Raw genomic sequence first — 144,179 nt, forward strand, 5'->3', positions numbered from 1 at the left:
ATTTCCCACATTTTCATAAGTCTCCTTGAAAATGGAATTCACATTACCATATACATTATCATTTTAAGTTTCTACAAAGGCTCCTCCCTTATGATATAGCTTCAATACATCATTTTAAATGTTGGTTTCTAATCTTATGCCTAAAGTGTAGTTTTCAAGTGTAATAAGAAAGCATATAATATTTGATCATAAAAAGAGACTTAAAAAATAATTCCAATGCCTTGACACAGACTATAATGTTTTCTTTTTTTTTTTTTCACTTTGACATGGCATGGAAACTCAAATAAATTAAATGGCCACAAGCCCTTAATCAACAACACCCTTTTCAAATTGTCTTTTGACAAGCAACATGTACATATTATATATCTAAAGGCAACATTTCAAAGTTGCTCTTCAAAATAGTTACCTTCCTTAAAACTATCTCTGTATCATTGCTTGGTTTCATAAAAGAAAATGTGTGAATGTGTAATGAAAATATGTACATGATCAAAGAATTAGTATAGACAAAGAACATTCTTAACATGCATAAAAATTACTTTGAGTGCCTATTGAACCAGATCCCAGCTGTCCTTGGCAAACCTGCCAAATGATATCCTTGAGCGAGAGGTCCAAAAATTGGCATTAGAAACAAATATTTCCCAGCTGATTGATACAGGTGTTTCTTAGAAAAGTCTTTAGATGGCAGTGTGGTTGACCCAGTGTAAGCAGTCCTTAATGATTAACTTTTTCAAATTTGTGGCATTTAATTTTCCAAGATGACTGTTCCAATGTATAATTATACTGCCCTATATGTTCTTCCTGTAAGATGATATCAATATCCACCAAATCATGAAATTTAAGCTACCTCTCCTTAATTCTGGATAGACCTTAGACTTTGTGAAAGTGATACTATGTGACTGCTAAGACCAACTATACAAAATAGCTTCCATTGGTTCTCTTGGGATGCATGCCCTTGGACTAGCCACCAGACTGTGAAAAAGCCAAGATGCCACATGGAAGAGAGTATGTGAAGGTCTTTGTGCCATAGCTCCATCTGAATCTCGCATCAGTAGGCAGTCAAAAACCACCAAAATGTGAGTGAGTGAGCCTTTAGCTGATTCTAGCCTCTAGGTTTAGGTCACCCTACCAGAACAAAGAAAAACTCCTCACCTAGCTCTGGGAAAATTTTAGGTTTGTGAATATGATTAATGTTGTCATTGTTTGAAGTTAAAATGGTTTATTATGCAGCAAAGCCAGAAAAAAATTCCAAGTACTTCTGCAACTTCTTCAGATGCAATGTAAAGTCCCAGAGAAACCCTCATGCATTCCAGCTTGCATTTAAAGATTTTCTATTCTACCAGTCAGATCTACAGCCAGCCCCAATCAGTTTATTGGATCCTCCCTTATGAAATTCCCTAGATCTACCCTTCTAATCCAGGAAAGATTTTTCTCCCCACAAAACATTTGGCATTGCATGAGGACATTTAAAGACTGTCACATCTGGGGAGGGATATTCAACTAACCCCTAGTGGGTAGAAGCTGGGAATGCTACTGAAACCTATGATCCCTAGCACAGCCTCTCTCCCAGGAACAAAGAACAAAGCCTACAGAGTGGCAAGGTTAAGCACTCTGACCTAGATCTGGCAACAACTGTGAGCTACTCAGCACACACTCACAATCTTCTTCACCATCCCATATATCTATTGTTCTCAAACCAGGAATTTAAAAACTTGGCATGTATTGGAGATGGAGGGGAAGATTAGACCAGAAGGATTATCATGGGGATTTTTTTCCTATATAAGTACTAGGTCTGAATGTTTGTGTTCCTCCAAAATTCATGTGTTGGGATTTAATCCACAATGTGACAATATTGTGAGACAGGGTCTTTGAGAAGTCATATGGTCATGAAGGCCCCCATGAATGGGATTTGTGCTATCTTAAAAGAGGCTTGAGGGAACACTTTCTTTTTGTTCTGCCATGTACAGCCACGGCTGTAAGCTGCCATCCATGAGGAAGGGGCTTTCACCAGACTTGGAGTCTGCTGGTTCCTTGTTCTTACATAATCTCCAGAACTGGAGCATTATATTTTTGTTGTTTCTATATTAGTCAGTCTAAGAATTTTTGTTATAGCAGTAGGAATGGCCTAAGACAAGTGAGGCTAGGGTACTCAACCACGGCTACGAACTAAGAGAACCTCTTTTTCCCAAAATACTAGGGCTCAATCCCCAACTCCAGAGATTACAAATTAAATAGCACTGGATGCCAGTAATTAAAAACAAAACAAAACAAAACAACAACAATGACAACAAAAACCTCTTACTATCATCCTAATATGCAATTCTGCATGAGAATTAGAGGCTTTGGCCTCTGCACCTGGAGATTATGACTCTTAACTTGAAGAGGAAAGTCTAGAAGGTAAAACTGGAAAATCCCAATGGGTGATTTTGACTCCTTTCCCATTCTCCTACTGAGAGCCTTTGCCCTACATGTCCCTCTACATTTAGCCTACCATATTCTGGCAAGAAAAAGATCTGAGTCAAACTCGTCCTTCATTCTTGTGCATGTATTTGGATGAAAGCAAAATTCTTGTTAAGCCAGTGGGAAGCAACATTTAGTAAATGTTCAACAACAAAATGCTGCACAATGGGTTTAGTATACTGTGTACCTCTCACCAATAAAATCACTTTGTTTGCTAGACTGTCCATTAGTTACATAAGAAGTATATAAAAACATTAGTCTGCATTCTGAGAATTTCACTACTGGAGTGTCAAGCTAAATCAGATAATTTATGTAATTTACATAGCTAAGGATGATGATAAAAGTTGCTCATAGAACGTGATTCTGCAGAAGTCCCATTCATTTCTTTCTAAATAGGACATAGCTTGCCCCCTTGCGATGCAAATGCATTTCCATCTGTCTCAAATTCTAAGCAGAAGAAAGTCTGCTCATTAAAAAAAAAAAAAAAAAAATGATGGGTGGAGAAGGAAAAATGTGAAATAGCCTATTATTATAATAATTACCTCAGCAAAAATGTGTTATTTCATCATGACAATGAGCTTTTCTGAACATGTTATTATTACATTACAGTTGTAGTAAAAAGAAACACAATTGAAACTATGTTTTCCTTTCCATAACATATTCATCAAAGGAAAACACCAATTTAATAAATTTATCAATGATTAACAAGTTGTAACTTTTCTGTTTTTAAGTCTTTACCATTTAAGCCAAAATAAGGATCTTTCATGTCACATTTATGCTCACTGACTATCTAGAATAATTTTGAGTGCTAATTGTACAGTGCAATGATTAAGCACATTGGTTTTTTGATTCAGATTGCCCAGTTTTAAATTCTAGTTCCACCATTTAAAATGGTCTTGAAGAGTTATTTAATTCTTATGATTTAGTTTTCCCCTCTACAAATAGCTATAATAATAGTACTGAGTTCATAATTCCTTTGAGGACTAAAAGATAAAATGGCTAGAAAATGTTTAGCATATCCCCTGGCACATAAGATATACTAAGTGAATAAGTATATTTTCATTCCCAAATCCATAATGACAAACTATACTTTTCCTTTAAGCTTCAGGTCTGTATTTCCAACTGCCTTCTGTGTATCTCTATCTGAAATTCCTCAGGCCATTTCAAATTATCTCCCCCTCATAAATATTAGTTTTCCTCCCATATACTCTACAACTCTAATAACTAATGTCACTTTACCAAGATACAGTGAGGTGTTTCAAATGATTTCTCAAGCTATGGAATCCATCTAAATGAAGGACAATTATACTTCAAATTATTATTTTTTCCCTTTTCTAGGGGCATAATTTTTGCTTCAAACAGAGTGTTTAAAATATTTTAAATGACCCTTTAAGTTCTTCATATACCCTTTAAGTTCTTCAAACCCTTGTTACCTTTTAAGTGTTCTGAAGATTCTTTGTAATGGCTTAAACTTTCTATTATTCTGAAGATTCTTTGTAATGGTTTCTTAGAAAGGTGCCTAATGTGTTCCTGAACATTTTGCATAAGTAACAAACCTTGAGGCTGCTCAGTTGTATGTACATCTTATCTTGAGCATCTCTCTTATACTATTCTCAGTGGTCATGATGGAGAGTCACATTATTACTTAGCTTCAGGACTTGGACAACTGGGCAAGGTCTATGACTGAGGCCTTTTCTTATAGAAACTCGGGGGTAAGGTGAGGGCAGGGGGTGGATAATAGCCTCAGGCAGATAGAGCTAGGCTAGGCCTGAGTTTGTAGGTTAGAAATTAAATAACCATTTAATAGGATTTAAGAAAATGTATATTCACCGAGATGCCCATTTTTATCTCAGAAGGATCAGAAATTCAATAAACAATACTTTCTGAAAACTAGAAAGCATTACTTCTGTGGAACTGCGATGAGCACGACATATTTTGGAAGATCCAAAATCAACAGAACATCAAGAAAAACCAAGTCCTCCAAACACAGGAAACTTTCAATTGCAGAAAAGTAAATCCAATTTAATGGGATAGAAACTGTTATAATTTGAAATTTCTTCCTACACAACAAATAAAGTACAGAGAGAAACAGCACATAGGAGAGTGCTAAGGACTGAGACCCAGGGCAGGTAAAAGGATTCAGGATGGAGAGATCACTAGAGATGTACTTATGCCACATGCCATTGGCCATAGTGAAGTTCTTATTGCACTGATTTTCATTGTCCACTCAATCTTAAGGAAATTAAGAATTGGAGACCAGACAATGACCCCTTTTGCCCATTGAACCACTAGTACAGGGATCACAAATGTAAATGATTAGAGGGCTTCTGCATGTAGCATAAAGGAGTGAACCCAGCTTGGGTATATGGAAAACAAAAACATCATCATGAAAAATAGTAACTGACTCTTAGTAGACAATAGAGAAAGGTGAGGACTATGGCAAACTGGAGAATCAGGGCTATGTCTTAAGTGGATAGAAAATAGACAGCTCCTGCTTATTGCTCTATGGCAGTTGTCCCCAATATTCTGATTACTTAAGAGCAACTGAAATTAGGATTTTAAAAAAATCTGATTTTAAAAACTTAGCAAAAAACATTAATTTTTAAAATCACTCTATGGGTTGATGACTTTAAGAGTCAAAAAACAAATCTACTGGCAAAATTTGGTCAATGAGCTGCTAACGTACTAGTCTTCATGATGGGGTTCTAGAACTATTCATGACCTTTTTTTCTCTCTTTCTTCTTTTATTTTGTTGATTCTGAGACTTGTGTTTCCCAAGAAGATCCAGAAAGTCCAAATAAAAAGTCAGGAGTGTGTATTTGGGAGGAAAGGGACATTAGTGAACAGCAATCTTAACACTTAATAATTAGTCCAATATGTGAAATTTTAATTAAAGAGCAATTTTTATATTAATTGTGCTAAACTTGTCAGGATAGATTGTGGCTAACTTAAAACCAATATCCTTTCCCTTGGGTCATTTGGTCTCCTTTAAATTTAAATTTACTATATGTTTTCTATTTTCCATACCCCTCTCTACTCTCTCTGTGTCCCAGGAACCTAGGATAGTATAGATTGCATCAAGGGACTATTTTTCCTCTGGCTTCCACTGTGTTTGGCCCCTCTGAGGACACTAGTAGGACTTAGGAGGGTAGGAAGAAATCAGGAGTCTGGGCATTCATTTACCTGCTTTTTCACAGCTGGTCAATGGCTCCCTTCTCCCTATCTGGAGGTCCTCTTTATATAGACCCCCACGTGTGTGTGTGTGTGTGTGTGTGTGTGTGTGTCCTTTGAAATATTGACTTTTGGGCTGGGAATGTGGCTTAGTGGTAGAGTGCTTGCTCAGCATGCATGAGGCCCTGGGATCAATCCCCAAAACCACACCAAAAAAAAAAAAAAAAAAAAGAAAAAGAAAGAAAGAAATATTGACTTTTTTTTGTCCCTTCAAGCCAGGGGTGCTAAAGTCTCCATAATTTTATAAGCCTCAGGTGACTAGACTATCTTTTGTTTTATTTTTTCCCTTAAAACTGGTCCTACAGACCTCAAAACACCAACTTGATTCTGCTTTGTTTCCTTCTGGGAGCCTAAATTAAAAAGCCATTTCAAAGGACACAATCATTCCCCAGGGCTGGGATCTTAGCTGGGCAAAGTCTCTCATCAAGCCCTTTAATTCTTCTTTCTCTGGGATTTTTGGCTGGCCTTGTCTTCCTCTGTATTTAGACTAGAAAGTCTCCTCCCAACCAAACCAGCCACACCCACTCTTTCCTTTTTACTAGTTGTCAGAAAGCTTTTTCTAAACTCCGAAGTTTAGGATATAATGGAAGAGATGCTTTCATATTCTTCTGGTTGGAGGATGAGTTTGTATAATCATTTGGGAAGGCAAAGTTATTTGGCAGTAAGTGTTGAGAGCCTTGAGAGTCTACCTTTGATCCAGTAACTTCACCTTGGAGACTTTCCTAAGGGAAGAATATTAAATATTCAAGAATTTGTATAAATATTGTAAATATTATAAATATTGTATAAATATTGCATTAGCTTTTCATCATTATTACCAAAATACCTGACATAAACAACTTAAAGGAAGAAATACATAATTTTGGTTCATAATTTCAGAGGTTTCAGTCCATGGTTTATCTGGCTTCAATGCTTTGGGCACAAGGTGAGGTACTTTCCACCATATCATGTTGGAAGGATGTATGCTCAGTTTTGTGTGTGTGTGTGTGTGTGTGTGTGTGAGAGAGAGAGAGAGAGAGAGAGAGAGAGAGAGAGAAATAACCTTCAATGACATATCTCCTGTTACCTATTTCCTCCAAGTAGGTCCCACCTCCTACAGTTTCCATCACCTCCTAATAGTCCATTCAGGTTATCAATTCATCAAGTGGATTAATCCACTGATGAAACTAGAGCTGTCTTGATAGGATCATTTCCTAAAAGCCCCACCTCTGCACATGGCTGCATTGGGGACCAAGCCTTCAACACTGAATCTTTGGGGGGCTATTCATACCTAAACTATAACAAATATGGTTTCAAACTATAAATGAGGCACATCCAATTATAGGATATACCAAGTGCCTTCTGTTTAGCCTATCAGCTTGTCTCTCCAACTACTCTCTGCCCTGAGAGACCAGCCTTCCTAATACTCAGGCTAGGGTTTTACTACCCTCTGACTTTGGGATGAGCTCACCAATGATGTGTTTTTGTAGGAAATCAAACAAGACAAGAAGAGTAAAGTAGAAATAGTTAACCTTGTTCCTATCCTGCAGAAGACCTCAGGCTTACTGTGACCCTTGAAAAAAAAGTGAAAGTGCTTGTACAGTGACCCTATCCTCAATTCAATCTCCCCAAGTTCCAGTAAAGAGCTCTTCTCCTGCCCTTTAAAGCCTAAGAATGGTGAGTCCCCCCCCCCCGTTTTTATTTCAGGGATACGGTACTATCACTGACTCCATATCTCAGGTTTGTAAATAGTTCCTTAGATAGCAAATCCTCCTTAAAATATCCAATTTAAATATGTTTCACCATCAAGAATCTGGTGGAATCAATAGCATATTTAAGTACATGGGGCAACAAGTATTATCCACAACAGAGTAATTCCTAACATAGAAGATATTTATGAGGAATACAACAACATTTATAAGTCCAGTATGAACACAGCTACATAAAAGTGAAGCAAACGAAGTTCATCATGAAAATGCCATTAATCTTCTAAATTTTGTAGAGTATAAACATATAACCTTTTCAATGCAAAAAGAAGTAAGGACTTAAAAGTGAAGGCATTGTAAGAGCATGCCCAGAGGAATCTGGAAAGACCGCAGAAGTGAAATGAGCAATGATTCTTGACAATCACACAGGACAAGTAAGAAAAAGGGGAAAAACATGTCTGGCAGAGAATGAAGCCTATGAAAAGGCAAGTGAAAGTCCAGAAGTAGGCCAGGACTCTGCTCTGGAGTTGGAGTTGGGAAGGGGCAGGGGAATTTTATAGAAAAGGGCACTGGGAATGTGATTTGGGGTCAGAATGTCCACGGTTTCATTGTTGGTGATAAATGTCCACTTTATGGCCTGGGAGAAAGGCAAGGAGTGGAATAAAATGAATCATAGGTGGGTTTAAGGACAGGATAACTATTATAGATTTGGATTTTAGAAGAAATGCTCTTCAAGCACACTGGAGAAGGGGTGGCTGGGAGTTTCAGAGAAGGATGACAAAGCCTATACTAAGGAGATTTGCTGAAAAGAGTAGAGAGGCCAGGCCTGGTGGTGTATGGCCTGTAATCCCAGTGGCTCGGGAGGCTGAGGCAGGAGGATTGCAAGTTTAAAGCCAGCCTCAGCAACTCAGCAAAATCCTAAGCAACTCAGCAAGACCCTGTTTCTAAATAAAATAGAAAACAGGACTGGGGATGTGGCTAAGAGGTTAAGTGCCCCTGGGCTCAATCCCTGGTACCCCTCCCCCCAGAGAGAGAGAGAGAGAGAGAGAGAGAGAGAGACAGATAGACAGTAGAGAGAAAAGATATGGATACCTCACTAAAATGGAATTTACATAATTCATAAACTATTAATATTCAAAAGCACCCAACGGAATGAACAATCAGAAGACATTAAGAAAAGAGCCCTGACTTAGGTTCAATATCCTATAGTGTTCTTCAAGGAGGAGACAGAAAATCTAATAGGGTTCATCCAGATTCCTAGGTCAGATGTGCTCACCCACTGAGAAGAGATGGATATAGATCTCTGTGATCATGTCCTGGTGCTGACACCTCTGGGCAGGGTCAGGCTATTGCCCCTGCTTTCTGCTGAAGTCATGGTCACATCCCTTTAACAATATTCCCCAGGTCATTATGAATTACTAGTCACTGGGGGATGGGGAAGTGACTTAAAGGGACATGCTTTTAATGATTTTCACAATGATACATTGTTAGCCTTTCCACCAAATACTTGTTCCATATTCTATTTAGATGGATTAAAAATTTATAGAAACATCCAGCCATCCATTGTATACTACACTTACTCATCTATTCTTTCTTTCCTTTTTTTTCCAAAAAGAAAGTCAGAAATGAATGTCCTGTAATACTCAACTAACCAGGAATATCTAGCATGATGTTTATTAAGCAACTAATGCCAACCTGTGGTTGTGCTAAGTCCTGGGGACTCAACACAGAATTAAATAAGTCTCTGCTGTTTTAGCAACTCAGACTTGGAAAATGAGAAATAGCTTAACTATTGAGCTTAAAGCTGAAATATAAGCAGAACACATTGTTGGGAGGAGCAAATTAGGGACAAGCAAATATACCTGGGAGTAACACTCATGCTGCTTAGAGTTGGTGAAGCTCATATTGGAAATGGGAAGTCTTACATAGAATGTGGAGAAAATCACTTTCCAGAAAAGCGTATGGGTAAAGGAGGAAAGGTCGGAAAACCCATGGTGAATTCATGGAGCCGCAGATGACTCTGTGTAAGAGGAGAGGTGACAATGTCATATTTCGAAGGTGATTATCATTGAAGTTTCAAGGAGATGGACTGGATGAGTCTGATTGTGAAATAAGCATGGAGTTTTTAATGTAATTAATAGATTATGATTTAAGTATTTTAATTTCAGGGAAGAGATAACCATATTTTCATTTTGAAAAGATGACCTTCTCTATAAGGACCAGTTTGAGGTTAACTAAGAGTTGATGGTGGAAAAATCTTCATTACAGAAGGATTGCAGCTGATAAAGTCACAGACCAATGTTATCTATATACCCATAAAAGGGAAGAATAATACCTAGGGTATGCTCAATTATTTTCTGTTACTTTAGCTTGTGAGGATTCTAATGTAAAAAAAATAAAATAAAATAAAAGGTTCCATCTTTCACTGCACTTGCATATCATATTGAAATGCACATCTTTATAAATTCCTTGTATTTCTGGATCATTAAAGGATTAATTTATGTGACCTGGGATTAGTGTTTGAAATATTTTAAATATGATCAAAAGATTGCAAGAAGGTTAGACACAATTTACAATCCCACCATAAATGCATTCTTATTTCAACCCTCTATTGCTAACATTAAGTGTTGTCATTCTGAAAAAAGTCTTTGAGCATCTGATGTGTGAAAGTGGCATCTTATTTCTTTTCTTGGGAGGGTTGGGGTTGCAGGGGTACCTGGATTGAACCCAGGGTTACTTTAGCACTGAGCTGCATCCCCGGCCCCCACCCTTTTTTTTTTTTTTTTTTTTTGTGACAGGGACTTGCTAAATTGCTTAGGGCCTTGTTAAATTGCAGAGTCTGCTTTGAATTTGTGATCCTCTTGCCCCGGTCTCCAGTCATTGAGATTATAGGCAGTCACTGGGATTATAGGCATGCATTAGCATGCCTGGCTCATTTCTTAAATTAGTATTTTTGGACGTCTAATGAAGCTGAAGTTTTCCCACGTGTCTTTAAGCATCTGTATTCCCTATCCTTTTTACACGTTCCCTATCCTTTTTAACTATTGTAGACTAAATGTTTCTAATTCATGTGTATGGGCATACTGTATGGTTTGCATTTTTAATGTTCCTCTGCAATATTTAGAAGCATATAATTTAAAAAATCATCCAACTTGTCAGTTTGTTCTTCTGAAATTGAATAAAGCATTTTTACATTTATAAAGAAATTTTATTCCAGCATTAGAAAAAAAGTGTCACATACAGTCTTATAGTTTTACACTAAACCTTTTATTCCATCATAAAGTAAGTTTCTGGATTAAGTCTCTTATCCAGAGAGCTAACAATTGTCCCAACATCATTTATTGAATAGTTAATCTCCTCTCCACTGACCACTGAACCGTGTTTTTTGTTATGTGAAATTATTACTTATTTTAAGTTCTATTCTTGAGCTACCCTATTTACCAATTTACCAACTGAGTCATTTCTTTTTCCAAATCAGATTACAACATCTTTGAGAAAAAGGATTAGGTTTCATTGATGCTTTTATTTTCTATAGGGCCTATCACTTTACACATAGCAAATGTTCAATAAATATTTATATGTTTTTTTAAACGAGTGCTTAAATCAAACATCCTGTGCCTCATTTACAAAGAATTTCCTCGCTATGTTAAAAGGTCACATTCTTCAAGGTGAAACATGAAGTAATTTTGAAATTAGAGAAGGGGGCTGAGAATGGCAGTGTTCCAAGTATAAAAATTCCATGTGAATTTGATTAGAATAATTTAAATTTCGTGGTGACTTCACTCTCCAGAGGCCATGTGATCATGAGAAAATGCTCAGAGGGAGAATTGTAGTCTTGGGCTCATTCTGAGTTATTGAGGTTTAGAAAGCCCTTTAGCTGTGCAATGATGTGCAAATCAGTCCACATACCACAGTAGCTCAGCAGACGAATTCTGTCAATGGTGAAAGATTGTCTTTATAATGCCTGCTGATACCTCTATTTGAGAGAACTAGATGTCGGGTCTTAAAACCACTATATGTTGAAAGCCATGACATTTAATACTACATGTTCATTTCCACTTCTAACTACACATAAGTTTAAACATGCTAAATTTTAATTAGAAGGCACTATTTAAGTATGCATGCCCCTGTCATGTACACATAAGTGAAGCTGTCATATAGTTGTATGTCAAACTGCAGAAGAATAATTTCAGACTGAAAAAATGACAGAAGAATTTTGTTGGATTAAGTAAACATAAAACTAGATTGCAATAAAGTACGCTGTAGGTATAGGCTTCCATATGAAGACATACTAGCTCTATCAATGTGAGTAAAGAATTAGAGTTACTGGAAAAAGAAAAGTATACATTCAGCAAAACCAAAGATATTTGTTATTTTTCTGACAATGTGCAAGTATGAAAATAAACATTTATGTATTTTCAATGTTACGTATATTGTGAAGCTAAAAAGAATCCTAACTACCATTATCAAAATCCTCGGGATAGTGCATGGTGAATCCTAACTTGTTTCTCTCATGATCTGTCTTTTGATTTTCACAATCATTTTGTTGGGTAATTTTTTGTGTGTGTGGTATGCTCATGTTCTTGTAGATTGCTCATGTTCTTTTTAGATTAGGCTTCAGATCCACACCAAAATTTAAGAGAAAGTACAAAGAGTTTCTATACATCCTTGCCCCTATATCTGCACAGCTTTTCTTGCTATCAACATCCCATACTGCAGTGGTTCACTGCTGTAACTGATGAACCTATACTATCACGTCATCACCTAAAACCCATAGTTTACATCCAGGTTCATTCTAGCTATTGTACATTATATTTGTTGTTGTCAAATGTATCATGACAGGTATCCACCCTTGCATAATCATACAGAATAGTTTTACTGCCCCAAGAATCCTCTCTGTTCTGCTTGTTCATCCCTCCAGCCTGCCTAGCCCCTGACCTTTTTCTTGTCTCCATAATTTTGCTTTTTCCAAAATGTCACATATTTGGAATCACACAGTCTGTAGCCCTTCCTGGTTGACTTAGTAATGCACATTTGAGATCTCTCCATGTCTTTTCAATGCTAAATACTTCACTTTTTTTTTTAGTGCTAAATACTATTCCATTGTCTGAAGGACATCTTGATTGGTTATAAGTTTGGGCTATTACAATTAAAGCTGATGTAAACATTTATGTGCAAGATTTTGTGTGATCATAGTTTTAAACTTTTTTGAGTAAATACCAAAGAGTACACTTGTTGGATGGTTTAATTTTGTAAGAAAATGCTACACTGTCTTTCCAGAGCGGCTCTGCCGCTCTGCATTGCTGCAAACAGGGATTTATGGTTTCTATTGCTCCACATCCTTGTCAGAATAAGGTGTTGTGAGTGTTTTGGAATTTAGCCATTCCAATAAGAAGGAAGTGTTATCTTATTTTAATTTGCAATTTAGTTACTTCACTATTGTTATCACATAAATGAATAAACAGAAGTATGGGAAAATTATTTTCCCATGATTCTAAGAATACTGAGTAGCTTTTTCATATTCCAAAGTCCTTGTGATTTTTATTCTATGGTTACCTAGCCAGATAAGAATATATATTCATATTTTCATATGCAGGATACCAGGTGTTAATTTCCAGTAACTTTTCTTATCTGTATCAGTTTAAGTTCCTCCAGAAGACCCCGAGACCAGGAAATGCCACAGAGCAGTGGGAAATGAGGAGAGAAAGGCAGCCAAAGAAGGAAATGTTTGAATCTAGTTATCACTGTGCACGATTTACTTCTCAATACTACTGCTCAATATTACTAACAATGTGATGTGTGACAGTGTGACTCCTTATACTGTTTGAGACTGGTTCTGGATTTATAAATTTATACATCTACAAAGATTAAAGTTGTTTAGTTTCATAGCAATTTAACATTTTTGTGTCTCCCCTTTTTCTAATAATTAATTTTATTTTATTTTTATTTTTTAAAGTATCTGTCTATGATTGGGGGGAAAAAATACCTAGCCCCCAAATAGTACAGAACATCATGCCCCAAATGATTCCATACAAAGAGCAAGGGAACTGGGGTATTCATACCTCACTTCTTGTCTGATAGGTATACAGTTGAGACAACATTCAGGAAATTTCAGTCCTCAGCACTTCAAGCAAATGTGCAGTGGAGCAGTGAGCTAACTCAGACATGAGAAGGTCACCTGCTAGAGGTGAGTCAATAAAGCTTAGAAATCCATTCGAACATCATCACATCTCTACAATTACTGTGAAAATGAATTAAAGGTGAAAGAAGCATTCATTTTCTGTGTGCTATAAAAGGATATAGGAAATTGGGATTAGGCCATGCACAGATAAAATGCACCATTTAAAGTATCCATATTTTTCACTGACCCAGGGAAATTAAATAACTTACCCCATGAGGAGATGGTTAGAACTCATTCTTGTGAATTAGACACTTACTATTGGGGTTTAGGCCTCCTTTATTTTCTGGTCTTATTCAATCTTGGTTTCCCAGTTTCCTGCTGATTCTGTGGGCTCCCAATTTCTTTCTAATAATTTTGTTTTTCAATTATAACAGGCACAATATGACTCTACTATCTGAAACCAAAAGTCATCACTGATAAAACAGTGGTTGAAAATAATCTGATCTCAGATTCATGCATCATCAGAAATTCTCTTAAAAAAATAAGTTTTTTCTCTTTGTCATTCTGGGTCTCAGTTTCTACATTTATAAAGTGGGAACAGCTCACAAGTTTGTTTCTTGGGAAATTAGTCTGCAAGTTGTTCCTGAAAAAAAAAAAAAGTTTCTTTTTTCTAGAGAACCTAAAACATGTTGGCCTATTTGAGTTTCTGGAAATTTATCCAGGAAAGGATTTAATTTAACTTTAACCCAGTATTTTCCAAGATTAATCATGGAAGTCTTGTTTCAGAAAACATTAACATTTAATAGGCTATCTTGGCAAGAGACTTTGATTCCAGCAGTTCATTTGATTTTTTTTTTTTTTTTTTTTTTGCATGCACCTGACCCTGGACTTTGGCAGTAAACACACATAGAGTCTCTGTACTAACCTTTTATAGTAAGGATGCTTAAACTTCTCTGCATTTAAGGAGAATTTAAGGGGCTTTTTATAGTATATGTTACTATAGTATAGGTTACTAAGCACTATATACAAGACCTACTAATTCAGAATCTCCTGAAATAGACACAAAGAATTAAAGCTCAGAATTACTCTGTAGGTGATTATGTTGTAGGCCTTTGTCTTCACTCTGTAATACAATGAGAAACACTGTGTCATTGAACATTTTAGTGGAAAGTATCTTTCATTGGCTTATGTCCTTTATCATTAGATGAAGCTAGAAGTCATGATCTCAATAATTTATCCACAAGTGAGACCATTCACCATCTCTTATGAGCAATAGATGAGGCAAGTTCATAGACAACTTGTGAGTAACCACTGTAAAGCTACTGAGTAGCTATGATCACAAATTCAGAAAGACATAACATTAAATGTGATTATAGATGCAACCATAGGATCAATAATGTGACCTAACTTTGGTTAAAGTCTAGATACTCAATAAAAGAAGTGGGTTTTCAAATGTCCCCCTTACTCCTGCTACCTACCTATAGCTTCTTTATTCACTATTAACAAAGTTAGTGAAAAATCAAGGTTAAAGAAGTAGCAAAGAAACTTATGTCATCTAGTTTCGTGACTTATTAACAACTCAAAGAATCTGATGATAGGAAGTCTGGAATGAATAGCTAAATGTTATTTTTAGACTATCTGTGAATTTCATTTGCTCTCTTTACCACAAGTGATGAAAAATTAGCTGTCAGAAATTTCAAAATTAGACTGCAAAACATGATAGAAAAACAGGAATTAGTGGTGTCATCATGTCTTGAACAGTTTTTTTTCTCTTCAAGTAATATGATGAGAATAATGCTGCAATTCTTCACAATATTCTATACATTATTTGAAGGAAAAAACATGTGTTATGGAGATCAGTGATATTTATTGGACATAAGCAAACATTGTGTTCCTTGGTTGCTAGCTATTTTTACTGTAAGAAAACCCTACAGCTGATTTTCAGTATTTAACCCAGTATTTAACTTTTATCTTTATAGCTTAAAATGTACAAATAACTTGTTTATAAATAAGTTGCAGGATTACAACCTAACACCTAGAATATTGTGTTTTATTTTATTTTAATAACCAGAGTTACAAATTCTTTCCAACTTGGAAGTGGTGATAAATGGTGCAGTGCTTACTCTTCAACAACTCTATAGAACTGGCATCCTGACATTTATTTGCATGGGCTTCACATCACAAAATCTGCACACCCTTCTTTCTAAATGGCTTCAAACTTTCCAGAAACAAAACTGTGAGCTTCATTTTATTCCTCTTGCTACACAGTTGGTTTTGTCTTCTATATAGAATATATTAACACCTAAAAATAAACAACAAATAAAATAGTGCTTATAAGTTTCACAAAGTTACAGCGATTCTTATTTGCATATTTATATTTGATTGAATATTGTAACTGCCATTTACAATGTAGTGTAAACAGGTAAAATTTAAAACTACCATCATGTAACTTTGGTGTGACTGTCACTTTATAGATTGGACTTACACATCTGTGTAAATTGGGAATTTAACCTTTTTTTTTTTTTTTTCTTAATTGCAACATTTGTATTGTTTCAAAGGTGACTGCATTCCTTAGGCTGTGACATCATCTCTGGAAAACATGCATGCTGCCCAACTGAAGAGTCACTAATCAGATCTAGGGGATGTATGTTCAATTTTTCAAGTCTTCACTCCCATCCCAACTATTTTTCAGGCCCTTCCTTTGAAGCTTCCAAAAACAAAATCATAGCTAGTCAAATCTGAAATCAGAAAGAAATTTGTTAATGATGTAGAGTTGGATTTAATTTTTATTCAGTGTGCATTGCTGGTAGTAGAATTGAATCAGTTTTTGAGGTTTAAGTCTCTCAAAAGGGTCTGCTTTGTAGTTCTAGAGCACTTTTTCCAGCTGGGTTTCTGGTATGATGAACTTGTTTTGTGCACCCCAATGTGCAATCTACACCTGAGAAAAGGGGAGTTTTCGATGTTGCAGTGTATTAAACAGGTACTTTCCATTCACTCAGTTAATAATCAGAAAACAAAAAGAAAAGAAAGAGAGCCTCCTACTTGTTTTCTTACTCTAAACAAGGAGATGGAAACTATTAAATAAGGAGGGAAACTCCCGAATATTTCACCTTGACCTGGCTGGACTGGTCTGATGTCTGGAAGAGGCGGGTGTTCTATTAAAGAAAACGGATAAGTTAGTAGTGGAAAAGTGAGAGGTCAGACTTAAGATGGGGAAACAACTTCAGCTCCGAAAGGAAAAGGGAACCTTCATTACCCAGTCTCAAACTGGGAACAGTTTCTCTCTCCCTGGACTTAAATGGGTAGTGACAGGACTCGAGATACTCTGCTTCCCTTATTGCTCCAGCCCAACACCGTTTTGCTCCAGCACCTAAATTTCTGAGCTGCAAGCAGTCAATCCCCTCCCACCTTGTCTCCTTAGCTTCTCTCTTGCTCCTTTGCTGCCTTGTGTAACTTCTTTGTTCCGTTTACTGGGAAGGTGGCGATTAAGGTCAAAAGACCCACTGTAACCAGCAAAAGCCCGGAGCCACAAACAGACTCTGGGGAAAAGCAAGGCTGTCCAACTCAGGGGCGAGGCTCTGCGTAAAAGAGTAGCGAGAAATCTCGGCAAGTAGCTCCGGGAACAGCCCCTGCGGAATCGTCCAACTCTCGAAAGGCTGGGGAGACCCGGGACTGCCTCGGGATGGGACAGAGGGCGAGCTCCTAACTCTGCAAGCAAAGTGGGCAGCGCACACTCGCAGAGCAGAGCACTGGAGGCGGGGAGAGGCCCCTAGACTCCACTTTGTATGCAGCAGCTGCTGGGCAGTGAGTATCTCTGAACAAAGAGCGCGCAGTGCAGGGGTGAGAGTTCGCGGTTTGCTCACAGCTGCCACTCGTGCTGAGCAAGTCTCCCACCACACCCCCTGGGCGAGCTTTGGGGGTGCAGGATTCCAGAGAAGAGGGAAAGAGAAAGCGGTGTGCTATTCCTGTTGCGCGGCTACGCACCAGGAATTCTTGTGAACGGTGGGAATGGCAACTATCCGATCCAAGGGGGAGAAAAAGAGCTGGAGTGAGCAAAACAAAGAGCGAGTGTGGGCCGCGGTGACTTCATGCCTCACCAATGTCCCGCCCACGCTACTCCGAGCTGTTGCTGCTGCTGCTGCCCCGGCGCCGCCGCCCCTACGGGCAACCCGGCAAGGCGCACTATAGCGTGGGGCGGTTTCCTAGCAACTCCTGGCCGGAGCGCGCCCAGCTAACAGCAGGTTGGGACCCCCTCGGGGGTGGGGTGGGGGACCAGGAAAGGACCACCCCAATCCTCTTCATCCCCAGCCTCCTCCACTGCATCCTCGCTGCGCGCACCCCAGAGCACGCCAGCTGCCAGGGGTCTGGGCAGCGAGACGCCTGAGCCAAACTCTGGAGCCAAAAGGACAAGGGCACGAAGCCCCCGCCCCACGAGGCTGGGCTCTCGCACCCCCGCGGAACCTCCCCTCCTGCGCTAGCGCCGTGAGCTCCAGTCCTGGCTAGGCTGGAAGCAGAAATGCCTTGCTCTGTGTTTGGGGGCGTCTACAGGCACTTCTAGAGCGCTCCCGGGGCCGCCTCCCCAGACTCTGGCACCCAGAGCCTCAACCTTCACCAGTCAGAACGCTTTTGCCTGGACCTTGCCCGCTGCTCCGCTGGCGAGGCTGCAAAGCTGCAACAAAGTGGAGTTGGCCTCCCTGCCCACCTGTGGAAGAAGCTCGCGCAGATTGATGCGCCATCGACATTTTTCCCCTTCGGCCTTCTGGCGTCCCCTCCCACAAATGTGGCATCACCCAGTGAATATACATTAGGGTGATTCCCCCCAGCCTCGGGCTTTGTTTGGGTTTGATTGTGTTTGGCTCTTGGCTAAGCTGATTTATGCAGCAGAGCCCCATCGGCTGGAGAGAAACAAAAGCTCTTTTCTTTGTCCCGGAGCGGGCTTTGGAGCCCTCGATCGCGTCGCCGCCGCTGGCCATCGGCCGTCGGAGGAGGTGCTTTTCGCGGAGACTCCAGGGCTGGCCGAGTGGATCTGGGAGGGCCGCGGGAGCCCTGAGATGCAGAGCAGTGCTCGGGCCCACGTACCTGCACAGCTTGCTCGGAGCCGCGAGATCCGTCTGCCCGGCCTGAGGGAAACGTCCTAGAGATTCCCAGTCTTTTGGCCCCGAGGTGCGCCCGGGAGGCAAGAGCGCGCTATAGGGAAGGAGCCTGGCGGCAGGCGCGGGTAGGGCTGCTTTGCATTATGTGCGGCTCGGCCCTGGCTTTTTTTACCGCTGCATTTGTCTGCCTGCAAAACTGCCGGCGAGGTGCTGCCTCATTTCTTCAGGCGGCCTGGGTATTTTCACTTGTTCTTGGACTGGGACAAAGTGGTAAGTTGTTTTGTTCTGTTTTCTTCTCTTTGCACCGAGTCTTGGGCTGGCAACAAGAGTTTCCTGGCCTGAGCATCCTGGCCAGGTAAGTAGGGGATGTCAGTCTATGTCTGCCCTGGGAACACAAGAAAGGTGTGTGTGTGTGTGTGTGTGTGTGTGTGTGTGTGTCAGCGTCCTCTACCGCAGGCGGCCTCAGAGAAACCAGGTGTCAAGCATTTCCGCCCGGAGTGACAGCAATAGCTAACTATACTGTGTATTGCTCCAGGGTGCTGAGAAGGCAGCGCCTGAATGGAAGTTCCAGGGAGGGTGTGGAGAGGGTTGCATTTAGGAATTGGAGTACATCCTTGAGGACAAGATCGGTATATAATGTGCTCCACATCTTTCTAGTGTTTGGTTCCACCAACCTTTCACTTCCATTTGATGCAAAGCTGTGGATAAACTGGTTGTTATAGGGGATAGGCTTCCTTTTTTTTTTTTTTTTTTTTTTTTTAGTCTGTGAAAGGAGAGAGCAGCAACACACACACACAAGTTTCTTGTATCATAGGGTTCATTCTGAGTAAATTGAATACTCTTGAGGAATATTCGTGCTTTAAGCCATCATCCTTTCAGCTTTTTCTTCAACAACAAAAATACTTTTGAAGCTAATTGATCCTTCACTGAGCTCAATCTCTCAGACTGAGAAGCAGTGAGAACCCTGGACCAAGGATTGACTTTTAGTCCAGGCAAGCCACCCTTCAGGCAGCATGGTGAGCTCCAATCCTGGTTAGGTTGGAAGTAGAAACACCTTGCTCTATGTTTTAGGATGTTAAAATCAAGAATTACCTTAAATTGGAAAGGTTAGTCCTTCATAAACCTTTTTTTTTTTTTTTTTTTTTTTTGTAGTCATGTGTAAAATAGGGATGAGAATACCTGCCCTCCATAAAGCAAAATTCAAGTCAAATTTCATATGAGAAGGGGTTGGGGGGCTTTTGATTTATGTAATAAAAATCCAATGTGAGATTGAAGCATTGTATTGTTAATAAACCATAAAACAAGATAAGTAATGATAATAATCCACTTAGGATGAATTCTTATTGGATTCTCATAGTGGTCAAACATTTGTTTTCACAAATGTAGTGACTATTTGCATACTTTAAAGTTTTCTTTTCACTTTTCTCTGTTTTGTCACCAAATCCTTAAGTTCTATAAGAACCTTCCTCTAACTTCTTTAGCTCAAGGAGTATTTAATTAATAATTGTAATTGTTTTGTAGACTAAAATTTATTTCTGTGCCTTGAAATGACATGCAAAGTTTCTGCCTGAAGCTAATTAAAATAATCATCATAACCTTATAAATAATAGTTTATAGTGGAAATATTCAGATAACTTCATTTAATTGTTACATGTATAGTTATCTAACATTTCTTCCAGGAAGATTTACCCAGTTATCTGAAATGGGGTCAATTAGAGTACATTTTTGTCTTGTGGTTACTTTTTTGACTTACATATTGATTTCAAATTAAATGAAACTTAACCCAAAGGAAAAGGTAACATTTATTTATCAGTTATCTTTGGAACAGGTATTTGTTGCAGCAGATTTTCCACTGTGTATAATTCCAACCTGTATCAATAAGTAACAGAGTTTTTTTCTACTTTTAGTAAACATACACATATCTACACTAGTAAAATAACCAACAGAGTGTATTTTGTTCCTAATAAATAGTCAAAGGAAAAAGTCCTACTCGCCTTCAGAATTTTCTAATAATAGTAATCTTTAAAAATTTGATGTGCTTGTAAAGATTAGTCAAGTTCTTTTATAATAGCATTGCATTTCCATCCAGTGACCAAAACTAATTTAAAGCCAATGTTATGAATGGGTCCCCCTTGCACCTGCTGACTTGAAAAGGGAATGCTTACCTGAAACCAGAATAAGGCATCCTTTCCCCTGTCTCTGTCAATATATAAAGGTTTCTGATGTATACTGATTTGAATGGCAGTTGAAAACATGCAAAAAATTTAAATTATAGCCAATACAACACAGAAAATTAGAGATCAACGTAAACTGTTGTACTTTCGTGATATAGCTACAAGTCTCAAATTATATGTCTTTACAGTGCAAATTAGACGCTTAAAGCAGGATAGAAATTTAGGTATCAGTTACAAAGGAAATCTTATTCCCAGGCTCAGTAGTTTACACCAAGAAAATGTTGAGGGCAATAAAATCATAGTAAAGAGACCATAAACTGCACAAGAACAACATAACTTTGTATGTGATTTTTGAAGTAAAATTTCTAGGTCTCAAATACATAGTTGATTTTTAATGCTGAATGTATAATGAGTGGAGGGTTTATAAATAAAACTTAAAGGTTTCTGATGCAGAAAATTATTGCATTTAAAAAAATCTTTCCCTGGTGGAAACTATCAGCAAGATAGTATTAATAACAATGATACCATAAAGTGGTTAATGAGTAACTGGAAAACATAAAAAAATACCTTTTGATTAATATTTGAAGAGTTATTGTAATAATGCTGTTACTTCCACATTTGCTTATTTTAAAATATTAGGAAAGCTTATGTAGCAATAACAGTGACAGATTTCAAAAATCACAATTTTTTAAAAATGTGATACTTATTATTACAATGAAATTTCATCTCCTATATTGTCAACTATCAAGTGTTTAGCCTTTTAAATCACTGTCAACTGGATTAGCATTAATCTCCCTCAAAACACATCTCACAGCATGAAGTCTTCTCAGAATTCTTCATGCTTTTATACAATGATCTGATATTTAAGAGAACCAAGGCTTTATTTAAAAGGTGAAATCTAGTCTTGTGAGTTACTTGCATAAAAATTATACAAATTAATTATATCTTGTAGCAACTGAAAAAAATTGGGATCTATTAAAAGTCATTTACTCTTGCGCTGTGTATGAAAATAGACATCTCATATTATTTGAAAATGCCAAAAAATTTTATGTAACCAAAATATCTTCTTAACCTACTACCAGATCATTTTAAATTTTACCACTTCATAAATTCCTTTGTGTTAACATAGTATTGACCCTCTGTTTCTTTTCGTTTTTAACACGGTGTTATGGACATTTTCAAACATAGACTGATGCAGAGAGAATGGTATAAGGAACCACCCATCAGCCAGCTTCACTAACTATCAACTTAAAAGTAACTCACGTCTCCTCCCAGTTCATCCCCTTACCCTAACTAAATTATTTTGAAACAAACTTCTCATGACGTTTCATCCAATATTCCAGCAAATTTAAACACTACTGGAGGAGAAACACATTGTCATTTATCTCAAAGCTTGTATTTTTTTTTAATGAAATTTAGGACCATAAGAATGTTCACAAGCTTAAAAGGAAGAGCCATGGAAGAGAGTGGAACAAGAAAAGACAGAAACAAAATTTCAACCGTTTACTTTTTCTGTTAAAGTTCTGTTTGGAATCTATTTAAAAATATTTGTCTTTAAATAGTATGCATAGGTAACATCTTTTTGGTATGCAAGCATATGAAGAAGAAGAAAACATAACATGAATAAATCTAATTTCCAAGACAAATGTTAATTGCTCTATCCCAGTGGACTCAGGTACACCTTGCTAAAGTTTCAGTTTTAAGGATTCTCCTCCCCTCTCATTGGCATTGTCCTCTATTTCTCATTCTCCTGTTGCTGTAAGTCCATACTTACTTTCTCCAGCCCTTCTCTTCACCTCTCTGCGGCAGCCAGGCCTTCTTGATTACCTCTGCAGTCCCACTCTGTTCCGATCACGTCACTTCCCCACCAAATCTGATGGCCAGTTCATAGTCTTCATCTTGTTTGACCTCTTGTCTGTGAGGGACTTGGCACAATGGACCTTACCCTTCTTGGAAACACTTCTACTCTTTGCTTCCTGGAACTGTAATCTCTTGGTTTTGGTTCCTTTTCATCTCTGATGTTGTTTCTTCTTCATCTTCCAAACTCCAAAGGTAAGTGTGTCGAGAACTCAGTCTTTGAAATTGCTCTTCTCTTTCTGTACTGAGTCTTGGGTTTAAATATTATTTCTGTGCTGACACCTCCCAGAACCTCCCTCCAGTCCTGACTATTCATTGATCTCAGAGAGTTCAGTTGACTGCCTACTCGACATCTCCATTGTGGTTCCAAAGACAAAATGCACGCTAATGTACTCAAAATCAAACACTCAATTTTATTCGTCAATCTTGCTCTTTTCACACTTCTTTTCAACTCAGTTAATGGCAAATCTGTCTCCCAGTAGTTCAAGCTAATATTCTGGTGGTATCCCAATTCTTCTCTATCTCTCACAGTCCTTTTATGACCTCTTTTGCCAGCATTCTGGCCCATACCAGAGTGGGCCATCTTTTGCTTAAACTCTTGAAAGCCATCTTTCCTGCTCCACAGTGCACCCAGACCTACTTTTAAAAGATGCACCATGGGTCCTGTCATCTCCCCACATAGAACTCTCTGTGGCTTTTCATCTCTCAGATTGAAGGCCAAGCCTTTCCACGACATTCAGAATCTCACATGAACTAATTCCTGATGACTGTCCGGTCTCATTTCCTTGCCCTGTCCTCTCTTTGTTCCAGCAGCACTGGTCCTTTCTGTGCCCTAAATGCACCAAGCATGATGTGCCTCCAATCTTGAATGTCCTCATCCCTATCCCTGGAATGGTCTTCTCTGAAATACATTGCTGATCCTTCTCCCTCATTTTGTCCCAGTCCACTCAGATATCACTGTATCAAAAAGGGCTATCCATTCCTCCCTGTCAATCCTATTCTGCCTCTTTCTTTTCCTTTCCTGGCCCTTTGCACCGCCGGGTACTATGTATTGCTTTGCTTACTGTCCTTCTCTGCTTCTCCTAATCCTGAAACTAGAATACAGTTTATGAGGAAAGGTGCTTTGTTGTCTTCCTTTGATAAATGTCAATCATGTAAATGTACCCAATGCACATTTGTTGAGGAATGAAAGAACAAATAAGTAAGTTTTGTCTCAATTGAATCTCGTATTGATTACCTATTTATTCCAAGACAGGGTTTCATTGACTTTCTCTCAGTCTCTTCTTTTTGTAATAAACAGATAAACTTAAGAATCAGGGTATGTTATATTTAATAGAAAAATAGCAGAATCTTCTTCAAAAATTAATTAAGGTATTTCTACATTTAGCAAAAACATAAGGGGAAAAGAGGACCTTAATGTCAATTTTGCTGTGATATTTTGTGGAATCAATTCTTATAATCTCTGTTTTTTCAAGAATTATAAAAAGTATATGATATTTTCAGGTGGTAGAATTGTTAATAGAAGCCTAAAAACACTAACTGGGTAAAAAAAAAGTTTTCAGAATAATTCTATTAACTGATAACTCTTAAAAATGAATGTTAAAGTTTTAAAGATATTATAATATTTACTCATTAATATATTTTCCTACCAAGCTAATCATACCTTGATAATAGACTGAAAACAAGTTAAGTATTATAATATATCAAGAGAAGTGGAGGGATATCTCAGAAAAGAAAGAGATTTTTTTTTCTTAATAAGATATAATTTATATAGGCAATTAAAAAGACAAATTTGATAATTAGTTTTCATTCCAAATAGGTTTTTTATGAGATCTGAGAAATATTGTGATACCATACACTATATGTCTCCAAATTTCCTGTACTTCTTTTTAAATGAAACTTTCTGGTAGAAAATATAGCATTTGAGATCATCTGATCTTTTTTTTTTTTTTTTTTTTTTTTTTTTTTAAGAGAGAGTGGGAGAGAGAGAGAGAGGGACAGAGAGAGAATTTTTTTAATATTTATTTCTTTAGTTATCGGCGGACACAACATCTTTGTTTGTACGTGGTGCTGAGAATCGAACCCGGGCCACACGCATGCCAGGCGAACGCGCTACCGCTTGAGCCACATTCCCAGCCCAGATCATCTGATCTTTATTCTTTAACAGTTTAGAGTCTTCTCTGCTTCCACTGGGTTAAATTTGAAATATCCAGGTATAAATAGTTTGGTGTTAAATTCATCACTTTACTCTTGAACCTCCCCCAAGGCCATTTTTTTTCTGGAACACTAGAGGCTACTGTTTTGATCTAAGTTTCTTTAAACTTTAAAGAGGTGACCCAGCATACTGTTTGCCTTTGATACAGTCTTTCTCTTGTTTGTACTTATTAAGTAGTCTCCTCCTTGAAAGTGCCTGTTATACAGCATCTACACACATTGCAATGATGTTCTTTGTGCTGGTTTGACCCATAAGTAATTAACTTATACTAAAACTGTGTCAGTTATGACATGCTCAAATCTGGCCTTACCAAACTGACACAAGAAAATAGTCTTTTGTTGTTGTTTATCCAATAAACTAACAACTTTATAATCGACTTTGTGTGTACTTTCTCAATCCTTATTGTCTTCAAAGCTCTAGTCCCTGTTGCAGCTCGGGTCGACTCATTTAAAGGGTTCTGTTAGCAAAGGACTGTGAGGCCCTTGGTATCATCCAATTACACATGAAATACTGGCTATAAACCATATATTGATTAAAACATATTGAAAATAATCCATAGAAAAAAATCATGCTAATTCATATTGGATTGTATTAAACCAAACAAATAAATACTAAATTCCTTATGTAGATGACCTAATTGCTAATCTTTAAAAATGTAACTTTTCCAATTATATCCTAAAAATATCATGTAGATATGACTTCTACATACAGTGAAAAGAAAGTGAAATGCTCATACAATTTAACAAACATTTGGGCAGCTCTCATCCTATACCATACATTGATGTAAAAGATTTAAACATCTCAGTTTAATCTTTATAATAACACTGTGAAAGCCAAATTATAATCCCGGTTTTAGAAATGAGGACATTGAAGTAAAGAAGAGATAAGTGACTTGTTCAGTTTCATCTAGCTAGTGAACAGAACAGATGAGATTTGCTCTCACTTGTATGGACTCAAAATTTCTTCAAAAGATTCCTGGATATTATACATTTGGCATGACTGTCAGATGGTAGAGGACCTCACTACACATGCTTTACCTGGTGACTCCTTGGACCCACCCCATAGCATGGGAAATTATGGGAACCTTGCAACCCACAGAGTCACCTCAGAGGGGATTTGGATTTGTGAATCATGGGCCTGGTGAAAACATACCTCCTGTGGAAGCCCCCAGAAACTCTCAACTCACCTTAAGATACTTAGTATGGGAGTTTTCATATGTGAGTGAGAAAGGGAGAAAAAAACGTGGTTTTTGTGGGGAGAGACCTGGAGTAAAATTTGGCTTTCCCTGTAACACTTGGATTTCCAATGTGTCATAAATGTGCATGACTTGTGGTTATGGGAGAGAAAGGAAAGAAGAAAAGAACTGACCAACTAAGTAATTGGTTGCCAGTTCAATTAAAACCCTTTGGGGACACATTCATGATATAATCAGATCAACACAGAGCTGCCTGGAGCCATTGTATTATATGTTGAAGTTCTATGTTTTTAATATGTTCTAATCATTTCCCTCACACATCTTTAATAAATTAGGCATTCTTTTGGCTGCCCAGCTTTTGCAGTCTAGTCACCTCTAGCAGGAGAGGTACCTAGATCCTGGCATTTCCAGGATGTCCTGGACCCCATGCATGTGCTACTCCACTTCAGGCAGCAGTGGATGCTAAAACATCAACAGCTTTGTTGTGAGCCCTGGGAATATAGCAGAGAGCACAGCAAAGTCCTGCTCTGATGAGGCATGTATTGTACTTGAGAAGGATTAATACATGTACGTGTGCGCGCCCGCATATATGTGAGGAATGTGTGAGGGATGTGTGTGTTTATGTGTGAGAGAGAGAGAAGTAAAAAAAGAAAAACAAAGCAAGGTAATTGAATAGACTTGAAAAGAGCAGACTGCTATTATATTTAAAATGGGCAGAATAGACCAATAAGGTAACATTAAATTTCTTTAATTTTGTTTCTATAGACCATATAAGGCATTTTACAATCTCTCCTAGACTTTAACTTTTCCTAGAAGAAGAAAATGTATGATAAAAGCATATATTTTCAAGTTTGATAGATGGAGAAGAATATTTTTTTATTGGTTGATCAAAACATTACAAAGCTCTTGACATATCATATTTCATACATTAGATTCAAGTGAGTTATGAACTCCCATTTTTACCCCAAATACAGATTGCAGAATCACATCGGTTACCCATCCACATTTTTACATGATGCCCTATTAGTGACTGTTGTATTCTGCTACCTTTCCTATCCTCTATTATCCCCCTCCCTCCCCTCCCATCTTCTCTCTCTACCCCATCTACTTTAATTCATTTCTCTCCTTGTTTTTTTTTCCATTCCCCTCGCAACCTCTTATATGTAATTTTGTATAACAATGAGGGTCTCCTTCCATTTCCATGCAATTTCCCTTTTCTCTCCCTTTCCCTCTCACCTCATGTCTCTGTTTAATGTTAATCTTTTCCTCCTGCTCTTCCTCCCTGCTCTGTTCTTAGTTGCTCTCATTATATCAAAGAAGACATTTGGCATTTGTTTTTTAGGGATTGACTAGCTTCACTTAGTATAATCTGCTCTAATGCCATCCATTTCCCTGCAAATTCCATGATTTTGTCATTTTTAGTGCTGCATAATACTCCATTGTGTATAAATGCCACATTTTTTTTTTATCCATTCATCTATTGAAGGGCATCTAGGTTGGTTCCACAGTCTAGCTATTGTGAATTGTTCTGCTATAAACATCGATGTAGCAGTATCCCTATAGTATGCTCTTTTAAGGTTTTCAGGGAATAGTCCGAGAAGGGCAATAACTGGGTCAAATGGTGGTTCCATTCCCAGCTTTCCCAGGAATCTCCATACTGCTTTCCAAATTGGCTGCACCAATGTGCAGTCCCACAAGCAATGTACAAGTGTACCCTTTTCCCCACATCCTCGCCAGCACTTGTTGTTGTTTGACTTCATAATGGCTGCCAATCTTACTGGAGTGAGATGGTATCTTAGGGTGGTTTTGATTTGCATTTCTCTGATTGCTAGAGATGGTGAGCATTTTTTCATGTACTTGTTGATTGATTGTATGTCCTCCTCTGAGAAGTGTCTGTTCAGGTCCTTGGCCCATTTGTTGATTGGGTTATTTGTTATCTTATTGTTTAATTTTTTGAGTTCTTTGTATACTCTGGATATTAGGGCTCTATCTTAAGTGTGAGGAGTAAAAATTTGTTCCCAGGATGTAGACTCCCTATTTATCTCTCTTATTCTTTCTCTTGCTGAGAAAAAACTTTTTAGTTTGAGTAAGTTCCATTTGTTGATTCTAGTTATTAACTCTTGTGCTATGGGCGTCCTATTAAGGAATTTGGAGCCCGACCCCACAATATGTAGATCGGAGCCCACCTTTTCTTCTATCAGGCGCAGAGTCTCTGATTTGATATCAAGCTCTTTGATTCATTTTGAGTTAACTTTTGTGCATGACGAGAGAAAGGGATTCAGTTTTATTTTGTTGCATATGGATTTCCAGTTTTCCCAGCACCATTTGTTGAAGATGCTATCCTTCCTCCATTGCATGCTTTTAGCCCCTTTATCAAATATAAGATAGTTGTAATTTTGTGGATTAGTCTCTGTGTCCTCTATTCTGTACCATTGGTCCACCCACCTGTTTTGGTACCAGTACCATGCTGTTTTTGTTACTATTGCTCTGTAGTATAGTTTGAAATCTGATATCGCTATGCCGCCTGATTCACACTTCCTGCTTAGAGTTGCTTTTGCTATTCTAGGTCTTTTATTTTTCCATATGAATTTCATGATTGCTTTATCTATTTCTACAAGAAATGCTGTTGGGATTTTGATTGGCATTGCATTAAACCTATAGAGAACTTTTGGTAATATCGCCATTTTGATGATGTTAGTTCTGCCTATCCATGAACAGGGTATATTTTTCCATCTTCTAAGATCTTCTTCTATTTCTCTCTTTAGGGTTCTGTAGTTTTCATTGTATAAATCTTTCACCTCTTTTGTTAGGTTGATTCCCAAGTATTTTATTTTTTTTGAGGATATTGTGAATGGGGTGTTTTTCCTCATTACTGTTTCAGAAGTTTTGTCTCTGATATACAGAAATGCCTTTGATTGATGCGTGTTGATTTTATATCCTGCCACTTTGCTGAATTCGTTTATTAGCTCTAGTAGTTTCTTTGTAGGCCCTTTTGGGTCTGCAAGGTATAGAATCATGTCGTCTGCAAATAGTGATAATTTAAGTTCTTCTTTTCCTATTTTTATGCCTTTAATTTCTTTCGTCTGTCTAATTGCTGTGGCCAGTGTTTTGAGAACTATATTGAATAGAAGTGGTGATAGAGGGCATCCCTGTCTTGTTTCAGATTTTAGAGGGAATGCCTTCAATTTTTCTCCATTCAGAATGATGCTAGCCTGAGGCTTAGCATAGATAGCTTTTTCAGTGTTGAGGTAAGTTTCTGTTATCCCTAGTTTTTCTAATGTTTTGAGAAGAATATTTTTCCTCTTTTTGCTATTAAAGATAATGAAATTCTCACATAGGGCTAGGTAGAAAATTGTTATAACTCAATGACACTAGATAAAATGATTCAAGGAAAACGGAGATTCTTCACATTTCTTAACATGACTTTTTTTTCACAATGTTTCCACTAAAGTAGAATTTCCCTTTAGTATATGAGCTTGCTAGGCAGGCTCCAATATCTCATCCCTTGCACGCCTACTCCCTCTACTCAGAATCTGCCATGCTTCTCAACTCTCTTCAGGCTTCTCAGCATGGTATCCAGCCCCTTCCCAGAGCACCACCTGCTCAACGTTCTGTGCCTTTCTTTTATCCCATCCCTACACCCACCTGTGACCTCCTTGAAGGGAAACACTGAGCCTGTTGTTTTCGTGTGTCCAATCCCTGGCACAGAGCGAGTTCTCATAACTTATTTGAAATGAAATGACTTCACAAATGAGGTGAGGACAGCAGTGAGGACTTTAAAATTGCACAGCTAAGCAAATAAACCCCTAATCAGCTCTAATCTTTACTAGAATTTGATCTTATGAGAAATGAAGTTTTCTTTTGAAAGTGGGTCATAACATAAAAGACACTTGTTTCTGCTTTCCAAGTCCACCCCAGAAAGTAATCTCTTGACCTTCCAGGCAAATCTTTAGCAAAGATCAAAAGCTCAGACTTCATATTTTTGAATCTTATTTTTTTTAACTTTTTTTTTCTTTCAAAAATTTCTGTAGCAGTTAGTCCTATTATAGGTGAATAAGTATGACAATACTTTTGATATTATACCATTGATGTTGATTTTTAAAATGGATTTCTATTTACGTTATAAATTTGTAGAATTTTATAGATTTTAAAATTCTATAAATTTATAGAATTTGTAGTCATTCTTAACCAAAGACTAAAAAAATAGTAATAAAAAGGCAAACTGTTGCAACCCATTTAATCATTATTTATTCAGGCTTTTAAAATTGATTTTTTTAAAAATAAATGACAACAGGATGCATTACAATTCTTATTACACATATACAGCACAACTTTTCATATCTCTGGTTGTATATAAAGTATGTTGACACCAATTCGTGTCTTCATACATGTACTTTGGATAATGATGTCTATCACATTCCACCATTCTTGCTAATCCTCTGTCCCTCCAATTTCAATAAAAATCTCAATGGTATTCCTCATAGAAACAGAAAGAGCAATCTTGAAATTCATCTGGAAAAATAAGAGACTCAGAATAGCTAAAGCCATCCTTAGTAGGAAGAGTGAAGCAGGTAGCATCACTATACCAGATCTTAAACTGTACTACAGAGCAAGAGTAACAAAAACAGCATGTTATTTGCACCAAAACAGACTGGTAGACCAATAATACAAAATAGAGGACACAGAGACTAATCCACAAAATTATAATTATCTTATATTAGACAAAGTTGCCAAAAACGTGCATTGGAGAAAAGATAGCATCTTCAATGGTGCTGGGAAAACTGGAAATCCATATGCAACAAAATTAAATTAAACCCCTATCTCTCACCATGCACAAAACTCAACTAAAAGTGGATCAATGACTTAGGAATTATTTAGGTTTTCTTAAAGCACCTTCAATTTTATGATAGGCATTATCCTGAGCTCTATAGTTAAAAGGATAAGAGTTGTTAAAATTTGGGAAGGATTTCTTTAGGCCAGGCACCCTCCTGAACACATGATATGAAAACATAATATAGTCCTGAATGCCATAATCCTTCAATTTATGAACTGTTACTACTATAAGTAGGCAAACTAATTACAGAGAAATTGAATAACATCTTCAAGATCTCTTAGCTGATAAGTAATGGAGTCAGAATTCTGACCTAAGCTCTGGATTTGACTCATCATTCTGCATCTCCATTATAGACAGCTTCCAAGGGTGAGTCCAGTTCCTATCCCTGCCTTGGAGGTCCTGCATCTGTCCTCCTCTTACTATGGTCCCAACCAGGAACAAGGAGTCCACAGAGTACACCCATCTAGGATCTGTCACCCACTACTAGATCATCTCCACAATTCTCTGCCCAACAGCCCCAAGCTACTGTCAGGGCCTTCTTTCTTTTGGTAAATCACATCACCCATGTTTCCAAATCCTGGGCAAGGATGACCAAAGGTGGCTGATGCCAAGAGAAGTAGATGGAGCTCAGACATGTGGGCTGGAGTGCCCAGGCTACAAGTTCAAATGTGGAATAGGAGGGGGATGGATCCTAGACTGGAGAGGCAGTGCTCACTGCCAAATTCCCAGCCAGAGATCTAAAGGGATCTAAAGCCAGAGATCTAGCCTCCTAAATCATAAGTGCATATCTTCCAAGGAAGAAAGATCAACTTATTGTATTTAATGATTTCTTGGCCTAGTTTATAAGAGTTAAATATTTGGTCTTGCTATGCCCACTACTGTTTGATCTCTCTTGCTCTTAACCCTAAAAAAGTTAGGGCAGTTGAAATATTTCTGGGGTGGGGCAGACAAGCAATGGAAGTACCGGGTCATTTGTGTAATAGCTACCTGTGTCAATGAGCTTTTAAATTTCCATAAATAAATCTCTGTTGGGATGTGTACAGATGATGGAGTTCCACCCTCTTGCAAAGAGTGTTATAATGGGAGCTAGTGTGTGCATATTCTTAATTTAGTTTTACATTTTATTTTTGCTATTATTTTAAAACTTGTCACGGGCAAGAACATTTTACTGACATGAATGAACTAAATTTGGTCAAATTATTCAGCTGACATATTTAATATGTATAAGTTAATTAATGTGTTGAGAAACACCACCACACTGCCTTTATGGAGTGAAAGGACAATTTTTCAATATAAAATCAATCTTAATATGACCTTTTTTGTACTTTCACAGTCAGAAAATTGGTATAATTTACACACCAAAAAAACTGTAATGAAAGTCTGAATTATTTCCACTGCAAGTTTATAATTTAATTTCAACAATCCCACCTTTCAACAAAAGTGCAGGGACCAGTACTTGCTAGACAATTATAATATTAAACAGATATATTCAGGTTATTTCCCTGGGTTAGGGGTACAGCTCAATGGTAGATCATCAGCATCTGCCAGGCCCTGGGTTTGATCTCCATCAGCACACACAAAATATTTTTTTCTATAAATAAAAATAAAATTAAAATATTTTATTTTGAAAGTCTCTAACTGAAATTAACTTAGCAAATAAAATTAATATCATTAAATTAAAATTACCATGTTGAATTATAGTGGTCTTCTGGAAGATCATCTTAAGATGATTTTAAAAGATGCTTTTGAGTGCTGCTATTTGAAGTATTGAAAGTTCATCGTGTTCTGAAACATTAGATAAGGTCTTAAAAAGTGACCTTTCATTCTGACCTTATCAGTGAGCCAACGATCATGACTATTCTGACTACTGGTTTCAGACATACATTACCTCTCCTTTTAATATTTTTGTGTGTGTGTGTGTGCGTGTTTTCACTGACAAATACTGCTTTCTTTGCAATTTCAGATATGCATTGGTGCCATTTGATTATTCTAGAGTATTGCCTAAGTAAATATCCACAGTTCCTGGATAGTCCACAAGGTGAAACAGGAGTAGCTGTGTAGGACTAGTCCTGGCCAAATCCCTGAGGAGGGATTGGGTTTGGAAGTGAGGAGAAGGGCTGGCAAAGAAGGCAGGAGAATGGGAAACTAGAAGCATTTTAGCTCTGAAAAGCTGTGAAGAATATGTCTTCCAGGTATATGAGGTGTACAGGGGATTTTGTTCAGGGATGGTTTGATATTTTGTACTACTTTGGACCTAACTTCCATTGATATTTCAAGATATGCCAGTAGTAAATGAAGTCCCAGTTAAACGTAGTGTAGTTTTAAGGTCCTTTCCTTGGAATTGAATTGTTGCAGATACTAGGTAGAGACAGGCTTTTGGTGGAATGCATCATCCTTATGAATGAGGGGTGATCACTCTGCTATAAAGGAATTTTAGAATATTTGGATCAAACAAAGTAATTATTTTTTTTTCAAAATTATTTTACTAGGACTGGGTTGACATAATGTACCTTTCAGAGTGCCAGACTAGGTGATGTCTTTTCTAATTGCCTGCTGGAGAGGAGCTAAAAGGCTAGTCTGGCTATGCCTGGTCATGTAAGTTATTCATTGACTGCAGCTGAACAAAGAATACAAGAAAGTTGTGGGATGGCCAGCAATTGCTGTAGAACTGGATGTTCTAGTTGGAAACAAAGAAGTCATTGTAGCAAACTGTATTGTTGGCAAAAAAAGACTCACCATGTCCAAGCTGGTCCCTTTCTTAGCACTAGGCATACCTCCCAAGGTATTGCTCCATTGTCTTTATGCATTTGGTTTGGATTTTTATGGGGAATTGAACACAAATGGGTCATAACTTGCAAAAGAGAACCCTCTACAAATGATAGAGCTCAGGTTCCAAGAAAATTCATATGAAGGTGGTAACAATGAAAGTAAAAACAAACACATTACTCAAGATGGAAATCACAGTCTCAGCTATACTGTTTTGATTGAAAACTTCCGCTTAAATGAGAATTTCAATTATATAGATAGAATGAGAACCATCAGGTGAGAGCCAGTGCCTAGAATCATAATGCCTGAACTTTGAGGGTGGTAATAGAAATGTGAGGACTAAATGTTTAGTAATAGTCCTTAATTCCAAGGATGTACCATATTTGATACCTCATGAAGAATCTAAGCACATGCAAATCCAAGACCTTCAATGTCCTGATGCTCCATGGCATCTGATGGGTCTATGAAGGGTTGAGAGAAGGGACAGGGACTCTTGAGCACTATCTGTGCAGCTGGAGAGTGAGGCCCAGCCCTCCTTATTAGGGTGCACATTGACGTGAATCTACACATCCAGGGCTGACCCTGGGCTGCTTGGAGGTCAGCTTAGCATCTGTTGTGTGCCAGAGCTCACAGTACTCTGAGGTTGGATTATCTGGTGTGAGACTTTTGGGGGCAGAGGTTGACTTATGGATATTGCGAAAAATCAGACATCAGGGCTTGTGGGAGAAATTCAGCCTCCCAGGGATGTGTTTGATTTTGAAACAACAACAAAAAAAGACAAGTGTTGCCTCTGACCGAACTTCCTGGCAGTGTAGGAATGTTTGGTCACTCAGAACTATCACTGGATGTTACCCTCTTCTTTCTTACAGATGAACTTCTTAAATATTGATGGCATGAGTTTATTTTTCTCCTACACCAGATAATTCTAAATCTTTGTGCTTAATTTTTTTTTCATCAACAAAAATATCCCAGGTGTGGAATGCAGGTATTCTTGGCATTTTGAACAAACTAGATTCTTCTAGTATTGTATTAAGGAACATTCGATCACAAAATACACCAGAGTTGGGCCTTTGAGTTCTCTAAAACTGCCATATTGTCAGAGGACCTACTAAATTTTCAATCTACTTGAAAATCCTCATGAAGGGTATTTACTGATAAGCAGAGAAGTAACATACCCTGAAAACTTCCAATAAATACTGAATGGCCTTGACTTTCAGAGGCCCATCTGTTGTTCTGGTTTGAATATGATATGTCCCCCAAAAGCTTCTGTTAATCTAAGTATGTTCAGAGTTGAATGATTTAATCATGAGAGTTATAACATAATTAGTGTATTAATCCAGTTAATGGATTAATAATTTGAACAGACTAACTGGGTGGTATCTGGAGGATATCTGAGTCACTGGACACATGCCCTGGAAGGGTACATCTTCCTTGTGGGCCCATTCCCCATTTTTTCTCAGCCTTTTAGTTGCCACAAGTGGAGCAGGTTTCTTCTCCATGGTCTTTTGCTTTGATCCTCTGTCCTACCTTATGCCCAGAGCAATGGAGTCAGCGGATCATGGACTAAATATCTGAAATCATGAGCTCAAAATAAATCTTTTCTTCTCTAAGTTGTTCTTGTCAGGTATTTTGGCCACACAGTAAAAATTGGACTAACACTCCTCTGCAGCATGGTGTCACTCTTAAACCTGACTTTTTTAGGAGGAATTTGGGTTCCCAAAAACTTTACCCTCAACCGTGCAAGTTCAGCTCTCTAGAGCTCTCAGGGGGATGGACAATAAGTGGCACAGGATAGTCCAAATGCATTAGTCATAGAAATCTAGGTTATTGGATGTCGCCCAGATACACAGTGACCTCCTCTATCCAAAGGATCACAGGAGGAGCAACATGAATGCTGTGAGACTGGCAGGGAATTTCAAAATGCAAGATGGCAGTTCCAATCATGTGCATACCTGTGGCACTTTTGGTAAAAGATCTTTCATCCATTTATTTTCTAAATTGTTACCATGCAAAGATGAGATATAGTGGGGTTCTGGGTGCTTCAGATTTGTACTGAAGGCAAAATCAACACAAGCTTAGGCTGAGTTGAGAGCACAGAAACCTGAAAACACTTGAGTTTGGAATTTAGTTGGCATGTGAGAACAGTGCAGAGCCTTCCAGATCAGAAGGAATAGATAAATCCAGGCACTTCTGCATGGGTCAATGGATTTGAAACATGAATCTGAGAAGATAGGCATGCTATAGTCTGTTAAGGTGAGGCAGTTTCTCCTGTAATGCCTCTTTATGGTCTTTCTGTAATTTCAAAGGCAACTTAGGGATTTAGGCAGAAGTGTTGGGTTGAACCTGAAAGGGATCAAGTGTTGGAAAACAAGAGATCTGAGGTCTAAGGGGAAGTGGAGTAGGAACTAGAAGAGTTCAGGAATCAAAGATTATACCCAGGGTGTTGGATGTGGGGGAATGATTTCATGTCTCCAAACAGGTTGCTGCTGTTTTGCTACTTATTACTAATCCAGCTGAATGGGCCACCTCTCAACAGCAGCCTGACAATATGGTGTGCTTTCTAAGAGACAGAATCTACTGGAGAACCAAACTGAATAAACATGCAATCCTATAATAAAAGGACTGAGGGAATTCCACAGGGACATTTTCTCTGAACCTCCCTGTTTCCCCTGGAGGCGACATCCTCTTGTGATCTGACCCATATATGCTGTCTGTTCCTTATGGTGACACACTTGTTAAGGTTCTGCCTTATGTCAGGTTTTGCTGTTACTTCATAAGCTTCACACAGGCACCTACCATATCCTTAAGATCCTCCACAATGCCATGAATTAATAGCAGGCATTAAATAATCTTTTTAATCTATATAGGGCAGAGGGATTGAAGGGGAAGGAAGGGGATATGGGGTTATTAATGATGGTGGAATGTGATAATCATTATTATTCAAAGTATAGGTATGAAGACACGAATTGGTGTGAATATACTGTGCATACAACTAGAGATATGGAAAATTGTGCTTTATATGTGTAATAAGAATTGTAATGCATTTTGCCATCATATATAAATAAAAAAATAAAATAAAAATCATGAATAGAGAAATACCATTGAAATCATTATAACTCAAAAATCTCATAAGAAGTAGATTTTTTCTGCTTTGTGCTCCCAAATAATCATTATTTCTCTTTTGAATAATTCTTTATCCTTCTCTTCATTCTAACCCAGAAGTTTTTTTAATGTGTCTTCCTTTTTTTTATAATTTTTTTTAGTTGTTGATGGACCTTTATTTAATTTATTTATTTTTATGTGGTGCTGAGAATCAAACCCAGTGCCTCACACATGCTAGGCAAGTGTCCTACCACTTAGCCGCACCCCAGCCCCTAATCCAGCAGTTTTTAATAATACAAACAGAGCTTCCCATAAGAAGGTGAACAACAGAGTAAAATTCTGGTTGCCTACAGTATGTGTGAAAGGTAGAGTTATAATTAATTAAATTCTATGATCATTCATATTCTGACTCTTTTCAAATCCTTTTAAGATGAATACGCTCATTCTCATGTCTTGGCAAGCACATCATTTAAATTTCTTTGATATTTGAGAATATCCTCACAGTTATCATTTGATCAGATTTGCAAAACCTCACAGTTACCACTTAGTCAATAAATCAGAAAGTATTGCATGAGCACCTACTCAGAGTACTTGGCATTGACCAGCTGCTGTAGAGACAAAGAGGATTTCTTGTGGACAGTGTAATTTCTTCTGAGGAACTATGTGGGCACACACTACAGGAGAGTGACGTAGTCTGGGAGGAGTTTTTGGCTACCAGTGCTGTAGATTTCTCAATCAGACAGGATATAGGACAGATGTGTTCTGATGCAAGACAGAACCTCAAAGTCTCTTATAAATATTAATACTTAATTTCTAAGTTTTTTTCTCCTTCAGCTAAGAATTAGAGGGCAGAACCCTGGTTAATGGAAGGTTCCAGCAACTTTGATTTTACAGTACATATGGTCTGCCTTTGTAAGTACAGCATGTTCTTAGAGACACCATAAAACCCATCAATATAAAGTGAATCCCAGGATATGCATTCTGCACCCTAATGGTACTTATGATAACTTGCGTTGTTTTTAGCTATTTGTATACACTGTGAAATGTGTGTGTAAAGACAGGAAGAACAAACGTGTGAGTATTCATTTTTTGGAGAGTGGGGATATCAGAGGCAAATTTAAGAAAAAAAGAAATACTACCATGTGTGCAAAGAAATAGTGCAGAACAGCTCGAGGAGTGAGAGCAGGGTCAAAGCAGAACTTCTCCAAGGCACATGTCCTGAGTTCCTGAGCTGACTGAGAGAAGGGGAACACGGTGGGGAGAAAGTTAAGTGAATAACCTGGAAATAAACACATCGTATCAGAGACAGAATGTGCACATAGGGCATTTTGATCACTGCAGAGAGACATCATTCATCATATTCAATAAAGTCACACTGAGTCTTTACAATGTACCTGATATTTCTCTAAGCCCTGGGAGATGGAAGTAAACAAAATGGTCAAAATATCTGCACTCTTGGAGCTTACATTTTAATGACAGGAGAGAAATAATAGACAAAGGCATAGAGTGTACATCATGCTAGCCAGTGCTCTGTGCCTTCCACCATCTATAGAGAGCACCTCTCGATGGGCAGCAAGCAGTACTGGCAAGGGAGGTGACAGTGAGGCTGTCACTGAGAAGCTGATATCTGAGCCAAGTCCCTGGGCCTCAGGGACACATATGAACAGAATGGTCTCCATCCCAATACATCACTTTAAAGGAGGAAACTGGCGCTCAAACATACATACCATTTAGTAGTTACTCCAATTTCCACTAAAATCTAATACATGAGTTGATAATTTGATAATTATTGTGTGGCAAGCACTGTTCAAGGTGCATTTAAAGATTAGGGAACAAAAGGACAAAAGTCCTTGTGCTCATGAGTCTTAAATTCTGGGAGAGTGGAGACAAAATAAATAATGGATACATGGTTGTAAGCAATTATCTAGTGTGTTCGAAGGTCATAAGTGCAATGGGAAAAAGCAGAGGAGGGTTGGAGGTTCATTTTTCGGAGAGTGGGGATATCAGAGGCAAATTCAGGGGTTCCCATTTTTGTTAGCAATGGCGAAGCTTGAACGAGGACCTGAAGGCACTGGGTGATGAGCCCATGAATACAGGAGGCTAGAGAGAAGGGATACCAAGAGTAGTGAGAGGCCTTTAATAGAAGGGGTCAAAGTGAGGCAGCATTCTGTTAAAAGAAAAGGGAAAGGGAACATTCAGAGAAGAGACTGAGAGAGAGGCTGTTCTTTTGGAAATGCACCATGAATTTCAGGGGGCACTAGGGTGAGATTTTGGAGCTGTAAAGGAGATGTGCAAAGAGGGTTTTGCAGAAGTTTAGAAGGATTAGGACATGCAGGGGAGATGAAGGCAAGCCTGGGAGTTTGGGGTGTCTTGTAGAGACTGATTAAACAACATCAGTGAGAGTAGGAACTCAAGGTATATAGTGGTGAGGGAGAGGGGAGGCTCTGGGGCTCGCTGTCAATTCCTGTACAAGAAAGGAAGGAAGTCTTAGGAAGCCTTTTTGGCTTCCAGCATGAAAGACTCACTCTGTCTCTTCCCAATGAGGAGATGGGCTTTCTACAGATGCCTTTAGCTACTCTTAATTCCAGGTGATGAAACTAATCCCCTGTATAGAGGCACACGACCTGTAGTTATACCTGAAGGTCATACAGACCAACAAAGCTTCCACAGTGAACTGGTCTAGGGAAGATTTTTCAAATTACCTATTATTATTTCCTCTTTGAGGATTTCAATTCTTGATATATATACTTGCATATGTATAATATGTAAATTACAGAAGCATGCTCAGTATACAAATAATTAACTCATACAAATAACTTTGCAGAAGTGTCAAAATGCAAATCATGTAAGGATTTGATAGTGAAGAGATCAACTCTACCAGAAGAGAGAAAGGAGGATTTGGTGGCAGAAATATTGTGTAAGTGGCATAAGTATCTACTAGCAGGACTGTAACAGGGAAATGCACAGGGTACCTCTGCTGGCAGGGAGGAACTTTGACTATGACACAGGGCATCAAGAGAACCATGGACGAAGAGACTGTAGAATTTAAAATAGTAGATTTTTTAAAAGAACATTTTGCTGTGGTCTGAATGTTCGTGTTCCTCCAAAATTCATGTATTAAAATCTAATTATCCATATGGTAGTATTAAAGGGAGGGGACTTTGGAGCTGCCTAGGACATGATGGCAGAGTCCTTATGAATGGGATTACTGTCCTAATAAAAGAGGCCTGAAGAAGTTTGTTTGTACCTTTTGTCTTTCTTCCATGTGAGGAAACAGCAAGAAACCATCATTCATTAGGAAGGGGCCCTCATGAGATCTATTGGCACCTAGATCTTGGACTTTCCAGTGCGCAATAAATTCTGTTCCTAATAAATCACTCAATCTAAGATATTTTGCCCACAGGACAATGTCATATACTTTTCTATTTCTCCAGTAGTGAAAAATCATCCCAAGTTTTTGTTTGTCTGTTTGCTTATTCAGTAGTGTAATAATGTGATCACACAGAATCAGCGAGTAGACCTGGCAACCACGCATATAATGATTTTTAGTGGTAAATGCTGATTGTGAGAGATTCTAAAAAGGTTGTTGCAATAAACCAAATGACAAATGAGGGTCTATACTAGAAAGCAATCAGTGGAAATAGAAAGGGGAGACGAGAATGCTGAAGACACAGAAGTAGAGGTAGAGTCCTGGCAACTTACAGGTTTTGAGGACCGTGAAAGGGAGAAATCTGTTTGACCACAAAGATTGAAATGAGTGTAAATGGGAAAATAATGTTAGTTAACAGAAATAGGTCATTCAAATTAGGAAGAGGAACATGACTTTTATTTGAAACCTGTGGATTTTGAAGATGCATCAGGAATCTACGGGGGATGTCCAACAGATTGCTGAAAATTCTGGACAGACTTGGGTGCTAGTTTGGAACTAAAGGTACTAATTTGGTAGTCATGTGTGAGGAGCTGAGTCTTAAAGTTTTGTTAGCTCATGAAACCTTGAGGTGTGAAGGTGAGGAAGAGGATGTGAAAATAGCCAAAGAGATGAATATGGTAGTAGTGTGAGAGTGGCTGAAGTAACCGAGTGCCCACTCACTGTTAAAAGGCAGAGGACATTTAAACATTGCTAAAACCTAGTTGCTAAATATAATTAGGAAATTATTGTTTGCCTTTGAATGAGCAATTCATTCAAAGGCAAAGAGGAAATGATTTTGGCAAGGAAGAGAAATCTCCTTTTCCAAACAGAGAACAAAGATAATTTTGAGTTGAAAAGAACTGAGATCACTTAGCTATTCTCTGTAATATAAAGTAAATCTAAGATCATATCTAAATGGGAAGATATGCTAAAATTTCTTGAATGATTCAGAAGAAGAATTAGAATAGTGAATGTGAAAAAAAACATGTTGAATAAAAGTAGGGTTTAGGAGCCAAATGAGGTGAGAAAGAAATTTTAAAAGGGTCTCTTCAGTCCTTATCTGGCTCATGGCTATGTTCCCCAAGGCAGCTCAAGGCAACTTCAAACAGATTTGAGCTGTTGCTTAGGATGTGTTATCCCATTTGTGTCTGACCTACTTCTGTGTACTTTCAACTTCATGTTTTAGAGTTCTTGGCGCAGTAGCATGCTTTCTGTTTCATTCTCTGATTCTTCTTGAATTTGTCACTATTTAGCTTCTCTTTGGTTACTTGAGCCTAAATTCTCCTGTGCGGTTTTATGATCCAGTGGTCCTCTTAATGGCCTGTGAGAATTCCTGTGGAAGCCACTGGCCTAGGGGATTCTTAGTAGCTCTGTCCATGGTGGAGGCAGTGAGGTGTGGGAGTGAATTGGGTGAGGCTGAAAATCCTGGAGCAAAGTGATAAATCCATTGTAAAAGTTAGAACACATTAAATGTGTCTGGTGATGATAGCAAAATAGGGCCTATTGAATCAAAACTGTGAATTTAGAAAGAAAAAAAGTGGATAAGTGTTCAGAGGTGGGGCTTGGGGTAGTATCCCAACAGCAGCAGTCAGAGCATGGAGAGCATTAAAACTGTTTGAAAATTTCTCTAGGTAATGATGGACTCCAGGCAAAGATGAGTTATGATGAAGGGGAAGCTGTAGCTGGATTATTTTAGGATTATGGGGACTATGAAACAAGAATTTTAAAGGACAGTATGGATAATATGGCATTAATATAAAATTTCCTATGTATACTAGCTGTACCGTGTGTTTGCATTCAAATTCCAGCAAAATTAAATAGGACAAATATTAATTGGAATAGTTGAAGGTAATTTAATTATTATAATAGATTCAGTATCTATCCTATAAGGTACAATTAGGTTAAAATCTTTTGATTATAATTCAGAATTTTCTTTTGCCTGAACACCTAAATAAAATAAAATTTAGAATAGATATAAATATTTAGAATCATTCTTGAAATTGTGGATAGAAGAAATTTTACTGTAGAGAATATGATATAAACCATATATTGTTGTGTAGTTCAAATCACATTAGTATTATTAGTGATAGTAATAGCATTAATTACTATGGTGATCTTACATTAGCATTACTACATTTCTGTTAATAATAGCAGTAATTACTATGATGATCTTACACTGGTGTCACTACATGTTCTGTTAATTTCTCATGCTGCTGAGAGTTACAAAAAATTCAAGTAGAATATAAGAAATAAACTTTTTAATGTGAAAATATTTTTTTATCATCTCAACTGAGCTCAATCCATATGAAAAAAAAACATTTATATAATTTACCTCTTAATCTGCACAGAAGAAAATTTGTAAATCAATCAAATACTGTATAGGGATAAACAACTTTAATTAACCATTAAGCAATCTGTAAGCCAAAAGACTTATATAATGTGTCATTGGTTCACTTTTTAAAAGCTATATAATGTAACTTAATGTTTTTCTATGTAGCATCAGAAAAAGCATGTTTCTTCACTATGCACAGATTGTACAAATAGGATTCCATCTAAGTTTATTTATGATGCTATTTTAAATAGCTTGTACTGATATAATTTAACCAATAAACTTCATCAGTTTAAATATTGATGTATAGGGTTTGACAGACACATAGGCCTGAGAAACTCTTGCTGCAGTTGATATGCAGAACCCCCAAAAAGTTTGTTCATATCACTTTGCTGACAATGATGAACATGAAACGGTGAATCATCATTTTGCATTGTGGGCAACTGTTAAATCTGAAGTATAAGGATTTTGGTGACCTTTTAAAATAAATCTTTTCTATTTGTACAAGTATCCTTAAAATAATCCATAAACTAACAGAATTGTATGTGCTGTAAAGTCAGAGTTCCCCACCAATCATTTTAACTCATACTCTACTTTTTCAGTGTTTTCATGGCACAGAGGATGAATGCAGCACAGAATGAGGGGGGGGATCAGTTTCCCCACTTCATTAGCTGGCAGGCACAGTCTCAGCAGAGTTAAATTGTCAAACCAAGGTCAGGAGACTACAGGGTTAGGACGAGAACAATTTGCCTTCTTCCCTGTTCCAGATTTGGCTTCCAGGGCAGAACTGGAAATTCACAAATGGAAACAGCAACTGGGAACACCATTTCATGTGCTTCTGCCTAATTTGCATGCAGCTCAGAGACATCCCCTGGCAGGAGATGGGGAAACACAGTTGTAAAAGGAGCTGCTCTCCCATACTGAACAAGCACCCGCCAATCTGATTCATGCGCTCACGGAGACGTTCAGGCTGGGACTTTTATGCTAAAAACTCAGAGTTTCCCTGTGCATAGTAAAAAAAAATGAATTTTTGAAAAGGGCACTGAAGTATTTGGGGAGGTCTTTGGCACTGTGGGGGTAACATAATCCTGCTGAGGAGAACCTAACATCCCTGTTTTTAGAGTGGGAAAATGAGATTGCCTTGGTATGGATGATTGGAAAAATAACAACATTCTATTTGTATTAAAGAATTATCTTGAGGTACACAGGAATTATTATTGAGTCATCACTTAAGGACTAACAATAGTAATACCAAAGGGTTTCCAGTCTTAATTTGGAATAGCTGTCTTTATGTTATTCCCTTTTTGGACAGTGTTCAGAAGGAAAGACTCTATAGTTAAACTCAGTCCCTGTACTTGTTAGCTGTGTGACTTTGGGATGCAGTTTAGCCTCTCTGAAGTTTAATTTCCCTTCTGCAAAATTGGCATTAGTGCTTTTCTCATTGGATTTTTATAAATTTACAAAATGCTTGATATATGACCCATTTTTTAATATTCTCTGATTTTCTCCTATTGTATATATGGATTTCATTTTTCAAGGTGGCAGTGTCCAATTTTTTTAACTTGTTTGAATTTTGCAATGTAACACAAAGAAAACCAAATTGTAAGTGAACTAAAATTTACTTTGAGTTTTATATGTTTATTTTACTTGAAACAAAATTCCTTACAGTTTAGGGTGGCACATTTCTGCTCTAATCAAATGCACACCTGCAATGGGACGTCAGATTTTAAAGATACTACCTAGTAAATGCATTCCTACTATCCAAGAGCTGTTATTTTTAATCTTTTTTTACCAAGGCACTTAAATTCGACATGAAAAACAGTTGTTGTTGTTGTTGTTGGTTTTTTTGTTATGTTTTTAAAGTGGAAGAAAGGAAATTCATACCTGCCAAGAGTTGGAGAGGAAAGGAAAATAGGAAGAGCCCCTGGAACTCTTTCAATCTAGCATGTTAAATTGAAAATATTATTTAGAGGAACAGAGTGGGAAACGGTGAATACTTTGGCTTTTATAGAAAGGGAGTGTGCCTCATAAACAGGACAGTTGGAATGTATGGAAAAGTTCCAGTTAAAACAAGAAACAAAGCACATGACTAATATTGCTTTTCCAAGTTAGACAAATACAGCTTTAACCAGAATTTACCTCAGGGGCCTCTGGAACCCTTCTTGAGTCTTGAGATGCTGAGGCTTTTTGAAGTTCCAGGTCTGAATTAGGAAGGACATGTGGAGAGCCCAGACCCCCATCTTTCCACTTGAGTTTCTCTCACTTTACTTTCTCACAGATTCCCACCAGGTGTCAGAGGACAAACTGCTGTGCTTAGATAAACAGCCAACTGCAAAACTGAATGGGATGCTCTTCAGGAGCTATTCTTCTATGCTGAGTGACCATTTGGCCCACCAAAGAAATGTCATGGCCTAGGAAAAAATAAGAACTGCCAAGTCATTTTCAAATGCAAATGACAAACATTCTTTATGTTCCTTCATCTGCTTCGCACATCAAATAATATATGTCAAGATGTACATAGGATGTGATCTAAACATAATCAACTTTCAACCAGATTTCTGCATTTTACTTATTCTTCAAAACCAGCTCCAGGCCAAGGTGTTTGTAGTGAGAGTCCTTCATGGCTAACACTTGGGGTTCTTTTTCTCTTTTCATGTTCCTTCTAATCTTTGAATAAAGTGTCTTGGATATTTTTGTTTTTCATTCCACAACACCAAAACTAACATGAATTTAGAGTGACCTTAATCTTCCACTTGCCTCAGAAGCAACAATTTACATTTGTTGTTCCGGTAGAACTTTTTTTCCTTTCAAGGAAAAAAAAAAAAAAAAGATATTCAGGGTAGAGCATAAAATGATAAAATGTACAGTCACCCACTATGTGCAACAATTGGAGCATTTTCAGAGCAAAATTGATTACAATGTGTATAAGTGGATTACAACACAAAATTCTGTTATGGTCCCATCTGACCAAGCTTCTTATGATAATGGTTTTCAATACCAATGAGTGTCATTAGTGGCTATACAGTGGTTCTTCTTGTAAATTCCATCATGAATTAGAGTTATGATTGATGCTGTCCCAGCCCTTTTAAGCTCTGACTCACATTGGGATTGCCCCAAAGAAGGCAGGGCAGACTAGTGGAATGTGTAGCATTGCTCCATCCTTCCCTAATCTGCCCAGGATCAAAAGGGACTTTTTTTTTTTTTTTTTTTTTTTTTTTTTTGCTCTCCAACGATTTTATGCCAGCATAAACATTATTATAATCACGTGAATTATTTGCTGTGTAGCAGGAAAGGTTGAAATTTGTCTCTGAAACATACAGGTTGCATATAATCAAAGCCTGAAAAACTCAAATTTAGAGAAGCAAAGATATTAGTGGTATTTCCTAATACTGGCATTATAAGGAAGTTCTGCTCAGTAACAAATTATTTAAATCTAGAGGGAAAAGGGACATTTGCTGAATCAAAATATGGTTTAGATCTAAGCAACAACAAAATGTAAAGGAATGTAGTGGTTATTTCAATTTGATATCATTTTATTAAATATCCAAAGTTCTTTGGAAAGAAATTTGATTTTCTTAAAATAAATCAGAAGAATTGTACAATAACAAAATACCAAATATAAAAAACAAACAAACAAAAAAGTGTCACTATAGGTAAGTTTGTTTTCAAGTTTTGAAAGAATCAAGATAAATTCATCCAGATGTATATCATTAAGTAAACATAGTAATGTTGCCTTTTGAAATAAATTGCTTTTGGAAATGAAGGTTATTTAAAATCATAAGCAGTCAAAAGTTAGAAAAATCTCAGTAATTAAATTGCTAAATTAACCTCAACATAGAATTTCATTTATTCATTACATTTTTTTCTGAGTGTGATCCAGGTGTGAGACTCATGTACTGGGAATATAAAGAAAATGAGTTTAAGCCTTTGTGAGGCCAGAAACTGATAGCCTAGTAATCTCAGTTTTCCAAAGGAAAACAGTCTAACGAAACATGAAAAATTACATCTCTTCAATATGAGTGGTCTGCTTCACATAGAGTAAAGTTAGGCTTAACAAGTTTTTAAAGAATTATTAAGCTGAATTATGTTTGTTACTCTCTTCTTAGCTTTCAAACTCAGATGAAAATTCATTGATTAGACATTGTTTTAATCTGTTAGATTTAAGAGAGCTCTTAGAATAGCGTTACCTTTGATTAGGTAGAGGGAAGTGAAGGGAGGGAAGGAGAGGGGATGTGGAGATAGGAAAGATAATAGAATGAAACAGACATTATTATTCTATGTATATATGTGACTGTGTGACCAATATGATCCTGCAACATGTACACTCAGAAAAGTGAGAAATTATTTCCCATCTATGTATGATATATAAAAGTGCATAAATGCATTCTACTGTCATGTATAACTAATTAAAACAAATAAAAACATAAAAAGGACAATATCAAGAAAGTGAGAGGGTTCATGGGAGCAGGAAAAATGGTGGAATGAGATGGACATCATTACTGTAGGTACATGTGTAACTACACATATGGTGTGATGCTACATCATGTACAACCAGAGAAATGAAGTTGTGCTGCAATTGCATATGATGAATCAAAATGCATTCTGCTGTCATATATAGCTAATTAAAATAAATTAATCAATTTAATAATTTTTTTAAAAAAATAGAGAGCTCTTAAAAGCAGCACATTAAATAGGATTGGTGTAAAATTTCTTCTTCCCATCAGAGAGTTCTGAGTGGCAGAGTTAGTGTACCAGGAGAGGCCGGAACCCCCTCGTTTCTGCATCTTTAGCAGTGGCTTCCCTAAGACAACTTCTCTCTAAATATGGTGCTGCAGGTCAAAACACCACATCTATGTTTCAGGCAGAAAGAAAGAAGATATGCAAAGGGCAACACTCTTTTCTGAGGAGCTTTCACAGAAGCCCCATTAAGCAACTTCCGGCTTCATCCCAATCAGTAGAACTAGTTATACAACCAGCATTGTTGCAAGAGAAGCTGGGGATTGTGGCATTTCAGTTCTTCTTAGTGCCATCTTCAATAAATCTAGGACACTGTCAGTGAAGAAATAGCACAGGCGGGCAAATAGCATTTTCTACCTCAATTCTTTGGTTGTTTATCACTTTATGGGGTAGAGCGTTGTAGTAGATGTTGTTGGAGCCCACTGGGACTTATTTTATAGGGCAGGCACACCCATCCCCAGCTGCTCTAAGTTATGGTTGTTGATGGCTAACAGCTGCCGCCTTTTCAGAAGAATTGCCCTCCACCAAAAGAAGCCACATTGCTTAGAAGTGTCTGGGAGGTCAACCCTACTCTACCCTTCACCAGGCTGCCTAGTAACACTCAGCTCAGGGTTTAAAGCCAGGCTCCCTTGCCTCAGGGCAGGAAAACACTGTGGCATCTTTTATCCTTAGAGCCCTGGGTAGGATCAGTCTGGTAGTAGACTTCAGTTGTACTTTGCTTAGTGCCTTGTCCTCTCCTTACCTCACTTCCTTTCTCAATAAACCACTTTCCAAGGATCTCTATCTAGGTTTTCCTCTGATAATTATTTTTTCTTACAGTTTTATCATTCCTTCACATTTCTCTTAAACTGCAATATAATATGCCATCTCCTTTCCTTTAAATGAACCTTCAAACTGCCAAACCTAATCACCAGAACCCCAAATTGTGCTTTCACTCAACATACATACTGTTATATGTTTTTTCAAATCAAAGAAGAGTGGAAATTATTTCAAAAAAATAATTTTCCCCAGTAAGATATTCATTTTCATTATTATGGGCTGAATGGCCACTTTCTACAAATTTGAAACTAATCAAACAGGAGTAATTTGTTGGATGATACTATAGAGGGTAGTGGTTTCTAAACCCATAACTTAGGACCATAACTAAAATATCAAGATGAATTTTCCAACCACTTCTCTATGGGCACAGTTGAAATACACATTTATTGCACAGAAATCATTTTAGTAGCTAAAGTTTCACCACAGACATTATGCAATTTTTAAACTCTTCTTCTTTGCCAGTAAAATTTCGTCTCATATATTCTAAATACTAAATAAAATGGCAAATGAAAATGCTATGAAATAACATGGCTTGTGTTATATATTTATAAAATACAAGAAAACCCAGAGAAAAAGGAAAACTAGAAGAAGTTGTGTAGATTTCTTGTTCCCTTGTTTGGAGATACCATGCCATGTGCTCATTTGCTGGCCTTCTGTCTTCTTTAGTTCCTCAGAGCTTTCCTGCTCACACCTGGCTTTTCCAACAAGCTTCCCATGCCTCTCCCTTTTTTTCATATCCCCTTTACTGAGTCCCCATTAAAATTTAACTTATGTTTTGTTTCCGGTGTCCGATTTCCAAAGAAGTGGATTAACTACCTACTCCCTCCTTTTATTTTTGTAAGAAACTTTAGGAAACTTCAATCCAAAACTTGGAGTTTTTTGCTAATAGAAAATAATCAGAATTTGAATGTATTTCTTTGTCTTAATTTTTATATCAAATAATAGCATGCATTAAATTTCTGCATAAAAGAGAACTTCAATGATCAGATACTATATTTTTGAAGGTACTGGTAACATTTAGAGGACCATGATTTTATTTATATATAATATATACACACATGTGTATGACATAATCAATATATAAACATATTCTGTAACATCATAATTATATAGATATGTATATAATGTATAAAACAAAAAATTCAGAGTTATAGTTTGAACCTTACACTTGAATGTGGCCAGTTTGTCTAGTTTCAACTGTTACCAAAGTAGAATATGTATTCTTTGTAGATATTTGCTTTTTTAAATGAAGTAGCTTTATGCATTTATCGAGATTAATTTAATTTGTTTAGTAAGATCAACTAAGAAAGGGATACTGCCTGGAAAAAAAAAAAAAACATTTCTCACAAATAATTCTGTCTAGGCATGATAGGAGACTCTAATTGGTTATAAATATCATGGACTACAATCTTTATCAGTCTTTATATGTTCCTTCTTCCAGATAACTGTAGATATTCTTTATGTTATACTGAAAGATTGTTATAAAGATTAACAACAACACAAAACAAGGAATGTTTCTTTGTAATTTTCGCTTATCTCATCATTGATTTATGGAAAGATCCCAATGCAAACATTGAAATTTCCATTGTCTTTTTTTGTTTTGTTTTGTTTTGGAGATTTTTGTTTTTGTGTACTTATTTCTCTTTCTCACTTCTGTAGATTAAATATTTGCAAAGTAATATGAAAAAAAATTGCATCATCCAAAACAAAAAATGATTAAGCATAGATCATAAATATGTAATTTCTGATATTTGGGTACTCTATCCTTTTGATGATGGGTATTTATAATATTTTTGACTGGCAGTTAGGTCATTTCACATGTGTCATACACATTTAATTCTGGGAAATAATTTAAAAATTGCTTGTTTTCAATCAATGTTTACCTTGCAAAATAGAAATAAAATTAAGGCATTCTAAGAGCATTTCAGGGTCATGACAAAAAGTGTATTTGTAATAAATCAGTCTGATTTGTCTATATTTAACTTTCTTGATTTTAAGAGTCATTTTAAACAATTAAACAAACACAATAACTTTTTATTTAATAGCAATTTTTATATACTAGCTATGTATTTCAAACTTGGTCTTTTTGATCCAAGGGATTTTCACATTAAGGATAGCAAATTATATTTACTACAAATGTAAATACATATAACATCTTCCTTTTTTCTGAACCTAGAACCTAACACATGCACACATAGTCACACAAATAGGTAATACATACATAAGTGTATGTATATGTACATGTGATTTATTACAATGAGATTATAACAGCTTCTTTACGGAATGCCCTCTGTGCCCTGAGCACTACGCTTCTCATGTTTTGTCTCACTTCATCTTCATATCAGCAGCTTGGTGTGGATGTAGTTAGCCCTGTGTTGCAGTGTAGGAAATGATGGCTTAGAGACTTGAAGTAGCTAACCTAAGGGCACATGGCTGATAAGCAGCAGTGCTATGGAGGTTTGAAGGTTCCTTCCTAGTTAGTCTGTTAGCAATGCTGCCTCATCAGTCTGTTACCTGCAGTAGTAACATAATGAGAAAAAAATAAGCATCCTGTCCATGCTCCCACACTCATAGACCAAGCAATAGAATTACTTAGAATGTATGCACTTGTTGTCAATAGACTGTCAAATCCTTTACCACTGTGCCAAGGCAGCACATTTTTTTTTAATAACATGGAGTTCCCGAGGCACCGAGGGCTAAAACAAATGAACACAAAAAGAAGAATTCGATGATAGTTAGTTTTAAACAATGTCATTCTGCTTCCAGTCCTTATGAATTTTCATAAGGATCAATAAAAAGTTCCTTCATAAAAATTCAATGCTAGAATATGGAGAATAGGGTGCTTAGTGTGCCATTCTGGGACTAATGGCTGAGCACGTAGCAACCCCAATCACAGAGTGGGAAGCAGAATCAGTCAGGCACATGCTCTGATGAGGTGTCAGGGCAGTGCCCAGGGCTGCTAGAAACCACCACAGGAAAGCAGCCTTCCTGCTGTGTTCTTGCGTCAGAGATGAGAGGGCAAATGAGCTGGGCAAACCCAAGGCTGATGACAAATTGCCAGTGTCTGTAAACAGCAATTGTGCCTTGAAGTTGATGTGTGTGCTTAGATTCTATTCTCACAGAAAGGTGTGTGAGTGTTCGCATGTGTGTGAGTGGGAGAGAGAGAGAGAGAGAGAGAAGGAGGGAGGGAGAGAGAGATTCCTAGTATATGCTAACTGGTAGCATTTATAATATTTTGCCCATTCAGTGACAAGAATTGCTATAATTGATGTGATATTTGCATGTTAGGTATTTTACTCACTTGCACATTTTAAAATTAAAAAGAAAACCTTTAAAATTCTGCCTGTCAAAGTGTATTTAGCTTGTCTTCTGTGAAGTATAACCATGACACTCTCCAGAAATAATGTTTGACACAGTTCCCATGGAGTGCAATTTATGGCTTTCCTCCAGTTCTGCAGAACCATACGATCTGCCTCCTCCAGATCCATTTATGGGATTTTTTTCCCCCTGTAGTTACGTAGAGTCTGAGAAATGTCAGCCCCGGAACCTGGGAAGTATTGACAGGACCGAAGTGTCTATCCCTCTCAGTCAACATCCTTAGTTGTCTGAAGTTTAACAACAGAAGTTGGCCTGGAACTTTTTAAAGAAAAGAGATTTTTTTTTTCCTTGTAAATTTGTTATGTATCATGTGTGCTACAGGAGTACGAACCCAACCTGAGTTTGAATTTGGATTAACTTGGGACAAAATCCTACAACCATTAGATTAAGACTAGAGTCTTAATCTAATGCAGCTTCCCTTCCATGAGACTGCAGTTTTCACTACTGACAAGAAAGCTCTACCTGTTGAGTAAGAAGCTTGGTCAAGGGTGAACTGAAATAGCTCTTACTCCATGATCTACTTATTTCAAGGCCAACAGCTTGTAAAAATCAAGTTATATCTAAATCTCAATCCTTTCATGTTGCTCTAGCATAATACTAAACACTGGGTAATTTATAAACCACAGAAATTTATTTTTATTTTATTGTGTGTGTGTGTGTGTGTGTGTGTGTGTGTGTGTGTGTGTTATTGAGGACTGAACCCACGGCCTCATGCATGGTAGGCAAGTGTTTTACCACTGAGCTACATTGCCAAACTTCACAGGAATTAATTTCTTACAGTTCTAGAGGCTGGGAAGACCAAGATAAAGACTCTCATTCAGAGTCTGATGAAGGCTTTCTACCTCACATGGCCAAAAAAAAAAAAGCAGTTGGTGGAAAAGGCTGAACACGTGTGAGGCCTCTTGTCTCAGGGGCCCAGTCCTATTTACCAAGGAGGAGCCTCAGGTCTAATCACCTCCTACAGGTCCCACTTCTTAGTACTACTGAACTGGAGACTGAGTTTTAACTTACAAATTTTGGGTACACACTGAGATCATAAGACTCTGCCAGTGTGCTTGATTTCTTGACCTATATCAATTTTCTTTCAGAGAACAAAACTGGAAAGGTTTCTCACTCTTCTGAATATGTTTAGGGGTAAGCAGATTTCACATTTTGCAGTTAAACCAAATGGAAGATTTTTAGTCTAAGGAGCCTCCACACTTAGGTGGCCATGCTTGTAGTGAATTAACTAAAACATTAGTAAATTTTAGTTCTTGGAATTCTAGGCCACATCTGGAAAGACCAGTGAAGGACTTTCAGATAATGTGTTTAAAATGATGTTATAAAGCCAAGTACAAATAGTATAAGGAGACTCGGAGAGTAGATAACAAATTAGCAGGGGTTCTAGAGAAGGATGCTTCACTTAACCCAAACCAGGCCTGGGACATACAGGGTAGGGTACTGCTGCCCAGTTATCACCTCTGCTGGCACTGCCAACACCCATGCTGAGCCACATCCAAGGCAGGACTGTTTTACCCTGGATTCCAGAATATTGGGGAATTTGAGAAATAGAAAGTAAATAGAAATCAACTGGAATTGTCCCTATCCCTTTTAAAACTACATGTCAGTGTGTGGTTATGTACACAGAACCACACATCTGGGTAAATGTGAGTTTTCTTTAATTCCTATTAGAGTTGTTAAAGAGGAACACAGTTTAGAAGAAACAAAATGAGATGGCAAAGTGGTACCAGATGTCACTGCCTCCAGAAGCCATTCTTAAGGGTGTCCTACTCCCCAGCCCTGTCCACATGTGGAAAAGTGAATCGTACGTGATCCAATCTGAGAAATTGAATTGAGTTAACTAAAACAATTCATTCATTCAATTAGACCACTTTACTTTTGACCACCTTACTTTTTAAAAATTTTTTGACCACTTATAAAATACTGAGTCATGCCATTGTGTCTGGCTCTAGTATTTCTCACACCAAAAAAAATCAATGTTGACACAATTGGAATTTCCATTTTAACTATGTTAAATGTCCATCAAGATTATTTCTCTGACGCTTCATTCACTATGACTCAACATGCTTTACACGTGGAGAATGATGTCTGCATATGCTAATTTTTATAAGAATAACTCCAGAATCTCTCCACCCAAACCTACTTGATTCAGAGAATAGGAAATACAATGAGACTTGAACATACTAAATAATTTGGAGGATCCCCTCTTACTGCAGTGATTTCAAGCCAAACTACAAAATCTAAAATCAATTTCCATCACCTCCTTTCTCCCATATAAAACTAAGTAATACCTATCTGGGTAACTGATAGTTGCAATTAGGTTGACTGTTCCTAAAGAAAATATACATTATTTGATGTCATGTATTTAAAACAAAAGGTCATCTTATTTAAATTTTCAAAACCATTCTGGTTAGGGCTGGGGCTGTGGCTCAGTGGTAAAGTACTTGCCTAGCCTATGTGAGGCACTGTGTTTGATTCTCAGCACCAGATGTAAGTAAATAAAATAAAGGTCCATGGACAATTTAAAAAATATTTTAAAAAACCATTCTGGTTAGAATTGCTTACACTTCCTAATATGAGATCAACCATAACAGCTCATTCTATCCTCCATTACAGAAGACAATAGATGCACATCTTCAGACGCAGTGTCCTGTGCCAGGTGCCTTGAGCTGGGTCCAGAATGTGGATGGTGTGTTCAAGAGGTGTGCCATTTTTCTTCTTTTTCTTCCTTGTTTTTCTTTTCATCACATTTGACTTTCTCTCTAGGATGATTTCATTGCCTGACTATTTTGTGCCTTGAAGCTGTATCAGGAAAAAAAAAAAAAGATAATGCTGACAAGAATTTTTTATTTGGTTTTATGCTTGGAAATGGCATATTTGGCTGAATATAAAATCAAATATAACTTTTTATTGGGAAAATTGTGGTAATTTTGAAATGAAGTGAAAACCATTTCATGTTTTCCATCTGTACTATAGAAAGAAGTGGCAAACACAGATAATAACTTTTGATAGTTCCATAGGATTCCGTGTGAAATTCTTGCTGAAGCTTGAGGCACAAGGTCATATACTCAAGTTGGAGTGTTAGCTTGTGCTTCCAAATTAAAGAAAAGCAAGCTAATTTATTGGTCCATTTTATTTGTTTTTATTTGAACTACTTGAAGATAAATGATTTACTTCATTTCCTGACATTGTACATGAATTTATTGGTTACATATGGAAAATATGATGCTTTTAACATGTGACTTGTTCATGAAATATTATATACTATGTTCTATGGAATAGAGAATAATCTAGAAAATGTTATTTTTCAAAATTAGTGTCTTTGCATTCTATAAGAGAAAAATCCTAATTGCAAAATTCTTAGTGTAATAATTATAATGTATTTCTTCTTTCTTGGCTCTAAAGTTGTTTTGAAAGTTCTTTTTTCTTTTGTCAATTATATTCAATCAAAACTATCTATATATAATAAGTTGCACTAAAGAAATTGTCTGCTACATTGGGGTTTCTTTTGTTGTGAGATTGTCTAGGCAATTTTATATTTACTTGTGAAGCTCCTGGGAATTGGAACAGATAGGGTTTTAAGGACCTTTTGCTTGATATGGAGATAAAACTGTGGCTTTGATCTCCTCTGACTTAACTCGGCAACTACAATTACCATCATCTTTCCACCTTCTCTTGTTACTGCTTGTCCTGAGGCAGCCCCCAGCAGGAAAAAGTAATCAAGGATAGTAGGCATAACTATTCTCGATGAAACAAGTCAGGGGAGAGACAGGGGTCGGGTACACAAGACAGAGCCACGAGCCACGTCTATAAATCAACAGATTTCTGACTGACAGCCTGGAGCTCCCCACCTGCACTTTGGGCTCCACCAGCAAAAAGATGAAATCCTTTCCTGAGTTCAGAAGGGCTTTACACAACCCATGGAGCCAAGCAATGTGACAGACAAGACAATTTGAGTCTTAGGGTGCAATCTCATGACTTCTTATGAGCCAAAGACCAGCAGACTTCATTCCATTCTCTGAGTCTGTCTTCATCTGTATAACCTTGAACTTGGAGTTTACTTATTCTCTCTGTTAAGAATGTTTCTTACCTAAGCAACATCATGCTATTTTAGATTCTTACTTCCTCACTAAGAAAGATCCTTAGAGTCCCGAAACTTGCCCACCTGACCTCCAGTGCTTTGGGAAGGGTATTTGGAGAAACTTTCAAAGATGGTTCTGAAGCCCAGTTGTCAGCCAACTGGAACAGCAGATTCCAGAGGAAGCCTCATTCCATCTCACAGTTCTGACTGACACAGAGCATCAGAAAAGCCACAACTCTGTGAAAACAATCAGTCCTGAAACAGAAGGAAGGATCTGGGGTATTTAGAGGGATCAGTAGTCAGGTGGAGGGAGGGCTAAGGGAGAGAAAGGTGGCTACCCACGCAGTGAGGGATGGTGGGGGGCAGGTCCTTTGTCCACAGTGGGCAAACCCTCAGATGGACTACTCAGGGAAAAATGTTAAGAAATTAACTTGACTGTTCATGTCACTAAATTTTCTTCTGTACAACGTGGTATAGTCTGATTTATATATTGAAAAACAGGCCCAAAAGAGAGACTAAATTGGATTCAAATCCCAGTTCCACCGGTTTCTAACTCTGTGAACTTGGATATGTTGATCACTTTGAACCTCAGTTTTCCCTACCTCCAAACTGGGATTACTATCTGCACCTGCCTCACAGTCTTTGAAGACATAATAAAGCAACATGTGGCATACAGGGACTGTTAAGAAATAGAATTCATAATTAAGAATAGGAGTCATAATTCTATAGAGCTTTGGTGAGGCTTAGAAAATGAAGATGATTGCCTGTGTTGATAACTACCTCAGAGCAAGCACCCAGTCTTACGGCTCTGGCCAGTGTTGGCAACATTTTTGAGAGGAGCTGTCCACTCCCTTCAGGCTTACCTGACATCTTTGGGAGACAGAAAGCATTGTTGAATTTTGTAGGATCATCCATCATTTAAGCACAGATGCAAGTTGTGTTTCTGATTTCTCAGCCAGTAAGCTGAAGGGAAAGGGAAGGATGAGGTTTTGTTTTTCCCTATTCATGATGAGAACATAAACAATGATAAAATAAGCCTGGCTTATATCATTTTCAAGGCTGGTAGAAATTAAAAATAACAAAATAATTAGACAGTGGATACTCACTTGGATTGTTTTCTTATGTAGCATTTTTATCTGCCATTCCATGTCTTTTACTTTCTCTTTTCTTCCATGATACATGGAAGTAATCAGAAAACAATTGGGATACAAAGGACCTCATCAGTATTAGGTTTAATACCTTATGTGTCTTGTTAATTAATGTCTATGAAAGACACGTTAAGTTTTGAAGAATTACCCTCCTCCCCTGGCTGCCACTCTGATATAGAGTGTCACAGCACAGCCAGAAGCTTAGAGGAGCACAGTTATTCTAAAATATGATATGAAGGACATTCGCTGTCAAAAGGAAGATGATAGAATTTTTCCATTTCTGCGAAGGTTGCCATGTTTGACAGTCAAAAAGACTCAGACATTAGTAGGGGGAAAACTTGAGTTATTTATATCACCAGAATACTATATGAAAACAGATGAAAGTAACAACTGATAAAAAACTTGCCAGGGTAACTTCAACCTGACCTTTTCATTCTCAGAGACATTTTAGATGTAGAAACTTAGACTATGAATTTGCTTTTGTTTTTCTTGTAGGAAAAAAAGTAAAGCATAAAGATTAGAATAAGTTAAAATGACAAAATATCAAAAATTAAAAGGGTGTGGTTTCAAATTGCTTTTCTTTTGTACAGAGTGAAAAGTAGGCCACAACGGGCAGGAACAACATTCCATTCTTGAGTATGATGCCACAGTCTTTTCTTCCCTTTTCAAACCTAATTGGCCAATTGGCAATGTTTTTCTGACTTAGTTTTTACAGTGGGATAAAAACAGCTGTGCTGATTCAGATATTGCAAAATAATAGAGAACATTTTGCCGATTTCAGCAAAACTATTTGACATTTAAAGGTCACATGGCATAAACTGATGTATAGTTACAGTAAATGACACCCCTCCTTTCTTCTCCATTCTGTAAGCACAAATAACAGTCTCTGACCGGCTAAAAAGAAGAAAATAAAGCTATTTGTACTTTATTTGCTTTCCATGACTTGAAGTCTTAGGTTTTTACATCTGTAAAATGCATGTGGTCTTCGTCTGTAATATGTCATCTGACACATGATCAAGCACACATGTACCAAGACTTGTGTACTATCAGTATCCCCTACTTGGGAGAAATGAGGTCCCCCACTTAGCCTGGGGATCTCGGGAAGAATGGGACACATACTATAGCAGTTATTTGCTACCTCTCTCTAGGGAACTCCATGTTGTTTATAAATTCTATCACATATGCATAGAATATTTTAACAGTACATAGAATAAATTCAGATTAAAAAACTAAGGCTTTGGCTATCTTCAATTTCTGGCATATGATTAATCAACAAAGCAAACTGAATGTTTTTGTTTCCATAATGAACTTATCAAATGACACCTGGAGATTTTGATTGGAAAGAAAGACATGTCCCCTTTTGCCTTTTAGTTAATGCATATATTACAGGATGAGGCAGGCTCTAATTCAGGATGAGCACTAAAAAGGACTACATAATAAATTTAGACTCTGTGGGTCACACACCATCCCTATCACACATTCTTCTTTTGTTGTTATGTTACAGGCTTTTAAAATGTATAAAGAATTTTTTGGCACTTAAACCATAGAAAAATAGGCCAAAGCTTGGATCATCTCACTGATCCTAGTTTGCCATGCCCTGCTCTATTTGAGAAAGAAATGAAGATTTTGTATGAATGTTGTTATATTACCTATCACCATTGTATCTTGTTACTCACCAGTGCCCTGGCTGTCCCTGGTTATAATTAGTGACCTTATATTCAACACTCAATGTCCATGTCAACTTGATAATCCCCTTCTTCCATGCCCTGTGATATTCTGTGTTCCCCCTAAATTTCATTCCCATAACAGTTAAATTTACTTGCTTAATGTGTGAATTCACCCATAGTCTGTTGATTTTGATGATAAGAGCTCTATCTGCCATGCTCTATTCCATTTCATTACGTCAGCACCTACCAAATTATTGTCCTTCATACGTATTCAATCAACATTCTTTAATTTAGTGATGAATGGATTAAAAATCCAATTCTTTATATCATCTTAATTAAAGGAGAAATGATTGAATGATGAATGTATATAGCCATTGCTAGGAAGATTGCTGAGCAAATATCCAGCTCATTTGTAATCAAATACCCCAATAACTGAGGCCAATGTTATGCATAATAAAATATATTTCCATATTTTCAATACACTTTCCATTCTTAGGAAAAAATCCCAAATGTTTACATGAAAAATAAAAATATAAAATTTTTCCCCTCAGGATAAATTAATAAGGTTATTGCATTAATTCCAAGTTGATTGCATGTCTCTTAGATAACTCTCAACTACTCAAGGCTAAGTAGTGAAAATTTTAGATTCAGTTGCAAAGTCAGGAGAATTTGATCTGCAATATTATATCTCTCCGCGTCATCGTGAACATCTCCATTAGTTTACTGAATTGCTTTTAGGTTGTTATGTGTATAAGAGGCTGGACAACTTTATGGTCTAAGAAATTAGATTTCCAATTTATTCTTTTATGAATTTTTGGCATTTAATTAGGCATGTATTTCTAAGGACTTGCTTTCATATTCCAAACATAACAGTATATAATAAACATACCAGTTGAGTCCTTTGAGAACTGAGACTCACATTTGGAACCAATGAGTGGTCTATTTTGGCTGAATTTTCTTCTGGATCTGTCTTTCCAAAGTAAAATATTTAGAAAGAATTAAGCCAGTATAACTTTACAGTGATCAGTTAACAACATTTAAAGTGCTTGAGTTCAATCTCCTCTTTAATAATTCATTTTATTCTTTTAAAATGAGATTTAGAAATTAAAGTTTTATTTATGACAAATATGCCACTGTTCTTATTGGAAACATGCAACTAATTTAAACAGTTGCATAATTTGTTCTGCCCTGAAAATGGCTTAATTGAAATATTTGCTATGTATAGACTTTCTTTGGTTATAACTGAGATGATATAAACTGAAAACATCAGTGATTTTCTTTTTTTTAAACAGGATTTTATTTCAGGTGGATCAAGAAGCGAACGTTGTGACATTGTTTCCAATTTAATAAGCAAAGGCTGTTCGGTTGATTCGATAGAATACCCATCTGTTCGTGTAATCATACCAAGTGAAAATGAAATTAACACTCAAGTAACACCAGGAGAAGTGTCAATTCAGCTGCGTCCAGGTTTGGTGATTTTTTTCAAATAAACCTATGATGATTAAAATTACAATTCATAATAATTTGCTTGTATTTAACATTATGTGGCAGGCAGTATTATTGTAGAGACCACAGTGAGCTCAGAATCAAGAAATTAGAATTCTGGGTTTTATCATGCTTCTAGCTAGCTCTGTGACCTTAGACACCATGCAAACCTGACCCACACATATAATAACTATGTGTTCTGATCCTATAATTCAATCACATTGTGATGTAATTGTGTTCCTTCTCCCCTGCAAGAAGGAAATATATTTGTACTCATTCTTCCATTCTTAGCTGAGAGCTGGTATATAGTAAAAAAATCTATAAATGTTTACTGGATTGATTGACTGATTAATTAGCAGATGTTAAATAAGTACTTAAAAACTTTGGGATGAATTTTTCAACACAAAACATGAAGTCATGATTATCATTATTATCTTGACCAGCTTTGTAATACCCTTGACATTAATGTATATCTTTGCTCCTATACTTCTGCAGAACTTCCCCTTCCATTACAGAGTTTACCACAGTTTGCCTGTGTTGTAGGCTTCTGGAAAGTATTCATTTCCTCCAGATAATTCCACTATACAAACAGATAAGTCAAGGTACATGAGTATGCACCACTCAATTAGATAAATTGGTTTAGCTCAGTATGAAATTACTTTTAAGACTTCATTATTTTGGTGTGCATGGTCATATCTTGTCATTAATTTTTTGAATAATCATTCTTGACACACTCCATATCCCATTCCAAATGCTCAATATTTCTTCCTGACTCTTTGGTTACCAGAAAAACAAAGTCCACTTCTCTCTTGGCCCTAGGCATGTTCCCAGCTTCCAATTAAAACTGCTCTTCATCAGATGAAACAATGACACAGCCCAGGATGGACATACATGAGCAACAGTTGGAAAGGTGGAAGGGTGTACACAAAAAGAAAAGTAATTAGGTTACTGAGATTGCAGCTCTTGCCACCTTCAATTGAAAAAAAAAAAAAGTGTGGTTAAGTTCTTAGAAAGAGAGAGGGAGAGAAACAAAAATGATGTGTTCTTTTTAACTTAATATATTCATTAAAATCTTCCCTTAGATATTCACATGGAGCTCTGTTGACATACAGCCTTTTAATGCTATGGTTGCTCAATGGTCTTTAGTGATTTTTTTTTCCTTCCTGTTATTCTAAGGTTAATCAGCCCAGTTTTCTGGTCTATATAAACTGACCTAGGTTTTCCCCTAGACTCCTTCCAAAATCCCCAATTTCTTAAACATTTCCATATCCCCAGTAATACTCTCATCTGGTAGCTTTTCTACTGTTCATCCATAAAAGACTTCAGGGTCTTAATCCAGGAAGTTGCCATTTTCAGGATGTATCAACATCAAACAGTAACATCCACATCATTCAGTTATATTTTGATTTTCTGATGTGTGTCTGGGCATGTTCCCCAGAGCATACTTGAATTTGAGGGCAAGTTGTTGATATTTATCTCTACTACAAATCTTTCTCCCAGTATTCTAGCCTCCTGCCTTTCCACTCTTCGTTTTCTTTCAACAGGTGCTCATTTTAAGAGAACTTTAAAATACAACTGGTAATATTTGCAGATAAAGTACATAGGAACTATATAATACAGCTCAACAATTAAACATAATCAATAAACTTGACACTTTAGTCTATTTGGCTGTCATAACAATACCATACACTGGGTGGCACAAACAATAGAAATTTATTGTCTCAGAGTTCTAGATTGGCTACAAATCTAAAAGGCTTAGAAGTCCAACATCAAGGTTCTAGCAGATTTGGTTCCTGGAGAGGGCTTACAGTGGGCCACCTTTTTGATGTGTCACATGGCACATGTCAGAAAGAGGGAGAGAGAATGTCTAGTATCTCTTCTTAGAAGGTCACTGTCATGACCTCACCTAACTAAACCTAATTATCTTCCAAAGGCCCATCTCCAAATATCATCACATTGGAGATTAGAGCTTTACCATATGTATTTGGAGCAAATACAATTCAGTCTATAACACTTGATATATAGAATACTATTTTATAAAGTCCATGGAATATTTTTAGACATTAATCATATTTTAAATAAGAAAACTCAGTTCCAAAAAACAAAAACTATTTTTATAGGCCAACATCTTTCAGCACACTGCAATAAAATTTGAAATCAATACAAAAAGATAAATAAATATTAAATAACATAAAAATTAAGAAAAACTAAATAATCCCAACTACAGAATAAATCAAAACTCTAGTTATAGACTCATAATAACAGTAACAAAAACATTAAAATATATGGATGTGACTAAAGTTGTTGTCAGGAAAATTCAAAACATTAAATACTCTCATTTTTAAAAAGAATAAGTAAAGATGAACTTGTATCCAAACAAAGATAGAAAAACAACAAGAAACAAAATAGCCATTAAAAAAAAGTGAGGAGGTCATACATTTTTAAAAAGTAATGCAATGTAAAAGAAAAAGAAAACTACAAAGTGGATGTATAATCCAACAGCTAAAGCCCAATAATAAAATAAGTAAATTATTGGCAAATCTAATTAAGACAACAAAAAACAAATAATCTATTTATGTAAACTATAGTCACAGAAACAAATATTTAAAAAGAGAACAATAAAATATTAAGCATAAAATATACGGTAAAAATTTTAAAAATTTTTAAAAATGTTAACATTTTTCAATAAATACATAATTATTTACTTATATTTATTATAACATTTTATATAATATATATGCCTGTATATATATTTATATATAAATTAGACCTGAATGTTTTTATGGTAATAAATGTTTCATGTACATTCAAACTTTCAAGAAACATATTATCCTATGTCGTATAAACAGGTAAATTTAGGTACATTCTGGAAGCTTCTCAATTGTTATAAGTTTAGTATTATCCCACTATCAAGTTCATAATGGAATTTTAGCAAATAAATTAGACTACATATGCTAAAAATAATATCATAAAACAAATAAGCTTAAGGTAATAAACCAAAGATAATTGATTTTTGGAATTGATGTATTTTTGCAATCTCAGTCTGGTAAAAATAGATAAAATGTATTGTTATCTCTTTAGTTACTGAAAAATCATTTAATAAAATTTAGTGCCTGGCACTAAAATTAAAGAATACTTACTTAATGTATACTAAGGAATATATATTTTATACTATATATATTTATACTTATTCTAGAAGTTATACATAAACATAATTAGATCTGAAAACCAAATAGGAGTTTTAAAAATTTTATAAAAATCAAACAAACTTATCATTAAGTATCTACCTGAAAAATCCAAACAAATCAACTAAAACTATTAACTTTTTTTTATTGTGGCATGTTGTTTTTTACAATATTCAAACTCAGTTTGCTATGTAGTATCAATTATGATGATAAAAGATGAACTCAAAGAAAAAACCCTTAAATGTGAATTATCTAGGAATAAACTTTTTTAAAAAATATGGCAGAATCCATTGTACTATGTAAAGCAAGATATGAATAAATAGAAAATAATTTTATATTCTTGAATAAGAAGATAATATCATAACCAAGGCAGTTCTTCAAAAACATATTCTATAAATATAACAAAATTCAATGCCAGGCATGGTGGTGCATGCCTATAATCTCAGTGGCTGGGAGGTTAAGGCAGGAGGATCAAGGGTTCACAGCCAGCCTCAGCAAAAGTGAGGCACTAAGCAACTCAGTGAGACCCTGTCTCTAAATAATAAATACAAAATAGGGGTGGGATGTGACTCAGTGAGTGTCTCTGAGTTCAATCCCTGGTACAAAAAAAAATCAAGGAAATCCATAAATATCAGACAATTTCAATCAAATTCAAATGTATTTTAAACAAATATTTATTGAAACTTCTTATTAGTGTGTTTTGATACATAACAGCACATATCTTCTGAATACATTTATATAAATACATTTGGTGGGTGTTTCAATCAGTTTTCCATCACTGTCAAGAAGTACCTGAGATAATTGACTTAACCCAGTAGACCCCAAATTTTCAGTTTTGTGACTACCTCAATGAAATTGACACACATGCATTAAAATATGTTGGACATAATAACCAAGAGTTTATATATTATATCTACTAATTTTAATATGACTATAATGATTACATTATAACTATATTCTCATTATTATTTAATTATATTTTATTACTATATTTACATATTTATACATGTTCCACCTCTGAGACTAAGGACAATATGAGTTGAAGTGAGGAAAAATTTATTTTGGTTCATGGTGTCGGAAATATCAGTTCATGGTCACTCTGTTGCTTTTGGTCAAAGCAGAACATTATGACAGAAGAACATGTTGCACAAAACCTGGTCACATCAAGATGACCACAGAGTAAAGAGAAAAAGAAGAAAGAACAGGGAATCCCAGTCTCCTTCTAGGGCGTACTCCCTGACCTAACTTCCTCCATCCAGACCAAGGCTTCCCCATCTCCCAACAGCACCACAGGCTGCTTTTAGCATGTGGGCTTTTAGGGGACATTTAAGATCCAAACCATAACACTAAATCAAATGTATGTAAATTTATTTAGGTTTTTAATGTATATTATCACATGATTCACAAGAATATTTGAGCTCTAGTTTGGACATTCATGAGTGAGCATTTCCTCTTCAATTTTTTTAATATCTTCAGTTTACTAGATATTACTAGTCTCGTTATCTGTTTTTTGTTGTTGTTGTTGCCTTTCTCCTAGTACTAAAAATTCCAAATACCTCTCCTAAGCTTATTCTCTCTCTCTCTCTCTCTCTCTCTCTCTCTCTCTCTCTCTCTCAGTTTTTGGTGTGATCCACCTCTCTATACGAATTTTCATTATTATTATTTTTCTAATTAAATACTAATTTTTAGCAAGCTATCATATATGAAGTTTATTTATTATTTGCCTCTAATGAATGTAACCAAATCCTTAAAATGGCTTGCTCTTTGGAAAATATGAGATTTGAAAACTAAATTACATTTTTCTACTTGTGTGTTACATTAAATTTATACACTGTAATGAATTTGGCTTTTCCTTTTTGAAGACATAAACGTGTCTGAGTTTTTCTCAGACTATAAGTTACCAATTAAAAAGTTGGGAAATGGCTTCAGTGCTGTACAGAAATAATGATAATGAGAATGAGATAAGAGAAAGCTGGATGGACTTGAGGGAGGATGGAGAGTGGAATCCACAGGTTTGGTGATTGTTAAGCTGTGAAGGACTCCAGGGATCTGGCTCAAGCAAATAGGTGAGGTAGGATATGTAGCCCCATATGGAGGGCCTGGTGTTGAGTTCACTTGGGACCATGTGAGGCTGAAGCTCAGGGAGGAGAAATGGGTTAGAGATAGAAAAGTGTCAGAGACATCCATGGGAGATGGCAAGTGGAGGAAATATGGATGAGATCAGGGAGTAAGGGAACGAAAGGGGAGATAGGCATCCATTCCATTCTAATCACTATGAAGCTTGATTTTATTCCATGAACCACTACTATTTGAATTTCTGTGTACTAATTAGCCTAATTGTCTAATATGTATAAATCATTTATCCAACAAAGCTCTGAGCTCCTTAAAGCAGAACTATACATTAAAATCTTCATATATAACAGGTATTTATTAAGTTGAAATGTTTGTATAAATAATGAGTCTTATCATCAGAGACATACCAGATTTGGGGTATAGCATAGATAGTTGTAGTTTACTACCTACAGATAGAAATGTAACTGTGCAATGTAAAAGTCTTTTCCACCATGAGACATATAAGAGTTGAAGACTTGATATAACACACACCTAAATGTAAAATGTTTATCACAGTATTAACTTTGATTTGTTTATAGATTATCACTTTCTTCTTATCTAATAAAAATTCAAAACCTGAAGCACAGTCGTTATTAAAAATTTTTATGGGGGGATAGTAGAGGATAGGAAAGGTAGCAGAATACAACAGTTACTATTATGGTATTATGTAAAAATGTGGATGTGTAACCGATGTGATTCTGCAATCTTTGTAATGTTTTGAATAACCAATAAAAAAATAAAAAAAAAAAAATAAAAAAAAAAATTTTATGGATATTTTATTATAACACACTGACCAGAGTCCTCAAAGAATCTATAGTTTATAGGACTATATTTAAAATTGAGTATTTTAAATGAGGTTGAAAAAATGACATTTTCTTTTACTTTTAATTCCTTCAACTTCACCTTATTTTTACATATCAATCTTATGTAAAAATAATAACCAGAATAAACTATTGATTCTAGTTGTTGTTCTCTAAGGACAATGAGATTAAAACTTTAGGAAGAAAAATGAGAGAAGGGAATTCTCTAATTTTAATTCAGAAATAATACTTGTATACGTGATAAAGATTAGACTTCTACTGATTTAAGAAAATTTTCAACCTTGATTTATTTTAATATTATAAGGTGAAAATTTCTGTAATTTAGGGAAATTTAATTTTTTTAAAAAATATGGAATGTTTTATTCTTTCTTAATTTCAAAGTTAACCTCCCTCCCCACAAAAACAGAAACTCATACATTTCCCCAACCCTGGCACATATCCCCATTTAATGCCCTCTCCCCCAAATTCAGAAATGTGCTCCAGTCTATGTCTTTCTGTTTTAAATCCAATTCTGTGTCAAGAGGCCTTCTCCTTCCTCTGCTCAAATGTAATGAATAAACTTTGGCTTCTTCTTCCTCCTACAGTTTTCCACATTTTCTTGTGGTTTTTCAATTTCATCTTATGCAGAACGTTTTTTTTTCAGTTGTCTTTTCTCAGTGTCCAACCATGTTTATTGTAGCCAGAACATCAGAGATGCTCACATCGTTATTGAGTAGTTTAGAGCACATTCTAACCTCTTTTGTTTCTTGGGGCTATTCCAACCAGTCACTGGCAATATGTCTAAGTAGGTCGTCAACTTTCCTCCAAGTCCTTTTTCTCATTCTATGTCACAGACTCACTTCTCCCCTTCGAAGTTCATTGAAGAAAATAAGGATTTGATCCTTTAAAATCTCAAAAGAGATGAGGAGTGGGCTTCCCTGGCAATAATAAAGGTGGCAGTGTGAACATTTTGGGGCCAGGTGATATTTTTCCTCTTAAAGAAACTCCAAACTCTCCCTACATTATGGGAAAGAAGTTCTAGATACTAGCTTCTTTCTGGGCCTTTTGATATGGTGTCCCCAAAGTACTTCAAACACAATGTAGTTATAGAACATGGAAAAGACTTTTATGTTGTACAGTTATAGACAATGCATATGCCAAACACAAAGACTTCAGAGACGAAAACAGTTCTTACCCCAATGTTGTTGTTTGAGTCTAGTAGTAGTAATGGTAATAACTACTAATGCATGTATATTTACCATGTACCAAATACTGTTAAATATTCTACGCAAGCTGTCTTGTTCAGTAGCTCTTAGCTACTAAAGAAGATAAAGATGTTCTGTATGGAATCTCATAATTATATGGTAAACATTATAAGGGTTGTATGATCTGGTTGTTATGGAAACACAGGGAGGGATAACCCCAATCCAGGGAGGAGCAGATTACTGAGCAGTGTCTCCAAGCAGTAATTACATAAAAAGAGGGAGGGTAGGACACCACAGGCAAAAGAAGTAACATAAACAGGGAATAGGAATATATATTTGTGGCGTGTATGTGGGCACTTATAAGCAGTTCTGTTTTGCTAAAGATGTAGATAGAATCAAAATTACAGAGGCACTTTAATACACCATGTTTAGCCATTTGGACATTAACCATCTGATGGAGAGCTACTGAAAAATTTTAAGCAGGGAATGACAGAGCAATTTTCAGTTTTAAAAAGATGGACTCATTGGTGTTGTGACTGCATGAACATGACACTCTAGAGGAAGACAAATGAAGAGACTATGGGAAATAATCCAGGCAAAATCCAAGAAAGGCTGGAGTGGATAGGAATCTCTTCTCATGTTGTGATATACTGTAGGAATTCACTTGAAATATTTAACTCAATGAATAATAAGGAAATTGACTCAAGAATAAGCTACAAGATTTCTACTCTAAAGCCCCTAAATGTGTCAGCACTATATGTTTGTGCTAAAAGATTATAAATAACTTGATTCCACCTTGTATTTAGAAGTCTAGATCCATAGAAGAAAAAAAAAGACACAAAAAACCAAGAAGGAAATGTCATGGTTAGCCCCAAATTATAGTCAGGTATAACTACTTTCTTCATAGTTGGCTTTAGCCAGTCTTCAGCTATGTTTAGTGGTAAGAATGGGCTGTTTAATGATGGAAAAAAAGTCCTAAAATTGGTGAGAAACTGTGATTTAAATCCCATGGGGGAAAAAAAGGAAAATAGTGCTGCATCCAGGAGAATCTGATGATAATTTAAAGACATACGCATAAACACACACCCAAATAGATTTTTAACATTTACCTACTTTACAAAAATAGAAAACAGTTGAAAATAAGGATGTATTTGTACCATGGTAGCAATTGGCATGGACGAGTACACAACTTAGTCATTGCCAGAATCTCAATCCTTATTGTAGAAGTTACTTGGTACTTTGTGAGATTGGTAAAAAGAAGATCCCAGAAACATAAATAATTATCACCCTTCTTTTTCAGCAGCCTAAACCCCTAAAATAACAAAAGCAAGTATAATTAAAAGGACATATTGACTTATATCTGCTATTAAAATTCAATCTAAATATTAACCCATCATACCTTAGGACTGAAAGTATTTATAGAGTACACTTCAGATCAAGTTTATCCTTATTTACATAAGAATTCTAGCTGAATATAACTATTCAGTAATATCTGATATGGAATACTCTTGGTAGTTTTAAATAATGGAAAGGTACTGAATACGGAATATGGAAAATTGATGTCCTTCTTTGGATAAAGTCACCTTTTATATCAAATATTACCCATAAGGAGGCATGAGTGAATAGAAGAAGAGTTATTCTTGTAGAAGAAAGATCAAGAATGGGAGCACTCATTTCCCCTCCTTCCCCAACTTCCCCGGTCTCTTTGTTTTAAACCATTGGATGTAGCCTTAAGCATTCGATGGATCTGAGGTCATTGCTCTTTCATGGCAGAGTGCAGTGGTCTATCAGGACAGTTCTGCTGTCATTTTCATGTGGCCACAATACCATGCCAACTATAGATCCTTTGATCACAATCCTGGAGACACATGGTGGGAAGTAAAGATTTGCCTAAACATCCTGAAATGGATCATAGCACTTCTTCAATTAAATAATTTCCAGATTTCACACTCTATTTCTCACTTCAAATTATGCCTATGGACCAATATAGTTTATAAATGGTTCCATAATGAGACTACATGAAAAGTTTGATATAGTCAAATAACAAAACTCTAAAATGCCACAAATTACAACCAAAAAAATCATCATTACAAACTTCTTAAGAAATTAGAAATTTGACAATTAAATTTATTTGTTTAGGTTAAAATTCAAAGTTATCCAGCATTCACATTCTTTAGTGAAAATTCGAAGACTGATATCAAATATCTGACTATGTGAGTTAATTTTTTAAAAATTTAAGTCCCAAATTTGTTATCCCCTACTTTTTCATCTCAGGTGAATTCTTGATGCTGTGGTAGGACTCGGGTTCTTATTTCGGTTAAACTTTGACTTTTGCCTTTTATTGGAATGGAATAATTCTGTCAAGATTTAAACAGTTTAATGCAATTTCAGTTTCACTGCAGAGAATTATGTCTCACTTTGTGAAGATTTTATAGTGAATTGGATGCACCAGGTTATCATATCACTGGCCCTTACCAACCCCATTTCAAAAACAAGTCAATTCCAAGCCATTTAGTAGTTTCCATAAACTAAATTATATTCTCAGAATTGAGTGCATATGCCAATTTAAAGGCAGTTCCCAAAGACTTTGGCAGAAACTCAGTAGTTTAGAAGCTGATGGTGAATTTTTTTTCTTGTTTTTATCAGCTAGTCTATGCCAGTTTTGTGGAATACACAAGCACAGTCCAGCTCTGCGTAGCTCCTCTCTCAGAGTAGCATCTAAGGCACTGCCGTCTTCTTTAATAGCCTCATGAAGGTGGCAGACAGACATTGCCATATTTTTAGGTATGTTTCTTTCTGTGCCAATATGTTCAATCCTTCTCTAATGTCACCTGGTCTTTGATCCCTGTGTTGGTGGTAGCCCAGTATGAACTATGTTGGTGTTTTACATAGGGCCACAGTACTCACCCTGCCATGAGTAGGTACTTCTGCTGCCTCTTACAGTGGAATACTAATGCCTACAAAACATGTCTTCAAGACTTTTCTCCCTCATATATAATTATCCAATCTAAGGCCAACTTGAAAGCACATTGTGGGGAATGTTTTAAGCTCCCGGGCAAGATGTGGTAATCCAAGTTTGACCTCTTCAATTTCCTTCTTAACAAACAAAGTGGGATTTGGGGTCAACCCATCTAGAGCTAACTACCTTAAGCTGACTACTTAAAGCCAGAATGTTACAGGAAACTCAGGAGCTTTGCCATGTAAAAGTAGCAATGATTGCTCTCTCTAGCAATGACTAAAAGGCCTGTGTATGGGAAGATTCTCTTTTCTCATTCTTATCTTGAAAGCTCATCTTATTGAGCTTTCAGTCCACACTGAAGAGTTTGGCTGACCAGAGCACCTATGTGAAGGCCAGCATCTATGTAATCTAAAATCAAGCCACAGAAACCAACACCCTTAAATCTTGAGCATTTGATAAGACTTCCTTATAGCTTCTTCTTTCCCAACGCCAAAAAGACAGGTTTTGCTTCCTAGACCATTAACAGATGGCATTTGCTGAGGTCCCCATGTGGCTAGCATTTGGTTGGAATGCTCTGAATAGCACAGGACTCCAAGGACTGTCCCTTTGCTGAGACTACACAGACTCCTCCTTTCTGCTAAAGTCACCAACCCACACCTTAGAGACCCCTGTGCAATATGCTGAATATCTGTTGCATGTAGTAACACCTCTTTGAAAACAAACAGCCATTCGTGTTTAGGCAGTCACCATAAACTGCAGTGATTCACCAAGATAAAATTATCACGTGGCCAGTGCCTCAGGCCTTCAGCAAGACACCTAAACCAACAGTTAAAAAAATCAACTAAACCGTTTCTACCTTTTTGAAAAATCCTGACCACACACCACGCATGATGGTGCATGCCTGTAATCCCAGCTGACAAGGAGGCTGAGGCAGAAGAATCAAAAGTTCAAAGCCAGCAACTTAGGGAGGCCCTGTCTCAAAATTAAAAAATAAAAATAGAAAAGACTGGGGACATGGCTTGATGGTTAAGCAATATAATCCCCAATATAAAAATAAATAAATTTAAAAAAATAAATCCTGACTACATATTAAAGTGCAAGTCCCTTCGTTACATATTCAAGTTCAAGTCCCACAAACAGCCCTTACTGTTGTGCTATTTCTCATTAATCTGGCCCTGAATACCAGTTTCTAATATTCTCCTAAATTTAATTTCTCCACCCAAATTGCAGAACACTTCACAGGAACAGGCTTGTTCCTAAGAAGCCCCAAAACTGAGCAGAATAAATGTTCTCTGAAGACAGCTCAGGGTCTAAAGGGAATTGGTGAGGGAATGGGCTGGACTACACAAACCTGATTTCTCCTTCCAAATTCCTGAGCTACAACCCTAGGAGCATTACACTAAAGGGGTTTCCTGTACATAAAGAAAATCAGGAATGAATCAATTGTCCCCTTTTCCCATACTTAATTATTATATGCCGGTAAACCTTACTATTTGGAATTCCTCTGAAAACATTTGATTCATGAAATGATTTAAAAGAAAATACTGCTACCTTAAATTCATTACGATTTGGTCAATCTGGGGATTCCTTTAATAAGAATACCTGTCTACCAATTATGTATACAAATTTATGTTTAAAAAAATGCTTTCCACTCAAAATAATCTCCAGGAACAATTAATTAATTAAAAGTATTTCCTTTATTGTTTAAAACAGTGAGATTCACAAACTATAAACAATTACTTTTCCCAATATATTTTAAATTAAAAGCAGACCTGCCAACTCTAGGGGAATGGTCCAAGTCCTTGAATCAAATGACGTAACAGAGAACTAAATTAAACATTACAAACAGTTGTCCTTGGGAATCACTCCCCATTTCTCCTTGGGGTGACTCTCTTTTCACATCCACTTATATTTATATCAAGGCCAAAGCCTCACCTCAGTGATCCCTCTCCAGTATGTATTTATTTAATCCCTATTATGTGTTAGGTGGACATCTTCCAGGTCTTCAACATGGTACCACTGGGTATGATTCTTTAGGTCACTGTCTCATTCGCTAACTGATGAGAAGAACTTTATCAATTAATTCATTGATGAAATACTTATTATTTTGAAAAGTTTAACATACTGTTCATACAAGAGTTTCTCATCTCATATATAAATATGCCTTAACTCAAAAGAATGAATTTACACCTGCATCATTCAATCATCTTAAGTTATCTTTCTGGTTTACCTCAAATCATTCCATAAGCATACCATCTATACCCTTTTGAGACACTGCTTTTTTAGCTACTGAGGGCAATAGGCCACACAGGTTTGTGTGGTGGTATCCTGTTACATTATATTGAGCTGTTCTATTTGTTATCATCTTTGTCAAGCCTATAGAATTGTGAGAAATGCATTGTAGAATTTGGAGACTAATAGATTGATTTTTGAAGTGCCTTATAACTATTCAAGCATATTCCAAACTTCATAATATGCAAATTTGTGATAATTGTTCATGGTGCTAAAATGCAATTAAATTATTGACAGCATATCCTGAGATATGTAAAATGAAGACTATATCATCATTTTCTTTCTTTGAATTAGGAGCTGAAGCTAATTTTATGCTGAAAATTCATCCTCTGAAGAAATATCCTGTGGATCTTTATTATCTGGTTGATGTATCAGCATCGATGCACAATAACATAGAAAAATTAAACTCTGTTGGAAATGATTTATCTAGAAAAATGGCATCTTTCTCCCGTGACTTCCGCCTTGGATTTGGCTCATATGTGGACAAAACTGTTTCACCATACATTAGTGTCCACCCTGAAAGGATTCATAATCAATGCAGGTATCTAATGCTTGATGTGGTTAATAGTAAATGTATTTTTCCCTGTAAAATCTCATTTGTTTGTTTCTATATGAAGAACTTGGCAAAATTTATAATTTTTTCTTATTAAGTAAGAATAAAAAAAATTTCAGGAAGAAGTTTGTTCCTATTTGAAACTTTTATTGGTACCTTGGGTTTTAAATTTGTTATTTCTTCAAATATTATTTATCCAGTATTTATCACCACAAAAAACCCTTACTTTTTATTAGTCACTTTGCATTAATTTCCAATAATCATGCTGTCACATATAGATTACCTGTCTGGATATTCTGTATTTCTCCTTTCTGACTGTTCCACATTGGTGAAATTAAGGTTTGACACATTTTACAGTCTTTTTCTTACCAGTAGTTCATCTATCTGACTATTGCTGTCGTGATTGGGTTTAATTATGTTCCTTCTTACATGACCTCAAAGAAAGTTCAGTTATTCCACAGAAAGGCATCAAAGGATGGAATTGATGTCTGAGACTTTTTTCTTATCATTTTGCGATTTGGATTCTACAGAGTACATGCTTAGCGTGAAAAGAGAACTTACCTAAGTTACAAGTTCTCATACATAATACCTTTGGCCTGCTGAGTATTCAGAGGAATAAATCTGTATAGTTCTGGTTTCAGAAGTCATTTTATTTTGATACATGTCCTATTTTTATAATTGCTCAACTCATCGTACACTGCACATTCCAATGTACCAAAATAACTCTGTTATCTGTTTGACCAGAGGAGGGCTGATTTATCTCCTAGTGAAGCTTCCTGAGTCTCTCCTTGAAGGTGAATAACCCTGAGGAGTGGTTCTTACTTTCTGAGATATCACGGGATTGTCAAAACAGTTTTAATGAATTTTGATAGCTCATCAATAATCAACAACAAGCACCACTTTAAAAATAAGTGCAATGTTGTTTTTTTAGAAATTAAAAAATAATATGTTATTTCAACTAAATATCCAAAAATATTTCCCCAAACATATTTCTCAGCACTCTCAAAGAATTTAGGATTTTTACATTTTCTTTGATTTCTCAAGTGAGAACATATTATAGAAGAATGTATTCTCCTCCTCTCTCTTCCTTGTCACTGATGTTTGCAAAGTTATCAGTGGCAAACTCTGATAGGAAATTATTGCAAATTCTTATGCTCCTCTTAGGAATTCACAGCATATCAAAAGCCCTTAGTTGTCCTACGTTAAAAAAATTAAACCTTTTTGTTTTTTTGAACATCAAACCTTATAACTCTATTTCCTACTCAAAAGGAAATGTTCACCAATGTTAAACTTGTATCTAATTTGATAGATTTTTGAGTTTTAAAATTTCTCTGGCAAAAAGATTCTACTTCCATCTCCTACCATCTCCACAAATTTTACTGTTATTAGTATTCTGAAACTTTATGAAGCAAAGCAAAACAGACTTTGCACTTCTTCTTTCCCATATAGTGACTACAATTTGGACTGTATGCCTCCCCATGGGTACATCCATGTGCTGTCTTTGACAGAAAACATCACTGAGTTTGAAAAAGCAGTTCACAGACAAAAGATCTCTGGAAACATAGATACCCCTGAAGGAGGGTTCGACGCCATGCTTCAGGCAGCTGTCTGTGAGGTGAGAAGTTGCATCATTGTTGTGTGTTTTAGTGCTCAGATGCCACGTGTTCCAAGAATCAATGTTTTTATTTTGTCTTTGATTTATGGAGTGAAAACATAGTACAGAAGAATACTTTCTCCTCTTATGGTCCCCAATGTTACTCATTTTGGTATGTGTTTGGGACAGAGGGACTAAATTGGGAGAGGGACATACATATACAAAGGAAAGAGTAACTTGCGTACATGGCTCAGGCCTTTCTGATGAAGCTGCTTTTCCCTGCTTCACACTCCAAGAAATCATAAATGGCCTGTGGTCCCATTCACACCACGCTATGGCCCTACCTTGTAACTTGGCTTTTTCTTTCTCCAGTGGAAACTAGCAATCTCTAGCCAGGAACTAAGTGTGGTCCAATGACTGTGGTGACACAGAGGCTAGAGAAATAAACGTGAATGCTATTTATGAAGCAGCATTGTACATGGGCACATCATTTTATCCTGACTTCATGTTTGTCAACTCAAACATATCCTTTACTTGAGGCAAAGACCACAGTCCAGATCCATGTTATTGTACAAGATCTAATTACATGTTTATTTTAAGAGTCACATTGGATGGCGAAAAGAAGCTAAAAGATTGCTGCTGGTGATGACAGATCAGACATCTCATCTTGCTCTTGATAGCAAATTGGCAGGCATCGTGGTGCCGAATGACGGAAACTGCCATCTGAAAAACAATGTCTACGTCAAATCAACGACCATGGTAATGTAGCAAGAGCTCCTCCACAGCTATGACTCTTTGAATTAAAGTACAAGCTTAAATTGGCAACTCAGCTGTTCTTGTGCCAGCAAATAAAGAAGCAAGACACAGAACCAAGATAAGCCAGAAAAGAGGACGTATGAAACCATATAGTCTATAAATGTTGCCCAATTAAATATATGGCTTAACTACTTTGACAGCATCTAGTAGTGACTCTTTGATGAGCTGCAAGCCACTGTATAATACTTTAGAATAAAAGGGTTACAAGAGCTTCCTTTTTATGTAGTTTATTTAAAGAAAAAAAAAAACATGTCTTTACTTTTTACTGGTGATACATGTTTGCTAGCTACAAACACACTAAGGAGTGCTCATGAAATGTGGTTGGCTGAAGGAATCTTCATAGTACAATAGGTAGAAGCTAAACAGAGACCAGTAAAATGAAACAGCTAAACAAGGAGATTAGTCCAGTCTGTATGTCACTTCCTCCCTCTGACACTCATCTTTGTGTAGGGCCACTTCTTAGATCAGCAGGTGCCTAAGTTGCTTCCTGAGGGGTAGTATAAGCTTTGAATCCTATGTTTAAGTGCAGTCTTTTAGTGCCACAACTTCCCCAGCATTAGTCTATTGTAGATATAAAAAAAATGGACAACAAAGCATCATTTATTTCTGATGTTGACACCTATTTATACATTCTTGAAAATGTTATAACAGAAACTGTAAAACTGTCCCAGTTCATGGGTACTGGTGTCTGGGAGGTTTTTCCTACAGCACCCTTAGGCCGAAAGAAGCTTAGTTAAGAACCCAGATATAAATACCTTACCTATTTGTGCCTGACAACTTAGCAATCAGTTAAAAACATTACACTTGATTGAATAGAATATATAGATCTATATTGATGTCATTTTTAACAAGTTACCCATGAACAGGAATTTCCTAAACTTTGTCATCAGAATGGATATTGCCACACTAATTTCCAGTTCCATGTTGATATTTGTGTTGACCACCTTGGCCAAGGTCTGATGCAAGGTCTGATAAACTGTGACCTACCTCCAGCTAGTAGTTTATGTCTACTTGACAGATGCCACCACTATATTGATGCCCTTGGAATTTTGAAACATTTTGTCCACTTCTATGGGTATGCTGTGGTGCTTGAAGACACCTTGCCCATAGTTGGGGAAATGCAGTAGTAGAAGCGTATGAACTATGTTTAAATTTGTGGGGTTCCCATATATAAACTTTAAATAGGTCATTAGTTAATCTAGAACATTCTACCAGACAGGTTGAAAGTCAAGGGGTACGAATATATGACCAGACAACAAGTCCGACCCTTGGATAGCATATCTAAGATTTGGAATTTGGAATTATCCCAACACAGCCTTTCCCTTTGCGAATTCTCTTCTACCCAGGCTCCTTTCACTTTGGCAGACCTGCCTGCTTCTTTGTGTCACTTCTTATCTATCTTTTCTTCTGTTTAACCTCTTTTCATCTGAGGTAGAATTCTTATTTACTTATTGGGAGTAGAGAAAAAGACAGGAGGAGCCATTCTATTGAGACAAAGAGAAGCTTTTTTTTTTTTTTAAGAAAAGGAGAAGTAACAATGGCATTATTCTCAAATTGCAATACTCTTTTGAAGTTTTGCCAAGTTACTGAAGTCATCTCTTCATAAGTGTATTTGAAAGGATGCTGATGCCTCTCTAGGGAGGATTGCTTAAGCAAAAAAAGAAAGAAAGAAAGAAAAGAAAAAAGAAGAAGATAGGCAGTAAGGGAAAGAGAAAAGAAAAACTGATGTCGTAACTTTAGATTTATCTCACATCATAGATAACCTTAAAGAAGTAAATTGCAATTCTGGTGGAATTTTAGACAGTGTTTGGGGTTTTCCATGTCAGGAAATTGGACCGACTATTGTGAACTTCTTTTACCTTCTTCGTCATCATTTCACCTGTTTAAGAAATGACCTTTCCACGTGTCACTCACTGGTGAGATTGAGGAATCCAAAAAGGAATGTGCTTGTTAATAATGTGAAATCTTCTTATTTCAGTTGTCTCAGGTCTGTGTTTTAAAGGATCCTCTTCCTAAGAATTCTCATTCCTCTCTTTTCTAGAGATGCATCCCTAAACCAAAAGAAGCTAAAACATTTTGATGGATCCCTTGGCCATGTATTTATTCATACATAAAATATGTGCAACTTCTCTACATCCCCCTGTATCTAAAGCTACCTTGATCCTGACTCTAGGCATAGTTACCTACTTGTTTTGAAATGACCCTATTTCTTTCCTGTTTGTCTATTCTGAAGAAATGTCAAACTTTTTATTAGTTAAACAAGTAATCAAACACTTTGATTCCTGGCTTTATCTCCAAGCCAATACCAGTAGTGTTGAGCAGGATCCAAGCTTCTTGGTCCAACACTCTGGTTCTTTTATTTCTGAGGCGAAATAATTAATAAAATATCTTTTGTATGTCTAAATTATAGGGGCTAGAATTCTAGTCTTGAACACGTAGCTATTTCATGAAGACCAATGTGAACTCCAGAGTAACAGAAATTACTGTTTTGAGTATGTATTAATTGAAAGCACCATAGCAAATTTTTTTTCATATAGTGTTAAATTTATCTGAACAACTCTATAGGGTGGTCATATAATCATCCTTTTACAAACAGAATTATTGAGGGTCAGAAAAGTTAAGTAAAAGTTGCCTGAGGACAGAGAGCTTAAAACTTAGTAATTGCCAATCTGGGGCGGGGTCCATCTCAAATTTTATTTTAAAATCTTTACTCTTAACCACTTTGTCAATGTCTCAACCAAAAAGAAGAAGAAATAGGGAAACTATGTCTTTGGAGTCACTTCTAAATTCTAGTGTCCACTCTTAAACTCTTGACTCATGAAACTATAGAATCAGATGATGTGGCTGATGTAAATTACATAACAAGATATAATTTAAAGTAACTTCTGTTTACACCTTTTTCATATTTGTACATGATTATTGGCAAATGGTATTACACCATTGAATAAATTATATTTTCCACTGCTTTTTCTGCAAGATTAAATGCCAGAATATAAATCTTGATTAATAATGTAATACTATAATTTGTCTGGTTAAAATGACAGTTTCAAGTACGGCATTGCTTCTGAGATGGTAGATGTTAATTTAAAATTGTTAATAGTGTAGAAGCTAAGGGCCTAGAATTTCATCCTGTCTCCCCACCCAGCTCCTCCAGGGTTATTCCCATCCTTTGTCAGAGCCCTCCCAGAAACCATTCACCCCACCCTTGGTAGAGACCAAGAATAGCACAATGACCTTCAGTCACACTGAAAAGAGACCAGGGAGCAAGAATGTGGAGGTCATCCAGCGAACCTCATCAATGGGATTTTCAGATGTTGATATGACTCTTGGTATTGAATAGAGGGATTCAAATAGACAAGAGCCTACCTTATCCTTATGGTATGTACAAGTGCATACAATGTATTCACTCGTACTCCCTAGATTAGGCCTAATGTTTCATTTTCCACAGGGCTTCTCCTGTGCCCCATCTCTCTATGGTCAATGAGTCTTCATTTTCTCCCACATACCTCCTTATAATTCCCTACTGCTGGCTCCAGAGCTCATGCCTGTCCTTACAGTGTGTTGGGATAGACTAGTTGCCAAGTGGATCAGCATCTTAGATGATGAGGCAAGTCGGCAGAGGGCATGTTAGGCATTGTTGTACACTTACGTTTCCTTGCAATGCAAATAGTCAACACTGTGCCTCTTCTCCAGCAGTTTTTTAAATATGTGCTGGACTTTTAGTATTCTTGTTTAAGGAACTTTACTTTTACCATGAATTACACACAATTTTTCTAGAATTGCTGATAAAGAGAGTTTGGAAACATATTGAACTAATTTTATCCATAACTTTGCTATGTGAGTTAATAAACGTTTTATAAAGTTATTATATTTATTTCAGGGGATTTTTTTTCATCTGATAGAGGCATTTTTGACATTGTCAATGATATATATAACTAATATTGATATCAGACAGAGTTCCACTTAAGGGAATAATTGTAATCTTTTAGTAAAGAAATGTGTTAATGTTTTGTAGCTCCATGACCAAGAATAGCTTCTTTAATTTCAGAAAGTGTTTTAAAAAAAAATGTTTGCTTTAAACTTTTCAGCTCTAACTAAATCTCTGCTCTTTTCCTGTTTCTGGGCTTTTGTGTCTTGAACACATACTATAAAAATGCTAATTCACTGAGCATTTGTTTTGAGCCAGGCACTTAACACACACACACACACACACACACACACACACACACACACACACACACACATTATTTATAATATATATGTATTATTTATAATATATACATATATATATATATATATATATATGTATATAAATATTTTTTTTTCTTGTAATCCCAGCTATTGGAGAGGATAAGGCAGGAGGATCACAAGTTCAAGGCCATCCTCAGCTACTTAGTGAGACTCTGTCTCAAAATTTCTTAAAAATTTTAAAAAGGGTTGAGGTTATAGCTTGATGGTAGAATCCCACATATTTAATCCCCAGTAACAATAGTAACAGCAACAGCAAGACTAGCGAAATGTCTGACTTCAGCTTGCTGAATTCGCTATTTGAAATCGTAAATGCCATGAGAATATTTCTAACCTTTATTTTTTTGAAACCTAATTTGAATGCTTTTCATGTCCTCAGAAAAGTATCGAGGAAATGATCTCTGCAAACAATATTCATCTGGATTTCTTTTTCATGGAAAGCAAAGGTTATAGGCAGAAATTTCTTATCATAGGCTCAGAGGAGCCTGACGATTTTTAGTGCACCTCTGAAATAGGATAAAATGAAAGTTCAGAAAGGTAGCCCAATAAAATTCAAATCTGACTTGAAAATTTACGGAAAGAAATATTATAATTAATTCAGGTGTTCTGATTAAATCATATTTACCCAGAAAATTGTTTGCTTTAAACTTTTCAGCCCTAACTAAATCTCTACTATCAGATTGCTTGCATATTATTTGTCTCTCTCCTAAGATACTCTACTTACTTATTTTTTATTTTTTTGTCATAGCTTTATTGAGGGAAAATTGAAGTACAATAAAATACACATATTTGAAGTATGCAATTTAATCAGTTCGGCCTGTAATGTAAGCAACACAATCGATATAAAAAGCATTCCATTACTTTTTATTTTTAATTTGAAATCATGCAGATTGTGTTTCCTGCATGACTTATTACACTAGAAATCAATCACCTTAGCTGGGCGTGATGGTGTGTGCCTGTAATCCCAGCAGTACGGGAGGCTGAGGCAGGAGGACAGCAAATTCTAAGCCAGCCTCAGCAATAGTGAAGCGCTAAGCAACTCAGTAAATAAAATACAAAACCGGGATCTGGATGTGTTTCAGTGGTTGAGTGCCCCTGAGATAATTCCTAGCACAAAAAAAGAAAAGAAAGAAATCAATCACCATAAGATATATAAAACCCCATCCCCACATGTCGACTATTTCAAAATTAAATGACACACTTATAAGTCTCTCAGAGGTGAAGGAAGAAAGCACAAGAAAAGAAAATTAAAAATGCTTTGTAGTAAGTGATAATACGAGCTTAAAGTATCAGGATCTGTGGAATGAAACAGTACTCAGATGAGCATTTATAACTTAAAGTACTTGTATCAGAAGGAAGCTAGAATAACAATCAAATTATTTTCAATCAAATTATGTGGTAGGAAGGAAAAAATAAGAATAGGATCAGAAATATATGAAATAGACAAGAAATAATACAGGTAAAATTTGATAAAAATAAGAAAGTCTAATCAAGAAAATAGAAAGAACACAAAAATTAATATTAATGGAAAGGAAGCTATCAAAATAACCCAACAGATGCTAAAAATATTTTAAGGTAGTATCACAAATGTATGGCAACATATGTGATAGCTTATATATAACATGGTCTATATTAGAGAAGGATCTGTGTGCTGCTGAGAAGAAAGTGTATTCAGTCATTAATGGATGAAATATTCTATATATGTCTGTTAAGTCTAAATTATCAATTATATTTTTGACTTCTATAGTTTCTTTGTTTAGTTTTGTTTGGAGGATTTATCTGGTGGTGACAGAGACATGTTAAAGTTACCCAGCCTTATTGTATTGTGGTCTATTTGATTCTTGAAATTGATAAGGGTTTGTCTAATGTACACAGATACTGCATTTTGGGGGGCATAAATATTTACAATTGTTATGCTTTGTTGACATACAATTCCCTTAAGCATATATGAAATGTCCTTCTTTGTCCCTTCTAATTAACTTTGGCTTGAAGTTCACTTTATCTGATATGAGAGTAGAAACCCCTGTTTATCATGGAAGGTTTTTATTCCATCTTAAAATCTGAAACTTAATTTTGTTCAATATGGGATTCTTGGTTGGCATCTATTTTCTTTCAGAGGTTATTCCAGGATCTCCTAGCTTTGAGAGTCTGGGTTGAGAAATTAGCTGAGACACAAATTGTTTTCCCCCTAGACATAGTCTGTATTTTCTCTAGAAGCCTTTAAAATCTATCCTTATTCTATATGTTAGGCATTTTCATTATAATGTGCTTTGGTATGGATCCATTGTAATTTTGCACATATGGGGTCCTGTAAGTCTCTTGTATTTTAATTTCCATTTTTTCTTTAGGTTTGGGAAATTTTCTGATATTATTTCATTGAAAAGATTGTGCATTCCTTTGGTTAATATCTCTGTGCCTTCATTTACCCCTATAAATCTTAAATTTGGTCTTTTCATGTTATCACATAGTCTTGCAACTTCTGTTCATGGTTTCCTAACATCTTCTCTGTGTGATTAACTCTGTTTTTAAGATTATGTATTTTGTCCTCATTGCTTGAGATTCTGTCTTCCAAGTGGTCTAGTCTGTTGGTGATGCTTTCTGTTGAATTTTTAATTTGATTTATTGTTTTTTTATTTCAAGGATTTCTGCTTTCTTTCCCCCCACAAACTCTGCCTCTTTATTGAAGTAATCTTTCACTTCCTGGATTTTTTCTCTGATTTTATTTTTTATACCATCCTTTACTTCTCAGATTAATTTAACTATGTACATTCTAAACTCTCTCTGTGACATTTCTTCCACTGTGTTGTCCAATGGATTCTGTTATTGGAGTATCTTGATTTGTTTGGGAAAATTTATTCCCTTGCTTTTTCATGTTATTTGTGGGTTCAGCCATCTAACAGTATGGATCTGGTGAAGTAGAGTTTCTACATTGGGGACTTATAGTGTCCCTGAAGATTTCCAGTACCTCACTGTTTAGGGGGAGACAAATAATAATAACAACTAATGCAAACAATAGACAGCATGAAACCAAATATTTACTACTGTGATGTCTACTTACTTCATTAAGTAGAGTATATGGCTACACTTGGTACCATTTTGGGCAAGTACCACAAATTCAAACACCTGAGGGATCAGTTATGAAGAGTTAATAGGTAGATGGGTCCATTAAGGCAAATCCAAGGACCATATCTAGCATATGTAGTAATGTCTCTTATTTAGCATCTTTTGTTAAAACATGTCTTTTATTGATCAGTGTGTGATGTCTGTCCCTTAACTTTCATGTAACAGCACTCAGCACCCCAGTGAGTTGGAGCTACTGCTTTACTTGTGTCTTATAAATGAGAAAATGGAGGTACCAGGGAATCAGTCCCTCACCTGTAGTCACTCCCCTACATAGCTGTGGATGCCAAGCAGAGTAACAAAAGGTTAGAACCCCCCACTCAACTTTAGTTTGGGCTTGGTAATTATGGAAAGACAGGTGAAAGCCTTTATGCATTCACCCACTTATCCCCACCATCAGTGTGAGAGGCAGCTACTGCTATTTCTATCAGTTTATGCACATGAAATATGGATCCCAGAAAAGTGTAGATGCCCAGTCACATAGTATATTAGTCACCTTTCTGTCACTATAACAAATACTGAAATAATCAAATTATAAAGACACAGGATTATTTTAGTCCTAGTTTGGGGGGTTCTAGTCCATGGTAAGTTGCTCACCTTGCTTTGGACCGGTGGTGGCACATAATGGTGTCAGCAAGTGGTGAAACCTCTCACCTTGTGGTCAGGGATCAAAAGAGAGAAAGTGGAAGGGGCCAGGGTCCCACAATCCTCTTGTGAACACACCTCAATGATCTCTCAAAAGGCCCCACCTGTTGCAGGTCTTACCCTTCAGAGGACCTTTTCCATATCCAGACACATTTTGGTGGTTGCAGTCAGGTAATGGAGGTGCTACGTTCTACTGGGTAGATTCTAGGGTTGCTACTAGACATCCTATACTGCAGAGGACAATCCCCCAAGCTAGAAAATATCCAGCCCCAAATGTCAATAGCACTGCTATTGAGAAACCCTGGTCTGTGCAGTTAGCACTATGCTGCCACTCAGAGGGGACACAGGCTAAGGCAATGGATGTGCGCTGAAAATGTATGCTTCAAACTTTTTATCTCCAAATAAATCTCTGCTATCAGATTGCTTGCATATTATTTGTCTCTCTTCTCTAAAAAGTGAACTCTAAAAAATAAACCAGATAATTAAATATTTTATTTAACTTAGTTGTTAAAACATTACAATATCCAATACTACAAATTTGAAATCATTTTATAAACTTTTAATTATTAATTTTGTTGAAGGTTAAGGGTTTCTTAAACATTTCCCTTTCATCCTCCAGGTATACACACTTTTTAAAATTCTACCACATCTCCACAGTTAGCTCTTTAACTGAACTTGCTCCTAATGAACCTTTCATGCCCCTCTTGCCTTCTGACATTTAAGAGTTACTTCCAACTGCCTTCACTATCTAGTAACTGTTTTGGCATATTGCTTTGCCTTCTCCCTTTTGCCCCTGAAATGCCTGTTATCTCTATTAATTATTCTCAGAGTTTGGAGAAACAATGTGAACCAGGTTAGACAGAGGGGGAGTGAGACTTGGGGAGCAGTGACATCATCGAACAGCACAGCTGGCTAGGAGGGAGTGTGTTCTCCTGCCAGCAAAGTAAAAGACATAGGCGATAAGATACTTAGAGGATATGCTTTATTGAAGAAAGGGGAAGGGACTTTGGAAAGGTCTATTCATTCAGAGGTCTCTTGTCAGCAGTGGTTTATTTAAAACTCTGTTATACATTTGTAATAAAAAAAAAAATCTGCCTCAAGGTACTTGGAATTTTCTTTTTAAACTGATTTAGCTTCAGGGCTCAAAAAACATGTTCTTTCAAACTTTAAAAATCCGAATTTTTAATGAGCTTCTGACCAAACTAGAACATTCTGGATTTAAATTTTGTGTACTTTTGGTCAATGTGACTTCCTGTTTATGAAAGGAAGGAGATTAAGAAGGCTCCAAAAGCTGCATACACACTCATGACTGTTCTTTAAATGTTGATTTTATGTGAGTTAAATATAAACTGATTAATATTATATGGGTTAAATTTTTCTCAAAATATGAATAGTTTTAAAAATTAAGAGGAGTAAGTACTTGACAAGTTGCAATTATTTTTCTGAAAGCAAAAATGTTTGAAAAGTAGTTTTTACCATCAAGACAAAAATCCCAATACATCAACACTTACCTTGCATTTACTTGTTCTATTTAATTTACTAAGCATTATGCAAAGTATCATAAATCTATTTTAAGATTATACATTTTGTTAGAAAAGGAATGAGAATTTAGCTGGCAGAATTTATATGTGAGGAATTTTTTTCTATTGCTTTAAAATTACATTTTTAAGAATTGCTCTGGGTAGAATTTTTGTTATGTAAACCATGTGGTATGCTTTCTAAGCTCGTTATAAATTGTTTTCGTATCACATTTAAATGCAACTCATGAAAATTTGGGTTACCTCTACCACAGTAGACAATATAGAAATGAAAGTATATTTGTTATTATTTCTCCTGGATTTGAACCCAGGGCTCATGCATGCTTGTACATGATGTACCATTGAGCTACCCCAAGCCCTGATAGGATTTTTTGAACACTACTTCTTAGGTCTATATACATAAATTTAATATGTGGGTCACATAACTTGGGTTATAAGCAAAAGTAGTTAATTTAGCTTTTGTACAAAGTTTGTGTCATTACAAAAATACAGAGATATTAACCAAGTTGATTTAGTGAAATTTTCTCTTAGTTAATATTGGATTCTCAGTTAATATTGGATAGTGCAACCTGGAGCAAAACTGTGGAGTGATTTGAACTTGAATTATGTAATACTGGTTAGGTTTAGTCATAAAATCCTTGGTTCATGCAATCAGCACCAACAAATAGGCAAGGCTACTGCAAGTGGAGTTTGACACCATCTCTCAGAGAGATGTCTAGTACGAACTTGTTAGTTGAGATTATCACTTTAATTCCTAGAAGAGAATTTATAAAAAGAAAAAAAAAACTACTAAGTCTAACTGTATAACATTGCATGGCAATTTCTATGGTTGTCAATTTCTCATATTTTCTAAAATAAATTTTATTCCCCTCCTCCTCCTCAACCCTAGCTTTCTCATCGCCACAAACAGCTCTGCATGTTTTATTCACCAAAAGTAAAACAGGTTTATGATGTATATCATCTGACAAGAAAAATTAAATATGATAATAAATTGAAAGATCTTTAATCTACACTTTGTATGAGAAGTTAGAAATGAAAAGTCACAATGGTTATTAATTTTGAGTACCTACTAGATGCAAGAAGCTACACTAAATAGTTCACATATTTTTGTTATCTCTTTAATCTTGCCAGTAGTCATAGAAGGCAGATAACAGTCACATGATACAGAGGACGGAAGTGAGACCTTTTGTCATAAAGAGACAAACCTGTGATTTGAGCACAGAATTTTAGGCTTCTAAAGAGAATTTATTTGAATCATGTTACAAATCAAATATGTGTGTGTGTGTGTGTGTGTGTGTGTGTGTGTGTGTGTGTACACCTGTGTTTACAGGCATATACATGTACACAAGCATTTTGCATTTCAACACATGCTGCTGACTTTTGCCTCAGAATATGGTTGTCACTAATGTGTCTCTATTTCTGAATATTAAATTATGTTTCAATTATATCACTTTAAGTCCAGTGTTAATCTAAAGAGGTCCTGGTCATTTTTTGTACTATGCTGAATGAGGTTTTTAGGGAGCTTTTTCCTATAAATTGTCCCTAACGCATTAATTTTTTTTATCATGTTAACTTATTCTTTTTTATTTTGTTATATATGACAACAGAATGCATCACAATTCATATAACACATATAGAGCACAAATTGATGTTATATATGAAAAGAATTTAAATATCTCTAGTAAAACCATAACCCTTCCCTAGTAAGTATGTTGTTGCGTAAGTCACAAGGCTTTCTTCATAGTAGCTGTTTGGATGTGTGTGGGGCTGAGCTACAAATTTTCATTCCTTTCTTTATTTCATTATCCATTGCAGGAACATCCCTCTCTGGGCCAACTTTCGGAAAAACTAATAGACAACAACATTAATGTCATTTTTGCAGTTCAAGGAAAACAATTTCATTGGTATAAGGTATGTCAATTCCTAAACATACGAACTAGAATGTTTACATTAGTAGTTGAAATTAGGGCACTTCTTGGAACCAGAGATAAGAATTTGGAATTGTATAATCTGAATTTAATAATGTATTAACTAAAGTACATTTTATTGTATCTTAAATTAGCATTTAAGTACAAATTCGACCTAGGTTTGTAACTCATAGAAACAAGTCATGCACTAAATGCTGTTTGAGAATTTTACCTAATATACATAGACATAGCCTAACACTGAAGGACATGATGGATGTGACAACAACAAGAAAGATTCTTATCAGGTGAAAGTACTTCACACTTCATATCTATACCTTTCATGTCCAGATTCCTGCTTATAATCTAGCCATGGACGTATTCTTACCATAGGCTAAAGTTAGAGACTTATCTGCTTGATTTTCCACAGCACCAGCACATCTAGCTTTGGTGTATATTTTCCACTAAAGGACCAGGAAGAGCCTGAGAGGTAACCGAGCCAGCCAAATCCCCTATTCAGGTGTGGTCTCAGTGGTGTCCTGAATCCTTCGGGGCAGTTGCTCAACATAGAATTCCTCTTCTGTGCCTTACTATAGTTGTCTTTGGGTTTTTTAGGGTCTGTCTTCTAGAATCTCTTTCTTCATTTCTATAATGCTGTGGTGTCCGTGTTTCCAACATGCATCGCTATCCACCAGATCTTCATCTCTTTACTATCTTTATTTCTTCCTTCTACTTTCCAACTGCAAGCTCCTCTCACTGGCTAGGTGCAAGCACCCTTACTTACTTTTTAAAACTTTAGAGAAACTATATTACCTTTTGGTTTCAATGGATACTTAAAATCATTTTCATTGTCCACAAACTGGTGTTACTTTCCCTGGTTTACCTAACACCTAACAGCCACATTTGTCATCTGAAAGTGCCACTTTAATCATATCATTTATTCCTTTAGAAATATGTAGTGAAACTTTAGTCCCTCCCTGATTTCCATATACCATGAAGCCACGTTTTTAAGGTGACAACAAATTAACATCCACAGAAGTAGGGCTCTGACCCAAATAAAATGGCTTTAACCATTTTAATAACAAGAGGAACAGCGTCTACTTACTGAGTACTTAACTATTGCCAGGTACCGAGTTCAGAAACACTAAAGCATCTGAGATCTTACCATCTCTCTGAGTGAGGTCAGTTTTATTAGTCTGCTCATTTTAAGATGGGGAAACATTTTGAGAGGATAAATACTTGCCCAGAGTTCTCTAACAACTCAAATCTTGTGATCTTAACCTGTAAGCTGAATAGTTGACTTTGGAATACCATGTAGCTTTGGATAGCTTTTGCTTCCTCTTTCTCTATTGTTCAGAGTGTTATTGGTTCTCCCACATTCTCCCTCGTCCTTTATAAATTTGCTACTGACTGATAAACTATAAACCGGGTTTATTATTAACTGAATTGTGAGCAAAGTAAACATCATCAGGCTCCAAAAGCCGGATATGAGCCCTGCTGAGTCCCACGCACGCCCTTGTAGGCACCTACTTTAGCTGCTCATGGATCTTTTTCTATCACCCATCTTTTCATGTGGATCCTAACAGCCTTGAAACTCATCCCCCAAATCCATTCTCTACATGGTGCTAGATGATGTGTTGAAATCACAAGTATGTCCACAGTACCTTCTACAGCAAAATGTCCTAGGGGCTCCCTATGATTTAGAGGACCGAGTTTCTAATTTGGCACCTGGTTCTATCTACCTCTCTCTAGGGCCTCTTTTCCCTACCTTGCCCTTGTCCCTCCAGCAGTGTGCCTGATCTTCCCCCGCACACACACACTCACCAACCTGCTTCTTTCTTTGGGCTTTTGTTCTTGCTGCCCCCACTGCACCCCCATATGTGGAAGTCATTCTCTCTCTCATTACTGGGTTCACTCCCCCCTCAGCATCCTCTATGAAGAGCTTATAAGTCAGCTCCTTAAGGAAACAGCCCCTGATAACTTTCCCCAGCTCTGCAGTCCTTGCCAGGCATCCTGCTTAATATCTTCTGTGCACAAATGCTTCATGTGGCTTATATTTTATGGAATTATCATTTATAGACCTGTGAGATCCTTAAGGACAGAAACTATGTAGTCTAGTAAGTTAGCATTTCCAAAGTAGTATTATTAGATGCTCAATAAAGGCATCTGTTAATAAATGAACTTTAAAAATCTGTGATACAGTTTCCCTATGACTTGAGATAACAAATTGTTGGTGTTTAAATATGGATAGTATATGGAAGAAAGTTAATGATGCTTGTGAACTGAAAAAATGAGTGAATAAGTGGATTTCAAGACTTTCATAATATGAATTCTTATAAATATGCACCTTTATTCTAGTCCAACTGCTTTTCTTCCTCCTGTAGCCCTGTAAACCTTTGCTCATTCTCACATTCTCCCTGGTAATAGCATATCCTCCAAAATTATTAAGCATTACCCATCACAAACTCCTCTTCTTTGAAGCTCCACCTGTAACTTTGATTTTCCTACTGTCTGATACAACATGTCCCAAAGATCAGCAGTTCTATAAAATATATATATATATATATATATATATATAATGTAAGAAAAGAGTTTGGCATTTAAAGAAGCATTGGGGAATGTTGCATTAAACTGAGTCAAATTATTTACAAATTACAGGACTGCTCAACGTTTTAGTTTGAAAATGTGCAATTTGGATCTCTGGATAGAATAAAGATATGCAGAACTTCCCAAACTTATTTGCCCTTAGAACATTTTTTATGTTCTAAGTCTCTTAGGGCTGTGTTCCATGGAAGATGCTTTGGAAATTCTGATATAATTCTGATGATATTTTTAGGTCATCATGTAATTCAGGATGTACACACCCATGCTCATGCATATTTATTTGCATGTGCGCACACACACACACACACACACTACCTTTTCATGGGTATAAGGGCTTGCAGTCCTACCAGGTTGCTTATATTTTTCATGTTTTATATTTTTCCTTCATATAATGTCTCATCTTCCATTGGTAATGGAAAAATATTAAATATTTGTTGATCACTGAACCACTGCAGAATTTGCCATTATGTAAATACACTGATGTATTTTCTAGGACCTTCTACCCCTTTTGCCTGGCACCATTGCTGGTGAGATAGAATCAAAGGCTGCTAACCTCAACAATTTGGTAGTAGAAGCCTACAAGGTATGCATATATCATATACGATTTTTGCCAAATAAACTTTAACTTTCCAAATAAACATTTCTGTGACAACATACCAACTAATGCTGTATCATCTTGAGAGGAGTGGTAGAAAGAACATAAAATTAGGAACAGGGAATCTGGCATTTAGGCCTGGTGTTAGCATAAACTACCATAGTCCCTTGGGAGACTATGTGGTCTCGTTGATAGCCATCCAACCCTGGGCCTGAGACTTTCTCAGTTTTCTTCCAAATCCAATGCTCAATGAGTTACCTACTCATGGCTACAGAAAGCATTTTGTTAACAAGAAATTGCATAATTTCCTTTGTCATGAATTATGAAATCCACAGTGTTATTTAAAGAAAAAACCTGCCAGGGGAAATGAATTATCTGGGACATAGAGATTACTAAGATGATTTTATTCTCTATGATCAATCATTTGATTGTTCAGTCAATTATTTGAGCAGATTCATCAAAACAGTTTGAGTAAAAGAATCACCTTGACAAGTATGGTCTGTTATTTATGGTTGTATGCTCTCATCAATCCTGTGAAGAGTGGGCAACTGAATGCAAAGAATTTAAAGAAACATCTGTTCTCTCAAACTGGGTCATGGCTTCATGTCCTATGTGCTGTAATATTGTAATACCACTAAGAACCAGACACTTTTCACACATGACTTCGTTTAATCCTCACCTAGGCAGGTGTTACTACTCTCATTGTATATTTGTAGAAACAGAGAAGTGAAGCAAATTAACCAAAGGTCACACAGCTAATCAGAAGAATCAGGATCAGAATCCAGGTGTTCAACGTCATGCCCCAGGTGTTTCCTGCTTTGTGATATCACCTATTTTTCTTTTGTCGTTTTTATGCAGTATCAAGCTTGCTCGATTAGATTTTGAATTTATGGGCCAGTTATAAAGTCTCATTTTCCCAAATTCTCTGATTCCCTTCCCAAACATGTAAGAGTTGAATAGTGTAAAGAACAGCCAAAACGTGGAGAAAAACCTCAGATTTCTCTAATCATCTTCAAGGAGCACCTGCCTTCAACTTGAGTACAAAAGGGAAAGGCAGGAAGTAGACATGGGATATACAATGAAGAATTATTGAAAGTTATTCTTTAAAAGGAAAATAAACCTTGCTGGATTATTTTTGCTGGGAACTTTTATTTTGTGTCTGAAACTGTGTAGAATGAAATAAGGAATGACATCTCTCACAAAAGAGTGTTATGAATAGGGATTTTTATCAAGAAAAATCATATGTGCATATAATTTTTTCCCATAAAGAGTTTGTTTCTGAGAAGAATCCAAATAAGAAAGGAATTTATACTGTTAGGACTGAATTGCTATAGTATTATTACCCCATTTATTACCCCAAACAAAGAGAATAAACTGACAACTTTTCACCTTTGTGTCAGACAGTATCCAAGGAAAGGAGACCAAAGTATTTGCTTCAACGTTCTTTATTTGTCTAGAACAGATGTGGGATGTCTGAGCCCACTGTGGTTCTGACTGATCTTATAGTGGCATCAATTAAAAAACAAAACAAACTCAGCTCTGGCTAACTACCTTAGTTGAGATTCTGTCATTTTTATGTGTCTATATTTTCAAAATTCTTCTGAAATTTTAGCTTGTCTTCACAATACAACAGAAACAATTCCCAATTCATTGAAGAATCTTAAAACAGAAAAAATAATCTGTCCCATTACTGATTAGATATTAAATGAGAAGCTTCAGATTGTGTCAGGAGATTAATTCCTACATCCTAAAACTGGGAAATATTTTAGAGATCTGTCTTTACACATTGCTTGAAAAACATGGGCCTAACTGGCTTAAAGTCTTAAACAGAATTTCTGAAGGGTAAACTGAGCACACTCCTTGAATTAAGTATTTCCTTCTGATCTGACATATTATTACATATTCATCATTTGCATGTCCTTGAAAGTTCCTTTTGGTTTGCCAAAATTATTCAATTAACAGTTACAGTGTGTGACTTCTCTAACATGATGGTATAGGCCTGTAATTCTAGCTGCTCAGGAAGATTGCAAGTTGCAGGCCAGTCTGTGCAACATAGTAAGACCCTGCCTCAAAATGGGGAGGAGGGGTGCTGAGATAGTCTTTTTTAATCCAAATAATACTCACGAATTTGAGGAAAGTATTTTGTCCTAAGGATATGCTACCGGAATTCCATGCTCAATTATTAATAAGTAAGCCCATGTATCTTTATTGATTATACCATTGGAAAAGAAAAATTATTCAAGTAAAGGATTAGAATCCTCTGAAAGTATTTTTTTCTTCCTACACTGCCACTTTTTTTCCTCTATTTACAAGTATAATCTATGGGTTTTTGCATATAGTTGACTCTTAGTTTTATGGGATAAAATGCTCACAGATCTGAAAGACATATTTAAGGTAGCTAGATCCTTTGGAACTTAAGAGATTGTGATAGAAGAAATTACTATATACCTAATACATGATAGCCACTAAATCATATACTGAATGAGCATATAAATGAGTGAGTAAATCAATGAATTTTTTTCTGCCTAGTTTAGAAGCCCTAGTTTGGAATGAAGGCTTGGTACAAATTTGACTAACAAAAGCAAGCCCTCGGGTCTTAACACAATTTATAAGCCATTCTTAGAGGAACATGTCTGTCAGGTCATTCCTTCCAAAACTGTACCTTTCAACTCTGTATCAATAAGGCATTTTAGCTTTCATGATAGTATAAAGTGTTTGAAATTAAAATGTTTCTTTAACAGCTGTTTCTGTCAGAAGCATATTTCATGTTTTTAGCTATGGAAATTCACCTTTTGTGATATATGCTCTCAATGTTTTACTTAAACTGTATCATAATATGTAAGTAGCACTGAATTTTGAAAGATAATTTTCATAAAAGGTTGAGTGAGAAATAGTTTTGAAGTAATCAAAATGCACAATGGGAAAAAATAGAACCATTTAAATGCAGATAATCTAATCTTTCAGTATTTCTTACATATTTCAAACGTAATTGGGTCATTATGTGGAAACACTGTATTTATTCATCCTTTTACAGAGACAGACTCTTTGACTTAGTAAAAAATTAAACCTAGAGTAATTGGATAAGCTTGACTCTGCTTCATTGCTTATATTTGAAACCACTGCAGCATTTAATTAAAAGAGGATGTCTCCACAGAAACTCATTTCAGAAGTGAAAGTGCAGGTGGAAAACCAGGTACAAGGTGTCTATTTCAACATCACAGCCATTTGTCCAGATGGGGCCAGAAAGCCAGGCACCGATGGATGTGGAAATGTGACAAGCAATGATGAAGTATGTGGGTGTACGTTTTTCTTATTTAAAATAAGCTAAATTTGTTTGGCATGCTTTCCTCACAGAAAAACCAAACCATTCTGAATAATTTTACTAAACCGCTGACTCCAGGAATTTTATTTAGACTTCAAAGTAACTTTCATTGTATCTTCTCAAAGTTACCTTCTTGTTTTAACTCAATTAACTATTCTCTTGAACCCTCAATTAAAATAAATAAATATGTATTATGTTGAACACTTGTTTAATAACAGTAACTTCCAACATAGGTGACCCAATTGGTATAGAAAAGGAAATCACATCTCCTTTTGGATTCAAATCTGCTTATTCTCAAGGGTAAATGTGATACTGAAAGTAATAAGCTATAGGGAAGAATGACACAATTGATAAAGTCTAAGAATTTCAAAATCTTTCACTTTGTGTTTGCCTCAGTCCATTCATAATCAGGTAGGGAAATTGAGAACAATAAAAAAGGAGGAGTTGAAATGAGATGTAAAGAAAAGAGGCCTAAATTACAGTAGAATCAGGAAACAGGACCAAAGGAGCAGGGTTCTCCAACTGGCACAGTAGAGAGGCACAGCAGAGAGGCACATACAGGGATCCTTGTGGGGTAAAGATGTCTCCAGTGAGTCATTTTCCTCTTGGGGCATGACTTATCTCATTTTAAAACAGATGGCTTGGACTAGAAGATTTCTCATTTCCCTGCTAACTCCAAGTTTCTATAATTGTATTTGTTTTATTTATTGTTAGTAGTAGTAGTAGTAGTAATTTTTTGTGGTGCTGGGGATTGAACTCAGGGCCTCACTTAGGCCAGGCAAGTGCTTTACCCGTGAGCCACATCCCTAACCTCCTCTATAATTTTATTAATCGCTTACATATCAGGTTCTAGAGAGAAAAAGTGATGGAAAGAGGTAGAACATTCTCAATAAAAGGAGACTTTTCTGTAGTTAGAATATATTTTTCCCTCTTGAGAATTTTAGAATCTGTGGGTAGTATAATTGTGCCTACAAGCTGTACATTTTAAATTAATTACTGCAAGTTTCTAATTCTGTAGTTTCCTCTATAATCAGTCCTTGGATTTTGTTCAAAAGCCATCATACAGCAGTTTACAAAATACACATTTGATTTTCATTAAATATAAAGAATTTTTTTCTATCATAAGATAACATTAAGTTATTTACTGAAGAATGAAGTAATTCTTTCAAAAATCTCAAGTTTGGAGCAATGGTTTTCTTACTTCTTATGGCTCTTTCTCTTTCTCTCTCTCTCTCTCTCTCTCTCTCTCTCTCTCTCTCTCTCTCTCTTTCTTTCTTTTTTCCTACATTTCTTTTTCCCCTTGACTTTCAACCAAGTTGTATAAACAACTTGACTCTAAGGAATAGTCATCTGACCTCTTAATTATATAAACCCCAAGTTTTGCTCTATGATTAATAATGGCAATGGCCACATTATCCTACACATCTGTTAATCCTTAACATTCTTAAGACAAAAACATTTCGAGTACAGCACCAACACCAACTTATAATAAGACTGAGTCAAACTCCTAATACATGTTGAAGCCTAAATTTAGTTCTTTTTGTATCATGATATATAACATAATTTCCAACCAAAAACACAGATTATTTTTAAATTGTAATGATTTTAGTACAACTTGAAAATAGGAAGGTGGAGTAGTCACTTTATGAACAGGATCAAGTCTGTTTAATGGTGTATTATAGGCAATTAGCAATCATTGGTTTCTCTAATTCTTTAGTTTATTAATCAGAAAATAAAAGACATTAAAAGGGATTTTGCATCTACATGTGAAAAAACTTGCCTGGGTATTTTATAAACAATTACTCTAAGATGCTATTATGTTATTGATTGAAATATACTGACACATATAATATTGGCAATAAAAATATCAAAGGATGTAATTATATTTCCTTTTTCTTCCTAAATTTAGGTTCTTTTCAATGTAACAGTTACAATGAAAAAATGTGATGTCACAGGAGGAAAAAACTATGCAAAAATCAAACCTATTGGTTTCAATGAAACCACTAAAATTCACATACACAGGCGCTGCAGTTGTCAGTGTGAGGACCTCAGAGGACCTAAAGGAAAGTGTGAGGATGAAACTTTCCTGGACTCCAAGTGTTTGCAATGTGAGGAGAGTAAATGCCATTTTGATGAAGATGCATTTCCATCCGAGAGTTGCAGGTTACACAAGGACCAACCTGTTTGCAGCGGTCGAGGAGTCTGTATTTGTGGGAAATGTGTATGTCACAAAATTAAGCTTGGAAAAGTGTATGGAAAATACTGTGAAAAGGATGATTTTTCTTGTCCATATCACCATGGAAATCTGTGTGCTGGTGAGTATAAATACATACAGGTAATTTTTACTAACCACTATCCTGGTAGCATATAGGCTCATGTATCTTTAAAAATATGTTACAAATTGCCATCACTGAATCTGAATTTAATACTCAGAGTTTCATAGTCTGCAAAATTAGGTCACCGCAACAATCACAGCAGGGGTTTTAATATTTATGCTTATAGTATACAGGATATACTTCTAAATAAAAACCTAAAATTAATTGTAATTCTCAAATATTCTTTGATCTTGGAAAGAACATCCCAGAAGGGGAAATTACTGATGATGGCTGACACGTTTTCCAAAAGAATGAGGGTATTCTTCCACAAGGGTCTGATTCATTCTGGCAAAAGGTTACTCACTCCAGATTGCTCAGAGGATTTTATTTCTGTCAGGATGAGGGGGGAGTGAGCTATAAAAATATACTTTTCATTCATTGGAAAATTCTTAAAGCATCATTATAGATGGTATTGTAAGTTTGTGGTAATTTAAACCTCAGCAGTTTATTTTTGGACCACCACCCAACAGAATTGCCAGAGGACAGCATTCTTCAAGAAAATACTGGATTATTAAGTAATCTAGAAGATTAGTCTTTGTGGCCACACACAGACCACATTTTAAAATGAAATGAATTAAAATAAAAATATCAAGGTTACTTTGTGTCTAATTCAGCTTACTGCCACCTACAGGTTAGAGTCCACTAACTCTGTGCAACACTTGAATATTAAAATATTATTTTTAAATATATTAAACTCTCTGCCATCTGAGTTCATATAATAATTTCACTTACTGTGAAAATGCCTTTTTAGCATTTGCATTGTAGTAGATAAATATTTGTTAAGTTGTTGATGAATGAAAATATTTCATTACTGTAAGGATATGGAAAGTAACAGCCTATAAAAATAAATTTTATATTGTTACAAAAGCTAAAAATTCAAAATATGTTACCTAAATGTGTGATGGCAAATTATCTTTTTATTCTATTGTATACACAGAATGTTTTGTATTTCAAACATTTATTCAACTGTAGCTGGAATCATAGAGAAGATGGATTATAGATAACTTTAGAATAAATCAGCCGTTGTCTACTATATTTTATAGGGAAAGGAAATGTTATTTTACAGGGAACAGAAAGACTTTCTCCACAGCTGTCAGTTCCTCAAAGACATTTCAAATATATATAGAATCCCATTCTCTGCTGCAAAATATCCAAAAATCATGTACTGACCCTTCCATGTGACTATGATATTACTGACCCACAAGCACTTGAGAATCTGCTTTGAATGGTTGTATGTAAGTGAAAACTGTAGGGCTGACATGCATCATCTAGTCTCCCCGAGGAATAAAAGCACATGTTCACAGGTCAGCTGGCCAGGACTCGACTTGCAGGCTGTACGGGGAGCAGGGTCTGGAGGACATCTGTTTGGCCTGGACCTCATTAGTTTTACACTTAACAAGCTGAGCTGATCCAGCAGTGGACCCTGTGGGACAGTTAACTTGTAAGGTGCTCAGCAATAAAAGAGAGAAAGGAAATGAGGAAAAGAAGGCAAGGAATAGAAGGGAGAGAAGGAAGGAGGAAGGGAAGATTAATTGACTTGTAGCTAAAAAAGCTTGAGAAATACTGCACAATCCTATAAAATGTATCCCTTCTTGAAGATTTCAATTTGCATTGGCAGATTAAATTTTGGACACTTTCAGCAATCAAAAATTTATTTAATTATGTATAACCAATGTTTCCTCGGCTTGTGTGCATAAAGGCCCCTTGTGCACGTGCACACTCCCCACCCCTCACACATACCATCTTTCTTTCTTCTTGCCATTTTCCACCTAATCATAGCTCACAGCAGAGATGAGAACAGCACTGATAATCTACTAAATACTATTCTGAGGATATGAGAGAATTATTTCAACTCCTCAGAAAATCTTATCTTTAAACATAGCCTTCACCACACTGAAGCACTACGAGGGTTTGCCTCCTAGTCCTTCCAAGTCATTCCCAGCCCTTAGCAATAGTGCAACTGTGAGAATAGATTATGGAAGTCATTAATCAAATACTCTTATTTTATGATCTCATGTCACATGACATTACTTTAGCTTTTGTAACTTCTTTATATTTCTGTGTCTTAATTTAAAACTGAACGTATGACACTTAGAGAGTCGGGCAGCCACCACAGAAGGGACTTCCTTCACGTTTGTTAGCACAGTATATTAGTACGAGAGATTATCTACAATAGAACATCTTTCCTAAATTCTGGCACTCTTTAGGTCAGATGAATAGAAAATGATGCTGTTTCCATTCACTTGACTGCCTGTTCATTTCTGTGGAGGTGGGAAGTGAATCCACAAGTGGAAACTCTTCACAAGTCAGTAGCGTCCCTAATGTGGGTCTTGGTGTGTCTTGGTTGCAGGGCATGGAGAGTGTGAAGCAGGCAGATGCCAGTGCTTCAGCGGCTGGGAAGGGGATCGGTGCCAGTGCCCCTCAGCATCATCCCAACACTGTGTCAATTCAAAAGGCCAGGTGTGCAGCGGCAGAGGCACGTGTGTGTGCGGCAGGTGTGAGTGCACAGATCCCAGGAGCATCGGCCGCTTCTGTGAGCATTGTCCCACTTGTCACACAGCCTGCAGTGAAAACTGGTATGAGCTCTCTGACTTCCACAGTCATAAAGCAGCCCTGCAGCTGCTGTTTTTGTTGGTTCTGCCTTTCTTAATCTCAGAGTTGCCAGATAAATTGTTACCTTCATGCTAAAAATGAAGTAAATGGAGACATTTTAGAAATTAGGGGACTTAAATTTCAATTTCTGCCCAATAACTAGCTGTATAGCATCACAATAAATCCAGACACTCACTACCTTAATTTTTTTAATAAGTTTTGGAAAATAGAGGCTATCTGCTACAAAGCTAATTAATTAATTATGACTAATTAATTATGTAAGGTATGTGCCTAATTAATTATGTAAGACAAGTTGTTAAAAGGTGGGAGGGAAAGGGAGAGAAAAGGGAAATTGCATGGAAATAGAAGGAGACCCTCATTGTTATACAAAATTACATATAAGAGGTTTTGAGGGGAATGGGAAAAAAAACAAGGAGAGAAATGAATTACAGTAGATGGGATAGAGAGAGAAGATGGGAGGGGAGGGGAGGGGGATAGTAGAGGATAGGAAAGGTAGCAGAATACAACAGTTACTAATATGGCATTATGTAAAAATGTGGATGTGTAACCGATGTGATTCTGCAATCTGTATTTGAGGTAAAAATGGGAGTTCATAACCCACTTCAATCTAATGTATGAAATATGATATGTCAAGAGCTTTTTAATGTTTTGAACAACCAATAAAAAAGGAAAAAAAAGAATCTAATATTACTTGCTATTTACCATCCATTGAATATGGGATTTATGGATGATGGGCATAGTCTTAGATTGGCCTCAGTCTCCAGATTTTAAAAAAAAAATCTTCTATGTCTCAGTTTCCTGAGTTTGAAAGTAAGGATGATGATGAATAAAAATAATAATGTTAAAGTTCTGTGAAAGAATTAAATTAAATGTGAAAAGCAGAATAAAAGCACACCTTTGTGTTTGGTGCCTGATGGTTGTAGAATAAATGTTGAGTAAGTTATCGGTGTGCTTTACTTTTAATATTTTCATGATAAAGAATGATGGTGGCTATGACTTACTCTAGAAATAAGTGATAAATAAACAAAAGATGACATGCTAAATGAAAGCGACATAATTGTTTTGTGTTAGTAATTGATTTTCCAATGACAGTCTGAGACCTGCTCACAGATCACCAATCTAAACATCAGTGTACCTTCCAGTTTGCATAATTCAGATTTTTAAAATGATTTCTCTCTCAAATCTGTAATTCTATTATACATAGTCACTTATTTAAATTATTTGGAAATACAATACTTCAACCAACATAATGATAGAGTTATTTCAAATAGAACTAATCTAAATTTGCAGTATCTATTTGTTGTTAAGTTGTTATTTTATTTTTTCTAGAAAATATTATAGTCTATCTCCTTTTAAAAGAACTAATGTTTTAAGTTCCTCTCACAGGAATTGTATGCAATGCCTTCACTCTCACAATCTGTCTCAAGCTATACTTGATCAGTGCAAAACCTCATGTGCTCTCATGGACCAGCATTATGGGCATCAAACATCAGGTAAATGAAAGACTCATAATCAAAGCACTATAGTGTATCTGTGGAGGACCACATTCCCCCAAAGTTCTCATAATTAACCATGCTAAGGAAAAGACTAAGAACTTCAATTTTGGTTTCAATATGAAACACTTCTTTATTTTTTAATACAATTTTATTGAGGCAACATGGAAATACAGTAAATAAGTCTGCACACATTTGTGGACAAAATGTAATGAGTTTGTGATTTGCTTTTTGAAATCTCCCAGAGATGACGTTCCTGAGTAGTTAATGTTTTACACCTCTGCTTCACTGCTCTATTTCCATGCCGTGTACCTCCATGGAAGGGCATCCAAATATATTGGCTAGAAAGAACTCCATGAGCCAAAAAATACAGGTTCCCTACAGAGGATCCCTTCACTAAGAGATAAAGATTGTGGAGCCATAATTTTCCTTCATAACCCAAAGTTGCTTCCAATTCAGAACTGCTATAAGAGAGATCCAACATGGCCCTCATCTTAACAGGGCATTTCTTTCCCCAGAGAATAATCAATTATTTGTCTTTGCAAAAGCACATAATGAATTTTTAAAGGCAAATAGATTTGGTTAACAGAGAAGTAAAAAGTAAATGAAGTAAAATTAAAGCAAGAGATTTGTGTATTATCCCAAATTGGACACTCTTATTTTCTTTAACTCATACTTACTCTCGTGTTTCAGGTGAAGCTATAAAATTTCAAGGAGCAATGATCTGCTTTTGTAATCTATGTAACATCCAAAGGGTCATTCCTTGTACTTCTCCTTCTGATAGCATGCAGTTTAGTGGGGGGAATGATGATAAATGTAGCACAATGAAAACAATATGCAACTTTTAGTCTGAAGACCTTGGCTTAAGCCCTAACCATTACTTGTTAAGAAATATCAGTCCTCCTGAAAAATTTCCTGAGCCCCAGTTTCTTCATCTGTTGAATGGAGATATAAATAGTACCAACCTTAAAGGGTTGTTGTGACCTTAATGAGCCAATGAACGTGAAACAAGTATCTTAAGCAAAAGATGATTCGTAAATGGAAAAACCATGTGAGAGTTATGAGCAAAGGCTGTTTTTAAATGAAAGTTCATTAGAACCCAAAATGCTGGAACCCCATTTTGCACAGGTGTTCAAAGGAGTTAGAAATGAATTCCTAACTCCACAAGAGCTAAAAATTAGGTCTTTATAGGAAACATTTCCATTGCTTCTATTATTTCAAGTCTCTCCTCCAACCTGTAAGAAAAAATCCCAGCCCTTAGAGAGACTGCCGAGAAGAATAAACATTCTCCGGAGCTTTGTTTCCTTTTGGTTTCACATCTGCACTGATCTTAGCTCATGATGAATTTGGCTCCAAACAGAGTCCCATGTGCTGCCAGCTGGGGCTACAGCAATCACTCCCAAAAGCTAAGTGCCTTTCTAATAAATAGGGCCCTTCCTATCAACATGTCATTTATTATGTTAAGTAAACACTACTGTGACTGAAGGGTGGTTACAAATAGTATTCCCTTAAAGCTCCTAGGAAAAGCTCTGACCCAATCCCAACTGAGAAAAGCATAGGCTGGGGGTAGACGTTTGACCATCCGTAGCAACCTTTCAAAATACATGCAGAGTTGAGCCCTACAATTGCCCTACAATTGCTAACTTATTAGGAATACTTCTGAACTTGATGAGGAGCTAGAGGGTTTCCCCTCCCCTTAACCTCTATTGTGCAAGGACAGGGAAAGGGCATTGGTTAGGCACCTCTATTATCTATCCTCTCAATCACACTTCAAGGCTCTTCTTTCAGTCTCTCTGGCTAAGTGCCCACCAGGCAAGAAGCCAGTAAGTGGAATCAAGCCACATGTTCCCTCTGAGGACCTGCCTTAGCTGGTTGAGTAGCCAGATCATCTAAGGGAAATGGCAATCTATTGGGGGAGAAAGATTTGGGGATCATTCACCTGTGGAAGACTCAAAGGTGCCACCTTCCAACACAGCATTTTGGATTCTGTGTCCCTGAGGTCTGTGACAATGGAAGACTTGGTTTGGAATCTGGTGTTTCCACTTGATGAGTAGCCCTGGGGTCTATCTCTGACCTTTTGTTCAAGACCCCTTATTACTGACCAAAAGAATTTGGGCTTCATTAAGTTTTCTCATTCAGAGAGGCCCTTGTCATAGAGTTCTGGCCTTATTCAAGAGCATACTTGGTCACTGCTAAAAATTGAGTCCAAATCACCCACGATTGCATAATGCATTGGCAGGTCTTCTTCTTAGTGGCCTTCTCCAGGGAGACTCTAAAATTAACATAAGGTCCCCAAAGTCTGTAAAATGGGCAGAAGAACACAGTGTCTTTTCCAGCCCGGAAGTAATTTTATGAATCTGGGGCAGCTGTTGAGTTCTGTAGAATACTTGCTGTTATGCAACCATGTTCCTCTACGATAAGGGGGATGCCTCTGGCAACAACAGAGGCTGCAGATTTTCCAATGAGAGTTTGCCAAAGGCCTGGTGCTAAAAGAGAGATCCAGCATGGCCCTCATCTTAACAGGGCATTTCTTTCTCCAGAGAATAATCAATGATTTGTCTTTGGAAAAGCACATAATGAATTTTTAAAGGCAAATGGATTTGGTTAACAGAGAAGTAAAAAAGTAAATGAAGTAAAATTAAAGCAAAAGATTTGTGTATTATCCCAAATTGGACACTCCTATTTCCTGGTGAAGCCATGCATAATAATAATGAAACCTTACACTGCAATTTCAGAGGCAATATTTATTCATCTATTAGAGTAGTACTGATTTCAGCTTCTGCAAATGTTTACTTTATTTTCCATTACTGGTGTGCAACAAATGAAGAGAAAGCATAACAAGAGGAACACATGCTGATGCCCAGAGCTGTTGAGTAGTTTTTAAAATCCGATTTTCCACTTGGTGCTCAAAAGTACACACCACAAAAGCTGCCCCTCTCTCTGTCATGGATATAATTATATCTGGGTAAGGGACTTGGACATATTCCAGCTAAGACAATTATAGAATCAGGCTGGAAAGAAATTATGTTATTAAATATTTTCATTGTGTCTGTTCCCAAAGGGAACTTTTCTTTTGAAAATATTTTAATAATAAATGTGCAATAAAAATTACTTTACTTTTCTGAGTCAACAGTAATATCAGTCCCTTGTTTTGAAAATGCAAATTTGTACAAGTCTCTGGTTCTATTAATTATAAGATGTGAACACTGTTTACTTGCTGGAATTCTTTGATTGACTGGCTTTGTTTAACGTTAACTTGTTTGCTTTATTACAGAATGTTTATCTAGCCCAAGCTACTTAAGAATATTTTTCATCATATTCATAGTTACATTCTTGATTGGGCTACTTAAAGTCCTTATCATTAGACAAGCAATATTACAATGGAATAGTAATAAAATTAAGTCCTCATCAGATTACAGAGTGTCTGCCTCAAAAAAGGTCAGTGAATTTTCAAAATATAATTATCAGTATTTTATTGTCTAGTTGCAATATTTAGGTCTTTAATTGATAACAATATTTCTTCTCCATCAAGGATAAGTTGCTTCTGCAAAGTGTTTGCACAAGAACAGTAACCTACCGCCGTGAGAAACCTGAAGAAATAAAATTGGATATCAGCAAACTAAATGCTCATGAGAATTTCAGGTGTAACTTCTAAAAAGGATACAAGAAAACTTTATGGAAAACTGGATTTTTAAAATAATTGCTCCTAAAAAAGTAAAATTGTAAAAGTCACAGGAGGAGAAAAATTGTTCAAGGTCATGCCAGTTCCTGGTTGTACACTCAAATGAAGACTGACAAGCATCCTCATTGTCATGTGACTCACACAGCTGCTGAACTTTTCAGAGAAAAATGTGTCTTACTACTGTTTGAGACTAGTGTCGTTGTAGCACTTTACTGTAATATATAACTTATTTAGATCAGCATAGAATGTAGATCCTCTGAAGAGCACTGATTACACTTTACAGGTACCTGCCATTCCTACACGTCCCAGAGAGACACGAAGCTGTGAGACAGGCGAGCCTCGTGTCCCTACAAGGGTGCAAGTCATTCCTGCCAGAACATGCGGATGAAAAACATAACCTGGTAGTTACATACCGAAGTGGCCAAATGCTTCAGCAATTGGCAGTGACTATACAAAAAACAACTAAATGAATTAATGGTTGGTGTTTCATTCATTCAGGAGGTGAACAGCATAGAACCTTAATCATAAGGGACATTATTTTGAGACTGTGTAGTTTGATGCATGTGTGTTTATGTTTCCTTCTTTTCACAAAATGGATACTAATGCCAATGTTCTTTCTTCTTTGCATTTATATTTTGTTTTTCCTCTTTCCAGGATAAGTTTATATATATTGCAGATGACTGGATTAAATAAGTGCTAAGTTACTACTGCCATAAAAAACCTGTAATACAATGTCACTTTATTAGAATACTGGTTTTAAAAGCTGAATGTTAATAAGGGACACTGTAAAGTAGCATGTAAACCTGAATAGCTTCATTGTTTGAAGATGTGGTATCTTCTTACCTGGTAAACTGGATGGATTGTTTCACTATTTCATTTGCCTGATCTGTAGGTTGGAATTCACAAGGTATTTAGAAACTCTGCCTCAGCAATGTACTACACTTTTGAATGAGTTTTCTTAGATTTTTGAGTCCAAGTAGATATCAACATTTTTCAGATGAAAAACTATATTATTTTTGCCCTTCAGTGCAGCCTAAGGACATTCTTTCCCTGAATTGCCCCAAACCTATTCACTAGGATTCATAAGAATATAAAATTGGAAGAGGGTAGGTAATATCTTAAAAATAAGATAATTCTCCATTTTAGTTAGTCAGGGAATTAAGGCTTACAAAGTTTAAGTGGTTACTTAAAAACCACCCAGGAGATAAAAGTGGCAGCATTAGAGAAGGAGTTCTGACTTCTAATTGCAGGCCAGTGTTCATTGCATGATGTTATGCTACCTCTCGAACTTTAAAATATTCAATTGGCAAATATTTTTAAATGTGATTTACTGAAGTCTTAAATATATGCTTGTGAGAAATTTTCAGAAGTAGAGAAGAGTAATTCCAATTGAGTTGTCCATAATGGGTTCTAGTCTTTCCTGCTAATCAAGAACTGAAAAACAGGTTTAGTTTTTCTGGAGCCAACGGACAGCAGCTCCATGAGCTGTTCTCTGCAGTCAAGCAATTATAATACTAAAATAAATGTATCCCAAGTGAGAAACTTGGGAACATTGACATAATTCAATACTGGGACTCATGTAAGAAAACTTTGGTAACTAAAGATAATGTAAAATTTGTAATTTTAAGCCTATCAAATATAATATCCTTTCATAAATATATAAATAAATGCATGTCTGACAACCTCCCAAAATGAAAAAAGTGGGAGACATCCTTTAATTAAAAGGCTGACAATTTAAAAATTAATAGTTCAGTGTTTATGAGCTACAAACTAATTTCCATATGGAAATGAGCAAAAGAGCTTAAGAAAATGAAGTCCTTAAAAATCAAGGATTTTTTTTTTTTTAATCTCACTAGTTTGCACTAACTTTAAAATGGACCAAGCTGTTAACATAGGAAGAGACAAACTTCCTTGTAGGCAATTTAAAGCTAAGTGATGACTGTAGCTGTCTCTGAATGTCATATGCTTTTTTTCCTGTTTTCCTTTTTTTTTTTTCTTTTATCTACTTAAAGAGCTAATTCTTAAAGGTTTTAGGGCTTATACTTTACTTGAATAATTGATATTTTTCTGTGTAATGGTTTCTAAGAAGTGAATTAATATTTGACTAGTTAGAATTAATTAAAAGATAAGGGGAAACAGGGTATTCTTAGATTAAATAATTTATGTAAATAGAGCCTATTTTCAACTACTATGACCACAGGAGCCTTTTGTAATCATTGACATTAAACACAATTTTAAATTATTAACAAAACTTAGAACTTGAACAACATGTCTTGGTACGGCAACAATTTTGTGCCCTCAAGTATGTAATGATTATGAAAATGTGCCCCATGCACACTACGACACAACTGGATGCAACTTATTTCTCTAAGCCATCTTTACATTGCAGTGCACATGTGCTCATAAGTGTTCAATATATTCTTTGAAATTTGCTAGTATTTATTAAGTCATAGACATTCTCTGGAAGACATAAAAATTCACTATAAATCAGATTATGTTCTAAATGTTCGTTTTAGCTTTGATTTATAAAAATAACAACCACCACCACACCAAGAACAATACTAGATATCTCTGGAGGCAATTTTTTAAAAAACTCAAAATACTAACATTAGTGGGTGCATCACATTCAACACGTCACTAAAAAATAAATTCCTTATTTTTTTCTTTTTTTAGCATTCACTTAACCTCCCCAGAAGATATTATGATGTGTAACAAAAGGCATCCATGAGATACTGAAATATTTCAGGATGAGCTATAAAATTAGACTGCTTCTCTCCATCAAATTATAAATTGTTCCTGTTATCCTAAATCCTATTTTTTTTCCATTCGCTTTTCCCAAGATTTCCTTAAAGCTTCAGGCTCAAATAGCCTAATTGTGAAAAATAATGGAATTTAATGACATAATTAAATTCTTCATTTCCAAACACCTCTTGATTTTAACACTCATTTGAATTTATGCTCCTGAACAAAGACAGACCCATTCATGTGCATATTGTACTCTCTTTTGTTTACTCTTAATATCCAATTTATGGCTATTCTTATCTATATTGACCTTAAGTACTCCATTTCATCCAACGCAAACCTTTTCAAATGAATGCAGAACATTCTTTTGGATCATTTGCATCTTCTTTTAAAATTCCTCCACAGCAATTTATTATGTCTAACTGATCATACACATCTATATGTGTGTCTCATTGATCCTAAGACAGTTTTTCAATTTAACCTCTCCAAAATTGTCATGTCTTCTGAAATTGTTGGCATCTTAAGTGCAGTGTTGAAAAGCGTGCTTGAATAAATATTACACTAATTCACCTTTAAATAAACATTCATAAGTATGGGATAACCCTTTTCTTTTAAATGTTTATGAATTAATGTCTGATAACATCTGAAGCCAGTTTTCAATACAATTGAATCACAACTCAATAGGGAGCCTGTCTGATAATCAACTCATCTTCTGCAGATCTTTAAGTTGCAAAAGCTCCTTCAGGCTCCTGTTTATGTTCTATGCTAAGTGATGATTAATTCAGCAATCCTCTCTAACTGACTAGAATGGGTAAGTTTATTTCACTTAACATTTTTTTTATTCCTTTCTAAAGGGATCCTTTGTATATGATCATCTCACTTGTAAACAAAACTAACTGGAAAAATATTCCATGAAACCATCGTAATTAGATTTTGTAGCATAGCATCTTGTTTGTCTTTTATCAATGGAAGAAAATATGAAACAATGAGTCTTGTGGAAAACAACTTTGCCTTTGGGTCCTCCTACTTTTGTTTAATCTTTCTTTATCCTTTATGTTCTTTTGATGTTTTCCTTGGTTCTGATACATTTGCCTTCAAGCCCATGTAATGACTGTTTTAAAACTGCATATTTAAATTATTTTGATTATGTGAAACAATTGTTCAGCTCTCTGGGCAGCTTTTTTTTTTTTTTTTTTTGAAATACCTGAGAGTAATGACACTACTCTTGTATCTACCTGAAATATTTTTCTGCTTAAAATTTATCTTTGGAAGCTAACTCTATTAATGAGATTTCTAGTCTTTATGATCAACTTCAGTTAAAATTGTCTAACACAATAAAATAACCACTGCAATCAAGGATAAAAAATGTGTGACACGTGTAAAGATCTTTGACCAACTTTACACTATGCCACAGACAAATGTGATTCTGATGAATTCCACACAATGACAAGTATGGTACATAGATTTTATTAAAAATATTTAGTATAAAATATTTTAATTCTAAATTATAAGAAAATACAAATTTGCACATATTAATATAGAAATTCATTTTGTGTATATTTAACATACATTTAAACTATTTTACATTTATCAGCTACTTTATTAAGGTTTTTTAAACCTCTGCAAGAAAATTAGAAATGTTTTTTAAATTATCAGTAACATAACCTTATTTTGTTTCACTTAACATGTACTGCCTTTGTAAAAAAGAAATTTAATATAGAATGTATTTTTAAATTAAAATTTTTGTGTATTAAATAGCTCTAAGAAAGAAACAAATTCTTACTGAACATGTTTCATATTATTTCTGGCTTTGGATTATACATAAAGTTAAATTGCCTTAAATGATACAAAAGATTGAGGTTTTAATTTCACGTAATATGCTATGAACCTGTTCATGTAACTCTGACTACTAACTTCTGTTTTATGTATTTATTAAAGAGCTGACACTGTAGATTGTTGTGAGATGTTTATTTTTCTAACAAATCTTATAGGAGTTATGACAAGGCATTCAATTAATGCACCATTCTGTTTAAAAGTAGGTGATAAATGACATGAAATTTTCTGTTTTAAAATAAAATGTAAAGGCTAAGAATACACAGAATGCTTCTTTATTTACCACGTGTCCTATGACCCTCAAAGTTGCTATACAGCAGCACAATGTCACTTAAGAACGTGTAGTAATGACCACACACTATCACTGGCAGAGGCCACTTCCTCAGGTATAGAAACTACTACTTTTAGACTACTGTGGGTCCAATGGTGAAGAAGTGGGGCCGTCCTAACTGCCCTTTTTCCTTTGGATAGCTGTCCAATGGTGGAAACAGGAGGGACTTCCTTATGGCAAAGAACGAGAAATTAGCTAGATGGTAAAACAAGATTTTTCTACCTGCAAGGGATTTGTGCCATTAAATATATGTTACAAATCATAATACAAATATAACATGGACTTCAATTGTACCTTTTAGAGAATCATACTTCAACAACTGAAATTTATTTATTGAGTTCTCTTGTATTGTGCTTTTCCTCTCTTCAACCTAGGGAAGAGAATAAAGGAAAAGTATAGGAGACCCATTAAACATTAAATAAAACATATACACAGAGTCCCAGTCCTTAAGGAGCTTTTAACAGTGTAACACACATTTAAATAGAAGGGTTATGCTGGAGAGGTCAGACAGAAGCTATCAGAAGGTCTCACAGATGTTTATTTTTGAGAACTCATCCCAGTTCTGTCTGGACTATAGTCTTTCAGGCTCAGAATCCTGATTTTGTAACTAGGCATAGTAATACACGCCTATAATCCAAGTGGCTCAGGAGGCTGAGGCAGGAGGCTCCCAAGTTCAAAGCCAGACTAAACAATTTAGCAAAGCCCTGAGCAACTTAGCAAGACCCTGTCTCAAAATAAAAGATAAAAAGAGCTGGGAGTGTGGCTCAGTGGGAAAGTACCTCTGGATTCAATTCCCAGTGCTCACTCCAAAAATGTCTAATTTTGTTATGACTAGTGATTGCTCCTGTTCTTCCCTTTCTCCTTTAGTAAAGGAATTTACCTCCTGAGTTTCAGCCAAGCACACCATAGACTCAAATGCCTAGACTCCTTTGCAGCTATGTGTGGATACAGTGAGATAGAAGAGGAGTGATAGGTGCAACTTTGGGTCTTACTTCCTCTCCCCCTTTTTGTTGGATGGAACAAATGGAGCCACTGCCTTAGCAAAGGAAGTCTGTGCTAGGGTGGTCAGTTACTCCTTATCTATAGATGCTTACTTCAAAGCTAATACCTGGTGGGTGGACTGTCTTAGCCAAACCACTGCAGTTGATGTTATAGTGGATCATTTGTACTCTAATGATGTATTCTTTATGCAATTATCTCATGGAATCCTCAGCAACACAAATACCATTTTCCTTAACTTTCTAAATAAGGAAAGACAGAGGATCTTACATAAATGCAAGCAGCCAATAAATGACCAAGGCAGGATTCTACCCAGATCCATTTTTCTTTCCATAAATGACCGACCATATTTCATTTTGAGGATAGTTTACTAGTTAATCACTTTTATCCCTATGTCTCACAAGTCAGATGTGATAAATAAAGTTCAGCAGATTATATGCACAAATTCTACACAGGAAAAAGCAATCAGGCCTTCAAAATAACAAATGAAATGTTAAGTACACTCAGAAAATAGGGACTCCATCCAAGAACATTGAAATCCTGATGAGACAGCATGGGAACCAGTAACTACAGATCCTAGGTTATAAAGACTTTGATTTGAGGCTAAGAATGTCAAGCTTTGGTTACTAGGAAGGAGAAAACTCTGAAGTTTTTGCATAGAAAGTGATATTATTGAAATAATTTTAAGCTTTAATTTTATACTCTCTAATACTAGATGTAAATACTTTAAACACTATTAAGTATTTAATATTATTAAATTCATTTTAGTGCTAACTTAAATACCACTTACTACTGGTATGAAAAAAAATGAATGTATTCAAAAACAGAGATAAATTCAAAATCCAAACTGCTAGTGGTTCACATATATAGGTATATTTTCTTATTTTTATAAGCACTTTATAATTATTGTTACATAAATAGTACATATTTTTAATAAAGCACAGAAAGACCAAGATATTAAAGTTAAAAATCAATATTAATCAGATCCAACCATCCAGTTGACCATTGCCATTTATTTTCCATGAATACACACACACACACACACCTATTTATGACTAAGAAATACACTATAAATAAGAGGTGCCTTATGTTCTTTCTGAAGAATTGGTTTTTACCTAGTTTTAAAAAAGATTTTTTTTTTAATTCAAACATATTGTAAAATATTTTTCCATGTCATGATTCATAACTGTTTTGATAGTGGAATAGTATCCCATATGCAAAAACGTGCCACAATCACACTTCTTAGATTCATTAAGAAAAGAATGAGCAGGATATGATACCAAATAGCAAATGCTGGTTAACAAACTCAGTATTCAACATGAGGGGGTTGCATCAATAAATTGTTTTTGAATACGAGAGACTTGGACATTTATAATGCAGAAAAGAAGGAGCAAGTATAGAGAGAAATACTTGTGTTGGAGGGTTTGGATAAATCTAGAGCATAACAGGAGGCATTTCAAACTGCAACAAAGAGGAGTCAATGGAATGAGCATGAAGCCTTCTCATGAAGATGTAAAGTATGTGAGCTCCCAAGTTCTCTCAAATCTTCCTTTTAGCAGTTGGCTAGATTATAGGTGATGAAGGAAGGAGTTAGTCAAAGAGAATTCTAATGCCAGCTTCAAAAGTCATGATGGGCTTCTATCCAAACTGGATAAAACTCCCAATCTGGTCTCACAAATTGTGCTTCTTGCCAATCTACTTTTAGACTAAATTCTCACTTTATCAAAATATTTGGCCAGACAAAACTAAAACTGGGAATTGTTAAACCGTGTCAATGGTCATACATTCAAATATTATTAAAATAAACCTAACTGAAAGATAAGCAATATCTCATTTAATGTAATTGTTATGTATGAATATTGTAGTCATAATGGGAAGCAGCATGGACAGCATTTTGAGAAAAATAAATGTCACCTTGGGTTTCAAAGCTATAATCCTTTGGCACTTATTTCAGCTGGTGTGTTATTTGGAATGAAGAATACAGTGTTCTTCAGAATTCTTACAGAGAATTGTCTTAAGATCTGAAGATATCTTCAGACTGGACGGGTTAGAGAAAAACTCTTTCTTTACTGGGCTTTGGCATGCTCTATATTTTTTCTTTGTTCTAATTTTAAAAAATCACTTTTATCACCATTTAAAGTCATGAGGAATAATTTTACTTAATGATTTTTAAAACTTTTTCCCCTATGGGAAAAAAAGGATAATGAGTTTATGAGTTTACAACTGTTCAAGGGTAGTTTCCAGGTCAGCAACATCAGCATCACCTGAAAACCTATTGGAAATACAGATTTTTGTTCACCAGCTCAATTTCTGAATCAGAAACTCTGGGAATGAAGCCCAGAAAAGGGTTTTAACAAGCTTTCGAAGTGGTTTCTAATGCCCATCAAAGTTTGAGAACAACTTTCATAAAGAAGAAACACTGGCATCAGGAATCCTTAAGGTATAGAGAGAGTTTTAACAGAGTTGAAGAGAAAATAAAAGTAATCATTCAAATTTTTCTCTATCCCACTAAAGTTTGCTCTTAAATTGTTAGCATATCTACTTTACTGTGAGCCTGGAAAAAGGGAAAAATTTTCTAAGGGTACCAAGGAATAGCAAAAGATAAAGAAAAAAAATTGTGTGTGTATACATGTAAGGGTCAGTCAAAAACAAAGAATAAATGAACTATAATGGGAAAAAAATGGTGTGTTTCTCATCTTTGGAAAAATGAAGACAGAATAATAATTGGGAGATCATCTATCAACATGGGGGAAAGGAAGGAAGAAAGAGGACTTGGTTGATGTGAATTATACAGAGACCCTCATCATTGTACAAAATATATGTATGAAGATGTGAAAAAAATAAAATAAAACCTGTACGTTTGTCCACTTTATTTTACTGACACTCCAACTTGAAGATTAGTGTCTAGGAAACTGCTGAACTGCTGTGTTAGGCTTTTGCATATTCCATTTTTCTAGCAACATACTGAATGGATGCAGGACCCAGCACATATAAGTGAAAGACTCCATCCTACAAGTGTTTACTATTTAGCTGGAGAGAGTAGCTTTCATTTTGGAATCTAAGTTAGCTTGTTGGTTAGAGAGGGCTACAAAGTTAGCTCAGGACCTCACCTTCAAGAGTATTATGGCAAAAAGAATCAAAGACCAGGAGTGCCATTTTAAATACTGTCAACTAATAACCCACTGATGATAAAGGGAAAGATGCTTTCTATTCTTTCTGAAGATTATTGGTTTTATCAAGGATAATAGAGTAATTATGAATGACAAATCAAATTTTATCTCTTCTTTATCTTAATAATACACTGCTTATTTATTAATTTGTTTGGTCTCTGCCTAGAATATTTGTTATAAAGAATAAGAATTTTGTTTGAAGTTTCTCATAAAGATCTTATTTTTTAGGAAATATAATTTCTTGTATAATTTTGATGTCCTATTTAATCGGTCAGAAAAAAAACTTAGAAGGGTAGCCAGTTGCTATAAAAATTTACTTTGAGTCTCCATCAGTAATGAGATAGACAAATGAAGGCACAGGATGTAAGCAATGGAATCTACATGTATAGGTTTGGACTGGGCACCTACTAAGGGTTATTTGGGTGTCAAAGTGAGTGAGAACCCCATCCAGCATTTTTAGATTTTCATGGGCCAGGATGTGGCTCAGTAAATCACTTGCATGCATGAGACCCTGGGTTCAATCCCCAGTACTGGAAAAAAAATAAGATTTTCAAAAGGAATTGTATTGAGAGACTGCTCTGGGAATTGATGCCCCTCAGGCCATGGAGAATATAAAGAGAGAAAAGGAAAAGAGATGGGAGGAAGGAGATAAATTAAATATATATAATATATGTACATATATTATATATATTGTATTTATATATATATATATATTTAATTACTTCGTGTAAAAATTTTTTGTTTATATATAATACACATATATCACTGCTATGAGTCTCTCCTCTACCTCTCTTTGAGGATGGAGTGAGATATATTCCTTCCAACCACCAGCCTGGTGGGGCTTCAAAGGAACTGCTAGAAATTTTGAAATGAATTCCTATAGTTAAGATTTAGAGAAGTCTGCTGCCTGGTTCATGCTAGAGAAAGTCTTACTCATAAACAAGTGCCCACAACATACATGGCTGTCTCCTCACTCCTCCAGGAAAATCAAAGGCACAAATGACTGCTACTACTTTTGAGTGTTTTTCCTGATTCTATTTAAATGTCTCTTCCCCTTCTATAGATAAGTTTACCACTTGAAACAGAATAAAGAAGTGCCATTTTTTTCCTTTCAAATATTAAAACGATAACATCACATTCTTTTCAGGAATGATGTTCTATATAATTTACAATCCCCTACCCATGACTAAAGAATCTGAAACGAACAAAAAACATTGGTTGAAATTTTTTTCAATAAAATTATTATTTTCTAAAATCCATTACCATTTATATTTTATAGCAATTCCATTTATGAGATTATTTTGCATAAAGATTTGCCTTAACATAGATTGGTTTTTCAAATATTGATTATTTCTCCTTTGGCAATTTCATAGATTATTTTTTTTTAAGACTAAGCCCTTTGGAAAAAAAAAGAAAGAAATTCAAAATGTTTCTGAATATTTAAAATGACTGCCATGCTCTCCTTTTGTCCTTGGATAAACGGTAAAAAGACCAATGATTAAGCATAATGCTTCATTACCCTTTCCTTTGATGACAGGAACTGTAATGGGAAGACAATTATGTAGAACTCTGAGTAGAATGGTAACTATATATGCCGTCTTTTCAATTTCCCCTATTAATAAGACACACACACATTTTAAGCCTCCTCCACCTCCTTAGTCATTTGGTAAGAATAAGCATAAGTCTTATCTCTCTATTCTGATGAGGGGATATAATGGCCTAATTAGTCAGTAATCACTTGAAAACAAGAGCAGAATAGAAGAAACCCACACACTTCCAAAGAGTTGGGGAGAAAATAACTGCAGTCTTTAAAATGGTGGTGAGTGAAGGTGGCAGAGAATTTTCAAGATTGGTGTGGGTGGCTCAAGAATAAGGGAGACGAATGTAGAGAAATGTCACAGGGGAAAAAGCTACATCATTTACCTACCAGACCTGACCCATACACACACACACACACACACATACATGCTTATATACACAAATACACTCTTAGATATACATGCATGCTTATACACACATATGCCACTTATAAACATACACACACATGCATATGAGCTATCACATCAGTCATGGCACAGCTTCCTAGGGCCTCTTTATAAATGATTTATACCTAACATACTACATAGATCCTAAGCTTAGTATTGCATGCATTTTGATAAATAATTTACAGCCAGGAAAGTGTCATTCAATTAAGATAAAGAACATTGCTATCTCTTTAGATTGCTCTTTATGCCCCTTTCCTGTCAATTACTTTCCTGCTGTGATGGTTAATTTTATGGGTGAACTTGACTGGGTCATGGGACCAGATGTGATTCAATATTATTCAGGATATTTCTGTGAAGGTGTTTTTCAGGTCAGATTTACCTTTGAATCTGTGCACTCCAGGTAAAACAGATTACCCTCTGTAATACCAACAGTCTCATCATGTGAGTTGACCACCTGACTAGAACAAAAGGCTGACGTCACCAAGGCAGAGGGAATTCTCCAGCATCCTGTCTTTGAACTCGAACTGCCATCTCTTCCCTGAGAGACATTAAGTGCTTCTTATTATTATTCCTTATTTTCCTGTGCGATATTAAGTGCTTATTTTTATGTTATGCCATCAAGCTTTGCAGCTAAATTGGTGTGCTATAGTAAAACTAACACCCCATTCATATCTTCTTTGGAAAAATGTCTGTCAAAGCCTTCATTCTAACTTTAAAATTTGGTTATTCACTCTCTTATTATTTGAATTATAAGAGTTTTTTATGCTTTGGATATAAGTCTTCTCTAAGATCTGTGTTCTATAAATATGTTTACCAGTTTTCTGCTTTCTTCTCTTTTTTTTTTTGCATTTTAATTTTCTTAACAACATCTTTCTAGAAAAGAAGGTGGGTAATTTGAAGAAAACCAATTTGTTTTTCTCTTTTATGTGGTCATGCTTTTTGGTGTCATATCTGAGACATATTTGCCAAATGAAAAGTCACAGTTTTTTTTCCTATATTTTCTTGCAAAAGTTTTATAAATTTAGGTTTTTACATTTGGATATGTGATCCATTTTGAGTTTTTTTTCCTTACATAGTGTGTGTTCAATTTTTAGTTATCTAATCCTCCCAGCATTATACTCAGAAGCCTATTATTTTTCCATTAAATAACGTTGGGCACCTTTGTCAAAACATTAACTGAATATATGTATATGGCTTTCTAGATTCTGTTCAGTTCCATTGATTCATATGGTCTATTTTTCAATAACATTTGTTGCCTAGATTACTCCAGCTTTATAGTAAATCTCAATATCTGAATCACCCAACTGCATTTTTCCTTCTCAAAACATCTTTGGCTATTTCAGCTATTTTTCTTCTCCATATGTATTTAGAAATATATTTTTCAGTTTCCATTTTAAAAGATGGCTGAGGTTGAGATTGAGACTGTTGAATACATCGATCAATAAAGGGAGAATAGCATCTTAATATTGATTCCTCTGATGCATGTACATACTATATTTCTCCATTTACCTAGCTGTTCTTTTATTTTTCTCATTCATTACATAAACATAGAGATTTTACACATATTATGTTAGAATTATCTCTCAGGATTTATACCTTAATGATCTTTTAATAGAACTGTTTTATAAATTTCAATTTTAATTTTTCATTGTCAGTGTAAATAAATAAAACTGATTTGGGGGCATTGACCTTTTCTCCTATGGCATTGCTAAATTGACTTGTTAGTTTTAGAAGCTGTTTTGGAGATATTTTTTAGTATTTTAAGTGCAGATGATTACATCATCTGGGGCAGGACCTCCAGGACAATGTTGAGTGGGAATGATAAAGAGAAAATGTTTTGCATTGTCGTCAGCTTTGGGTTAAAGCATTGCATCTGTCATTATTAATGAAAATACTAGCTGTGGGCTTTTGTTTTATGCTCCCTGTGTCAAGTTGAGGAAATTCCCTTCTGTTCCTAATTTACTGAGAGGTCTTTCACAACAGATGTTGAATTCGGTCAGATGCTTTTTACTACCTCTAACAACATGATCATACTTGTATTGCTTTTTTTCCTAGCATGTTAATATGGCGATTTATATTTATTGATTTTTTTTGGAAGTTTGAATCAGTCCATCTGCTTGTACAGCCCTCCATATTATAAGTTTACACATTCCACCAGGTTTCATAGGAGGCCCAGTCACAAGCCCTGAGCTGTGGTTCCTCACTCTTCAGCCTGGCTGATGCTTATCTCTTAAACTTCAGTACTTCTCCCCCTTCAACTTTTGGGATCCCTATCTCACTTCAAGGTGGAATTTTACTTCCATCTCCTCCATTGGCTTCTCCAGTCTCTTAACTCTCACCTCCATGGGCCGATCATTCAGACATGATTTTTCTTCCAATTTATTTTTTATTTGCAAAAAGTCACATGAGGAAGAAGGAGATATTGCCAGGGCAAGGGATGGCAGGAAGGTGGGAGTGAAGGCAAGAGGCAGTGGGAAGAGCACCAGGGAGGCAGGGCAATTTAAGTTCCACGGTGGGTATTTTTGTCCTAATTCAATATAGGCAATTGCTTGTTTTAGTTCCGGGGAGATTCCAGTCATGCTATTTATGATCACAAATCATCATCCTCCCACCCTTATTGCTCTTGGAGCTGTAATCTGGAAATCTGTAATCCTTTTCTTTTTGTGGAACAGGAGAGATAAACAGAACCTGCTGTTTCTTCCAAAATATTTTGTAAAACTACCAATTCAAGAATAAGGTAAAATGTTACTTATTCAACAAATGCTCAGCAGCATCTTATATGGGACACTTTGCTAAGCTTTATACAAGATGTAAAAATGAAATTCTTTTGACATCTCTGAACTTGTTACACACAATGAACTGTGTATACTTATTCTTTGTGTTGAAATTCTTACTCCTTTCTAGTTCCCAATTCCAAAAAAATGCACTCAGGTTGTTTCTCCATGTGAAAAAGTGCGATTCAATTTACAAGTACTAAAGTATTTGGTCACATAAACCCATTAACATAGTTTGACACCACCAGTTTCATTATCAAACAATCATGAAATGCTTTGTTAAATTATGGAATATTTTCTCATAATCTTTGAATAGAAAATCAACTTTCTTTCATTATCGAAAACTGGATTTCATTAAAAATTAAAAATATCTTTCATTAAAAATTAAAGATAAAAAGCATCTTGCTTAAAACCAACGTTGAGAATTAACACAGCGTGGAAGCTTTTGACAGGGCAGCTTTGGGGAGCATTAGGACTTCTGTGACAAAACTGGCAGCACTTGTGGAAGGGTTTAGCCATCTATGCTTTTAGATGTCTTCAGCGTTGACCTTAGTAACAGTCTGCAGATGATTATTAAATTACCTGGGTAAGGAATTTCAAACTGCTAAATATTTCTTTTTAAAATTTATTTGTTCATGTGGCAGACATACCACAGAATAACTGCCTGGGAAAAGAGAAATTGCCAAACTTTGGATTAGCATTACTTCTACCCTCAGATCTGAATCCTAAGATACCACTGTGAAACTTTGGTGATTTCCATGATCCAAGATGAATAACAAAGAAGAAAGTCTTACACTGTCAGTGATAGTGGGGATTTTTCTCCCTTATGTTCGAATTCTGCTAACTAAAGTCCAACTGGAGTATAAAGCACTGCATGGCTAGAGTGAAATGTAGAGCTTAAACAGAAAGCATTAGTCTTCTACAGTAGAAATTACAGAATTTCACTCCTGAGGGACCCCAGCGCTGCATTACACACAATCTAATTCTATCTTGAACAATAGATAAGACATAGCCTGAGAAAAACTACGTATTCCCCTTCCTTTGATCCTCTGAATCTCTTATTTTTGGTAAGTTTTTTTTTTCTGGTTTAGAGTGGTTAATTTTAAGTAAATAATGTATTAGCTCTAGAGAATATATAATGGTAGAATAATAAACATCATTATATGGTTTACAAAAGGTACACAGCCATGTGCCTACAAACCACTCATGAAAACAGTGGAGAAAGTTCAGTGTATTAAAGCCAGGAGGGAATGTAGGCAGAGTAGAGGGAAGACGAGGACCAGGCATACCCTATGCCAGCCCCTGCTGAGCCATTCCACACCTGGATCCATCTCCACACACTCACAGAAAACGACCCTCTCTTACTCTCTAAGCCCTTTCCATCTCTCTTCACATCATTCTCTTTGTAAGGTATTTTGCTATATTATTTGAGTAGATCCAATTCTCCTACAGAATATAAGAAAAGCAAATAGGATTGAAAAACAACTTATAAGAAACATTAAATGTAAATAGTAAGTATAAAAGTAGCTTGAGAGACACAGGAGAAACTTGTGTGATGTTTAGACACAAAGTTATTGACCTGTGAGTCACGTGGGATACGGGTGAAGAAGAGCATGAGTGTGATAAATGTAACACAGGAATGGAAAGACTGGAAGGCACCAAAAATTCATGGTCTACTAAATGTTAATGAGGCAAAACTGATACCAAATATAATATTAATGAGAAACTGAATACTCATGAGACCTTAAATGACTCCAACCCATGGGTGACATTCATTCTGGCTCCGATGTTCTCTACCTGAGACACAGAAACAGAATCCAGAGTTGCTCTACAATATAATGGGAGAGCTACAATTGAGACCAGTCCACCTGGCCCCGTTTCTCTTCTACAGCACTAGTATTTATTGACTATTGACACCTACCATCTGCTGAGTCCCTCGACCACCCTCAACCCTGATTCTAGAAACCATACAATGAAAATGGTCAAAAGGTAGAGAGAACGATGAGACAGAAGTATTATGTGAGCGTGATCCTGACCCTCCACCCTCTCCATTAACTGACCCCATATATTTCTCGTGCTTCTATTTTACATTGACTCAGCAAACCATGAGCTTGGACAATTTTTGTTTAGTCTGAGTCTTTGTGTTCTGTGACCTCTGGGATAGCTTGCCTGGTTGTGTCCTGGAGGCTACCATTGCATCTTGGTTGCTTCCACTGGGCACACTATCTTTCATACCCAGTGTCGGCTTGGCCTTGCTGCCTTGACTGGGGCAATGAAAGGTATTTAAGGATTCCAGAAAACTCCAGATGATACTATTGAGCTCCTCACACTGATGACCACACCATGAAGCCTAAACTATGAAGTTTCTCCCCATACATAAACCTTTTTTATAGGAGTTGGCTAATGTTCCTTACATAATTGTCCTTGCTTTTATAATCTTCACATTGCCAGTTTTCCATTTTATTACTGTTTTTGTCTGCTTCTCTGCTTACTTATTTTTGGCTTGTTTTACCATTATGAAACCCAAATTATTAATGGAATATTAAAGTGTTAGCTCTGTAATAAAAGAATATGACAAAGAATGAACACGTTTTATTTTTACTTTTCGATTTTTAAGAGAGCATTTTTTTTTTTGCTCCACATTTTTATCAGTATCACTTGCTGAGTACAATTAGTTCATTAGAAGCAAATTTTTGTAACCAACAAAGGAAAAGAAAGGCAAGTGATTCTTGCTACATAATATTTCTAAATATAATTCAGTTTAGAAATATTTTCCTCTGTTAGGGAAAAGAATGGCATATCACCTATAAACTTGTTTTACAATTTTGTATGTTATGGATCCTTTGAGTCATAAACATTAGGAGTGGAATAAATGGAACATTCTCTTGCTCTAAACAGTAAACTGGACTTCACAAATGGATTTTATTCTTTTTTATACATAAATTAGAAGCTGGTTGTAAATAAAAAATAAGCTTGTAGTTCTGATCCCAAAAGCTTGTTTATTCACTCCAATTTTACTATTCTTTTTTTTAAAGAGAGAGAGAGAGAGAGAGAGAGAGAGAGAGAGAGAGAGAATTTTTTAATATTTATGTTTTCGTTTTTTTTGGCGGATACAACATCTTTGTTTGTATGTGGTGCTGAGGATCGAACCCGGGCTGCACGCATGCCAGACAAGTGCGCTACTGCTTGAGTCACATCCCCAGCCCCATTTTACTAGTCTTATCATTTAAAAATTCAGCAGCAATGGGAGGGGGACACCAAATAAGGATAGTTACCTAAGAGTAGGTAGAGGGAAGGGAAAGGAGGGAAGGGAAAGGAATATGGGGATAGGAAGGATAGTTGAATGAAATAGACATTATTACTATATCTATATCTATATCTATATCTATATCTATATCTATCTATATATACATGACCAATGTGATTCTACAACCTGTATACTCAGAAAAATGAGAAACTATATTCCATCTATGTATAATATATCAAAGTGCATAAATGTATTATACTGTCATGTATAACTAATTAAAACAAATTTAAAAATTTAATTAAAAAAATAAAAAAATAAATTCAGCTATATTAGGCCATTATTGGAAAGATATTTCAAAGTTCTTAAAAGTGTTTCTCCCTCTTGTATCCACAGTCATCCAGTCCCTTCTCCACAAATGTTAAATGTTTTTAGTTTCTTGAGTGTCAGGAGAAATTAGATAAAATATGATGACTCAATTCACTCAAACAAGTTTAATTTTTATACCACTCCCAAGTCTTGTTAACTTGAGAGTAAGTATCTAATCAATTTCACCATAACACATTTAATATTTTATTATGAACAATGAAGTAATCATAATCATAGTAGAAAAGTTTGGGTATTTTGTTATATACAAAGGAATTTTCAAAGTATATTTTTTGATACTCACTGAAACTCCTTAATAAATAAATAAATACTACACTACTATAATATGGGCTAATTTATAAAATATTCTTAATATTTTAGGTATTCTTCAAAGTAATTTACCTAGATAATAATACTTAATACTCCAAAAAATCTTATGAGTAAGTTATTATTATCCCCAATTCACAGATAAGAAATAAAGACTTAACATGAATATAATTTCCCAAAAATCACACAGCCAGAAGAAGTAGTCAGATCTTAAGTCAATATATTTATCTATTTGTATCTCCAAAGTCCATAATGTTAAAATTATGTTTGTGTGCCGTTTCTCAAAACTTCTTAAAACACACTTCTACTCTTCATTTAAACTTTTGGTTTTGTTCTATTAATTATGATATTGAAATCACAATGACTTGTAGTTTTATTGCCTTTATCCTGATAGTCATTTTCCACTTCCAAAATAAACTAAACATTAATAGTTTAATATTTAGTTAATATTTTCTAGATGCATTAGAGTATGTTTTTTTCTATTGAATTCATTGACAAATTTGGTATTTTTCTTTCTGAATATAAAATTAGAAGTAACTTGATTTTGCCCCAAATAAGTAATTAATCAATCTAGCATCAATTATTGCATACCTTTCTTTCACTAATATGTGAATCTACTTTAAATCATACAGACTTAAGTTGCATGCTTGTCTATAAATTGGAATTATGGGAATTTGGAAACATACTCTACTATGATAATGTTGATAAACCATCACTCTGTGAGAAACTAAAAGTATCTACATTCCAACAGAAAAAAAAAATCTCTCAAGAATATTGCCATTCCAAAAAGGGACAACACCATCATTTTGTTGAACAATGCCATCATGGTACCTGTAGCACAACATTATATATCCTGGTGAATGAGGTTCTTGGTCTCCACAGCTCTGGCCCTGCAACCAGCAACTCTAATTTTGGCTAGTATGTCAGTTTATACTCTAAAAAGTTTTCCTCACCAAAGATTAGGTTAGAAGTAGTTTGAGAGGTGATCTCAGGAATCTCTGGTAGGGATATGGGGAATTAAAAGAGAAAACAGAAAATAATCACTATAGAGTGCATTACCTACCCTCCACTGCTTGACAGCTGGAGCTTCTGCCTGCTGGGAGCTCTCTAGGCATCAGTGTGGACCTGGCTCCTGATCACTGTCAACTAGTGATGTAAAGGAACTGGAAATTTTATGTAGCAACTCCCATCAGAAGGAGGCAGCCCAGAGGTGTCTGCTGGAACATTGAGATCCTAGGATTGGGATGGGAATGACAGCTTCTGTTCCATTTGAAAAATAGAAGAATATCTTTAATAAATTGTTGAATTATGGAAAGCTCTTGAGATATAAGACATCCCCCAAAAGCTCACGTGTAAGACAATGTAGGTGAAATGATTGGGTTGTGAGAGTTTTCACCTGATCAGTGCATTGATCCCCTGATAGAGATTATCTGGGAGGTAACTAACTGTAGACAGGTGGGGAGTGGCTGGAAAAGGCCTATCACTGGGGACGTGCTTTTAAGATTGAGCAGCACTCTCTCTTCTTCCCAATTGCCATATCCTGAGCTGCTTTCCTTCTCCACGCCAGTCAGTCATGATGTGCTGCCTCACCTCAGGCCCAGAACAATGGAGTCAGTTACCTATGGACTGATACCTCTGAAACTGTGAGCTTCAAATCAACTTTTCCTCCTCTCAAATTGTTGTCAGGTCTTTTGGTCACAAAAGCAAAAAAGCTGACTAAAATAGAAGTCTTCAGGAAAAGTCCCTACTGATTGCTGTGTCAAATGTGAATACCTACTACAGTGATCTATCTATTCTGCTCTACCTATTCTATTTCCTCTAGGGTGACTTTTCTGATCTAGTACTTGTCAGGCTGCTCTTGCACAACTGCCACATTTTAATCATGGTAGTTAGACATTTTAAGACAAATCCCTGTTTTTTATATTTCTTAAGAATTTTTTACATTGTCTCATTCTTACAGATGAAATTCATTTCAGAATTTTTCATCGCGTCTAGTATCTACCTCAAAAAATATGCATTCTATTGGTAATTATTTTAAGATTACAAAAAAATAATAATTTAGCAAGCATTGATCTGGGTAAAAGCAAAAGCAGTATTTTAATATAAATCTGTGCTCATAATTCTGTATATTCAATCTTCAACTCTGAATGCATGATTGTGGCTTTATTCATAGACGATGCATATATTTTGGAAGATTATGGTTGGGTATACTATAAGCTTTTCCTTTTTGCTATTTCATGAAGAATATCACCAACTCATTTTATTAATATATCTTTTAGCTAGATACAAATTGAATTTTAAGAATGTCACTATTTTTAGATATTTCTCTTACAATCTATTTTTTTTTACATTCTTACTTTTTTCTTATTTTCTTGTGCTGAATAGGTTATAATCTAATCACCTGCAAAAATGACCATTGCCTCTCCTGCCTTTATAAAATTCTATCATTATCATATATTTCTTTGAACCAAAGTATCTTCCCTGAGGCACCAACTCCACCTTTGCTAGGGTGGAGACGTTTTTGGCTTTTATCACTCACCCTTCACTTAATAGTGCAAATTCACTCATTAGAGTCTTTCCAGGAGGGTATTTAACTAAGATGACTTAGCAGAGAGAGGAGAGAATTATTGTGAGAAAGAGAAAGTGAAGAGTTGCTTCTAGGTGTGTGAAGGTAGAATGTGAAAACTGCTAAGGTTGGCTGGGGAAATGCCCAAGAGTGTCCTTCTTTTGCAGTGCTGATTAGAGAAGACCTGATCTCAAGTGAACTTTCACTCTTGGGGCTGGCCTCTTCCCAGGCCTGGATCTGGCTACTGTCTCCACTCCACTTGATGACAATAAAGAACTGAGTGAGAAATGCTTTTACAAGGAGCTTGAACCGACTACGGCTGCATGCTTAGAACATGAATAGTAGAATATTCTGGATCTGATTACTGATTACAACTGGATTATAAAGCATTATTTTAAGTTTCTCAAAATTAGCATATACAAAAGAAAGAGCTTCATTACTTTTTATTCTAACTGCTCCAGACATTAAATGTTATTCAAAAAGTGCTTTAATTTAGCAGAACAAGGAAATGACTTCAGATAGAGGATTAGGAGCGTTATAAAGAACTCTTCCATGTAGACATGGAAGAAGAACGTCTACAATCAGCAAACTCAAAATTTCTCTCAAGTATTATGTGGTTGAAAATAAGGGGAAAAAAGGAAGGAGAGGGAGAATAAGCAAAGAAAATGAAAAAGTAGAAGAAACTCTTACACAACCATTAATTTAAGTGATTTTTCCAATCATATCTAATTTTCACTTCTGTATTTTACTTTTTACTTTCTTTAATCAGTACACTCTTCTGCAAGCCATCTTCCTTAAGATCTTTGAGGAAAACCTTTTCAGGAGTTCTCCAGATGGAAGTTCCTCTCTAAACTCAGAAAAGGCTGCCAAGTAAATTACCTTTAGAAAGAATTTAGACTAAAGCTCAAAACTTGCATTCAGCCCCAGGGAGTTAAGACTTTTCAAAATCATTCAGGAACAGCTCTTGTGATTATCTTTTTTTTTTTTTGGTAAATGAAATAAAATTAACATGTTCTAATGTTTTGGAAATCTTCAGGCAGAAAAATGAAAATCGTAAAATATAAAACTAGAAACATATCTCTTAATTGGAACCAAGTGAACACCATCTGGGGTTTTCTTATTCTGCTCGGTCAACTCTTAAAAGTTCCATGTATTGTAGAGCATACTACTAAAATAAAGAAATTAGGTAGCATTTAATTATAGTCATTTAAATACAAAACTCAGTGAATAATATGACTGCCTTAATCATAGATTGGAAAATATTAATCTCTGTCTTTCAGTGGAGCATGGTTCTTGTGCAAGAATTCAATTAACACAGAATAGGTCAGAATTTTAAATCTTGATTTACTTTTAAAAAATCTGATTAATGTATACAATAAGGCAGATTCTGAGTCAAAAAAAAGTTTTTTTATATTTTATTTTAAAAAATTGTCACATGCTCTATCCCATAAAATCATCTAATACCTTCCATAATTTGTGCTGTCCTGGTAATTCAGGCTACTCCATATAATGAGATCAATATTGGACACTTGAAACTCTCAAAAATATGAAAGCTTTTTAAAATACATTTTTATTACTAGAAACTGCAATGAATGCTTAGCTGTACCTTCAACTTGAAGTCTTACTCATTAAACACCAACAGCATTGTACTCCAAAATAATTTATGAAATTATAATTACAAAAATAATCTAAAATTTAATGATATGTCAAACTTTGATGGTCTTTTATTCTTGTGGCAACTCTGTCATAGTTTGGTTTCCTTTTACATAATGAAGAATTATACTGGCCTTAGTTTCTGGTTACTAGAAGCTATCTTCTAAACTCTTGAAATTTCCTCAGTAATAGGAATTTCTTTGTTATTGCCTTGGGGTCCCTGGGACCAGACCTGGTTTAAACTATGAGGTAGACTCAAGACAGGTTCTTGGATAGCTTATGTTAATGAGATGTTTCAGGATGGAGCTGTAGCAGATAGAAAGGAAGACCAAACATATGGTTAGAGGGTTGTAGCTTTGAACTAAGTATTAATCAGCCCAACTTTGGAGGAGAAGGAGGGGTAGAGATTGAGTTAAACAAATATGGCCAATCATTCAATCAGCCTATATAATGAGACTTCAGTACACTAAGAACACCAAAGTTTGAGTGCGCTTCTCTGCTTAGCAATATGTATTTTAACACATTTTAATGGAACATCTTGCAGTGCCAGAAGGTAACATATCCTGACCCACAGAGAAAGGATACACAAAGCTTTGGGTAGGAGACCCTGCCCAGACTTGCCCTCTGCATCTTTCCCTTGGGGTGTCTTTGGTTTATATCCTTTTGCTATAATAAAATGATAATCTTAAGTATAGTGCTTCCTTGAGTTCTTTGGGTCATTCTAGTAAATTTTTACACTTGAGTGGGTAGCGAAAAACTCTGAATTTATAACCAAAAGTAAGGGCATCCTGAGGTTCCCTGAAATTGCAGCTCATGTTTGAAATGAAAGTAGATTTGTGGAGACTGTGCCCATAATCTGTGAAGTTTGACCTAGTTAGGGTCAGAATTCACTTCAGTGTTGTAAATGGAAATCACATCATGTTCTAAGGACCCTTTCAAGTTCATCTGTGCCCTTTCTTTTCTGTTTCCTATTCTCTATTATTATGCCTACCAGTGATTTTATAGGGAAATTGGAGATTGAGATAGTGTTGTTTAAAGAAACCCTGAGGTTAAGGAGGTCAAAGCTTTTACATATCATTTTTCCAACCACTTCCTAGGGAATAGAGTGATGGTCTGGTACCAGGATTCATTGCTGCAGCCCCTGTTCCTAAATGCCAAATTATCTTCCCTAAGCAACTATCTTAATCTCCCAAATTTGTTTAAAAAGAAACCTTTTATTTTAAAAAAGTCATATTCCTTAAAATGATTATCAGAATAAACTGATTTAAAAAGATAATTTTAAAAATAACTTAGCACTTTATTGCTAATAATATATTATATTATTATATCAGTTCTATTTTAAGAAGAAATATTTTAATGTATAAGTTGCTGTTAAAACAGATTTTTTTATTTTATTGATTTTTAAAAAAATAAATGACAGCGGAATGCACTACAATTCTTATTATACATTTACAGCACAATTTTCCATATCTCTGATTGTATATAAAGTATGTTGACACAAATTTGTGTCTTCATACACATACGTTGGATAATGATGTCTATCACATTTCACCATCCTTGCTAACTCCCTGCGCCCTCCCTTCCCCTCCCACCCCTCTGCCCTATCTAGAGTTCCTCTATTCCTCCCATGCTCCCCCTCCCTACTCCACTATGAATCACCCTCCTTATATCAGAGAAAACATTCGGTATTTGTTTTTTTTTGGGGGGGGGGGAATTGCCTAACTTCACTTAGCATTATCTTCTCCAACACCATCCATTTACCTGCAAATGCCATGATTTTATTCTTTTTTATTGCTGAGTAAAATTCCATTGTGTATATATGCCACATTATTTTTATCCATTTATCTACTGAAGGGCATCTAGGTTAGCTCCACAGTTTAGCTATTGTGAATTGTGCTGCTATAAACATTGATGTGGCTGTGTCCATGTAGTATGCTGTTTTTAAGTCCTTTGGGTATAGACCGAGGAGAGAGATAGTGAGGTCAAATTCCCAGATTTCCAAGGAATGTCTACACTACTTTCCATAATGGCTGCACCAATTTGCAGTTCCACCAGCAATGTATGAGTGGGCCTTCTTACCCCACATTTTTGCCAATACTTATTGTTATCTGTCTTCATAATAGCTGCCATTCTGACTGGAGTGAGATGATATCTTAGAGTAGTTTTGATTTGCATTTCTCTAATTGCTAAACATGATGAACATTTTTTCATATATTTGTTGATTGATTGTATGTCCTCTTCCGAGAAGTGTCTGTTCAGGTCCCTGGCCCATTTATTGATTGGGATATTTGGTCTTAGCTTTTTGAGTTCTTTATATACCCTTGAGATTTGTGCTCTATCTGATGTGTGAAGGGAAAAAAATTGCTCCCAAGATGTAGGCTCTCTGTTCACCTCACAGATTGTTTCTTTGGCTGAGAAAAAAACTTTTTAATTTGAATCCATACCACTTATTGATTCTTGGATTTAATTCTTGCACTATAGGAGTCTTATTAAGGAAGTTGGAGCCTATTAGACACAGAATTTATGGTTTAATTTCTAGGTCCTTGATCCACTTTGACTTGAGTTCTGTGCATGATGAGAGATAGGGGTTTAATTTCATTTTGTTGCATATGGATTTCCAATTTTCCCAGCATAATTTGTTGAAGATGCTATCTTTTCTCCAATGCATGTTTTTGACACTTTTGTCTAATAGAAGATAATTGTAGTTTTGTGGGTTAGTTTCTCTGTCCTCTATTCTGTACCATTGGTATACCAGTCTCTTTTGGAGCCAGTACCATGCTGTTTTTGTTAGTATTGCTCTGTAGTTTAAGTTCTGGTATAGTGTTGCCACCTGCTTCACTCTTCCTGCTAAGAATTGCTTTAGCTGTTCTGGATCTTTTATTTTTCCAGATGAATTTCATGATTGCTTTTTCTATTTCTATGAGGAATGCCATTGGGATTTTGATCAGAATTGCATTAAATCTGTATAGTGCTTTTGGCAGTATGGTCATTTTAATAATATTAATTTTGCCTGTCCAAGAGAAAAGTAGATCTTTCCATTTTCTAAGGCCTTCTTTGATTTCTTTCTTTAGGGTTCTGTAGTTTTCATTGTATGCAAAAATTCTCAATAAAATTCTGGCAAATGGAATACAAAAACATATCAAAAAGATAGTGCACCATGATCAAGTGGGATTCATCCCAGGGATGCAAATTTTTTCAACATATGAAAATCAATAAACATAATTCACCATATCAATAGACTCAAAGATAAGAATCATATGATCATCTCAATAGATGCAGAAAAAGCATTTGACAAAATTCAGCACCTTTACATGTTCAAAACACTAGAAAAACTAGGGATAACAGGAACATATCTCAACATCATAAAGGGTATCTATGCTAAGCCTCAGTCCAACATCATTCCAAATGGAGAAAAATTAGAGGCATTCCCTCTAAAAACTGGAACAAGACAGGGATGCTGTCTTTCACCATTCAACATAGTTCTTGAAACACTGGCCAGAGTAATCAGACAGATGAAAGAAATTAAAGGGATATGTATAGGAAAATAAGAAATTATCACTATTTGTTGACTATATGATTCTATACCCAGAAGACCCAAAAAGCTCCACTAGAAAACTTCTAGAACTAGTAAATGAATTCAGCAAATAGCAGGATATAAAATCAACACCCATAAATCAAAGGCATTTCTGTATATCAGTGACAAATCCTCTGAGAAGGAAATGAGGAAAACTACCCCATTTACAATAACCTCAAAAAAAAAAACAAAATACTTGGGAATCAACTTAAAACAGATTTTAAACATATCTCCTATTGTTTTTATAAAAGGATCTTAGTTTGTATTTATAATACAGAGTACTAAACAGGTAAGTAAAGTGTTGAATGAACCTCTAGAATCTCTCTATCTCTGCAAGAACATTACATATTACTCAGGTAAATGTGGGTTATTATGATCTCTGAAGACTACATTAAATCTAAGGACTCCTGGCTGCAAGAAGTTTTCTGTTGGTGGGAAATGCATCATATTAAATAAATATGCCTCTGGTTACATAAAGACTTCTCTTATCTAGGGATTTAGAGTTCTCAAAGACCTTAACTGCAAAAAGAGAAGAGATCCTGGCATTTCCCTTGCCATTATCAAGGAAGTTCATATTTCTGATTTCATTTTTTGAAATGAAATTTCAAAGAGGAAATAGAATCAGAAAACATAAATATCTTTGATATGGGATCAAGAAGCAGTTTATCGGGAATGTTAGCAGGCCCTATAATTCACTTATCCCAGCAAAACACAGTGTCCAAAGCTTTGTTTTCTGCTTGCCAAAAGTGATAAACGTATGAGAGTCATGTAAATGAATTGAATAACTGAAACGTTCTGTTATCTAATCCTCAGGCTATTTTTGTGTCTGGTAACTTTGGTTACAAGAGTTTGAAAAATGAGGAACTGAGAAGAAGAGTCATGTCCGCTTTATAGGAGCAATTTAGACTGCACACTGCTTCATTTCTCCGGAGATGAATGGCTTGAAGTGGCAGGGAATCAGGCCATCCTGATGAAAGCAATTTTCTGACAATCCTCTGAGAGGGAAGATGTGGAGGACTGACTAATCCATGGACCATCTGCCTCCTGAATTTCCTATTTCACAGTTAGCTCTTCTATTCCCCTAGCTTGCTTCTTAGGAAGTAAATTCAAAGGAAAATATGAGTGCATGCACATCTTTTCTTTCTGTTTGGCTTTTACTTCAAGTAGTCATGGTTGTACCCCAGGGGCAGGAAAATCAACTGAAATGCTTAATAGTGGAGCACATCTATCTGCTCTTAGTGCAAAAAAATTTCAATACATCTTAAATACACCTAAATCTCTATATTTTGAGGTTTATTTTTATCTTCCAAACAGACTATATTCCTATTTATTTGGTTTATTTGCTCATTGAAATTGTCTTCTTCTGCAAAGAATCAGAGGCACATTAAAGTCAGAATATGGGAAAATGATGTTATAATGTGAAAAAAAAGAGAGAAATCATTTGTACAGTCAGGTATGCAAATAGCTAAGTTAGCCCTAACCTATGAGTATGTAGATCATGTAAGCAATTTAAACTTCTTTAACTGGGTTTCTTAGCCTCTAGGTGGGATGTGATCTGGGAGATATGATCACACAGTTTTCATTTTAGAGAAGGAAGGGGTCATGCACTCCAGGAAGAAAATGCAGAGGCAGAGATTTGATTGGGGAAGTTTCCTTCTCTCAAGATTAGCACCTATTGCGCAGCAAGAACAGCCTGACAGAGGTAAATTGGGCTATGAGGAGAGAAAACAAAGGCTTCCTGTGGCTAGAGCTGTACTTGGGACAGCTCTGCAGAGTTGTTCCTTTGGGTAATACAGCATTTCTAATGCTCACCCTCCACAGAGAGCTTGAGCCCTCTGTGGATGCAGGCTGTTCTGCTAGGGGTTGTGTTGGACCAGGTGGATTCCCTCAACAGAGGGGAAGGGAGGGCAGGGTAGAAAGGGGCCTTAGCTGCAAGTCATCAGCTATCAATTCTCCCAGGAGCTGGGTTATGTGTGCTTTGGTCCTGAAGGTCATGGATTTGGGCAGCTCCCCTCGTGTCCACTACAAAACAAAAACAGATTACTCTGGGAAAGCAAAGTTATTCCAAAACAGGATGAAAAATAAATTATTTTTCATTACATGGTATAAAGAAAACTGAGTAATATAATGAGGGGGAAAAAAATCTCACCAAAAGCCCTACAGGAAATACAGCTAACAGATTTCATGGGACTACTTTCTTCAGTATCCTTTGATAAGAGAGTAACATTGAAATGCTTTTCATTGAGGCAGAAATCTCTAAGGGGCTAACCCAAAACAACCCAGAGGCACAGACTGTTAGAAATCCAGCTTCTCCCATTCACTCAAAAAAAAAAAAAATCTGTATTGAGTGCCCACTGTGTGTCAGTTATCATGAAAAGCATGGGAAATATGCTGAGAGAAGAAGAAGGGTTCCACCAAGATTACAGACTTTATCAAGGAATCACATGAACAAAGGTGAAATCTCACCTTTGCTAATTACACATCTGAGAGGCTCACTGTCCAGAGTTATCACAGCAGCTAATTAAAAGCTGACCTGGTTTTGGAGGTCGGAGACACCTTGAGAAAATGACTTTTCAGCTGAGGTTTGAAGGGAGAGCAGGACCCAGCAAATTGAAGAGGAAAGTACAACAGATCCTGTGTTAGAAGGTACCATATGGCATCAAAAAGGCTGGTGTAAGCTTGGAAGAAGACCAGAGAGTCAAGGAAGAGCAGCCAGAGAGGGCTCATTACAGAATGTGGTCTTTATATCAAGAGGGTTAGCAAAATCATTCAAGTGTTATACAAAGAGTTCTGAATGGGGAGCTATTGTTGACAAGATCCATTTAGAGGCTATCTTAGTGTTCTATGGCTGCTGTAACAAATTACCACAAACATATTGGCGTAAGCCATATAAATTTATTATTTTAAGATTCTGTTCTTCAAAACTGCATAATGGGTCTCACTGGGCAAAATAAGTAGCAGGTTGGTGCTTTCCTTTCTGGAGTCTTTAGGATAGGAAACAATTTTCTTGTATTTTCCAGATTCGAGAGGCTACTCACATTCCTTGGCTCAAGGGCCCCTCTCATCTTCAAAGCCAGACCTGGTTGGACAAGTCTTTCTCACATACTTGGAAACTAATTCTTCTGCATCCATGTTCCGCAAGGACACTTGAGGTTGCATTGGGCTTGTCCAGATAATACAAAATAATCTCCCCCATTTCACGACCAGTGATGAACACCATTAATTCCACCCGCAACCTTAATACCTCTTTATCCTAAGAGTAACTTATACACAGATTCTGGGGATGAAGACAGGCATCTTTTATATCTGTCCACCATAGAAAGGACCAGAGTGGAAGCAAGGACACCAGGTAGAGAGGAGGCTGTTTGTATTGGTTGTTGTACATATGCAAAGCTATGGACAGATTTGAGTTGCATGGGAACTAAAACTGAGACTGGATTATGATTCTCCTGGGAGTGAGCTCTATGGACCCAAATTTATTCTTTTTAAAAATATTTCCTGTGAGCAGATAGTGTTCTAGTTTATGGGGATAGAGCATTGAGCAATTCATAAAACCCCTTCTTTCCTGGACCTTAACTTCAAGATACCTGCTTTTGCCAGGGATGATTTTGTCTATAAATATTGTTTTTCTCAAGCAGACATTGAAAGGTTGCTAGAGAGACACTCTTTTTTGATAAAAATGTGATTAAAGCTATCTCCCATTATTCTATGACGAAAGGACCCAAGATTGCTGACACAGGCTACCAGAATTTTAATTTCAGTTTTGATATAAGCTTACACCTTTACAGTGAAACCAGAAATTACATAATTTAGAAAATGTCCTTAGTATGCCACAGCTGAATTCTTTTATCTTTTCCAGAGATATGGAAATTTGTCATGAACTTGCTTTTTAATTCTGAATATCACACGATATCTGAAGGTTCTAAAAGAAAGGTGATACCTTTTGATATTCAGATTAAGAAGCTCCATGTTAGACCAGACTTCAGCTTTTAATCTTAAAGGAAACATTTTGTACTTAATAGAATGAATCCAACTTTTATGTGGAGGCTGATTTTTATGGGAAATCCACAAATCTCCCACATGTGTTTTGAGGGTAAGATCAAACAAAAGTTACTATGGCTAGTAGTAACCTGGTGGTATAAAGGCAACTAGAAGACTTTTGCAATGTCGAATGTTTTCTGTGGTTATCTGATGCATGAGTTTACTCTCTTGCTGTTGAAGTAAATAATTAGTTTGCTACATTATCTCTAACCCGTTTCTTTTTAATGAAATCACTTTGTTACAAATTGAAAAATATTAAACATAATGATGATGGATTATATACTTGCATTTATTCAACTTTTATAAACCAAAAATATGTATCTTTTAATTGAGGAAGTGTTATTTTTGCCTATCTCCTTTTTATAAGACTTAATACATGAAACAATATCAGAACTAAAATCAGCTCCTGAAAGCAAGAAAGTTTGGAGACATCTTAAGAACTTTCACAGTTTAAGCTGGCTGCCAAAACTTACAGATAGACTCATTTGAATGAAAAACACATACAAACAAAGAATCATTAGCTCTCCTACAGTTGGTTATTTTTCTTGCATGGATTTTATAGTGCTCTGTCAGTATACTTCTAGGAATCAATTGGTTAGCTAAAAATTATATGGGTTAACCATGAATTTTGTTTAAAAAATCAGTCATGCTAATTAACCTGATGAATAACTGAAATTTGTTAATCAAGCACTTTAAATACACATACACAAAAATTCATATATCAGATGTTCTATTTTAACATACAACACGGAAAAGTAATTGCAGCAGATGATCCTAAACATTTGTCTTCCTTAGAAGACCATCTGACTTAATGACTCACCTCATAATTTTAAATTGCTCCTTTCTATTTTTGTGATAAAAATTAGTGTCTAAAATTTTAATAAACTGGAAAAAATGGAGGCTGACCTTTATGCAGTTTAGATAATACTCTTCCCTAGAATTTAACAAGTAGTTAGCTATGTATAAGAGTGGATATTAATGCATATGTCTATTGCAATACAAATAGTGTTCGGATTTGTACATGCCTCACCTTGAAAGTTATCAGTGTGTACCATGAAGGGTAGAGCAGAAGCCTGGGCAAAGTGAGACCACGATGGGGAAGAACCCACATTCCTTTAAGAGTGGCAAAAATAAATTTCTTATAGAAAAAAGAGGAAGATGGAGGGATTAAAGAAGTCCTCCTAGGCACTCATGTTATAGTACCACTACTCACCACAGCCAAGAAGTGGGAGCAAACCATATGTCCATATGACTTGGTGTGTGTCTGTTGTAATTTTGTACATTTAGAGTCTTGTAAGCATCTTGTATTTGATTTTCCATTTCATTTTTTAGGTTTGGGAAATTTTCTGATTTTTTTTTTCATTGAAAAGATTGTGCATTCCTTGGGTCTATATCTCTGCACCTTCATCCATCCCATTAAATCTTAATTTTGGTCTTTTCATGTTGTCCCAAATTTTTCAGAAGTTCTTTTCATGGTTTCTTAATATCTTCTCTGTGTGGTCACCTTTATTTTCAAGATTATATATTTTGTCTTCATTGCCTGAGGTTCTGTCTTCCAAGTGGTCTAATATGTTGGTGATGCTTTCCATTGACTTTTTAATTTTGTTTATTTTTTTTCCTTCATTTTGAGTATTTCAGCCTGATTTCTTTTCAGAATCTCTATTTCTTAACTTAAGTGATCTTTTACCTTTTGAATTTTCTCTCTCATTTCATTCCTTACATTTTTCTTTACCTCACAGATCAGTTTAACTATGTACAACTATGAACCTTTCTCTGAGATTTCTTTAACTGTGGGGTCATTGGATTCTATTGTTGGTGCATCTTGGTTTGTTTGGGGCAATTTGTTCTCTTGTTTTTCCATGCTGCTTGTGTCTAACCATCCAGCAGTGTTGATCTGAAGCAGTAAAGTTTCTACCCTGTGGACTTTGAGTATCGCTGAAGGTTTCCAGTAACTTGCCTTTAAGGCGGGAGACAATAATAACAGAGACCAATGCAAACAACATATAGCCTTAAACCAAGTAGCCCCTATACAATGTCTATGATATTGTTGCAATAAACAGAAATTATGTGTTCAGTTATTGCCTACAATAAAAATAGTAAGTTTGCAAAAGGGTTTACAATTTCAGATGGTGGACAAAGAGAGAACAGGAGTGGTGTAGAATGTGATGTTTATTAGGAAGGAGGAGAGAAGATAGAAGTAAAAAAATATAAGAAAAGTGAAAGGGGGAATAATCAAAGCTGATTGTTAGGAGAAAAGAGAGAAAGAGCATCAAGGGAAACAGATGAGAGGGAAAAAACCATATATAATAAATATTTTTAAAAAATTAAAAGTAGAAAGAGAAAGGTATAAAAGAAAGAATTCAAAGCAAAACTGAAATATACTATTCAGACAGTCCAGTCCTCAATAAACTGATGCATGAAAAATGGTTGCTTTCAAAAATGGTAGAAATGTGAGAGGAAAAAAGAAAAAGAAACGATAATTTTAAAAAAATCTTGATGAAATATTGAATAATTGTTTCCATTGAAGTTCAAAAGTTTGTTAGCTTCCCTTCTCAGCATTAGGTTGGGTTGTTATCTATTCTGCGTGAGTGAATCAAGGCCAGGTGCAGGAACCTGCAGGCTGGCACAAGGATTTGAGGGCAGCTATGAAGCTGAGCGCTATACCTGGTGAGTTCCCCAACCAAGTGGCTTGTGATGCAAGTTGGGGCCAGCTAAGTCAGGGATCCAGCTGATCAGCACAGGGAGGATCAAGTGTGGGCATGTGCTGGAACCTGTGGGCAGTTGTAAAGCTGTGCACTGAAGTGGGCGGGTCCAGTAGCTAAGCAGTGTGTGGTGCAAGTTGGAGCCTGTTCTCATGGGGCCCAGCTGTTCTGCATGGGTGGATAAGGTCAGGCACTGGGGAACTTGCTGGCAAGTGCTGGGACCTACAGTTACAGGTGAGAAGTGCTCTGGGCTGAGAAGTTCTGACAGCTATTCAGGGTATGGGAAAATTTTGGGCCTGGTCACGTTGGGGATTCAGCTGTTCAATGCCAGTGGATCAAGGCTATGCATTGTCATCTGTGGGCCAGCCAAGAAGCTGTGAGCAATGGGCCAAGTCAGGAGCCCAGGAGGGATTGGGGACTAGGGAGCCAGATGGCCCTATTGGGTACTGGACTGATGGGACTCAGGACCCTGGGGGGTGGGGGCAGGCCCCAGGAGCCCTGTAAGTACTGGATGGGCTGTCTGGCTGAGCTGAGGGCACAATGTCTTCACACACTCTTCCAACTTTCAGGCTCCAACTTGCTGTAACCAGTCCTGATAGACCCCATGAGCTGGGCACAGAGCTGGAGAGAGTCTGGCTCTCTCCCACCTCTAACCTGTATTCCCCTGGGGAAAGGCAAATTCATGTATCTGGGTTTCCAGTTTCCTTAGGCTTGGCCACACTGCAATCCCAAAATTGCTCCTGAATCATGGACCAATGGAGAGGGGTTTTCCCTTTTTTAAATATATCAGATTCAGGAGTCAAACAGTCTCTAGTTCAGCTGATAGACTGACCCTCCAGAATCAGGAATTTTCACCCTAGACCTTGAGTTTTGGGTAGCCAAGCTAAGAGAAATGCTGCCTCATGCTAAACCACTATCTATCTTGAGACTCTCCCTCTATTGCTGATTTTAGTGGGTACATAATATTCCATTATTTGCATGTCATACATTATTTACTCATTCCCTTACTGCTGGATATTTTGGCTACTTCTCATTTTCTGCCAGATGCTTAACCTCTAACTCCTGAATGGATAGGTTAAATAGATTTCCAATTAAAAATAATGTGAAACAAAATATTACATAAGTCTAATTCTTAGACTCTGAACTATAATCTCTCATTAACTTGCAAAGAAGTTGTCCTTTGTCCTCGAGCCAGGTGAAGCAGCATACTAAACTGGCAGTGACACAGCTTATATAGTTTAAGCAACCCACTCGGAAAATTTTGTTATGATTCCCTATGGAAATATGCCTCCCATCCTTCACCTAATTATTAACTGTAAAAGGAAAACAATTGAAAAATGAAGCAAAACAGGTATAAATTTCCAGGGTTACAAAGCATATATTTTACCCATACAAGAACTTTTCAGATCAACTTGCTAATTTTTACTATAGAGCTCATTATAAACAATTTTCTGCACAATTAACAGTCACTGAATACCTTCAATGTACCAGGTGCATCAACAAATACATGAAAAAATGTTCAACATCTCTAGCTATTAGAGAAATGCAAATCAAAACTACTTCAAGATTTCATCTCACTCCAATCAGAATGGCAGCTATTAAGAATACAAACAATAAGTTTTGGTTGTGGGGAAACAGGCACACTCATACATTGCCTGTGGGACTGTAAATCGGTACAGCCAATATGGAAAGCAGTATGGACATTCCTTGGATAACTTGGAATGGAACCACCATTTGAATCAGCTATCCCACTCCTCAGTCTATTCCCAAAGGACTTAAAAACAGCATACTACAGGGACACAGCCACATCAATGTTTATAGGAGCCCAATTCACAATAGCCAAACTGTGGAACCAATCTAGATGCCCATCAGTAGATGAATAGATAAAGAAAATTGGCATATATACACAATGAAATATTACTCAGTAATAAAAGAGAATAAAATCATGGCATTTGCAGATAAATGGATGAAGTTGGAGATAATAATGCTAAGTTAGCCAATCCCCCAAAACCAAATGCCGAATGCCTTCTCTGATATAAGGAGGCTGATAGATAGTGGGGTGGGGTGGGGGGAGATTAGATGAACTCTAGATAGGGCAAAGGGGAGAGAGGGAAAGGAAGGGGACAAGGGGTGTAAAAAAAGATGCTGGGATAAGATGAACATCATTACCCTAAGTACATGTATGAAGACAGGAATGGAGTAAACATACATTGTATACAACCAGAGATATGAAAAATTGTGCTCTATATGTGTAATATGAATTGTAATGTATTCTGCTGTCCTATATAACAAATTAGAATAAAAAAATACAATTAAAAAAAAGAAAGGTAGAGGAGAATCTCATGAAACTCAAAGGGAGATGAGTAGAGGAAAGCAACCCCGGAAGAGAAAGGGGAAATACTGTGAAATAATATTGGCCAAATTATACTTTTATGTCATGTACATGAACACATTTGTAACAATGAATCCACTATTATATGTAATTATAATACACCAATAAATATATGGGATAAAAAATGTACCAGGTACATTAGCATGTTACATGTCTTATTTTAGTCTGAAAATTGTGAAAGATGTATTACTAAAGGGGAAGATCTTTAAAGCTTGGGAAGCTTGAATAAGCCAGGCTTAAATGTAGAAAATGAAGAAGAAAAAGATGATCAGTGAAAAATAGACCTGAGCTCTAAAACCTTGATCATCTTAACCCATTTAGTATATGGGTGTCTCTAATTTCTAGAATATCTGAAGAGAAACTTAGGTTCACAAATATTTTTTAAGGTTATCAAGAAACACTTGGCCGAAGTTTACTCTTTGAAGATACTGCATTTCTTTAATATATATTTAAAAAATATTTCCACTAATGTGCTTAATGCAGTTATCTTTTTTTAAAAATGAATTTACTTAGAAACAATTTATTTTATGTTAAATAAGTGGAGATTTCAGTCATTGTTTTGCTGAATGAACCACCTGTCATTCTTTATTTCCATTTGGCTTTCAGATCATCTGATGATTAGTTTTCTTTGGAATTTTTACCATAATGAAAGATATGGTTTCAGTTCACCAAGTAAACTATAAAAAGTAACAAGGAAGAATGGAACAACTAGAGCAAAATGATACTCTAACCAGAGGATACAGAAATGGAAAAAAAAAAAAAGTGTGTGCTATGAGATGTTAGCATTACATTTCCTTTGTTTATAAGCCAAATAGGATTGGGTTAGCCTTCCAGGATTTTTGGAAACAAAATCGAATCAATGGAATGGTGTTTATCTGACTGGTGTCCAGTTCCATCTTGCTCATCGGTGCTCTCTGTTCTGTTCCCTGCGCTCTCTCAGCTTGCTTTAGTGCTTTTGTGCCCAAATAGTTCTGCTGGAGTAAGTATCCGATATATAAAAAGTCAATTAACTCAGCTCTATTACTATTCAGATTTGTCAAGACAAAAGAAGTTTAACCTTCTTTAGGTTCTTCTAACCTTCTATTTATCTGACACTTCCGTTAGAGGCAATTAATTAAGATCAAACCACTTTGTAATGGGGATAAAAGCAGAATAGCAGCAGTGAAGGTGACATACAGAGACTGAACTGTGGTGCAGAGGCTGAGGAGATTTAGATGAGGTGAGGAAAATCTAAAATTCTGAATTTTCTTTACTAAATGCAGAAGACCATTGCAAGTTGAGGAAGACTAATGGAGAGTGAGATGGTTAGAGAATGAAGTCTCTGGATGATGCACAGGTAGGAGAAGGAAGGCAAGAAAAGGAGGGTGTTGGCAAAGTCAGTTAAGTCTCTTTTTCTTTTGCGGGGGAGGGGTGCAGGGGATTGAACTCAGGGGCACTCAACCACTGAGCCACATCCCCAGCCCTATTTTGAATTTTATTTAGAGACAGGGTCTCACTGTTAAGCCCTTCGCTTTTGCTGAGGCTGGCTTTGAACTCATGATCCTTCTGCTCCAGCCTCCCAAGCTGCTGGAATTACAGGCATATACCACTGTGCCTGGCAAACTCCAGGATTTTGATGGTTTCAAACACTCCCAGTTTGCTGTTCGAAAGAAGGTCATCATACAAAATAATTTGCAGATAGAAGGCACAAACACCAAATCATACACTCATTTCTGTTCCAAAATAAATGAAGAACCCTGCCCTGTGCATATGAGGGGAAAGTTTTCAGCCTTATTAAGTAACAGCTCACTCAATAGCACAATCCAAGAGGGGCCTAATAGGCTTTTTTAGCATAGCATTTTAATTGTTTAGCTAGGTGAAAAACAAGTAATCTGCCAATACATGGTTTGGTTTCAATGTATAACTTGCAATCTGGCTTTTAAATACAAGCACTCAATTCTATGATAACAGATGCCATTAAAAGGATATAGAAATTATAGAAAAAAATAGGATACGACTAAGCCCCCATGTGACAATAACTTTATATAAGGTATCTCATTTGATTTTCATGACATCAGAAAACTTGAGTTAACTTAACCCTTGTCCAAGTTGGTGCAACTTATAGGAGGAGAAGCCAAGATCTAATTCTAAGATGATCCGGCTTTATAATGTATGTTCTGCCCATTACACTATATTGCCTTCTACCATTTCCTCATATAGAAAGGTGAAAGATTGACCCTTCAGCTGGTAGAGACACAAACCATGCATTATTTTTTTCTAAATGAGCCAAAAATGCATTATAATGACACAAAGACATTAGGAAGTACTTTAAAGGAAGTGAGAAATTGCCCTATCTACTGGAAAACTTTCTTGGTGTTCTAAATATTTCCAAAATACTGGGGATTCCACAACCAGTCAGCAAGGACCAAACACCCAGGAGCCAATTGCATGTGTGGCAGGGATTCCCCAGGCTGCTACCTTCATTTCCCCTGACTCGGCACCAGGAATAGTACACCACCAGGACACCAGCACCTTCTGTTACCTGTCCCACCACACTGTCCTTTAAAAATTGATGTAGGGCTGGAGATATAGCTCAGTGGTAGAGTGTTTGCCTCACATGCACAAGGCCCTGAGTTCCATCCCCAGCACCACGCACACACACAAAAAAAGTATGTAAATATTGACATAAAATGTGTGTACAAAAAGGCACAGTAAGTCAAGTATCCACCACCCAACTTCAGAAGTACCACAATCTGAAAACTTTGGAAACCTCTGAAAGCAGAAGCCTAATCCTATTCCCCTTACTTCCCTCAGCATCATACTTACAAATTTCAAGGTTATTTCTGTGCATTGTTGATAGTTTTACTCCATCTGGTGTGCATTCCTAAACGATATACATCACAGTCTTTTCATTTTTCCAAAACAAGGTAAATGGGTTCACATGGTAGGAAGTCTTCTGCAATCTGCTGTTCTCATGGTTTCTTTTTTCTCCTTTTTTCCTTTCTATCATTATGTTTGTGAAATTTTCCCATGTTGACAGAAGGATCTGTATCAACATTCCCACTGTCCTCTTCCATCAACATCTTACTTTTCCATTTACATACAGGATTACTATTACAAATGACACTGTTGTAAATGTCTTTCTACCTATACCTACATATGAGTTTCTCTTGGCTACACTTAGAGTCTTGGGTCAAAGGGTGTATGCACCTTGAACTTAATGAGATATTTAAAAAATTGACTTCCAAAGAGGTTGTGCAGTTTCACAATCTCTTTCCAAATGTGTTAAGAGCTGCTAAAAATATCAACTCAATAATGCCTGATTCAGGATGGATTACCATTCCAGCAGACACTTTGAAAGTTTGTTTTCTCTTTTCTTCATAATTGTCTTTCACCTCCTGAACCTAAGTAATTAGCTAAAGTAAGCAGGCTAGAATCCAACCTGATTAGTAGTGATTGCATGCGGCCCTTCTTATCTTTGGTATGCCCATTCTGAAAAATAAATATATTGTACCTCTTCTTGGGGGAAATTTGGCAGTACCTACCAGTAACTTTAAAAACAGCCTAGTCTCTGACTCAAAGATATCGAACATTCACTCCAAGAAAATATTCAGAGGTATATGTGAACATTTGTATATTAAGATATTTAGTAGTATTGGTGTTAAATACGATGTCCATTGTAATGTTATTGGTGCAAGTAAGCAAAATAATCTTTAGATAGAAGCTAATTTAAAAAGTGCTTGCATTCTCCCATAACTGAATACTAAGCAGAAATTAAAAAGAATGAGATAGATACAAATGAACTGGAAATATTATTGTTTCAGTTAATGATCTCTGCATAACTACTGAAATTTAACTCTGAATTTGTTATACTTCAGGATTCCATGGAGTGGCTAGAGGTGTCACTCTGTTCTTTTTAATGATAGCCAGTGTCACTCATAATACTTCATTTAGGGGACGGTTGATCTTGGGACTGGAACATCACTCACATCTCAGTTGGTATAACCCCAATTCCCACCCAGGCACTTTCTTTTCATCCAGAAGTCTAGACCATCTAATTTATAGCATGGTAGCTGGGTATCAAGAGGAAGTGAAGCAAAAAGATGAGTCCCAAGGTGCAAATTTTTATTAAACTTCTGCTTGCATCAAACTGGCTATTGTCCAATGGCCAAAGCAAGACATGTGGCCAGATGGTGCAGAAGGTGACAGCACAAGGTATAAATTCATGTGAAACTAATGAAGTGATTTCTGAAAGAAGCCAGGCCCAGAAAGAAAAGTAGGCATGATTCACTGGGAGTCATCAATTTAACATCAAATTAATTTTATTAGGTGAACAAGTAAAAAACAAGAGCATAGTAAGATAATTATTTTAAAAGTGATTACATATACAATGTCTGGAAGAATACATTCTAAGCAGTTTGAAAAGTGAAATAAATTTGTATTGGAATTGTTAATCATGAATGTGAGGCTTACATAGAACTTTTTTTTTTTTTTTTTTTTTTTTTTTTTTGGTACTGGGGATTGAACCCAGGGGCACTTAACCACTGAGCCACACCCCTAGCTCTTTTTGTATTTTTTCTTTAGAGACAGAGCCACACTCACTAAGTTGTTGAGGCTGGCTTTGAAGTCTTAACCCTCCTGCTTTGGCCTCTCAAGCCACTGGCATGAACCATCATACCTAGCACTTATCCTTACGTATAATTATAATGCACTAGGAAGACTGAGGCAGGAGGATTGAGAGTTCAAAACCAGCCTCAGCAACTTAGCAAGGCCCTAAGCAACTCGGCGAGACCCTGTCTCTAAAGAAACAATACAAAAAGAGCTGGGAATGTGGCTCAGTGGTTAAGTGCCCCTGGGTTCAATCCTCCCTACTAAAAAATAAATAAAAACTTAATTTATAAAAACAATAACAGAAGGAAAACCAGGAGAGTAGAGCAAGTGAGTGGGGAAGGTAAGAGGGTAAAGAAAGGAAAGGTATTGGAGAATGAGATTGATCAAATTATGTTATGTGCATAAATGAATATAGTATAATGAGTCCCACCCATTATGCATAATTATAATGCCAATTTTTTTTTTAAGTGAGGCTTTTTTTTCTTTTTTTGGTAGAGTTAAACAAGATCCTTGGCAAGCATTCTACCACTGAGCTACAGCGCCAGGCCCTATCATGAAAGACTTTTTAATGGGTATGTATGCCCATTGTTTGAATTGTTTATAATAATGATATGTGTTATAATTTAAAAACAGTGTCAGAAAATGAGGTTGTTAAAGAATAGTATAGGAGAATGTCCATAAGAACTCACTGGAAAACCATTAACAGGGGTCATTTTTTTAAAAAGTGGGTATTTCAAAAGGAAAGAATTGTGAGAACTGTATTTCCTCGTCATCACTTGCTATATTTTCCTCACTTTATATAAGAAATGCACAAATTTTGAAATCAGAAGAAACAATAAAGAGGAAACAGAATCAGCTCAAACCACTGGTCATGTCCTTCTTCTTCCCGGTGTAGATACTTTGGATTACTGCAGCCTCATTTTGCATACTTTATATCACCAAAATGCTCATGTGTCCAAGAGGAACAAAATTTTTGCAGTGGCCAAGTGAAAACTTTAGGTGTTTTTATTCTGCTTTGTGCTACATGTTTTGCAACCTAGTAACATCATGAAGCAACTGCAATCTGCCACATAATGATGGGTTTTTCTAAATGTGCATTTTGGATTTCCCAAACTCAAATCCATATTTGCTAACTTATGAGACAGCTTCCCCCGTATTTGCAGTTGTCATTACCTCTTAATCATGTCACTAGTCCTTTGATAGCAAGGAACAAGTAGACTTCTTTTTTAAAAAATATTTATTTTTTAGTTATAGGTGGACACAATATCTTTATTTTATTTTTATGTGGTGCTGAGGATGGAACCCAGTGCCTCATGCATGGTAGGCTAGTGCTCTACCTCTGAGCCACATCCCAGCCCAGACTTCTTTTTGATAACTATTTCTTGAGAATGTATTTTCCCCCTCATGTTTTTAAAAATCCATAAATAGATCTTGTTCTATGTGGTCTTCATT

The 144,179-nt window shown here is 36.1% G+C and overlaps 1 protein-coding gene across 1 annotated transcript; it reads left to right on the forward strand.

Moving 5' to 3' along the window:
- Nucleotides 1-18,730: 18,730 nt before the first annotated feature.
- Itgb8 (integrin subunit beta 8) lies at nt 18,731-103,590 on the forward strand. Its single transcript, XM_076863288.2, has 14 exons — nt 18,731-18,857; nt 54,019-54,104; nt 59,591-59,765; nt 72,631-72,877; nt 74,339-74,504; nt 75,084-75,242; nt 86,666-86,761; nt 89,852-89,941; nt 93,108-93,242; nt 95,185-95,590; nt 98,001-98,226; nt 99,650-99,756; nt 103,031-103,194; nt 103,289-103,590. The coding sequence occupies exons 1-14, from the start codon at nt 18,731-18,733 to the stop codon at nt 103,409-103,411; spliced, it is 2,307 nt and encodes a 768-aa protein (XP_076719403.2). The 3' UTR covers nt 103,412-103,590.
- Nucleotides 103,591-144,179: the final 40,589 nt, after the last annotated feature.

Source organism: Callospermophilus lateralis, chromosome 1, assembly GCF_048772815.1.
Source record: "Callospermophilus lateralis isolate mCalLat2 chromosome 1, mCalLat2.hap1, whole genome shotgun sequence".
Taxonomy (NCBI): Eukaryota; Metazoa; Chordata; class Mammalia; order Rodentia; family Sciuridae; genus Callospermophilus; species Callospermophilus lateralis.

Excerpts from the sequence above, each read along its gene's own strand:
- Itgb8 (XM_076863288.2), top strand. The coding sequence starts at position 18,731 with ATGTGCGGCTCGGCCCTGGCTTTTTTTACCGCTGCATTTGTCTGCCTG. Across the intron at positions 86,762-89,851 it reads AACAATTTCATTGGTATAAG|GACCTTCTACCCCTTTTGCC; the intron begins GTATGTCAATTC and ends TGTATTTTCTAG. Across the intron at positions 95,591-98,000 it reads CCATGGAAATCTGTGTGCTG|GGCATGGAGAGTGTGAAGCA; the intron begins GTGAGTATAAAT and ends TCTTGGTTGCAG.